General features: G+C 41.2%; 2 protein-coding genes and 4 long non-coding RNA genes across 7 annotated transcripts in view; 4 read left to right on the top strand and 2 right to left on the bottom strand.

Annotated features, from left to right (window-relative positions):
- Nucleotides 1–65,946: 65,946 nt before the first annotated feature.
- Nucleotides 65,947–66,779, bottom strand: LOC121777134. Its single transcript, XR_006045378.1, has 2 exons — nucleotides 66,722–66,779; nucleotides 65,947–66,152 (listed from the first exon to the last, which is right to left on the bottom strand). It is a non-coding gene; the product is annotated as an uncharacterized LOC121777134 (long non-coding RNA).
- A 19,133-nt stretch (nucleotides 66,780–85,912) lies between these two features.
- Nucleotides 85,913–87,735, top strand: LOC121777069. Its single transcript, XR_006045358.1, has 4 exons — nucleotides 85,913–86,015; nucleotides 86,090–86,164; nucleotides 87,061–87,122; nucleotides 87,583–87,735. It is a non-coding gene; the product is annotated as an uncharacterized LOC121777069 (long non-coding RNA).
- Nucleotides 87,736–90,343: 2,608 nt separating this feature from the next.
- Nucleotides 90,344–94,462, top strand: LOC121777683 (methionine aminopeptidase 1D, chloroplastic/mitochondrial). 2 transcript variants are annotated; one of them, XM_042175021.1, is made up of 10 exons: nucleotides 90,344–90,538; nucleotides 91,235–91,304; nucleotides 91,737–91,962; nucleotides 92,214–92,375; nucleotides 92,466–92,507; nucleotides 92,647–92,718; nucleotides 92,910–92,989; nucleotides 93,391–93,488; nucleotides 93,616–93,663; nucleotides 93,975–94,462. In XM_042175021.1, exons 1-10 carry the CDS (start codon nucleotides 90,433–90,435, stop codon nucleotides 94,118–94,120), a joined length of 1,050 nt encoding a protein of 349 aa, XP_042030955.1. In that variant the 5' UTR covers nucleotides 90,344–90,432; the 3' UTR covers nucleotides 94,121–94,462. The 2 variants fall into 2 exon arrangements, with proteins under 2 accessions (XP_042030955.1, XP_042030954.1); XM_042175020.1 differs by having other exon boundaries at nucleotides 90,345–90,538; nucleotides 91,734–91,962.
- Nucleotides 94,463–109,854: 15,392 nt separating this feature from the next.
- On the bottom strand, nucleotides 109,855–112,119 carry LOC121777329. The gene is made up of 2 exons (XR_006045463.1): nucleotides 110,298–112,119; nucleotides 109,855–110,189 (listed from the first exon to the last, which is right to left on the bottom strand). It is a non-coding gene; the product is annotated as an uncharacterized LOC121777329 (long non-coding RNA).
- A 9,860-nt stretch (nucleotides 112,120–121,979) lies between these two features.
- On the top strand, nucleotides 121,980–122,673 carry LOC121776596. The gene is made up of 2 exons (XR_006045340.1): nucleotides 121,980–122,107; nucleotides 122,463–122,673. It is a non-coding gene; the product is annotated as an uncharacterized LOC121776596 (long non-coding RNA).
- A 20,716-nt stretch (nucleotides 122,674–143,389) lies between these two features.
- LOC121777711 (zeaxanthin epoxidase, chloroplastic-like) overlaps nucleotides 143,390–144,179 on the top strand; it is a 5,835-nt gene continuing 5,045 nt past the window's right edge. Inside the window, exon 1 of the mRNA XM_042175055.1 lies at nucleotides 143,390–143,955. Coding sequence (XP_042030989.1) covers nucleotides 143,483–143,955 — 473 coding nt within the window. The 5' untranslated portion in view covers nucleotides 143,390–143,482. The remainder of the gene's footprint in view (nucleotides 143,956–144,179) is intronic.

Genomic DNA, 144,179 nt, shown 5'->3' with positions numbered 1-144,179 from the left:
ATTGTTGTTCTCCTCCCCGTTATCCATTAGAATTGGAGAATGAGGCTCGTACTGGATAGGTGATGGAGGTGGAGATGGACTGGGTGATGGAGTTCTCTGGATAGGAGAAGGTAGTCGCCTATGAGCGGGTGAAGAAACCCAATTCCTTTGGTTTAACCTTCTCTGTGCGTTCCTCCTTCTGTTGGTTGCTTCAATCTCGGGATCGATAGGCTCTAAAGGTGGACCTTTAGAACGCGTGTGCATACAACCTGAACAAGGAAACACATCTATTAGAGCACTCAAAATAAAAAGTAAAAATAAAGCAAGTAAAATCTAGACTAGTAATCTCAATTATTATCACGATATTAAGCTATAATGACACACAATTGTCCCCGGCAACGGCGCCAAAAACTTGACTCAACTTATTTTTACACAAGTGATACCCGCAAGTGTACGGGGCTAGTGTAGCAATTAGTAAGCAAGAGTATCGTATCCCACAGAGACAATTTCGTATCAACTTAACTACCACGAACAAAGATTAACTACTATCTAGACAATCAAGAAGTGTTTGGTTTGTTCTAACAACTAATAAAAGCATATAATAAGCAAATAATAACTAAGAACACGGAGACACGGTGAGAAAAGATAATATGGAGAAAATTGCAGAACTCAAGGATCCGATGCACAATTCTAAGCTCTTATCCAATCGATTTGCCTTACCTTTTGGTGTCTCTAGAGTTACTAAGCCGACCACAATTATAGATTAAACCCCCTCCCGAGGTGAAAAACCTGTAGATTAGGTGCTAGGATCGAAGTCCCCTTCTAATCCTAAACTCCTAACTCCCAAAAGCTCGATTAGGTCAATGACCTCACTCAAAACCTCAACTCTCCCGAGTTATATTGTATTAAGGTGTGAATTATTCTTATTTCCGGATTAATTATTTCATCTCCCGATTAATCTAATTAATCCTACACAATCAAGTGGTGATCAAGCAATTGAAAGGAATAAACTCAAGAACAATCAAATAACTACAAGAGCAAGGCAAGAACAAAATCAATCGGATAAAAACTATGAAATTAGTGCATCATCACCAAGAATTCTACAAGAAAAGTTTAGCTACTCATGTTCATAAAGGAAGCCATGTTCAACACAAAGTAATCCAACAAAAACATGAAATAAAGATACTAAGTACTCCTTTGAGATCGATCTATGGAGTGAAGCTTCAATCTTCCGATGTGGACTCTTCAATCTTCAATTCTCTCTCTCAAAGGTGTTCTTGAGGGTATGTGTGTGTGTAGGGGCGGTAGGTGTGGAATGTAATGAACCCTAGGCTTCTTCTCCTCTTATTTCCCTTCAAAAATCGCGTTTTCAGCTTTCAGACGCGTCAGACAATCCGACCCGGCCGGGTTGTATTTTTGAACTGGAAATTCAACCCGGCCGGGTCACCATTTTAGGACAGTTGCTGGATTCTGGCTCAACCCGGCCGGGTTGTATTTTTGCACTGTACATTAACCCGGCCGGGTTACCTGTGCGCGGCTTTCGTAGATCGGCCATATCTCTCTCATCCGAACTCCGATTGGACTTCAAAATCTCTAGAAGAATTGTCTCAAACCAAGGCTGCTGCATATCCACCTATTTTACACCTTTTTCTACACATTCTTAACAAAAAGGTCAACATACCAACATAATAGAGAAGTAGATATAAACACGCCTAATAATAGACGAAATATGATCACATTCATACAAAACCACCCTCTAAAATCATGTAAAATCTAAGTATGTCAACTCCCCCAAACTTACATAATTGCTAGTCCTCTCGAGCAATGAAGAAAAAGAATTAAAAGAAGACTTGGATTTAAAGGGGTTTTAGACATCATCATCGTCTCAAAGAATATGGAATAAAGGAGCATATCACAATACAAATTCCATCAAGTTAAGCTGTCGAATGCACCTTTGCTACTAACTCGTATATCACCTTGGATTCGTACTTCACTCGGGATGTATATATGTGTGTATATTCACCTCACTAAAAAGTGTATAACGTATCAAGTAGTCACTCAAATCAAGCACAAATGCATGGTTTACCATAAGCTTGCTCAATGCATGCAGTGGTGCATGCATTGAAAATTTGAAGACACCATCTCTATGGAGTGAGATGCGAAATCTATACGGACCACAAGAGTCTCAAGTATTTCTTCGAGCAGAGGGAGCTAAACATGCGACAACGACGTTGGTTAGAGGTCGTGAAGGACTATGACTGTGGTATTAACTATCTTCCGGGCAAGGCGAACGTGGTCGCCGATGCCTTGAGTAGGAAGAACCAACCTCAACTGGCTTATTTCCTAACGCAAGAGGAAGCGTTGATTCACGAGTTCGCCAAGATGAGTTTGGAAATAGTGGAAGCGCCCGAGACAGTAGGTGCAAGCTTGGCGACGATAGTGATTGAGCCAGATTTGAGAACCAAGCTCATAGAAGCCCAGCGACGTGATGGAAAGTTGGAGGAATTACGTGCAAAGGTGAGAGCCGAGGAGCTGGATCATTACCGCGAGGAGGCGGATAATGCCTTGACGTACGATGGGTGATTGTGTGTGCCGAGTGATGAGACGCTAAAAGAAGAGATTTTGAGTGAAGCGCACAACACTCCTTACACCGCACACCCCGGAAGCACGAAGATGTATCGGGATTTGAAGCAACGGTTTTGGTGGAATGGAATAAAAGGGGACGTAGCGTCATATGTGGAACGATGTCTAGCATGCTAACAAGTGAAGGCCTTACACCAACGGCCATATGGGAAGTTACAACCGCTTGAAATTCCCGAATGGAAGTGGGAGCTTCTAGCTATGGATTTCGTGACGGGTTTGCCAAAGTCACAGAAGGGCAACACTGCGATTTGGGTGATCATTGATCGACTTACTAAAAGTGCGCACTTCTTACCGATTAAGATTACTTATGGCGCGGACAAGTTAGCAAAACTGTACGTGAATGAGATTGTGCGTTTGCATGGAGTGCCAAAGACTATTGTGTCCGACCGTGATACGAAGTTTACATCGAAGTTTTGGATGAGTTTGCAACGAGAATTGGGCACACAATTGCACTTCAGCACTGCTTATCACCTGCAATCGGATGGGCAGTCAGAAAGGACGATTCAGACGCTTGAGGATATGTTGCGAGCCGTTGTCCTAGATCGAGGGGAAAGTTGGGAAATTGTTCTACCATTGGTTGAATTCGCCTACAACAATAGCTATCAAGCGACGATCGATATGGCCCCGTACGAAGCCTTGTATGGCAGGAAGTGTCAATCCCCACTTTATTGGGATGAAGTTGGTGAGAGGAAGATGTTAGGACCCGACGCTATAAAGGAAATGACCGAGATTGTGCATCAAATCCGCGCAAGGATCAAGGAAGCTCAGGATAGACAGAAATCGTATGCTGACGTGCGTCGAACGAAAATCAAATTCAACGTTGGTGACAAAGTGTTCTTGAAGGTGTCCCCGACGAGAGGAGTTGTGAGATTTGGAGTGAAGGGCAAGTTGAAACCGTGTTTTGTAGGACCGTACGAGATTATCGACGAAGTAGGTCCTGTGGCGTATCGATTGGCGTTACCTCCCAGCTTTGGGAACGTGCACAACGTGTTCCATGTGTCGCAGTTGCGTAAGTATGGTTCGACCCCAAACATGTGATTCACCAAGAGGAAGTGATTCTAACCCCCAACATGAGCTACGAGGAAAGACCCAAAGCAATCCTAGATCGGAAGGTACAAGAGCTACGAAACAAGTCGATAGCGTCCGTGAAGGTGTTGTGGAAGCACCATGGTCCCGAAGAAGCCACGTGAGAGTTAGAAGATAAAATGAAACAAAAGTTTCCCGAGTTGTTTTTGTGAGACGATCAAATTTTGGGATGAAATTTCTGTTTAGAGAGGAAGAATGTAACATCCCAAACTTTTGTGACTCTTTTTATAGGTTATTTGAATTTTAAATTCTTGGAATTATGAAACTGTTGTTTCTATGTGATTAAGTGTTTTGCGTGAAATAAATTGTCGTGGTTAATGTGGAATGATGAGCTTGAGATTTTATATTTGTTTCCAATGCGGGGAAATAATTATTAGGATCATGCATTTATCCTTTCTCGAGTCAATTCATTGAAAGTTTCGGCCCTCCCTAATTATTGAGATAGTGTTTCATTTCGTTGATTTAATTAATTGTTTTGGGACATTTATCCAAATTAAATCCAAACCAAAAGATCCCTAAATTTGCACTACATGAAATTCGAACTCCATTCTTTTATCCTTGGGAGTTTCGAAAATTTCCTATTTAAAATAGGAGAATGAATTATTCTTTTTCCTTTGATTTAATTGGTGCATTATTGACCCCCTTCTTTTGAATTTAACCCAATTAAATCATGTTATAATTTATTTCTTCACCCAAAATAAATAGAGAGTGGGGATATTTCCTTGGCTATTTGAGCCTAGTAATTTTCGGCCCCTCCAATAAATTTTGGAGGATAAATTATTGTTTCCTATTTTATGGAATCCTTTTTTTTATTCAAATACATACCTATGTCTAATGAATTGGGGATGTGAATATTTTCCTTCTATTTTGCCTCCATATCACACGCCCATTATGCTTTTATTTTCCTTGTGGAAATTAATTTATTTGTTACCTATTTTATGGGAGTCTTTTCCCATAAAGAAATTTCCAAATTTAAATCCTATTCTATTTAATTGAGGATTTAAATAATCCCCTTGTGCAATTCTCCTTCAAATTTTCGGCCCCCACCCATTTTTCCTACTTGGAGATTGAATTTATTTGTTTCCTTGTATTCATTATTTTTTTTATTTCCTAAGTTGTGGATTTATTTCTCTTCAAGAAATATCAAATAATCCCTTATTAATTTGCAGCCATAATTTTTGAAAATTAGGCTCGTTGTAATTGTGGGATTTTTATTCATTAGGCTATATTTTAATTCCACACAATTTATTTATTTAATTTACCATGGACTTAAACCTAGCAAATGAATAACACTTAAACAAACCCTAGCCCCCCATTTCTCCTACAATTTTCGGCCCCCCTCCCTTCTCACTCTCCCACTCTCCCATCTCAAAAAAAAATCTTCCATTCAAGCTTATTCTTGCAACCATTGAAAGTACCTTCAAGAGTTTCCGATGGATCGCTTCGTTCTTCGCTTTTACCGATTTGTTTTTGTAAAAGAAGGTATATTTGCTCACTTTTCCTCATCCTTTTCCGTTTGAACCATGTTCTTGAGTCCTACATGCATGTAGTGGTTGTAGGATTGATAGATCGCAAGATTTAACGGGGGAAAAGTGTGTTTTCGTAAGAACTTGGATGGTATTGTGTGTTTGATTGAAACCATGTGATATTGGATTGGAGTATTGGTGAATGATGTGAGTTTATGTGCAAATATGTGTATGAGAAACGTGTAAGCATGATTATGTGATTTCGAGCATGAAAAATCGGTGGTTGTGTGATGGAGGATGAAAACCCTATTTACGAACCTTGAACCTGAAATCTGTGGTGCACGACCAGCAGCTTATGATCTGTAATTGACCCATCAAACGAACGATATTTGCTATGAAATTTTTACTGAGTAAACTTCAAGGTGTTTCTTGTGTCTCGTGTGAATTTCAGCACTTTTTATCGAAAAATGAATTTTTAATAGGCTTTTGAAATTGGCTGCGCAAATCTGTCAGAAACTCGTGTTCTAGCCAAGAATGTTTCGTTTTCTGTTTGACTGACCAAATGACCTCCGATTGATGTGATTCTTGAACTATATGAAAATTTGAAGTGTTTTCTGAGTTGTATTAAATTTTTTAGTCTTTTTGGGTATTGGATGAATTTATGGTGAATTTTTCAAATAAACTACGCAGTGCTGTCAGAAATTTTATGTTCCGACCAGAGAGTTTATTATGTGATAGGACTGACTAAATGACGTGATTTTGGTGAGAAACTTTTCATGGATGAACTTTAATGTGTCCTCTGTATTGTGACCAAAATTTAGCTTCTTTTGAGATCGGGTAAATTTATAGTGATTTTTACAAAACGGTCGCGCAGTTCTGCCAGTTTTCTGCCTTGTTAAAATGACACCTAGTTTCAAGTTTAAAAGTATTATATGATGCATGTATGTCCAAGGAACGTGTTTAAATGTTGAAAGCACTTGTGATAAGTTGGAATGTGTTACGTGTGTCTTTACACCTTTGTGACGTATGTTGGGTTGGGGAATTTGAGAAAAACGATGAGAGAGAAAACGAAAAGACATGCATAGTAAAATGTTGTTGTGGAAGGCTGACTTGTGTTGTCGTTGACAAGGGTGTTGTGTACTCGTGAACTCGAGGATGGAGAGTTGCTATAAGTTGGGTTGTGAATTTGCTAAGCGATCGAGGTGGGCTTTCTTTTCAAACCTCTTTACTTTTCCGAAAATTATTATGTGGCGATATAAGGGTGGTTTAACTGTTATGTCATGCCATGTTATTTTTATTATGAGATTGTGTGCCTGATGCCTAGTTCGTATGAGTTCACTCCGTTAGGCTATATGGCTGTGTTGTGAAATGAATTCGGGTCTGAGTAGGGCCGTAAACCCTATCAGGCTGTGTACACTGATGGGATCGTGAGCCGTCCTTGCAAGTTGGCCGGTCTCGTAGGCGAATAGTGTGGCCACACTTTCGTCGCACTGTGATGTGATTGATGGATTGATGTAAAAAGTAGGGAGATAAATTGTCTGGCCAGAATTGAATTTTTGTGTTTCTCGTGATATTTTCTTACTATATAAAACTCGAGATCGCTGGTATGGATGACATAACTTATTAAAATGTTTTTGGCATGAGCCCATTGAGTACAACAAGTACTCAACCCTGCATATTATTTTCCTTATGTGCAGGTTGAGCGTGATGTTGCGGTGGATGTTGAGTTGGCTTAAGTACTTAGGATGCGTTGTGTCTCCATACATAGGCGTTATCCTTGACTCTCCTTAAACCTTATTTTTCCGCTGCTATAATTTGAACTATGTCTCAAGACCTTAATCTTTTCTTTGTGTTTTGTGTTTGAACATGCATGGTGGTGATAGGTTTTAAACAAATATTTACGTTGCCTTTTGAAAATGGTATTCTCTGAGATTTAAGTTAAATGTTGTTTTGCTTTAGTTATTAATTGTTGTTTTACTTAAGTCAAATTCTTTCCGTTGTTTTTTTTTTACAAGTATTTTACCTTATGTCTCTTCAAAAAAAAAATAATAACCGTAAACTCCTTAAACTAAGTTGTTTTTCTTTCTTTAAGTTAATTAAGTTGTTCCTTTAAATTGTTATCCATGCATGTCGGTCACGATCACCGCGTCTGTGGTACCCCTTGTATGGGCGGTCGTGACAGAGTAGTATCAGAGCTTTGTTCTTTCGCTTTGGTCCGAGAGTCTTCTTTTACTTTGAATCTAAGTTAGTGAACCCTTATTGACTAGAAGTGTCATGAAGGCTCAACATCCACAGCATCACGCTCAACCCATGAAAGTGAGGTATGTTTTATTTGTTGAAGGGATGTGAGATAGATGCATGAAACGGATGATGATATGATATGACGTTTGACAGGTTTATGCATGTGAATGAATGATATGCATAAGGATGAGTTGTAATGGAATGAATATATGAGCATGATTGGCTTGATAACTTAAGCATGCACTATGTGCGTAAATATGATGTTGTAATAGCATGATTGCGTGGAATACGAGTATGATTGACGTGATAATTAAGTCATGTATTGTATGTACAAAGGTGATATCAATATGGTATCGATACGTGTGAGCATGAACTTAGTGATGTTTCTAAATGTGTATTATGCGCGAAAATACTACAACGATAGCATGCAAAGATATGAAACGTTAAGACAACGACAAACTTTCAAACTACGCGACCAACTTAAGAACCTTTTCAAACAAACAATAATACAATTTGGTGTTTTAAAAGAAACTTTCGTCTTTATGTAGATGGTACGAACGAAATGAACCGCGCTTAAGAGCAGTCAGTATAGTGCCAGAATGCAACAAGCGATATACGATTACGACCACTATGAGAGAGAGGAAGGCAAAGCCTTGAGAGAGGTTGTCGCCCATTTTTAAACCCTATGGCGAGACGTCTGCGGGTACCATGTATCGGCCTAGTGAGGCAGAAGAAGGCTAATTGAGTTGATGCCCGACAATTGGGAGTCTTGGATGGAAACAACAGCCAGTCGGTTCACGTGGTACGAACCAAGAAACCAGATGATGGCCGGCGACATGAAAGGTTTCCTGAAGGCCCTAACGTGTGCTTTGATTGACTCACGTTCCGAGCGACCACCGTCGACAGAAGAAGGGAAAGATGAAACAGTATGGGAAGACAAAGACGTGATCGAGGTTAAACCCACGGCAGAAAGAGAAGCAGTACCACAAGAAGGGATGGTTCCGGGTTTTGAGGATGATTATGTGGAAGATAGCATGGATATCGAAGAAGCCCTCCGCATGGTTGACGAGTATCACGTAGAAGAGGACCCAGAGGAAGGAGAAGACCCGGAAGAAGAAGAGGACCCGGAAGAGGAAGAGTATAACGATGGATAGTTAGATGCCGTTTTGTTTTCTTAAGTTGTTATGACGATGGCAGTAGTACCTTTTTGTTTCCAAACGAGTACTATGTTTTTCCTTTCCACGTTATCTATGGAAGTTCCATTTTTCGCATAACTTTACGTGCTTGTGTTTTATCGTATCGTACGCGTGCATGAAAGTGGTGATGTTTTAATAACGATGTTCTCACAACGATGCTGACCTGTGTTTTAGATCAACATGCCCCCAAGACGTAGACGTGGTCCGCATGTGGAGAACAACGTGGGGGAACAGACAGAGGGAGGTGTCGGGAATCCACCCCCGCCTCCACCACCACCTCTACCCAAACCAAACGAAAGGGAGTACATCAAGGCCTTTCGGAAAGAGAACCCACCCAAGTTCGATGGATTGGGAGAGCCCCCAAAGGCGGAGGCATGGGTACGCGACTTTGAGCGTGTCTTTGAGTTTATGGGATGCACGGATAGGGAACGCCTGGCCTGCGTGACGTATCAGCTGACAGGACCCGCTGACTTTTGGTGGGAAGCGAAGAAGAGAACTATGGACCCCGCTCGCCGTGAGGCGCTTACTTGGGAAGAGTTTAAGGAAGAAGTTTACAATAAGTATGTTCCCATGAGTTATCGGCGGGCGAAGGTAGTGGAGTTCCACACTTTAAAACAATGAAGTATGACGGTCACGGAGTACGACCGCGCCCTATGTGAGATGACTCGTTATGCGCCAGAATTGGAGGACACAGACGAGAAGATGGCTGCGAAGTTCCGTTCCGGCCTTAGGCCCGAGATAAGGGTAGCTGTGGCCAGTCGCAGGGGAATTCCTTATTCCGAGGTGTTGGGCTGTGCCTTAGATGTGGAGGAAGCACTGCCCAAGAATGAGAGGACAACAAACCCTACCCCATCTGCACCCCCGGCGAACTTTAGAGACAAAAGGAAGTGGGAGGGAAACCGAGCTCCTTTTGACAATAAGAGGCGCTTCTCCACTTTTCGGCAACCGCAGAATCATGGGCGCCAAATTGTGCCACAACAGAGGGGAAACCCGCAGAGGACACCCTACTATAGTCGGTGCTCCAAGCATCATGTTGGGGAGTGCCGAGTTGGAGGCATTCGGTGTTACGCCTGCGGTGGAAACGGGCACATGTCTCGAGAGTGCCCAAACAACAACAAAGGTGGAGTGAAGAATGGGCAAGGACAGAGACCACCACAACAGCCTCAACCAATCCGACAAGAGGCCCCACAGCAAGCGAGGGCATATGCGCTAAAGGTAAATCAAGGACAGGAACCCTAAGCCATCAAGGGCAAAGAGAATTTGGCAGGTATGGGAAAGACCCAACAACTTCCTATTATCGTGCTGTTTGATACGGGTGCTTCGCATTCTTTTATTTTAATGTCATGTGTGAATGCCTTAGAACTTGTTACTGCTAAGCTTGAATCGAAATTGAATGTGTCGTCACCGGTTGGAGGAATGATTGATATTGTGAGAACTTGCTCGAACATAGAGATTGTGTTAGGAGAACTAGGAGTAGTGGCCCAACTTTTGCACGTTATACCTTTGGAGAATGTAGACATAATCTTGGGAATGGATTGGCTTACCGAGAACCACGCAACGATTCACTGTAAAGAGAGACAGATTTCTTTTCAAACCCCGGGCGAAGAACCGACTATCTTGAACGGGATCTCCATGAATCGACGAACCTCCATAATCTCCGCTTTGCAATCAACTACGATGATAAGAAAAGGGCGTCCGGCGTATCTTGTGTACTTAAATGGAGAGGAAAAGAAGGAGTTGAAAGTGGAAGACGTGGCAGTGGTGCGAGATTTTCCCGATGTGTTTCCTGAAGCTTTGCCAGGACCGCCGCCCGACAGACAAGTGGAGTTCGCCATTGACTTGGAACCAGGGTCAGCGCCAGTATCAAAGGCGTCATACCGAATGGCCCCTAAGGAGTTGGCCGAGTTAAAGGTTCAGTTGCAAGAACTGTTAGACTTGGGTTTTATTCGACCCAGTGTGTCACCATGGGGAGCGCCAGTTTTGTTCGTTAAGAAGAAGGATGGAACGATGAGGATGTGCATCGACTATCGTGAGCTCAACAAGATGACTTTAAAGAATAAGTACCCACTGCCAAGGATTGATGATCTGTTTGACCAACTTCGAGGAGCGGGCGTATTCTCGAAAATGGATTTGAGATCAGGGTATCATCAACTAAAGGTCCGACGAGAGGATGTGCCTAAGACTGCTTTTCGCACTCGTTATGGCCATCATGAATTTGTGGTGATGCCTTTTGGGCTGACCAACGCCCCAGCCGTTTTCATGAACTTGATGAACCGAGTTTTCCACGAGTATCTTGACAAGTTTGTGTTAGTCTTCATCGACGACGTGTTGGTATACTCGAAGAACGAGGAAGAACATAGATGGCATCTACAAACAGTGTTGGAAACGTTGCGAAGGGAGAAACTGTACGCCAAGTTCAGTAAGTGTGAGTTCTGGTTGACTCGAGTGAACTTTCTTGGTCATATTGTGACGACAAATGGAATTCAAGTAGACCTAGCAAAGGTCAAGGCCGTGCAGAATTGGAAATCGCCGAAAACGCCAAGTGAAATCCGCAGTTTCTTGGGATTGGCAGGATATTATCGATGATTCATTGAAGGATTATCTAAGATTGTGAGACCGATGACGCAACTACTAAAGAAAGGAATTAAGGTGGTTTGGACGCCAGAGTGCGAGGCGAGTTTCCAACTATTGAAAAAGAAGTTGACTACAGCACCAGTCCTAGTTGTACCCGAACCCGACAAGGACTTCGCCGTCTATATGGACGCGTCGAAAGTAGGACTAGGATGTGTGTTAATGCAAGATGGGAAGGTGATAGCGTATGCTTCCCGACAGTTGAGACCGAATGAATTGAATTTTCCGACCCATGATTTGGAGTTAGCAGCAGTGGTGCATGCATTGAAAATTTGAAGACACCATCTCTATGGAGTGAGATGCGAAATCTATACGGACCACAAGAGTCTCAAGTATTTCTTCGAGCAGAGGGAGCTAAACATGCGACAACGACGTTAGTTAGAGGTCGTGAAGGACTATGACTATGGTATTAACTATCATCCGGGCAAGGCGAACGTGGTCGCCGATGCCTTGAGTAGGAAGAACCAACCTCAACTGGCTTATTTCCTAACGCAAGAGGAAGCGTTGATTCACGAGTTCGCCAAGATGAGTTTGGAAATAGTGGAAGCGCCCGAGACAGTAGGTGCAAGCTTGGCGACGATAGTGATTGAGCCAGATTTGAGAACCAAGCTCATAGAAGCCCAGCGACGTGATGGAAAGTTGGAGGAATTACGTGCAAAGGTGAGAGCCGAGGAGCTGGATCATTACCGCGGGGAGGCGGATAATGCCTTGTCGTACGATGGGCGATTGTGTGTGCCGAGTGATGAGACGCTAAAAGAAGAGATTTTGAGTGAAGCGCACAACACTCCTTACACCGCACACCCCGGAAGCACGAAGATGTATCGGGATTTGAAGCAACGGTTTTGGTGGAATGGAATGAAAGGGGACGTAGCGTCATATGTGGAACGATGTCTAGCATGCTAACAAGTGAAGGCCTTACACCAACGGCCATATGGGAAGTTACAACCACTTGAAATTCCCGAATGGAAGTGGGAGCTTCTAGCTATGGATTTCGTGACGGGTTTGCCAAAGTCACAGAAGGGCAACACTGCGATTTGGGTGATCATTGATCGACTTACTAAAAGCGTGCACTTCTTACCGATTAAGATTACTTATGGCGCGGACAAGTTAGCAAAACTGTACGTGAATGAGATTGTGCGTTTGCATGGAGTGCCAAAGACTATTGTGTCCGACCGTGATACGAAGTTTACATCGAAGTTTTGGATGAGTTTGCAACGAGAATTGGGCACACAATTGCACTTCAGCACTGCTTATCACCTGCAATCGGATGGGCAGTCAGAAAGGATGATTCAGACGCTTGAGGATATGTTGCGAGCCGTTGTCCTAGATCGAGGGGAAAGTTGGGAAATTGTTCTACCATTGGTTGAATTCGCCTACAACAATAGCTATCAAGCGACGATCGATATGGCCCCGTACGAAGCCTTGTATGGCAGGAAGTGTCAATCCCCACTTTATTGGAATGAAGTTGGCGAGAGGAAGATGTTAGGACCCGACGCTATAAAGGAAATGGCCGAGATTGTGCATCAAATCCGCGCAAGGATCAAGGAAGCTCAGGATAGACAGAAATCGTATGCTGACGTGCGTCGAACGAAAATCAAATTCAACGTTGGTGACAAAGTGTTCTTGAAGGTGTCCCCGACGAGAGGAGTTGTGAGATTTGGAGTGAAGGGCAAGTTGAAACCGCGTTTTGTAGGACCGTACGAGATTATCGACGAAGTAGGTCCTGTGGCGTATCGATTGGCGTTACCTCCCAGCTTTGGGAACGTGCACAACGTGTTCCATGTGTCGTAGTTGCGTAAGTACGTGTTCGACCCCAAACATGTGATTCACCAAGAGGAAGTGATTCTAACCCCCAACATGAGCTACGAGGAAAGACCCAAAGCAATCCTAGATCGGAAGGTACAAGAGCTACGAAACAAGTCGATAGCGTCCGTGAAGGTGTTGTGGAAGCACCATGGTCCCGAGGAAGCCACGTGGAAGTTAGAAGATAAAATGAAACAAAAGTTTCCCCAGTTGTTTTTGTGAGACGATCAAATTTCGGGATGAAATTTCTGTTTAGAGAGGAAGGATGTAACATCCCAAACTTTTGTGACTCTTTTTATAGGTTATTTGAATTTTAAATTCTTGGAATTATGAAACTGTTGTTTCTATGTGATTAAGTGTTTTGCGTGAAATAAATTGCCGTGGTTAATGTGGAATGATGAGCTTGAGATTTTATATTTGTTTCCAATGCGGGGAAATAATTATTAGGATCATGCATTTATCCTTTCTCGAGTCAATTCATTGAAAGTTTCGGCCCTCCCTAATTATTGAGATAGTGTTTCATTTCGTTGATTTAATTAATTGTTTTGGGACATTTATCCAAATTAAATCCAAACCAAAAGATCCCTAAATTTGCACTACATGAAATTCGAACTCCATTCTTTTATCCTTGGGAGTTTCGAAAATTTCCTATTTAAAATACGAGAATGAATTATTCTTTTTCCTTTGATTTAATTGGTGCATTATTGACCCCCTTCTTTTGAATTTAACCCAATTAAATCATGTTATAATTTATTTCTTCACCCAAAATAAATAGAGAGTGGGGATATTTCCTTGGCTATTTGAGCCTAGTAATTTTCGGCCCCTCCAATAAATTTGGGAGGATAAATTATTGTTTCCTATTTTGTGGAATCCTTTTTTTTATTCAAATACATACCTATGTCTAATGAATTGGGGATGTGAATATTTTCTTTCTATTTTGCCTCCATATCACACGCCCATTATGCTTTCATTTTCCTTGTGGAAATTAATTTATTTGTTACCTATTTTATGGGAGTCTTTTCCCATAAAGAAATTTCCAAATTTAAATCCTATTCTATTTAATTGAGGATTTAAATAATCCCCTTGTGCAATTCTCCTTCAAATTTTCGGCCCCACCCATTTTTCCTACTTGGAGATTGAATTTATTTGTTTCCTTGTATTCATTTTTTTTTTTTATTTCCTAAGTTGTGGATTTATTTCTCTTCAAGAAATATCAAATAATCCCTGATTAATTTGCAGCCATAATTTTTGAAAATTTGGCTCGTTGTAATTGTGGGATTTTTATTCATTAGCCTATATTTTAATTCCACACAATTTATTTATTTAATTTACCATGGACTTAAACCTAGCAAATGAATAACACTTAAACAAACCCTAGCCCCCATTTCTCCTACAATTTTCGGCCCCCTCCCTTCTCACTCTCCCACACGGTTTTTCTCTCCTCTCCCACTCTCCCATCTCAAAAAAAAATCTTCCATTCAAGCTTATTCTTGCAACCATTGAAAGTACCTTCAAGAGTTTCCGACGGATCGCTTCGTTCTTCGCTTTTACCGATTTGTTTTTGTAAAAGAAGGTATATTTGCTCACTTTTCCTCATCCTTTTCCGTTTGAACCATGTTCTTGAGTCCTACATGCATGTAGTGGTTGTAGGATTGATAGATCGCAAGATTTAACGGGGGAAAAGTGTGTTTTCGTAAGAACTTGGATGGTATTGTGTGTTTGATTGAAACCATGTGATATTGGATTGGAGTATTGGTGAATGATGTGAGTTTATGTGCAAATATGTGTATGAGAAACATGTAAGCATGATTATGTGATTTCGAGCATGAAAAATCGGTGGTTGTGTGATGGAGGATGAAAACCCTATTTACGAACCTTGAACCTGAAATCTGTGGTGCACGACCAGCAGCTTATGATCTTTAATTGACCCATCAAACGAACGATATTTGCTATGAAATTTTTACTGAGTAAACTTCAAGGTGTTTCTTGTGTCTCGTGTGAATTTCAGCCCTTTTTATCGAAAAATGAATTTTTAATAAGCTTTTGAAATTGACTGCGCAAATCTGTCAGAAACTCGTGTTCTAGCCAAGAATGTTTCGTTTTCTGTTTGACTGACCAAATGACCTCCGATTGATGTGATTCTTGAACTATATGAAACTTTGAAGTGTCTTCTGAGTTTTATTAAATTTTTTAGTCTTTTTGGGTATTGGATGAATTTATGGTGAATTTTTCAAATAAACTACGCAGTGCTGTCAGAAATTTTATGTTCCTACCAGAGAGTTTATTATGTGATAGGACTGACTAAATGACGTGATTTTGGTGAGAAACTTTTCATGGATTAACTTTAATGTGTCCTCTATATTGTGACCAAAATTTAGCTTCTTTTGAGATCGGGTGAATTTATAGTGATTTTTACAAAACGGTCGCGCAGTTCTGCCAGTTTTCTGCCTTGTTAAAATGACACCTAGTTTCAAGTTTAAAAGTATTATATGATGCATGTATGTCCAAGGAACGTGTTTAAATGTTGAAAGCACTTGTGATAAGTTGGAATGTGTTACGTGTGTCTTTACACCTTTGTGACGTATGTTGGGTTGGGGAATTTGAGAAAAACGATGAGAGAGAAAACGATAGGACATGCATAGTAAAATGTTGTTGTGGAAGGCTGACTTGTGTTGTCGTTGACAAGGGTGTTGTGTACTCGTGAACTCGAGGATCGAGAGTTGCTATAAGTTGGGTTGTGAATTTGCTAAGCGATCGAGGTGGGCTTTCTTTACAAACCTCTTTACTTTTCCGAATATTATTATGTGGCGATATAAGGGTGGTTTAACTGTTATGTCATGCCATGTTGTTTTTATTATGAGATTGTGTGCCTGATGCCTAGTTCGTATGAGTTCACTCCGTTAGGCTATATGGTTGTGTTGTGAAATGAATCCGGGTCTTAGTAGGGCCGTAAACCCTATCAGGCTGTGTACACTGATGGGATCGTGAGCTGTCCTTGCAAGTCGGCCGGTCTCGTAGGCGAATAGTGTGGCCACACTTTCGTCGCACTGTGATGTGATTGATGGATTGATGTAAAAAGTAGGGAGATAAATTGTCTGGCCAGAATTGAATTTTTGTGTTTCTCGTGATATTTTCTTACTATATAAAACTCGAGATCGCTGGTATGGATGACATAACTTATTAAAATGTTTTCGGCATGAGCCCATTGAGTACAACAAGTACTCAACCCTGCATATTATTTTCCTTATGTGCAGGTTGAGCGTGATGTTGCGGTGGATGTTGAGTTGGCTTAAGTACTTAGGATGCGTTGTGTCTCCATACATAGGCGTTATCTTTGACTCTCCTTAAACCTTATTTTTCCGCTGCTATAATTTGAACTATGTCTCAAGACCTTAATCTTTTCTTTGTGTTTTGTGTTTGAACATGCATGGTGGTGATAGGTTTTAAACAAATATTTACGTTGCCTTTTGAAAATGGTATTCTCCGAGATTTAAGTTAAATGTTGTTTTGCTTTAGTTATTAATTGTTGTTTTACTTAAGTCAAATTCTTTCCGTTGTTTACAAGTATCTCGGTCATAACTAAGTTGTTTTTTTTACAAGTATTTTACCTTATGTCCCTTCAAAAAAAAAATCATAACCGTAAACTCCTTAAACTAAGTTGTTTTTCTTTCTTTAAGTTAATTAAGTTGTTCCTTTAAATTGTTATCCATGTATGTCGGTCACGATCGCCGCGTCTGTGGTACCCCTTGTATGGGCGGTCGTGACATATGGTGACATCCAATTTCTCAAAAATCGACAAGTAGTCCACCGGGTTCTCCTTCTTTCTTTTAGTAACAAAGCGGAAAGGGAATGGTTTCTCCCCCTTTTTCTCCTCTACCGGTCCCTCAGCAACCTTCTTGGAATCTTCCTTGGGCAAATTCTGGGTCTGAGCCTCCGTTCTGGATTCTACCTCTTGATGGGGTTCCTTCCTGACCAGTACGTTCTCGGGTTCACCTCCTCCACATGGCGTCTCCCCCAAGAAAATGGGTCCTGCATCCGAGGCATGGATCTCTTAAGCCCTTCCACTGAGATGGTGTCGCCCCCTATCTTCATTCCACTCGGCTCTCCACTTGGTTGTTTCGGTCGAGGTCCATCATAAGTAGTTCCTGATCTCAATGTAACATTACTCACATTCGCCTTTTCGGGTATTTGGACTGTAGACGGGAGTTTCCCTGCATTTCCTCTTATTTTACCCAGCGAACTGGCCAGTTGGGCCAACTGCCTATTCATCATATCCATGTTCGCTTTATGTTCCTTCTGGGCATTTTGCATCCCCTGCACTACTTCGTTGTGGGATTGCAACTCGCCCTTGATACCTTGCTGCGACGCGAGTAATTCTCCCATCATGTCCTCCATGGACCTCCTTGACCTGTTAGGGTATTGTGACTGATTTGGGCCTTGGTGCTGGTTATACTGGGAACTTTGGTTGGGCTGGAAATTTTGGAAGTTTTACTGGTTCTGGTTAGGTGGGTATTGGTTATACTGGCCAGGAGGGTTATACTGGTCTTGGTGGTATTGATTCTGATTTTGGTTTTGGAACTGATTTTGGTTCTAATGGTGTTGGGGTGCTTGATTCGACTGATTTTGGTAATTTTGGAAGTTTCTCTGGTGGGGTGGTACATAAACAGGGTTTTGGTTCTGGTTATGTGGGTGTTGGTTTTGGGATTGTTGGTTCCTTCCTGACCAGTTGAATTGGTGGTCCGGGTTTGCTGGTCCACGGTTGGGGTTTTGGTTGTGGTGGGGGTTATATTGGTTCTGACCGTGACCTTGGTTTTGATTTTGGTTCCCATCTCCCCATCGAAAATTTGGGTGATCCCTCCATGGTGCATCCCGTTGTCTCCCTTGGATCCAGTGCCCACTAGAATTGTAGTACCCGACAACATTGACTTGCTCCATACTGACCAAGTCGTTTGGCTGATCATAGCTCGGTCCTTGGTTTCCCTGTTCTGCACCCTTGTAGTTCCCAACTGGGGAAGTCGGCGGTGTATTCTTCTCGATTGCATCCAGGAGTGACTTCTTCAGCGCATCCATCTTCAAATCCATCTTCTGTTCAAGCTTCTGCTCTTGGTCAGTAGACGAGGCACTTGCAACCCTTTCTCGGTTGTATCCATCCCTTGAATGGTCATACTCCTTCTTCGCACTAAGTAGCTTCCTTAGGACCCTCTTTGCTTCGCTGACCCGTAGCTGCGTGAAGCTTCCTCCCGACGACGAATTGGCCAGGTCCTTGGTTGTTATGTTCATCCCCTCATAGAAGGTATGTTGTATCTCAATGTCCGCCATGCGATGATTGGGACATGCATCTAAAAGGCCCATATACCTCGCCCAATAATCGCTCAAGAGTTCATCGTACCCTTGCTTCACACTAGTTATTTCCCTCTTCAGCGCGCTTGTCTTGGATGAAGGGAAAAACTCGCCTAGGAATACTGACTTGAAATCGGCCCAACTCTCAATGGAGTCGGGGGGCAGGCGCATGAACCAGATGTTTGCCTCCCCTTTCAAAACGAACGGCAAAGCCTTAAATCTGTAATCATCCTCTGTCGCCCCTGCTGGCCTCCTCTGCGCCCTACAAATCTTACAAAACTCATGAAGGAACTCGTAAGGGCCTTCGTAACTATTCCCGCAGTACGTAGGAAGAATTGCGATCACATGAGGCTTCACATCACAGGCAGTTTGCCCTGGGGTCACAACTATGGCTTGAGGTGGTTCTCCCTCGGTATGTGCGTTCAGCGTCCCGATCTCAGGATCTTCTTCTCCTTGAGCGGCCATCCTTCTCGGGTTTCCCTCTATCCTTGGTATCTCTTCCGGTATTGGTCCTTCTATGGTGTATTGCTCCTTGTCACTACTCGAACCTAAGTCAGACAAAGCCGTCGACAAGCCGGATCGAGTGGTTACGAGTAAAGATCCTCGCTGAAGTATCTTCGGCCGCCACTGGTCAGGAGCCGAGCTGCTTCTCATAAACTGAAATGAAAAGAAAGAGAAAAAGTTATCCACAATATATACGCCAAATTATCACGCACAATAGCTACTAATAACCCCATCCATCCCCGGCATCGGCGCCATTTGAAAGAGCAGGTTTGTGCAGGTGTCGTTTCAAGCAAAAGGGTGTATCCTACTGATCAGTATGGAAGTCCATGCTAAACCTGAACCTGGTATCAATAATTCATCAACCCTCTTCTACTGGGTAGTATAGTGAAGGTAGGGGTCGAATCCCACAGAGATGAATGCGTTTTGGGAATTGTGGTGATATTCTGGAAAGGTTTGGTTAGCTACCACGCTTTGGGTTGAGACTTATCTAGACTGGAATTTAAGGTGGTACTCTACTGACTAGGAGGTGGGAAAGATGTTGGACAGGCGGCTGTGTACGTGGAAAGTGGGGAACATGGTTTTCAGGAAGTATATGGAAAGTACTAGTTTACTATAAAAGGTTAAATAGAATATCAGAGGAAAAGAGGTAGTTAGGTGACTAGACTGACAGATCTGTAGGGTACCAGCTGAAAAGGTAGAAAAAGTAAAGGACAAACGCAAAAGTAACTAAAAGGTAAAAGTGGTCCCAAACTTGGATGTGGATGTTATCTTCTTCAACATGAATAAACTCAGATCAACAATCTCAGATTTCATGAACGAGAAACACAGATTAACAAACTTCACAGCTCAGATCTACCATTAAAACTTCGAATCAAAAGATCGAAAACTGAAACTGCAATTATGCTTACTGGTCAACACGCAGGGTGGCAGAAATCACGTAAACTGGGTTTTCACACTTAACTAATTCAGATCTAAAATCTAACAGCTATCTAGACTTGCAAACTCAGAGAGGTTAACTACAGAAGTTAAAACATGCGATTCCACACTTGAAATTACCGTAACAGCTAGATCTAAGCTATCTAGGCAGAAAGAAGCGAAAACAAACATGAACCGATACTGGAAAACAACTTCATAGCATTTAGAAAACGTTTGGATCACAACCAAGACTTCAAAATAAGCAAAATACTGGAAATGCGAAAGATCCAACATAGAGAAAACAAACAAGATTAACTAGAAAGCAAATAAAGATTGTTTTTGCCACGCCGGGCGATGGAACTGCTAACTACGATCGTGCTGACTGGAACGAGAGAATGGAACTCCGGCGAACTGATGATCTTCAAGTGACCATGGCTATGGCGAGGAACGAGACTCTGGACTGGGCTGAAGGACGGAACTACCGAGAGAAATCTACCTAAGAGTGATGATGATGAAAATGAGTGTCTTCCTCTCTCTCTCCAAGTGGCTTCCTTTTATAGGGAGGCTTACCCTTGATTTTAGGGTAAAACCTCGTGGCGAGATGACTTCTTTGCCCTTAATTGTGCTTGATCAGTCCCAGCTATCCTTCTTCTCCATCTCGAGCCATTTTTGCATGTATACTGGTCAGTACGTAATCGTTCTGACGCCCTTTTCACCTGAAGTATCTGAAGCTTTGCCTACTGGCTAGAACACTCAACCTGCACACTTTGAGCAACTGTTTTGCAGATATAATCAATTATGCACATCATACTGACCAGTAACCAAGGCCTAGAATATGACTTATCACCCCACAATTAATTAATTAATTAATTAATTTCTAAACCTAACCCTAACCTTATTTAAACACCTAAACTAAACCCTAGCCCCCATTCTCCCTCAAGAAATCGGCCCCCTCATCTCCTCCCTCAACCTCACGCCTCTCCCTCTCCCTCTCCCTCATTCTCCATCCTCTCCAAAAACTTCTCCCACCATTGTTTCTTGCATCAATTGGAGTGGATTTTCAAGAGTTCCCGACGAATTGTGCCAACGCTTGTTTCTACCATTCGTTTTTCTTGATTCAAGAAGGTATAACTAAGTTTTTCTTCTCATGTCCTTCCTTTAAACTTTATTCTTGAATGCTACATGCATTTACAGGGTGTAGGAATCATAGATCGCAAATTAATCGGTGGGGATGTGTGTTTGCATGAGAACTTTGATGAATATGCGTTTTTGTTTGAGTTATGTGAAGTTTGATTTGAATCCTTGGTGAATGATATGAGTTTATGTGCAAACATGGTTATGAGAACCTTTTTGAGCATGATTTTTTGTTATAAGCATGAAAAATTGTATTTGGATGATTGAGGAATAAACCCTAAATTCGAATTTGTGAGCCTGAAATCTGTGACATTCGAATAGCAGTTTCTGATGTGTAATTGACCAAACAAACGATCGTATTTTGATGTGAAAATTTTACTGAGTAAATTTCAAGGTGTTTTCTGTGTCTCGTGTAAAAATGGATTTTTAATAAATGTTTGAAGTTGACTGCGCAATTCTGCCAGAAACTTGTGCTCTCGCCCAGAAAGTTTCGTATTCTTTTTGACCGACCGAATGACCTCTGTTTGATTTCATTCTTGAACTAAATAAACATTTGAAGTGTCTTCTGAGTCGTGTAAAAAGTTCAGCCTCATTGGACATCGGATGAATTTATGGTGAATTCTTCAAATGAACTGCACAATGCTGCCAGAATTTTTATGTCCCGACCAGAGAGTTTAATTATTGATTTGACTGACTAAACGACGTGATTTCAGTGAGAAAATTTGTTTGGATGAACTTGAATGTGTCTTCCGTGTTGTGACCAATATTTAGCTTCATATGAGGTCGGGTGAAGTTTTAGTAATTTTTACAACACTGTCGCGCAGTTCTGCCAGTTTTCTGCCTTGATTAAATGACACTTATTTCCAAGTTTAAAAGTATTATGTGATGCATGTAAGTCCAAGGAACGTGTGTAACGATGTGATCACGTGTGATACGTTGAAATATATTATGGTGTATTTTTCCACTTTTGGACGAATATTGGGTTGGGTAAATTAAGAATAACGATGAGAGAGAAACGATAGGACATGCATAGTAATATGATTTTGTGGAAGGCTAACTTGTGTTGTAGTTGACAAGGGTGATTGTGTTTTCGTGAACTCGAGGAACGAGAGTTGCCATAAGTTGGATTGTGAATTGTTAAGCGAACGAGGTGGGTTTTCTTTCACAAAATCTTTTATTTTCCGAAAATATGATGTGGTGGTATAAGGGTGGTTTAACTTGTTATGTCATGCCAAAATGTTTTGTTTATGAGATTGTTGCCTGATGCATAGTTCGTCTGAGCTTGCTCCGTTAGGCTATATGGTTGTGATGTGAAACGAATTCGGGTCTGAGTAGGGCCGCAAACCCTATCAGGCTGTGTACACTGGTGGGACCGTGAGCTGTCCTTGCTAGTCGGCCGGTCTCGTGGGCGGATAGTGTGGCCACACTTTCGTCGCACTGTGATATGATTATTGTGATTGATGAATTGATGTGAAAAGTGGGGAGATAAATTGTCTAGCCAGACTTGAAATATTTTTGTGTTCTCGTGATATTTCTTACTACATATAAAACTCGAGATCACTGGTATGGATGACATAACTGTATTAAAATATTTTCGGCATGAACCCATTGAGTACAACAAGTACTCAGCCCTGCATATTCTTTTCTTTATGTGCAGGTTGAGCGGGATGTTGCGGATGATGTTGAGTTGGCCTAAGAACTTAGGATGCATTGTGTCTTCATACATAGGCGTTATCCTTGACTCTCTTTAAACCTTATTTCCGCTGCTATATTTTGAACTATGTCTCATGACTTCAATCTTTTTCGTACTGTGTTTGAACATGTTTGGTTGTGTTAGTTTTTTAACCGGGTATTTACAATGTTACTTTAAAATGGTGTTTACGTGTTTTAATCTAAATGTTTCTTTAGAAGTTAATTGGGTTTTAATATTTATTTTCTCCGCTGCTTCTTTTAAAATAAAAATATTTATCATAAGTCGTTTCTAATTAATAGTAGATTATAACCTTAGACTTCTTTCTTTAAACCAAAATGTTTTTCATTCTTTTGAATTAATTAAGTTTTCATTTAAAACGTTGTCCATGCATATTGGTCACGATCGCCGCATCCGTAGTACCCTAGTATGGGCGGTCGTGACAGAGTGGTATCAGAGCTTAGTGTTCGCTCTGGTTCGAGAGTCTTCTTTTGTCTTAAGTCTAGATTAGTGAATCCATATTGACTAGAAGTGTCATGAAGGCTCAACATCCACAGCATCACGCTCAACCAATGAAAGTGAGGTATGTTTTATTTGTTGAAGGCATGTGAGATAGATGCATGAAATGGATGATGATATGATATGACGATTGACAAGTTCATATATGTGAATGAACGATATGCATGAGGATGAGTTGTAATGGGATGACTATGTGAGCATGATTGCTATGATAGCTTAAGCATATATTAAGTGCGTAAATATGATGTTGTAATAGCATGATTTCGTGGAATACAAGTATGATTGGCATGAAAATTAAAACATGTGTTGTATGTATGAAAGTGATATTGATATGGTATGATTTTGGATGAGCATGAACTTAGTCATGTTTTTAGATGTGTATCATGTGCGAGAATACCACGACGCTAGCATGAAAAGATATGAAGCCGTAAGATAAAATTTAACATCAAACTACGTGACAAACTTAGGAATCATCACAAACAAGCAAAGATATAAAATGTGTTTTGAAAAGAAACTTTCGTCTTCACGTAGATGGTACGAACAAAACAAACCGCGCTTAAGAGCAGTCAATATAGTGCCAGGTTGCGACAAGCAATATACGATTACAATCACTTTGAGAGAGAAGAAGGAAAAGCCTTGAGAGAGGTTGTCGCCCGTTTTGAAACCCTATGGCGAGACGTCTGTGGGTACCATGTATCGGCCTATGGTGGCATAAGAAGACTAATCGAGTTGATGCCCGAAAATTGGGAGTCTTGGATGGGAGCAACAGCCAGTCGATTCACGTGGTACGAGCCAAGAAACCAGATGATGGCTGGCGACATGAAAGGTTTTCTAAAGGCCTTAACGTGTGCTTTGATCGACTCTCATTCTGAACAACCACCGTCGGCAGAAGATGAAAAGGACGAGGTAGTTTGGGAAGAAAAGCCCATGATTGAGGTTAAACCCGCGACAGAAGGTGAAGCCATGGCACCAGTGGGGATGATTCCGGGCTTCTAGGGTGATTATGTAGATGATATGATGGACGATGACGAAGCTCTTCGTATGATTGACGAGTTTCACGGAAGGGAGAATTCAGAAGAGGAAGAGGTCCCAGAGGAGGAAGAGGACCCAGAAGAGGAAGAAAATAGCGATAGATAGATGAATGTTGTTCTTTTTTTTGTTTAAGTTGTTAAGACGATGTAAGTAGTACCCTTTTGTTTCCGAACGAATGTTTTGACTTTCTTTTCCACGTTATCTTTCGGAAGTTCACTTTTCGCATAACTTTACGTACTTGTGTTGTATCATTTTGCACGCGTGCATGAATTCAAAGAAGTGGTGTTTTGATAACAACGATTTCTCACAATGATGTTAACTTGTGTTTTAGATCAATATGCTACCAAGACGTAGACGTGGTCCAAGAGTGGAAAACAATGTTGGGGAGCAGACGGAGGGAAGTGTCGGGAATCCACCCCCACCTCCACTACCACCTCTACCCCAACCAAACGAAAGGGAATACATCAAGGCCTTTCGAAAAGAGAACCCGCCCAAGTTTGATGGGTTGGGAGAGCCCCCGAAGGCAGAGGCATGGGTACGCGACCTTGAGCGTATCTTTGACTTCATGGGATGCACTGATAGGGAATGCTGACAGGGCCCACTGACTTTTGGTGGGAAACTAAGAGGAGAACCATGGACCCCGCTCGCTGTGAGGCGCTTACTTGGGAAGAGTTTAAGGAAGAGGTTTACAACAAATATGTTCCATTGATTATCGGAGATCGAAAGTAGTGGAGTTTCACACTCTAAAGCAAGGGAACATGACGGTCACGGAGTACGACCGCGCCCTATGTGAGATGACTCGTTATGCGCCAGAACTGGTGGACACAGACGAGAAGATGGCTGCGAAGTTTCGTTCCGGCCTTAGACCCGAGATAAGGGCAGCTGTGGCCAGCCGCAGGGGAATTCCTTATTCCGAGGTGTTGGGTTGCGCCTTAGATGTGGAGGAAGCACTGCCCAAGAACGAGAGGGTGATAAATCCTACACCACCTGCACCCCCATCGAACTATAGAGACAAGAGGAAGTGGGAGGGAAACCGAGCTCCTTTTGACAACAAGCGGCGTTTTTCTACTTTTCGGCATCCGCAGAACCATGGCCGCCAAGTTGTGCCACATCAGAGGGGAAACCCACAGAGAACACCCTACTGTAATCGGTGTTCCAAGTATCATGTTGGGGAATGCAGAGTTGGAGGCATTCGGTGCTATGCCTGCGGTGGAAATGGGCACATGTCTCGAGAGTGCCCAAAGGTGGAGCGAAGAATGGGCAAGGACAGAGGCCACTGCAACAGCCACAACCGATCCGACAAGTGGCCCCACAACAAGCAAGGGCGTATGCCCTGAAAGGAAATCAGGTGCAGGAGCAACAAGCTAACAAGGGCAAGGAGAATTTGGCAGGTATGGGAAAGCTCCAACAACTACCTATTATCGTGCTGTTTGATACGGGTGCTTCGTATTCTTTTATTTCGATGTCTTGTGTGAATGCCTTAGAACTCCCTACTGCTAAGCTTGAGCCGAAATTGAATGTGTCTTCACCGGTTGGAGGTTTGATTGATATTGTGAGAACTTGCTCGAACATAGAGTTTGTGTTAGGAGAACTAGGAGTAGTGGCCCAACTTTTGCACGTTATGCCTTTGGAGAACGTAGACATAATCTTGGGAATGGATTGGCTTACCGAGAACCATGCCACGATTTACTGCAAGGAGAGACAGTTTCTTTTCATGCCCCGGGCAAAGAGGCGACTATCTTATATGGGATCTCCATGAACCGACGAACCTCCATAATCTCCGCATTGCAAGCAACCATGATGATAAGGAAAGGACGTCCAGCGTATCTAGTGTACTTGAACGGAGAGGAAAAGAAGGATTTGAGAGTGGAAGACGTGGCAGTAGTACGTGATATTCCCGATGTGTTTCCCGAAGCTTTGCCTAGACCTCCACCTGACAGACAAGTAGAGTTCACTATTGATTTGGAACCAGGGTCTGCGCCAGTATCGAATGGCCCCTAAGGAGTTGGCAGAGTTGAAGATACAGTTGCAAGAACTGTTAGACTTGGGTTTCATTCGACCCAGTGTGTCACCGTGGGGAGGGCCAGTGTTGTTCGTTAAGAAAAAGGATGGCACGATGAGGATGTGCATCGACTATCGTGAGCTCAAGAAGATGACCTTGAAGAATAAGTACCCACTGCTGAGGATCGACGATTTGTTTGACCAACTTCAAGGAGCGGGCGTATTCTCAAAAATGGATTTGAGATCAGGGTATAATCAACTAAAGGTCCGACGAGAGGATGTGCCTAAGACTGCTTTTCGCACTCGTTATGGCCATTATGAATTCGTCGTGATGCCATTTGGGCTGACCAACGCCCCGGCTATTTTCATGGACTTGATGAACCGAGTCTTCCACGAGTATCTCGACAAGTTCGTGTTGGTCTTCATCGATGATGTTTTAGTATACTCGAAGAACGAGGAGGAACATGGATGGCATCTACAAACAGTGTTGGAAACGTTGCGAAATGAGAAGCTTTATGCCAAGTTTAGTAAGTGCGAGTTTTGGTTGACTCGAGTGAACTTTCTTGGTCATATTGTGACGGCAAATGGAAGTCAAGTAGACCCAGCAAAGGTCGAGGCCGTGCAGAATTGGAAATCACCGAAAATGCCGAGTGAAATCTGTAGTTTCTTGGGATTGGCGGGATACTATCGCCGTTTCATTGAAGGATTCTCTAAGATTGCGAGACCGATGACACAACTGCTAAAGAATGGGATCAAAGTGGTTTGGACGCCGGAATGCGAGGCGAGTTTCCAACTGTTGAAGGAGAAGTTGACGACAGCACCGGTTCTAGCCGTGCCGGCAACCGATAAAGACTTCGCCGTCTATACTGATGCATCAAAAGTAGGACTTGGATGCGTGTTGATGCAAGATGGGAAGGTAATAGCATATGCTTCCCGACAGTTGAGACCGAATGAATTGAATTTTCCGACGCACGACTTGGAGCTAGTAGCAGTAGTGCATGCACTGAAAATTTGGAGACATCATCTCTACGGAGTGAGATGCGAAATATATACAGATCACAAGAGTCTCAAGTACTTCTTCAAGCAGAAGGAGCTAAACATGTGACAACGACGTTGGTTAGAGATTGTGAAAGACTATGACTGTGGTATTCACTATCATCCGGGCAAGGCGAACGTAGTAGCCGATGCTTTGAGTAGGAAGAACCAACCGCATTTGGCTTATGTCCTAACGCAAGAGGAAGCATTGATTCACGAGTTCGACAACATGAGATTGGAAATAGTGAAAGCGCCCGGGACAGTAGAAGCAAGATTGGCGACACTAGTGATTGAGCCAGATTTGAGAACCAAGCTCATAGAAGCCCAACGACGTGATGAGAAGTTGGAAGAGTTACGTGCGAAGGTGAGAGCAGAGAAGCTTGATCATTATTGTGAGGAGGCGGATAATGCTTTGACGTACGATGGACGATTATATGTGCCGAGCAATGAGACGCTAAAGGATGAGATCTTGAGTGAAGCGCACGATACGCCTTACACTGCACACCCCGGAAGCACGAAGATGTATCGGGATTTGAAGCAACGTTTTTGGTGGAATGGAATGAAGGGGGACGTAGCGTCATATGTGGAGCGATGTCTAGCATGCCAACAAGTGAAGGCCTTACACCAACGGCCATATGGGAAGTTGCAACCACTCGAAATTCCCGAATGGAAGTGGGAGCACCTAGCTATGGATTTCGTGACGGGTTTGCCAAAGTCACAGAAAGGCAACACTGCGATTTGGGAGATCATCGATCGACTAACGAAAAGCGCGCACTTTTTACCAATTCGAATTACTTATGGCACGGACAAGTTAGCAAAACTGTACGTGAATGAGGTTGTGCATTTGCATGGGGTGCCAAAGACTATCGTGTCCGACCATGATACGAAGTTCACATCGAAGTTTTGGATTAGCTTACAACGTGAATTGGGCACGCAACTGAATTTCAGCACTGCTTATCACCCGCAATCGAACGGGCAGTCAGAGAGGACGATTCAAACGCTTGAGGATATGATGCGAGCCGTTGTCCTAGATCGAGGGGAAAATTGGGAAACCGTTCTACCGTTGGTTGAATTTGCCTACAACAATATCTACCAAGCGACGATCGATATGGCTCCGTATGAAGCCTTGTATGGCAGGAAGTGTCAATCCCCACTTTATTGGGATGAAGTTGGCGAGAGGAAGATGTTAGGACCCGACGCTATAAAGGAGATGACCGAAATGGTGCATCAAATCCGTGCAAGGATCAAGGAAGCTCAAGATAGGCAGAAGTCGTATGCTGATGTGCGTTGAACGGAAATCAAATTCGACATTGGTGACAAAGTGTTCTTGAAGGTATCCCCGACGAGAGGAGTTGTGAGGTTTGGAGTGAAAGGCAAGCTAAAACCGCGTTTCGTAGGACCGTATGAGATTATTGACGAAGTAGGTCCTGTAGCGTATCGATTGGCGTTACCTCCCAGCTTTGGGAACGTGCACAACGTGTTCCATGTGTCGCAGTTGCGCAAGTAGACCCCAAACATGTGATTCACCAAGAGGAAGTGATCTTAAACCCCGACATGAGCTACGAGGAAAGGCCCGAGGCAAACCAAGATCGGAAGGTGCAAGAGTTGCGAAACAAGTCGATAGCATCCGTGAAGGTGTTGTGGAAACACCATGGTCTCGAGGAAGCCACGTGGGAGTTAGAAGATAGAATGAAAGAAAAGTACCCCGAGTTGTTTATGTGAGATGGTCAAATTTCGGGACGAAATTTCTGTTAAGAGGGGAAGGATGTAACATCCCAAATTTTTTTTGCAACTTTTATTTTAATATGACGATTGGAAATTTCATTTATGGAATTAAATTGTTGCTACGGGTTTGAGTTTGATTATGTGGAATAAATTGTCATGGATGAATTGGAATGAAGTGCTAATTATTTTTTTTTAATGTGGGGAATCAATTTAAATAAAATCATGCATCTTGTTCTAGCCAAATAAAGTGGCTATTGTCGGCCCCTCCAATTATTGGAAATTATATTCTTTTCTTGGATTTGATAAATTGTTTTGGGATATTTATCCAAATTAAGTCCAAAATGAACTATTCCAAAATTGTGCTTCATGAAAATTCGAACTCTTGCCTATAAATTTTTATGAGTTTCAGATATCCCCTATTTTAATTAGGAGGATGAATTAGTTCTTTGATTTAATTGGCACCTCGTTGGTTCCCTTGAGCTATTTTAAGTCCAATTAAATCTTGCCACTTTTTATTTCTCATCCTAAATAAACGGAGAGTTGAATTATTTTCCTTGTGGCTAATTAAACTAATTTTCGGCCCCTCCCTAATTGTAGAGGAGAATATATTGTTTCTAATTTTGTGGAATTCCTTTTGTTCAATACCAAATTAATACCTAAGTTAAATTAATTGGGGATGTGAATATTTCCTTGTGTTGTACGCCCCTTTTTGGTTAATTTCCTTGTGGATATCTATTTAATTGTTGTCTATTTTATGGGAGTCTTTTCCTATAAAGAAATTACCATTTAAATCCTATTCTATTTAATTGAGAATTTAAATAATCTCCTTGTGCATTTTCTATGGAAATTTTCGGCCCTCTTTCTTAGTTTCCTACTTGGAGATTTAATCTATTTGTTCCCGTGTTCATGGAATATTCATTGTTTTGCTTCCTAAGTTATGAATATATTCTCTCCAAGTAGATACCAAATAAATTCCTTGTTAATCCTACATGAAATTTTCAAAAATTCTTTCCTCCCCTATTTTATTCTTTTAATTATGGGATTTATTCAATTTTATTTTTCCCCACAATTAATTAATTAATTAATTTCTAAACCTAACCCTAACCTTATTTAAACACCTAAACTAAACCCTAGCCCCCATTCTCCCTCAAGAATTCGGCCCCAAACATGTGATTCACCAGGAGGAAGTGATCTTAACCCCCGACATGAGCTACGAGGAAAGGCCCGAAGCAATCCAAGATCGGAAGGTGCAAGAGTTGCGAAACAAGTCGATAGCATCCGTGAAGGTGTTGTGGAAACACCATGGTCCCGAGGAAGCCGCGTGGGAGTTAGAAGATAGAATGAAAGAAAAGTACCCTGAGTTGTTTATGTGTGATGGTCAAATTTCGGGACGAAATTTGTGTTAAAAGGGGAAGGATGTAACATCCCAAATTTTTTTTGCGACTTTTATTTTAATATGTCGATTGGAAATTTCATTTATGGAATTAAATTGTATCTACGGGTTTGAGTTTGATTATGTGGAATAAATTGTCATGGATGAATTAGAATGAAGTGCAAATTATTATTTTTTAATGTGGGGAATCAATTTAAATAAAATCATGCATCTTGTTCTATCCAAATAAAGTGGCTATTGTCGGCCCCTCCAATTATTGGAAATTATATTCTTTTCTTGGATTTGATAAATTATTTTGGGATATTTATCCAAATTAAGTCCAAAACGAACTATTCCAAAATTGTGCTTCATGAAAATTCAAACTCTTGCCTATAAATTTTTATGAGTTTCGGATATTCCCTATTTTAATTAGGAGGATGAATTAGTTCTTTGATTTAATTGGCACCTCGTTGGTTCCCTTGAGCTATTTTAAGTCCAATTAAATCTTGCCACTTTTTATTTCTCATCCTAAATTAACGGAGAGTTGAGTTATTTTCCTTGTGGCTAATTAAACCAATTTTCGGCCCCTCCCTAATTGTAGAGGAGAATATATTGTTTCTTATTTTGTGGAATTCCTTTTGTTCAATACCAAATTAATACCTAAGTTAAATTAATTGGGAATGTGAATATTTCCTTGTGTTGCACGCCCCTTTTTGGTTAATTTCCTTGTGGAAATTTATTTAATTGTTGCCTATTTTATGGGAGTCTTTTCCTATAAAGAAATTACCAAATTTAAATCATATTCTATTTAATTGAGGATTTAAATAATCTCCTTGTGCATTTTCTATGGAAATTTTCGGCTCTCTCTCTTATTTTCCTACTTGGAGAAATCTATTTGTTCCCGTGTTCATGGAATATTCATTGTTTTGCTTCCCAAGTTATGAATATATTCTCTCCAAGTAGATACCAAATAAATTCCTTGTTAATCCTACATGAAATTTTCAAAAATTCTTTCCTCCCCTATATTATTCTTTTAATTGTGGAATTTATTCAATTTTATTTTTCCCCACAATTAATTAAATAATTAATTAATTTCTAAATCTAACCCTAACCTTATTTAAACACCTAAACAAAACCCTAGCCCCCATTCTCCCTCAAGAATTCGGCCCCAAACATGTGATTCACCAAGAGGAAGTGATCTTAACCCCTGACATGAGCTACGAGGAAAGGCCCGAGGCAATCCAAGATCGGATGGTGCAAGAGTTGCGAAACAAGTCGATAGCATCCGTGAAGGTGTTGTGGAAACACCATGGTCCCGAGGAAGCCACGTGGGAGTTAGAAGATAGAATGAAAGAAAAGTACCCCGAGTTGTTTATGTGAGATGGTCAAATTTCGGGACGAAATTTCTGTTAAGAGGGGAAGGATGTAACATCCCAAATTTTTTTTGCAACTTTTATTTTAATATGACGATTGGAAATTTCATTTATGGAATTAAATTGTTGCTACGGGTTTGAGTTTGATTATGTGGAATAAATTGTCATGGATGAATTGGAATGAAGTGCTAATTATTTTTTTTTAATGTGGGGAATCAATTTAAATAAAATCATGCATCTTGTTCTAGCCAAATAAAGTGGCTATTGTCGGCCCCACCAATTATTAGAAATTATATTCTTTTCTTGGATTTGATAAATTGTTTTGGGATATTTATCCAAATTAAGTCCAAAACGAACTATTCCAAAATTGTGCTTCATGAAAATTCGAACTCTTGCCTATAAATTTTTATGAGTTTCGGATATCCCCTATTTTAATTAGGAGGATGAATTAGTTCTTTGATTTAATTGGCACCTCGTTGGTTCCCTTGAGCTATTTTAAGTCCAATTAAATCTTGCCACTTTTTATTTCTCATCCTAAATAAATGGAGAGTTGAATTATTTTCCTTGTGGCTAATTAAACCAATTTTCGGCCCCTCCCTAATTGTAGAGGAGAATATATTGTTTCTTATTTTGTGGAATTCCTTTTGTTCAATACCAAATTAATACCTAAGATAAATTAATTGGGGATGTGAATATTTCCTTGTGTTGCACGCCCCTTTTTGGTTAATTTCCTTGTGGAAATCTATTTAATTGTTGCCTATTTTATGGGAGTCTTTTCCTATAAAGAAATTACCAAATTTAAATCCTATTCTATTTAATTGAGGATTTAAATAATCTCCTTGTGCATTTTCTATGGAAATTTTCGGCCCTCTCTCTTATTTTCCTACTTGGAGATTTAATCTATTTGTTCTCGTGTTCATGGAATATTCATTGTTTTGCTTCCTAAGTTATGAATATATTCTCTCCAAGTAGATACCAAATAAATTCCTTGTTAATCCTACATGAAATTTTAAAAAATTCTTTCCTCCCCTATTTTATTCTTTTAATTGTGGGATTTATTCAATTTTATTTTTCCCCACAATTAATTAAATAATTAATTAATTTCTAAACCTAACCCTAACCTTATTTAAACACCTAAACTAAACCCTAGCCCCCATTCTCCCTCAAGAATTCGGCCCCAAACATGTGATTCACCAAGAGGAAGTGATCTTAACCCCCGACATGAGCTACGAGGAAAGGCCCGAGGCAATCCAAGATCGGAAGGTGCAAGAGTTGCGAAACAAGTCGATAGCATCCGTGAAGGTGTTGTGGAAACACCATGGTCCCGAGGAAGCCACGTGGGAGTTAGAAGATAGAATGAAAGAAAAGTACCCCGAGTTGTTTATGTGAGATGGTCAAATTTCGGGACGAAATTTCTGTTAAGAGGGGAAGGATGTAACATCCCAAATTTTTTTTGCAACTTTTATTTTAATATGACGATTGGAAATTTCATTTATGGAATTAAATTGTTGCTACGGGTTTGAGTTTGATTATGTGGAATAAATTGTCATGGATGAATTGGAATGAAGTGCTAATTATTTTTTTTAATGTGGGGAATCAATTTAAATAAAATCATGCATCTTGTTCTAGCCAAACAAAGTGGCTATTGTCGGCCCCTCCAATTATTGGAAATTATATTCTTTTCTTGGATTTGATAAATTGTTTTGGGATATTTATCCAAATTAAGTCCAAAACGAACTATTCCAAAATTGTGCTTCATGAAAATTCGAACTCTTGCCTATAAATTTTTATGAGTTTCGGATATCCCCTATTTTAATTAGGAGGATGAATTAGTTCTTTGATTTAATTGGCACCTCGTTGGTTCCCTTGAGCTATTTTAAGTCCAATTAAATCTTGCCACTTTTTATTTCTCATCCTAAATAAATGGAGAGTTGAATTATTTTCCTTGTGGCTAATTAAGCCAATTTTCGGCCCCTCCCTAATTGTAGAGGAGAATATATTGTTTCTTATTTTGTGGAATTCCTTTTGTTCAATACCAAATTAATACATAAGTTAAATTAATTGGGGATGTGAATATTTCCTTGTGTTGCACGCCCCTTTTTGGTTAATTTCCTTGTGGAAATTTATTTAATTGTTGCCTATTTTATGGGAGTCTTTTCCTATAAAGAAATTACCAAATTTAAATCCTATTCTATTTAATTGAGGATTTAAATAATCTCCTTGTGCATTTTCTATGGAAATTTTCGGCCCTCTTTAAATAATCCATATCATTTTCTACGGAAATCTCCTTGCGATGGCCACTTTGGACCGAAGAAGACAGCAAGGAAAATACTTGATAGTTGGTTTTACTGGCCCTCCATCCATAAAGATGCTTACAAATTCTGCAAAAGGTGCCCTCGATGCCAGCTTACTGGAGGGATATCTACAAGAGATGAGATGCCCCATATCCCCATTATTGTCTGTGAAATATTAGATGTAGGGGGAATGGACTTCATGGGACCCTTTCCCGCGTCTGAAGGCAATCTCTACATACTGGTGGCAGTGAACTATGTGTCCAAATGGATCGAGGCGAAGGCAACTAGGACGTGTGAGTCCAGAGAAGTGGCAAAGTTCTTGAAATCAAACATATTTACCCGATACGGGGTTCCATGGGCTATTATCTCTGATCAAGGAACTCATTTCGTCAACAGAACTATCGAAGCCTTGGTGCGAAAGTATGGAGTTCGCCACCGCTTATCCACAACTTACCACCCGCAGTCCAATGGACATGCTGAAGTTTCTAGTAGAGAAATCAAGGCAATTCTAGAAAAGACAGTCAATCCCACCAGGAAAGACTGGAGCCGCCGACTGGAGGACGCACTCTGGGCCTACAGGTCCGCATTCAAAACGTCTATCGGAATGTCCCCATACCGGTTGGTATTTGGGAAAATGTGCCATTTACCTGTGGGGGTGGAACTTCAAGCCTACTGGGCAGTCAAAAAAATGAATATGAACACAGAGGCTGGAGCTGTAGAGAGGAGAATGCAGCTACAGGAGCTTGAAGAGCTCCGTCTAGATGCCTATGACTCTGCCATGTGGTACAAGGAAAAGACTAAGATGTGGCACGATAAGAACCTTCGCAAGAAGGAACTCAAGGTGGGCCAGAGGGTACTGTTGTTCCAATGCAGACTGAAATTGATGCCAGGGAAGCTCAGATCAAGGTGGATAGGTCCTTATACCATTATTGCCCTCCAAAAGAATGGAGCAATTGAACTCTAAGGAAGCAATCCAGATTCGCCGTCCTTCATGGTGAATGGTCATAGGGTGAAGCCATATAGAGAAGGAATGGAGGAATTTGTGGTGGACGACATTCCACTACTCATGCCTAACTCTCTCCAGTGATCAGGTAAAGGGGATGATCGGGTACTCATGGGTAGTCTACTTGATCAAGCGACAATGTTTTAATATTTTAAACTGATCAAGTGACATCCTAGGGGAATCCGGTCAAGTCCTTAGTAGTTAGTGTAAATAGTTTTTAGTATGTTAGTTTTATTTTCTTAGGTAATTAAAAGTCGGAAGAAAGGAAGAAAACTGATCAAGTGGAGCAAATTGAGTTTCATCGAAAATTAATTGTCCACTTGATCAGTACAATTTGAATATAATAGTGATGCAGTGATTGAGTTGATCAGGGCACGTGATGAAAGGACGTGCGCAGTCACTAAAAAGGTGTCAGGAAACGCCAACTGCTGCACTGAAAGGACGCCTTAGGGAGAAGGAGGAAGCGTATCGGAGAAGCTAAGCCAGCTGGCACTCTGAAAAGGAGCACCCGTACACGAAGAGTCGCAAAGATCTGAACAGCCGCAGGGATCTCAACAGTCGAGAATCCCAACAGCCGCGATATTGGCCTCCCACAGAGGAAACCCGAATTCGATCAGCAGGCCGTCTAGAAGGCAATATGCGGTGGACGCGCCCCCTATTTTTAGAACCTCTGAATCCAGAGGACATCTTATCACTGATCTTGCCCTCCGTCTAGCCCAGGTCTACCTGGCCTGTAATCTCCTTGGGCAAGGTAATACACTGGCGATCCTCACTCTAGCCGAGCTTTACTTTATGTGGAGCATGAGAGAACAGAAGAAAGTCAACTTTGGGTTTTGGCTGGATTACTCCATAAACCAAATGGCTACCCATGCTGCCCGCCATTTAAACGTCAGCCACCTCCTCGGTGCCTCTCTGAGGAGAAACTGGACCGTGAAGAATGTCGGAGACCCCATCCTTTGCCCTGGTCCTGAAATATTTGACCTTGACTTCTTTGTTAGAATTTAGGTTTTAGAGAAGACGCAAGGAGGGAATTTCCAGTTTTATGCAGCAGGTCGGCGGAAGCAACAAAGAAGCCAGCCCCAGAAGAGAAGAAGGCTAGAGGAGACCTCAGCAACCCCTGCCGATGGAGAAGAGGAGGATACACACCAGGAGCCCACTCTAATGATGGAGCAGGAGGAGGCTGCAAGCACTGACAGTGCATGGAAGCTCCGAGTGGAGCAGACATTGATGCAGCTGGAGGAGAATTCAAATGCTCAACTGGTTCTGCTGGCCAGGTTATTGAGAACCACCCAAGACCAGACCTCTGCCAGACGACCACCACCTCCCTCTACAAGCTCTCCTCCGTCTCGGCGCCCGTCATCCTCCAAGCATACCTCAGTCTCTCCCAGTAATTCTTCCGGAAAGCATTAAGTACAACCCCCATCTCAGCTTACGTTAATTTCAAAACAATTTTAGTTTTAATTTGTTTTTGGTATGAATAACTATCATTTTATTCCGCATCACACTTAGACCTGTGTTGGGTCTAAGTGTGAGAAATATGCATGCCATTTTATTCTTTGTTTGCATGCCTTATGTGTCTTTTGTTATTGTTTTTCTATATTTGTTAGCATGTTTTGATTGTCGGCACTGTCTCACACTTAGCCCAGTGTCTGGTCTAAGTGTGAGAAGTTTTCCTTGTTATTATTGTGTCGTTGCCTGTGCCTAATCCTTTTTCCATTGCATCCAGTCCCTCGAGGACGAGTTCATATGCAGTGGGGAGGGGGGATGGGTTAGTTACAGTAGAATCATACATGCTAAAAATTTTCAAAAAAATAACAAATTCCAGTTAATAATGAAATAGGCAATATGCATGAAATTGGATAAATGAAAGACTTGATTACTTCTTGGATGAGTTAGAAAAATGATTCAGTATGCTCACATGTAAAAACTTGATTGCAAAAACTTGATCAATTTGAACGACACAAGTATGATGGAAACACTCAATTTCTAAACCAACTGTGAAGTCTCTCTACATGTGAGTTATAAGCTAAAAGTAGAACACTTTCTACTATTTTTACAAAAGAAAATTTTACGAGAGGCTGAATTTTAATATTGAGATGAAAATTGCACAAGTAGTAAGGACTAAAGGGACTAGGACTTAGCCATTTGAGCCGTTTCTTTTCCTTCGTTCCACGACCGCTTCGTTAATCAGGCATCTCTTAGTTAACCACTTTGAGCCCATACACTCTTACCCGTTCTTTGAAGCCTTAAAACCGAACTCAAGTTTCATATCACATGAGGAAAGGGTAGCAAAAGGGGATAGCAATAGAATAGTCGAAATAAAGGGTGGTCAGGTTGATCAAGTTAGAGGATCAGGTTGACCAAGTCAAAAAAAAAATGTTGAGAAAAAAATTTGAGAAAAAGTAAAGGGCAGGAAAAAGTTGTAACCTGACCCGGGAAATCGAAAGTTAGGAAATAAGCCAAAAATTTAAAAGGCTAAAGGACGTTTTTTTAACCAAAGTAAGTATCTAGTAGAAAAATAAATATCCCAACTTGATCCAGTAAGTCTAGTCATAACTTTGATCTTTTGACTCATGTGATTTTTCTTTTTACAATTTAAAATTTTTAGTTTAAACTTAGAACCCCTAGGACCCTACCCTAATACGTTACTACCCTTAAGCCCCGTTACAACCAAAAACAAAGACCTTAAGGAACTATCTTGTGCAGTCCGATTCAAGGTATTAAAATTGTGGCAATACCGAGTGAACAGTCCTAACATCTCTGGTGAGAAATGAGCGACTGAGTGAATCCAACAGTTGTTTAGATTGAGCAATCTTGACCAACTGACACCTTGATCAAGCAAACGCGAAAAAGAAGAAACATAAGCTACTGGCAAATGGATTGACCTCAACCTCGGGTATGATTGTTGGAAATGTATTCGGTCTAATGCATACATGTATATATGTGTTTTTGGTTTTGAGTCTTGTTTTTCTTTTTGTCTTCTTTTACTTGTGAAATGAGTAAATCATGCCTGAAATTTGCCTTATCTTTTTCTTTTCTTTTATTATATACTTGAGGACAAGTATGTTTTAAGTGTGACCAGTTTGATAATGCTCATTTCATGCGTCGGTTTAAGGGTAAAATGTGTACTACTTGATCAGTTTATCACGCAAAACAAGTGTTAATTGTGCAGAAATGCCGCTTGACCAAGGCAGCAAGGCCGAACTGACCAAGCAAGTACAAAAGGCGATAAAAGGCCAAAAATCTGGGAAGTTGATCAAGGGGAGTAGTCAAGCAGTTAAGGAGGGGACCACTGGAATCAGAAGAAGGACATACGAGTCTATGAGCTGGATGGTACGCAACATTCTGTTATAAAGGACAACGTTCTAGAAGGGGACACGTGCTGATACATGAGATGCAAGGAAGGAGCTGAGTCACGGATTTGTTACTGAAAAGCACCGTCAATTCAGGAAGAAGAGCACGTAGCAATCCATGAGTCGCTCATTCTCAACATGAGTGAATATTGTTAGGGTTTTGTATACTAGAAATCACCTTTCGAGTGATTGGATACTGTAAAACTCTACTTGTTATTTTCCAATGAATAAAATAGATTATTTTTGTCATAATGTTGTTATGTTTTACATTTAATGGTTGTTTATTGCATATTTAAATGTATAAGAACGTAACAAAGTCTAAGCCTTTGTTCTAGTAGACTGGTTGTGGGCGTCGTCCACTTTAAGGTAACACGGTCAGTTCTGAACAAAGAAAAAGAAGAATTTCACAACCCAGATAGGCCTTGACTACCTATCGTGAAAGGTTGCAATGTCAGTCTGATTATTTCTAAGCCTTATTGAAATAAAATGACGTTGGTGTGGTATAGCACTGAATGGATCTAACAGCAAGACGAGTCTTTATGCTATCTACTGAAAGACGAGGTCTTGATAATAATTTCTTAATCAATGGACGTTAGCATTGACTATACGATATTGAGTATCTACTACTTTGACTTACCAAAGGTGCGGGTTTTTCGTAACCCAACGATCCAGGTATATTGGGTAGTGGTGATCATTATCTAGCGGTGCTAGGATTGCTATTACGTTGAATCGTTCGCGAGGAGAGTCTCGTTTGATAACATCCACAAGAGGAGCTCGAAACAAGGTTTTATTATTCAGAACCTAGCTAGTTGGAGTTTGATTACTCTATGAATAATAAATAAGAGTTTCTTGCTAAGTCCACTCTTGGAGATTAAATATGTTGATTAATTAATTCCATAGCAGGCATTAATTAATTCATGGATGTTTGTATCTTAAGCGGTGGGGAAATGAATTAAACGCAAATAAAGGAAACCCGGAATACTTGTAATTTCGGATTTGGAAAGACAGTGCAATATTACTTCTGTAGTGACTGCTTGTAATATTCCAATATAAGCTTATATTAAATTGTGGGTTCAATATTATTAGTAAAAAGCTAATTGGGTGATGCCTGATCTAATTATTCCTTAGATCTCTGACTGGGCCCAATTTGTGACTTAATATAAACAGGAGAATAAAGGAGACAGAAAACACTTTTTTCAAAAAAAAAATTCGTCCCCCTCTAGAGAGAGAGTTAAAATTTGTGCCTCCTCCGTGAGCAGTTTTTGTCTTCCATTATTCGAGTCCTAGTACATTGGTGAGATTTGCCCACACAAATATCAACGTATAGTTCGGGACACCAGTCAGACGATCGAGGTCTTGTATTGAAGATCTTCACGTGGAGACGGAGCAAGCCATCATCGATTCTTGATTGAATCAATGAGCTAAATTTGCTAGTTCCGCAGTAAGCATGTTTTAGGGATTTTATATGCTAAAACATGTTTTAATTCAAGTTATGAGCATGATACATGTGATAATCGCACGAATAGAATTCGTCTGAATAATCTGCTAAATAGACCAAATTTATGTGATCGGATATTTCTGCACGCTTCCGCTGCCAACCCTTCAATTGGTATCAGAGCCAGTCTTTGGGTCTGATTATTTGGATTTAAATTTCGCGAAATTCATGTATGCATGTCCAATTTGATTGCGAAGCATGTTCTTGGTGTTTTGTTTAATTTATTATGCATGATGAACTCAAGAACTCTCGAATCAAAGAGCTTGCAACGAGACAGATCGCACCACGCGCGATCGAGGTAGGGATGTCGAGACAGTGGGAGCCGGGGACTCGCGATCGTGGGTGACGAGCGGACGAGCGAGGACTCGTGCGCGTCGCAGGCCGAGATCGCACGCCCCAGACCCACCCGCGTCAAGACCGGCATGGATGCTGGCGTGGTGCGGCGGTTCGACCGAGACAGTGAGACGCGAGGGAACTCCATCCCTAGGCGGAAGGTCCGAGACGGAGTGCCGAGCCACTGGCCGAGACGGACGTGCCGAGTCGCGCGCCGTGTGCCGCTGGGATGGGAGCATCGTCGCTCGGATAGGCCAAGACGGGCGACAACAACTGGCCGAGAGCAGCGCCACCGTCGTGTGCGCTGCTGGCCGAGGACCGCATCACCCGACATGCCGAGACGGCCGAGGAGCGTCGGCACCCGACGGTCGACACGACCGAGACGGGCGCTCGCAGCTGGCCGAGACGCGTCAGCACCCAAATTTCGACAAAACCGAGACGGGCGCTCGCCGCTGGCCGAGACGCGGCGATACCCGATGGCTCGACGGGCTGAGACGCTGGCGGGCCACCAGCGCGCCGGTGGCCGAGACGCTGCATGCGTCGTGTTCCAATGGCGAACTCGTCGGATCTTCGTCGTTCACCGTTCGTGCGAACCTCGTACGATGAGATAACGATGAATGATTATTTTAATGATTATTTAATTATTTTATTAAAAGATATCATTAAAATATTATTATTTAATGGAAATAAAATCTTGATGGAAGATTTGCCTAGATTTTAGGAATATTTTTATTATTATCTATATCTATGGAAATAAATAATATTATTTTGATTCCTAGATGATATGGATGAGAATAATTTAATAGTTTCCTAATATTAATCTAGATTTAAGGAATATTTTTATTATTTTCTATATCTATGGAAACAAATAATATTATTTTATTTCCTAGATGATATGGATAAGAATAATTTAATAGTTTCCTAATATTTATATATCTTAGATCCAAATAAGGATAGATATGTATGGATACATTAAATAATAAAATATCTCTTCCTAATCTTGAACAAGGAAATAATTTGAATTTATTTTTCATGTCTTATTAAGGATTAAATAATTTGTTTATTTTAGATATACCTTATAGTAGACATGAATAAGAATTAAATTCTAGAACAACAATTTCCTAAAGGAAGATAACAACAATAATCTTAAGATTTAATTATCCAGCAAATTAAATACCAACAGAATTTAATCAAGTCTTTCTCTGCCCTAAGGCTAAGGATAATTAAAGAAAAACCATAACCCAAATATCTAAGCTATAATTACGAACTCAACGTTTGTATATGGTCTCCATCAATTGGTCTGCAATTTATGAAGCTTTTTTCTAATATTATCGCCACCTGCTCTGTGGGGACAATAATCCTAAGAAAATAGCAAGTTCATGAGGACGGACTTCTCAAATATAAATAGTATGAACTAGAATGTAGTTTCTAATATTATCGTCACCTGCTCTGTGGGGACAATAATCCTAAGAAACTACGAGATTCAGAAGTTCACACAGGATTTATGAGACAGCTTGATCTTGTTAGCAGCACATGAACATTGTTATGGGAGTGTGTTCTAGAAATGAGACTCTGTAATGCTAAAGAGATGGTCTTGCTTAGGCAACATTAGGCGGACATGCCACTCTGTGGTCTCTGGACTATTCGTCGGTGTTGTGACCAGTAAAATTGTAAGATTTTAATGCGTATTGACTTCCTCTGGAGGGTAGAAAATTTTAATTTTACAGTTGTAAGATTTTAAAAAGTTTTATGGTTAATCTAATCAAATCTCTTACAAAAGTTTACGACATATAGTAAAATACTCTGTTTTGCAGTGCAATTCAAATCGTCACAATGTCGTTCAATCCTCTTTCTGCAATACTCAAAGAAAACAAACTCGAGGGACAAAATTACATAGAATGGAAACAAAATTTGGACATCGTTCTTACGGCTGAAGAGTACAACTTTGTACTCACAACCCCGCGACCTCCAGTGCCAGCGGCTAACGCTGCGGCAGGAGTCAGAGATGCACACAGACGGTGGCATAAGGCGAATGAGATGGCTAAGTGCTACATGTTGGCATCTATGTCATCAGTACTCAAGCATCAGCATTCTGCTATGGAAACTGCCGCCGAGATTATGCAGAATCTCAATAATCGTTTTGGTACTCAGAATCGAACGGCTAAGTCTCAAGCCTTTCGGAGTATCATGTCGAAGACAATGAAGGAAGGCTCATCTGTGAGGGACCATGTCCTCGAGATGATGGTCCACCTCAACCAGATTGAGGTGTTGGGAGGGACGATCGATCCCGAGTCCCAGGTAACAATCATCCTTCAAAGTCTTCCCCCTAGCTTCCAGCAGTTCAAGCTCAACTTTGAGATGAACAAAAGGAATTACACCTTGGCAAAACTATTTACTGAAATTCAGTCAGCAGAGGACCTTATGGTCCAGGCTAAGGCTGCCATGATGACTTCGGTACCTCGTTCCTCTGGCTTCAAGCCTAGCAAAGGAAAAAGGAAGGCACCGAACTCAGAATCGGGCAAAGTGGCTAAGGGAAAGAAGAAGAAAAGGCAAATAAGAAGCCCTCGGGGAAGTGTTTCAAGTGCAGAGAAAAGAGGCATTGGTAGCCAGACTGTCCTAAAAGGGGCAAGGCTACAGGTATGCACCAAGCTTTAGTAGTTGAGTCATGTTTGACTTTGACATGTACTTGCACTTGGGTTATAGACACAGGAGCCACTGATCATATTTGTTTTGATCCTGACTTAATGCAGGTGACAAGACAGCTACATGATCGTGAGATCGAAGTCCAGCTGGGCGACGCTACCAAAGTGGCGGCCGTTGCAGTGGGAAACATTTATTTGCATTTTAGTAGTGAAAGATTTTTGATTTTGAAGAATGTTTTGTTGATACCTTCTTTTAGAAGAAATTTAATTTCAGTTTCTAAATTGGTTTTTGATGGATATTCAATTTTTTTAATGACAACTGCGTTATTAAGAAAGATGGTTGTTATATCTGTCGTGGTATCATGGAAAACAATCCGTACACAATCACTTCTACACAATTTAATAATCGCAAATCAGAACTCAATACAACATTGAAAATTTCAAAGAAACGAAAGGAACCTTCAAGTTCAATGAACGAAACGTACTTATGGCGCCTTAGACTTGGTCATGCAAATGAAAGGAGGATCCATTCTCTTGTTCAACAAGATCTTATTAAAGGTCTAGAGGATGAACCTTTTCATAAGTGTGAGTCATGCTTAGAAGGCAAGTGACCAAGAGCCCTTTTAAGGCTAAGGGCAATAGGGCCAAGGAAGTACTTGAGCTCGTTCATTCCGATGTATGTGGACCAATGTCTACGGAGGCAGGAGGTGGTTTTCGATACTTCATCACATTTATTGATGACTTCTCAAAAATTGGATATGTCTATTTGATGCATCACAAGTCAGAGTCTTTTGACAAGTTTAAAGACTTTAAAACTCTAGTGGAGAAGTATCATGGAAAGAATATCAAAAGCCTACGATCTGATCGTGGAGGCGAATACCTCAGTGCCGAATTTTTGGACTACTTATCGGAGTCGGGTATTGGATCCCAACTGACTGCGCCGGGCACGCCCCAGCAGAACGGCGTGGCTGAAAGAAGGAACAGGACCTTGTTAAATATGGTTCGATCGATGATGAGTTATGCACGTCTGCCTATTTCATTTTGGGGACATGCCTTGCTTTCTGCAAGCCATATTTTAGACAATTTACCATCAAAATCCGTACCTACTACTCCTTATGAGTTGTGGACTGGGCGCAAGCCCAATCTAGCACATCTCAAGATTTGAGGTTGCCCGGCTCATGTATTGGAAAAGGATCCAACTAAGCTAGGATCAAGTACGGAGGTATGTTTGTTTATAGGGTACCCTAAAGGGACGAAAGATTATGAATTCTTTAGTCTCCGAGACAAGAAAGTCATTGTGAGTACTCACGCGACATTCTTAGAGGAAGACTATTTAATGAATCATAAACCCAGCAGTGAAGTGGCTCTTGATGAGCTAACTTCTGTCACAAGTTCCATTAACCAAGAACAAGTACCAAGTGTACAAACAATTCCCGAAACTTCAACTTCTACCCAAAATATTATAGTGCCGCGCCGCAGTGGGAGGGTCTCGCATGAGCCCGACAGATACATTGGTTTGGGAGAATCTATGGATCACTCCTCGGACAGCAATGTATTAGATCCCTGGAACTATGCGGAGGCGCAGGCAGATGTCGATCATTGCGAATGGGTGAAAGCAATGGATTCAGAACTACAATCTATGATAGACAAAGACGTCTACGATTTGTCCGTCCTACCCGAAGGCTGTACTGCCATTGGGAGCAAGTGGATATATAAGCGTAAACGTGGACCCGATGGACGAGTTAAAGTCTTTTAGGCAAGACTTGTGGCCAAGGGGTATACCCAAAAGGAAGGCGTCGATTATGACGAGACCTTCTCCCCAGTGGCCATGCTCAAATCGATCCGGATACTATTGTCTATTGCAGCTTATATGGATTGGGATGTATGGCAGATGGACGTTAAGACTGTGTTTCTAAACGTCGGTCTTGAGGAGACCATCTACATGGAACAACCCGAAGGATATGCCATAAAGGGCAAATAACACATGGTTTGGAAGCTTAAGAAGGCCATTTATGGCCTCAAGCAAGCATCTAGATCGTGAACCAATGTTTCGATCAAACTGTTCGCAAGTTTGGATTCGAAAAGTGCCCAAGTGAAAGCTGCGTATATAAGAAAGTTGATAAGGGGAATGTGGTGTTCTTAGTTTTATATGTAGATGACATTCTTCTAATTGGAATTAATAGAAAGATGTTGTCATCAGTACGAACATGGTTGTCAAACCAGTTCGAGATGAAGGATATGGGAGACGAGGGACACATCCTCGGGATCAAGGTTCTTCGGAATCGAGAAAAGAAGATGTTGTGCTTATCTCAAGAACCGTACATCAACACAGTACTTAGTCGTTTTAGCATGCAGGACGCCAAGAAAGGTTTCTTACCTTTTAGACATGGCATCCATTTATCTCAAGAGATGTGCCCTAAAACACCATCTGAGATACAGGAAATGAGAAGGATTCCATAAGCTTCGGCAGTTGGAAGTCTCATGTATGCTATGTTTTGTACTAGACCTGATATTTGTTTTGTTGTTGGCATGGTGGCAAGATATCAGTCGAATCATGTCCAAGCACATTGGACTGCCGTAAAGAACATACTCAAGTACCTTAAACGGACTAAGGACTATGCTCTAGTTTACAATGTAGTCGAGCTCTGTCCTTTGGGATATACTGACTCAGACTTTCAAGCTGATCAGGACTCGAAAAAATCTACTTCAGGATATGTGTTCATCTTAGGAGGTGGAGCCGTAATTTGGAAGAGTGTGAAGCAGAAATGCATCGCGGACTCGACCATGGAAGCCGAGTATGTGGCCGCTTCGGAGGCTGCAAAAGAGGCAGTATGGTTCAAGAACTTCCTTATGGATTTAGGTGTGGTTTCGAATCTGCCCAAGAGCATCACCATTTATTGTGACAATTCTGGTGCTTTGGCAAACTCGAAAGAACCAAGAGCTCACAAAGCGAGCAAACACATAGAGCGGAAGTATCATATCATTAGAGATATAGTGCAGAGAGGAGATATACAAGTGGTCAAGATTGCGTCAGAGAACAACCTGGCAGATCCTTTTACAAAGGCTTTGGCGGTGAAACCATTCGAATGCCACGTTGAAGGGATGGGAGTTCGACTCATTCAAGACCTCAACTCGCTTTCAGTATAAGTGGGAGAAATTTAGACGTGTGCACTATTTTTTTGTATACTCGAAAGTTGTTTTGAGTATAAGTGGGAGATTGTTAGGGTTTTGTATACTAGAAATCACCTTTCGAGTGACTGGATACTATAAAACTCTACTTGTTATTTTCCAATGAATAAAGTAGATTATTTCTGTCATAATGTTGTTATGTTTTACATTTAATGGTTGTTTATTGCATATTTAAATGTATAAGAACGTAACAAAGTCTAAGTCTTTGTTTTAGTAGACCGGTTGTGGGCGTCGTCCACTTTAAGGTAACACGGTCAGTTCTGAACAAAAAAAAAGAAGAATTTCACAACCCAGATAGGCCTAGACTACCTATCGTGAAAGGTTGCAATATCAGTCCGATTATTTCTAAGCCTTATTGATATAAGATGACGTTGGCGTGGTATAGCACTGAATGTATCTAACAGCAAGACGAGTCTTTATGCTATTGATAAGGCTAATTTCATGCATGGGTCTAGGGATTTAATTCGTGATTTTACTAGGACTAACGCACGTTTTAAGCCAGGTGTGTGAAGGAATTCGCCAGGTCCAGGAAAGAAGACCAAAAAATCACAAGGTCGAGGAACTGGCGATTTAGTGAACGATTATGAAGAGAATTGCTCGACGGAGGAAGCTCCAGAGTTGAAGGGTAGAATAGAGATTTCTACGAAGACTCAAGGGCTATGTCCGCATCTATAAAAGGCAGAAGCATGCAAGCTGGAGGGATCTTCCCGGGGGAGACCTCACCACAGTCTGTTGCTTAGTTCACTTTCCCACACACACACTTGATACTAGTTTTGAGGAGATCTCAGTTCGCACGTCCGGGTTTCATCTTAGCTTCCGAAATGGTGTAACACCGCTCTTGTTAGGAGCGAAGAAACAATTTATTTTCCGCTTTCCGCATTTTGCTTACTCTGCCGAGCTTCGTTGTTCGAAGCTCGGTTCGCTGTTTTCACCGAATAGTTTCTGGTTTAAAAGCAAGTTTGATTTTCCGTTATGGCGATTGTGTTGATTTCTGGTTTGATCGTTTCGCTTATTGAGATTTTGGAGTTTTTAAATTGTCTGAGTTGGATGCGTTTCGCAGCTGTTTACTGAGTTATTGCAGGTTAATGGTCAGATCTGGGAGATTGGAGTTGGATTGTGGAAGATTTTGGTTGGATTTGCTGGATTTGTTGGTTGTTGGGTTCGGATGTCTTGGATCCGGAGTGGATCAAGCATTCTGACGTGAATCTGAGTAGTTTCGATCTGATTTTCATGCTTAGTTTACGTGTTTTTCTTTCATTCCGTCTAGTGTACGCAGATCTGATGTGTTTCCGAGTTGCAGCAAGATAACGACGACCAAATCTCTATATTCTGTTCGAATCTCGCTTTTTGCTCTGTTTGTTCATCTGCAAGTTCAATTGGGTGGAGAAGATGCATTTTGCTGCGAGCTAGCGTCAGAGTTTGTTAATCTGCAGTTCTTTCCGTACTTGCCATTTTTGGAATTATGGTCCCCACTTTCAGTCATATTCTGTTTAGCTAGATTAAGTAGTTGTTTACACTGTCTAGGAAGTGGTTATGTTTCTTGTTGTCGAAGTCTGAATTTACAAGTTTAACATGTCCTAGGTCTAGCATTTACATTTTCTGCCTAGATCTAGAGTTAGTTTAAAATTCTCAACCCTTTTGTTGCGTGGCAGCAGCCATTTGTCTGTCCAAAGTCTCTGAGCACTACTTTGCGAGTCCATCTCTGTGGGATCGACCCCACTTCCCTATACTAATTCATAGTATTCGGGTTGAGGGATTTATATTTTTTGAAGGGGAGTCGATGTGTGTCCAACGACCAAGCACTTTATGTTCTCTTAAGTTCCTAGACCTTGTGCTCTAGTGGATTTAAGGAGCGTGGTGTCTTGACCAAGCGCTTGCAGTGATCTATTTCTGTGCACACGCGATAAAAGAAGAAAATCCTCGTTTCAAATGGCGCCGTTGCCGGGGATGGATGGCGTACTTTGTGTTAGTGCCTAGAGTTTTTGGTGTGAATAATTTTAATTTACTTTTTCTTTCCGTTTTCTTTGTAGTACATGAGCAGGAGCTTCCACCGGAGTAACTCGTCTGGTTGGAAATACGGTCAGTTCGTTTGGAAGATCAAGGATACAGCCTCCACTGTGACTACCAGATCAGGGTTCACGACGGGAGATCCGTTCCCGACTGAGTTTTTGAGTGACGAATCTTGGGAATCTTCAGGACGAACAGATCCGGAGTCCCCACCAGAATCGGAAACAGAGTCAGAAACAGGGGAGGAAGAGGAAGTTGAGATGGCACACGTAGCGGACCCAGATCCAGAAATAGGGTCACTAACGGCTCATCTCGATGGAGAACCAGCACACGCAATAGTGATGAACCCACGTCAGAGATCTATTGAGATCAAAACGAATGTGTTAGGTGTCTTGCCAACATTTTCTGGGCGAAGGAGTGAATGCCCGTACGAGTTTATGAACGAGTTTAGCAAGTTATGTGGCATTCAAAGGAGGCCTAATGATGCGACAGAGGAGGACTATCGCTTGCGCGCGATTCCTTTCACTCTAAAGGGGGAGGCAAATACATGGTTGTTGAGATTACCCCCGGATTCTATCCGCACCTGGAGGGACTTTAAATTGGAGTTCCTAGATTACTTCTTTCCATCCAACAAGACGAACGCTCTGAAGAAGGAGATAGTGGAATGCAAGCAGGATTACGATGAGTCATTGAGCCAATACTGGTCAAGGTTCAAGGGATTGCTGGACGCATGCCCGAATCATCGGATGATAGAGGCAGAGACCTACTCTCTGTTTTATGAAGGGGCAACTCCCGAGTCTAAGGATTTGATGAACTCCTCGAGCGGGGGGAATTTTACAAGAAAGAGAGGAAGTGAGGCAAGAGAGATTTTGGGAAGATTAATCGACGCCAAGAAGGCGTATGACAGTACGAGGAATGCTGTGAGAAAAGGCTCTGTGAATGCATTGAGGGAGCAGGAGGATGACAAAGTTGAAGCAAGGATTGATAGGCTGGAGAAAGCCTTGCTGAATGCTATCGAAAAAACTAATACAGCCGCACCAAGGGAAACTGCTAAGTTGTTAGGTCCAGTAGATAATCAACTCCAGCAATATTACGGACCTCAGGAAGGTGATTACCAGGCCCAGGCGAACGCGATGGGAAGTTGGAATCCTGATGGAAGTTGGAACCAAGGAAGACAAAGAGATGCACCCTGGAGGAATCACCCGAACTTTAGATGGTCTGAAAACGAGCAAAGCCAGCCAGCACCCCAACTGAGTATACAGTCCGCACCGCAGCCCGAGAGGCAGGGTAACTGGAGAAATCATGAGGGGCAAGGAAATTGGAACAACCGTAATCAAGGAAATCACTCGACCTGGGGAAACAAGAATCAAAATTATCAAGGGAATTCTTATGTACCACCACATCAAAGGAATTTCCAAGCACCTTACCCAGGTCAAGGAAGCAATTTCAACAACAATCCAGGAGGTCAAGGGCACATTCGCCCAGGCCAAGGAAGTGGAACAAACCAAAATATAGGGCCAGGCCCTAGTCAGCCAAGCTCTAGACCAAGGAACCTTGATGAGATGGTTCACGACCTCGTTAGTTCCCAGCAGCACATTCAGAACAATTTATAGTCGAACAATGATGTGGTCCACAAGCTTCAGGATGCGCAGCAAGAACAGAAGGCGGCAATGGATATGTTGGCCAAACAGTTGTCTCAAATAGCTACTTCCTTGAGTGATATGCGGGGAAACGAGGGCAAGATTCCTGCATCGGTAAGACCACCTGACAAAGCCAATATTAGCCAGATCACGCTGAGATCTGGGAAGGAGTACGAAGGGCCGGTCATGAGGTACAGGGAGGTCACGACCCCCATTAAGGATAAGGAAACAGAGGAAAAAACCACTGAATCAAAAAACAGAGATGAACTTCAGGCAGGAGATTTAGAGAAACGGCTGCCCAGGACAATCGAACCATTTTTCCTAGATCCAGAACCGGAATTGGTAGAGAAAAAAGGAGTCGATGAATCTTCAGCAGGTGAATGTTCCGGAACCGGGAAACGACCAAAACCTTTCCCAAACCGAGGAGAGGCAAAGAAAAAGAAGGATGAGCCAGTGGATCTTATGGATATTTTCGGGAAACTGGAGATAAATCTACCCTTCTTACAGGCTTTGAAAATGCCAGTTTTCAGCAAGTTCATCAAAGAGTTTATAGCTGGGAAGGCTAGACCTAGTGGAAAAATCTTGATAGGCGAGAATGTGTCTGCGGTAATTCAGAAGCGGAGGATGCCTTCGAAATGCAATGACCCAGGTATGTTCACCTTGCCTATTTCCATCGGCGATGTAAAAATTGAGCATGCTATGTGTGACTTGGGAGCATCCATAAATGTGTTACCCCTGTCCATATACAAGAGGTTAGTGGGAGTAGGTATGGTGGATACGAAGGTTGTGATCCAATTGGCGGACAGGTCATGCATCTGCCCTGAAGGAGTGCTCGAGAACGTAATAGTCAAGGTACACGACTTCCTGTACCCGGCTGACTTCCATGTGATTAAGATGAGCGATAATGAGTCTGTAGAGTCTGGCGGAGTATTATTGGGGAGACCTTTCCTGCGAACTGCTAAGACTATCATTGATGTCTTTGATGGTACTATCTGTCTCGATTACAATGGGGATAAATATACATTCAGCATAGATGAGGCAATGAAGAAGCCACTTGATGTTGAAAATATGCATTCTGTAGATATCATTAACCCCTTGGTCCAGGAATACCTCGAGACTGAATTAATGCAGGGACAGATTGAGAACTCAGAGATGAGTCATGCTATTGATAGGGAGGTGGCCAGTTGGTGCCAAGCAATGAATACGAGCAAGTTGTCAGATGAAGAGCTAGCAGAAGCAATTCTGGAATTTTGCACCAAGCCCGAGCTAGCCAGATCGAGGGAGACACTTTATGGGGCAAGCAAGGAAGATCTTCCTGGATCGACTAAGGGGATGACGACTGGAGCAGCAGAAAAGAACCCCCTGCCCCAGGAAAAAGATGTTCCCAAGAAGGAGTTGAAAACACTTCCGCCAGGCCTAAAGTATGCTTACCTTGAGGCGAATGAGACTTTTCCGGTGATTATCAACAGCAACTTGATCAAGGAACAGGAAGAGGAGCTGCTGAAAGTCATCCGAAGGAACAAGAACGCTATTGGTTGGACACTTTCTGACTTGGTAGGGATTAGCCCTGATCTGTGCATGCATCACATTCGATTAAATGAAGGAGCGAAACCCTGCAGAGACCCTCAACGCAAATTGAATCCCAATATGAGGGAAGAGGTATTGAAGGAGGTATTGAAGTTGTTATCCCTAGGAATCATTTATTCCATACCCGACAGTGAATGGGTTAGCCCAGTACACATGGTACCCAAAAAGTCGGGAATCCAGGTTGTCAAGAACGACAAGAATGAGTTGGTACCGACCAGGCTAGTCACCGGTTGGAGGATGTGCATTGACTACAGAAGATTGAATGAGGCAACCAAGAAAGACCATTTTCCCCTTCCGTTCATTGACCAGATGCTGGAGAGATTAGCAGGCAAGCAATATTTCTGTTTCTTGGACGGATATAGTGGGTATTTCCAAATTTACGTGGACCCCGAGGACCAGGAGAAGACAACTTTCACGTGTCCGTTTGGAACGTATGCATATCGGAGAATGCCGTTTGGCCTTTGCAATGCACCAGGCACTTTTCAACGATGTATGATGAGTATTTTCTCAGACCTGCTGGAAGATTGCATCGAGATCTTTATGGACGACTTCACTGTATACGGGGATTCATTTGATTCATGTCTGGCGAGCTTGGATGTAGTGCTGAGAAGATGTCAAGAGAAGCACTTGGTTTTGAATTTCGAGAAATGCCACTTCATGGTCCCTGAAGGAATTGTCCTGGGGCATGTAGTATCGGAAAGGGGCATACAGGTGGACCAAGCAAAAGTGGACGTGATATCAAAACTGCCCCACCCGACAAATCAAAAGGAAGTGAGGGGATTCCTAGGTCACGCAGGATTCTACAGGAGATTTATAAAGGATTTTGCAAAAATTGCTCAGCCACTCACTCATCTGTTGCATAACGATGTTGAGTTTGTTTTTAATGAGGAATGCATTAAGGCTTTTCAGCTGCTGAAGGACAGATTAGTATCTGCCCCCATCATCAGAGCACCTGATTGGGGTTTGCCGTTTGAAATCATGTGTGATGCGAGTGACTATGCAGTAGGGGCGGTGCTAGGTCAAAGAGTTGATGGAAAAAGTTACGTAATTTTCTATGCGTCAAAAACGCTAAATCAAGCCCAGAAAAATTACGACACCACGGAGAAGGAAATGTTGGCAGTCGTGTACTCTTTTGAAAAATTTCGACCATATCTGCTCGGGTCGAGGGTGATAGTCTTCACAGACCACGCTGCGATAAAGTACTTACTGGCAAAGAAGGAGTCTAAGCCAAGGTTGATCCGATGGGTGTTACTGTTACAAGAGTTTAACTGGGAAGTCAGAGACAAGAAGGGGACGGAGAACAAGGTGGTTGATCACCTGAGTCGCATTTACCAAGGTGAGACGGATGAAGCAATACCTGATGCGTTCCCGGAAGAACATCTTTATTATTTTAACGATTCTCCTAGACCTATCAATTGGGAAGAAGTAATGGCAGCAACAGGTCCAGGAGATGCTGAAAAAAGGAAATGCCAGGCGAATGCAGAGCCATGGTTCGCTGATCTAGCAAATTACTTGGTCACTAGAGAAGTGCCCAGTTCCGACGAAATTTCCCGGGCCCAGAAGATGAAATTAAAAAGTGAAGCCAAATACTACTTTTGGGACGATCCGTATTTGTGGAAAATGGGAGCTGACCAGGTAATTAGGAGATGCATTCCGGAGTGGGAGCAAAGGGATGTGCTGAATCATTGCCATGCTTTAGCTTGTGGGGGTCACTTTGGACCTAGGAAGACTGCAAGGAAGGTTCTAGACAGTGGTTTCTACTGGCCTACATTACATAAGGATGCATTCGAATTCTGCCAGAATTGCGAAAGGTGTCAGCAGATTGGAGGAATTTCTAGAAGGGACGAAATGCCACAAGTTCCGGTGATTGTTTGTGAGATTTTCGATGTTTGGGGTATGGACTTTATGGGTCCATTTCCATCTTCATATGGGAATACATACATACTTGTGGCGGTGGACTACGTTTCGAAATGGATAGAGGCAAAAGCTACGACCTCCTGCGAAGCTGTGGAAGTAGCCAAATTTCTGCGGTCTAACATTTTCAACAGGTACGGGATCCCTAGGGCTGTCATCTCAGACCAAGGAACCCATTTTAAGAACCGTACAATAGAGGCTCTCATGAAGAAATACGGAGTCCACCATAGGTTGTCTACACCTTATCATCCTCAGTCCAATGGCCAGGCAGAAATATCAAATAGGGAGATAAAGGCCATTCTCGAAAAAACGGTGAACCCGTCTAGGAAGGATTGGAGTAAGAGACTGGATGATGCATTATGGGCTTATAGGACAGCTTATAAGACACCTATTGGTATGTCACCATATAGGTTGGTATTCGGAAAAATGTGCCACTTACCCGTGGGAATCGAACACAGAGCATACTGGGCGGTCAAAGAGATCAACATGAATCCGCAGGCTTGTGAAGAAGAGAGGAAGATGCAGCTCCAGGAACTGGAAGAGTTACGGCTTGAGTCTTATGAATCTGCCATGTGGTATAAGGAAAAAACTAAGCTTTGGCATGATAAAAATCTCCGGGTCAAGGAACTCAGGGTAGGACAGAAAGTCCTTTTGTTTCAATCCAAGCTCAAGTTGATGCCTGGAAAGTTAAAGTCTAAATGGATTGGGCCTTACATCATCATGGGACTTCGAGCAAACGGAGCAGTTGAAATCCAGGGAAGTGCACCAAATTTCATACCTTTTCTTGTCAATGGACATAGGATAAAGGTCTTTAGGGATAGCTCAGAGTTGTGTGTAGTGGACGAAGTGCCACTACGCGCACTCTTTGATATCACCTAGCCAGTCTAGGAAGGAAGTGTTTTTAAAATATCTCCTGGGTCTAGTAATTAAAAGTTTGACCATACCCTGATCCAGGAAATTTTGAGAACACTTTACAACAATTTTGTAAATATTTAATTGCTTTCTTTAAATCAAGAAAAATCCAAACAAATAAAAAATTTTATTCTTCCAAAAATATTTTCGAAACACCAGACCCATCGGGAATGTTTTTGATGCTGTCATATCCTAGACCCGGGGAGTTCGGCGTTTCATATTTGTTTTTTTTAGTTTGATGTTTTCTTTTAGTGTGTTTTGGCAGAAGGAATTTACTTGAGCAAGGAATTGTGGGGTAAAAGAGTTTTGGAGGGAATTGGCACCAGTCCGGATTTCAAAGAGCACTTTATGGGGAGGCGTACGGTCGCTAGCGTCACCACCTGCACCCGCCTGCAAAAGGAACTGTCCTCTCCAATGCCTACACTATGATCGGTTTTGGCCTTTTTATTTTTTTCATTACTCATTCTCTCTCCAAATATTCTCTCTCCCAAATCAAAAAAAAACCCCAAATTTCAATCTCTCTCTAACCCTAATCTGAAAATTTCGCCCAAGTTCTTTTCAAAATTTTCTGCAGAATACCATGGATAACCAACAAGGAACCAGCAGCGCTTCTGGATCCGCCGAGAAGAGTGCGGCGGAGTTCATGAATGAACTATTTCAGAAGTTCGGAGGGGCCGATAAAGCGATGCAAGCGTTCGCGATGTTTGCAATGGGACAACCCATGCCAGCCGTTCCAACAACCACCGTGACACAACCGGAGGTTGTCGAGACACCACCCACTGCTGTACAAGAAACCGCGCCGGAGGCTGCTACCATTATTCCAGAAGAAACCACCTCTGCCCAGGACACAGTCCCAGAAACCGCCACCAGGCCGGAGGACGATGCAGTGCCCGACGTTCCAGGATCACCCATTACGGAGATTCGCGAAGTAGAGACAGATCTGGCCGCGGGACTGACGTTATTGGCCGTAGGTGAACCCAGGTTAGGTTCTGATTCTCAGAAGGAATCCCCTGTTTTAAAGTTTGGAGGTGATGGTGTTTCAGAGGGAGTAAACCTTGATATTTCTGCTGTGAATTTGGTGGAGAGTGTTGTTGGGGGGGTAGATGCTCTTGTTGCGGTAGTTGAAGACACCGCCATTACTGTTAGTAGGGCTGAGGGGGAAACCCCTGTTCTGGAGGCGTCTGTTGAGAGAGATGCCGTTGTTGATGATGATGATGTTCAAGTGGGCGGCGAAGCCCTAAATTCTGAAAAGGAAACCCTAGACGTAGTTGGGGGCGATGAAGCCCAATTTACTGAGGAAGATGTTGATGCGGGAAGGACTCCCGAAAAATCTGTGGGCACTGAAGCCCAACCTGAAGGAAATCTTACGGGGTTAGAAACCCCTGTTTATATCACGGGGGCAACCCCATTGTTAGCAGAGGAAAGTGGAGCACTCGATTCTGAGGGGGCTCAAGAAACTGTCGATGCAGGACTCAACATGATAGTGGATTTAACTGAGGTCTCTGAGGAGGCCGATTCGCAGCTTAATCTAAGGGAAACAAGGAGACGGACACGTCGGAGTATTCTTGATGACATTGCCGTTTCTGCCCAACAAAAGGAAAAGGATACGCTGGACCTAGCGACCGCCGTGTCTGCGCAGGAAGACTCCCCCAGGCCGAGTGGAAGGGAGAGTGACGAAGAGGGGCGCCGCGCGAGGGCTAAGAAGAGGAAAGGGAAACAAATTGCTTCCTCCTCGACCGAGAAGGAGAGGGGGAAATCTACTGAATCTCCACTTCCTCCACCCGCCAAGGTACCATACGCCGCGGACCCCGAGAATCCTGCCAGGTCCAGTGATTCAGAGGAGGAGCAAGACGAGGATGTACTGAACTTTGAGCCGACGGAGATTTGGATTACAAACGAGCTGCTAGACAATATGAGAAGATTTGACGATCCAAAACGTGTGGCCATATACAAGGAAAAGAGTGCTAAGGGAAAGGTGGCGAAGTCCGGAAAAATGTACCACCCGGCGGAACTCAAACATATTAGCTCTAACGATGAGTTCAGGGGGTATATAGATGCAATCGGTTTTGATTGGTTACTAAAGCACAGCACTTTCGAAGTTCCAGTCGACGCGGCCCGTGAATTCTTTTCCACCTTCCGGTTCAAATCCACCGCCGATTTGGATGCGGATTCCATAGCTTTCAGGCTTTTTAATGAAGAACATAGGATGAGTATCCGGGAGTGGACGCTGCGGATGGGCTTGCTAACGAGAACAGGAGATGATGAGGGCCTGTGGAACGACAGAATGGTTGGTCCGCCGAAGTTGACGCCAGGATTTCAGGCACAAGGTGCGTGGGAGTTCTTGACTCACTCAAGAGTGGGTCAATTTAAAACAAGTTTTTCGAAGGCACACCATATAGAAAATCGGGTCCTGCGATTCGCCCAAACTTTTGTTAGCTACAACTTGATGGGCACTGCCAACAACGCCCTGACGACCGCCGACCTATACTTTACATGGTGCATGGCCACAGGAGTACGAGTTCATTTGGGTTATTGGTTAGCCCAAGCCTGCCATCAAGTCACCTCCAACCCGTCCAGGCATCTGTACACGTGCCATCTTCTCGGGGCCTATTTGCAGCGCAACATTGTAATTAAAATCAGCAAGGCCTGCCGTGTAGTAAAGATGTGCTCAGCCCCGGAAGTCTTCAATTTCGACTTTTTTTTCAACAAGGGGTTGCTGATCGCCCGAGGGAAGGAGGTGTGTTTTTATGAGGTCGGTAAGTCAGAGGCACAAGTCAAGCAGGAACCCGATGGTGTGGAGGTAAAGGATCAAGCCACTGAGGACGAAGTCAGGCTGATGGTTCAGGGAGTTCAGAAAGAAGTTGAGGAGGTAAGGAAAGGAATCGACGGGGTACGCAAGGAAATGACTGAGATCCGAAGGGAATTCGGAAAAAGCAGGGAAGAGGCCGCAGTCCTGAGGGGACGTATCACCGATTGGGTGGTTTCGTCAAGTGAGCAAACCAACAGGATGGCGGAGGGTGTTGCTTTGATGACGACCATGCTGAAATGGCTGCACAAAAAGTTCCCGGATGCATCAGAAACTATTCCTGGGTCTAGCGGCAACATTACAACGCTAAGTCCAGGAAGTGTATCCGCGCAGAAGCCATCACAAGGCCCGAGGCCTCACATCACCCCCTCTTCCGCTAGACCCGTGGTCCTGAGGACAGCCATACCCCGACCTGCTGATGACAGACCAGTGAAGCCGGAGATGCCGGCCAGGAAGAAAGCAAAGGTGACCCAGCCGACGGTGCCACCAAAGTTTGGCTCCCACGGGGGCCAGACACCGAATTGAATTTCCCCTCAAACCCAAGTAACTTTTTCTTTCTTTTATTTAACAGTTCTTTCGTTTTATTTCTGTTTTACCTGTCAGCATGCTAGGTTCTGTATATATGTGTTGAACCCTTCCACTTAGACCAGGCATTGGTCTAAGTGTGAGAAGGGGTTATATGTCATAACATGTTTTGTGTTGTATGTTGTTCCTTCTCCCACTTAGCCCAATGCTTGGTCTAAGTGTGAGAAGTTTGTGTTTTGTTGAGTTCGTTTCATGTCGCCACTAACTGGCCTGCTTTCCACTTCATACGGATTGCTTGGGGACAAGCATAAATGAAGTGGGAGGGGGGACGCAGTTAGTGCAGATAGTGTCTTGTACATATTCTGTTAGGTCTAGGAGTTTGTAGAAGTTTTTTTTAGGTTTCGTGTTTGCATAACTGGTAAAATGAATAGCAAAAAAGCCCCTTAGGGAGAGTAATTGAAGAGAAAATACATGCTAAATTGTGAATCCTTTTCTCTTAATAAATCAAAGTCAGTTGGATGAAGTGAGAACGATAGAGGATGCCTTAGATAACCCAGTTGTGCAGCCCTACTATAAGAGCGAGTTATAAGCCTATACACTTTGAGCTAACTTGTAAAAAGAATGGGCTACCACTTGATGCTTAGGGAGAAGAGTCTGACGGAAAAAAAAGGGTTTCTGGAGGTATAAGCTGGACGAAGTCCAGGAAAAGGAGGTATAAGCTGGACGAAGTCCAGGAAAAGGAGGTATAAGCTGGACGAAGTCCAGGGGAGGAGTTAAAATAATAAAACCGGAGGTATAAGCTGGACGAAGTCCAGGGAAAAAAAAAAAAAAAAAAAAAAAATTAAGGGCAGGAAGCAGTAGTAACCAGACCCAGGAATAAAAAAGGAGACGGTAGGAAGAAGAAACTCTCATAACCCGATGCATCAGTGGAGTAACTTTAACTTAAGAGCGATCCGATCCTAACATCCCTGGTAAGGAATGAGTGATCGAGTGAATCTAACAATTGGGAAGTCAGAAGGCTATCTTGACGAACTGACAACTCGACTAGATAGAAGAAGGGAAGGGGAGGAATCTGAGGCTGTAAACGCTTGGATTGACCTTAAACTTGTGGGGATGGCTGCTAGGAAAATACCAGTTTATGCGCTTATGTGTTTTCTTTTCTTTTGTGATTTTTATGTGTTTCGTGTTGTAGTTGTCTAGGTCTAGGAGTCTGTTTTGTTTGTAGAATAGTACTTGGGGGGGGCGTGCATTGAAATTCGCCTTATTTCTTTTTCTTGTCTTTCATACTTGAGGACAAGCATGGTTTAAGTGTGAGCAGTTTGATAAGGCTAATTTCATGCATGGGTCTAGGGATTTAATTCGTGATTTTACTAGGACTAACGCACGTTTTAAGCCAGGTGTGTGAAGGAATTCGCCAGGTCCAGGAAAGAAGACCAAAAAATCACAAGGTCGAGGAACTGGCGATTTAGTGAACGATTATGAAGAGAATTGCTCGACGGAGGAAGCTCCAGAGTTGAAGGGTAGAATAGAGATTTCTACGAAGACTCAAGGGCTATGTCCGCATCTATAAAAGGCAGAAGCATGCAAGCTGGAGGGATCTTCCCGGGGGAGACCTCACCACAGTCTGTTGCTTAGTTCACTTTCCCACACACACACTTGATACTAGTTTTGAGGAGATCTCAGTTCGCACGTCCGGGTTTCATCTTAGCTTCCGAAATGGTGTAACACCGCTCTTGTTAGGAGCGAAGAAACAATTTATTTTCCGCTTTCCGCATTTTGCTTACTCTGCCGAGCTTCGTTGTTCGAAGCTCGGTTCGCTGTTTTCACCGAATAGTTTCTGGTTTAAAAGCAAGTTTGATTTTCCGTTATGGCGATTGTGTTGATTTCTGGTTTGATCGTTTCGCTTATTGAGATTTTGGAGTTTTTAAATTGTCTGAGTTGGATGCGTTTCGCAGCTGTTTACTGAGTTATTGCAGGTTAATGGTCAGATCTGGGAGATTGGAGTTGGATTGTGGAAGAATTTTGGTTGGATTTGCTGGATTTGTTGGTTGTTGGGTTCGGATGTCTTGGATCCGGAGTGGATCAAGCATTCTGACGTGAATCTGAGTAGTTTCGATCTGATTTTCATGCTTAGTTTACGTGTTTTTCTTTCATTCCGTCTAGTGTACGCAGATCTGATGTGTTTCCGAGTTGCAGCAAGATAACGACGACCAAATCTCTATATTCTGTTCGAATCTCGCTTTTTGCTCTGTTTGTTCATCTGCAAGTTCAATTGGGTGGAGAAGATGCATTTTGCTGCGAGCTAGCGTCAGAGTTTGTTAATCTGCAGTTCTTTCCGTACTTGCCATTTTTGGAATTATGGTCCCCACTTTCAGTCATATTCTGTTTAGCTAGATTAAGTAGTTGTTTACACTGTCTAGGAAGTGGTTATGTTTCTTGTTGTCGAAGTCTGAATTTACAAGTTTAACATGTCCTAGGTCTAGCATTTACATTTTCTGCCTAGATCTAGAGTTAGTTTAAAATTCTCAACCCTTTTGTTGCGTGGCAGCAGCCATTTGTCTGTCCAAAGTCTCTGAGCACTACTTTGCGAGTCCATCTCTGTGGGATCGACCCCACTTCCCTATACTAATTCATAGTATTCGGGTTGAGGGATTTATATTTTTTTAAGGGGAGTCGATGTGTGTCCAACGACCAAGCACTTTATGTTCTCTTAAGTTCCTAGACCTTGTGCTCTAGTGGATTTAAGGAGCGTGGTGTCTTGACCAAGCGCTTGCAGTGATCTATTTCTGTGCACACGCGATAAAAGAAGAAAATCCTCGTTTCAGCTATCTACTGAAAGACGAGGTCTTGATAATAATTTCTTAATCAATGTACGTTAGCATTGAGCATACGATATTGAGTATCTACTACTTTGACTTACCAAAGGTGCGGGTTATTCGTAACCCAACGATCTAGGTATATTGGGTAGTGGTGATCATTATCTAGTGGTGCTAGGATTGCTATTACGTTGAATCGTGTGCGAGGAGAGTCTCGTTTGATAACATCCACAAGAGGAGCTCGAAACAAGATTTTATTATTCGGAACCTAGCTAGTTGGAGTTTGATTACTCTATGAACAATAAATAAGAGTTTCTGGCTAAGTCCACTCTTGGAATTTAAATATGTTGATTAATTAAGTCCATAGTAGGCATTGATTAATTAATGGATGTTTGTATCTTAGCGCGGGAAATGAATTGAACGCAAATAAAGGAAACCCGAAATACTTGTAATCTCGGATTTGGAAAGGCAGTACAATATTACTTCTGTAGTGGCTGCTTATAATATTCCAATATAAGCTTATATTAAATTGTGGGTTCAATTTAATTAGTAAAAAGCTGATTGGGTGAGGCCTGATCCAATTCTTTCTTAGATCCCTGACTGGGCCAAATTTGTGATTTAATATAAATAGGAGAATAAAGGAGACATAAAACACTTTTTTCAAAAAAAAATTCGTCCCCTCTAGAGAGAGAGAATTCGAAATTTGTGCCTCCTCCGTGAGCAGTTTCTGTCTTCCATTATTCGAGTCCTAGTACGTTGGTGAAATTTGCCCACACAAATATCAATGTATAGTCCGGGACACCAGTCAGAAGATCCGAGGTCTTGTATTGAAGATCTTCACGTGGAGACGGAGCAATCCATCATCGATTCTTGATTGAATCAACGAGTTAAATTGGCTAATTCCGTAGTAAGCATGTTTTAGGGATTTTATATGCTAAAGCATGTTTTAATTCAAGTTATGAGCATGATACATGTGATAATTGCGCGAATAGAATTTGTCTGAATAATCTGCTAAATAGATCAAATTCATGTGATCAGATATTTCTGCACGCTTCCACTGCCAACCCCTTCAAATATTCCCTGTCAAGATCGTTATCCAGCTGGAGGCCGAGTTGAGCTTATAAATAGAGGATGTGCCACCACATGAAAAAAAAACCCGATCCTTTACTTTCAGTCTAGTTTAGCATAGTTTAGTTCTCTTGCTTAGTCCAGTTCTCTAGAATAGCTTAGCTTAGATAAAGTAATGCGTAGCTAGAAAGGGCAATCAAAGAAGCACTGCAGAATACTTGTTATCTGTCGGCGTATTCCTAAATTTCCGGCCGAGATTCTTCTCGGTTTTACTTGCTTTCTTATTTTCCGAAGTATTAGCTTCGTTTCAAATTTACGTTGCACTTAGTTTAATTTTAATCGAAGTTGTTTTATTTTAATCCGCGCATTTACTTTTCAGCTGTCACCTGCAATTCACTTGACCTAGTAGTTAAAGTTCCTTTGATCAAGTTAGCAAAATTTAATTCTGTCTAGAGTAAAAACAGTAGTTAAAAACTCCCAAGTTAAAGCGTGGTAGCAGCCAACCCCCCTGTTCACTACTCACACACTCGACATACCAACTTCTCTGTGGGATCGACCCCGAACTTTCCGCTTTACTGTTAAAGTAGTGCAATATTGGGAGTTTACAAATTACATTGGTAGGAAACGAGCGAGAGCGAGTTCGAATCGACCAAGTGGCAACGACATTTGCTAACTGATCCAATCGGTTCGGTTATCTTCAATATAACTTGGTCCGAATTCAGCCCCTCTTGAGGCCTTCCAGTAATGCTCCATGTAAATCTGTGGAAAAAGAAGAACTCCTCCTACTCGCGTTGGGCTTCCTATTTATAGAGAGGCGTAGGGCTCTGATCCCTAGGGTACCATCCTCTCAAATTGTCGTTCCTGCCCTCTGGCTTTTGGTGGGGTCCTGTCACGACCACAACTCCCTAGTCAAAGAAAGTGTAGTTATTTCGCTACTAAAACTTACTAAATGGTCTCAACTCATCATAAATGGATAATCAAAACAAGAGAAACATTGTCTGAATGTGAAAGAGAGTACAACCATACGGAATCAGAGTAATTTATGGGGCATTGTCTTTACTAAAACAAAGTTTAGATTCTCGCAGCGGAAAAGTACCAAGACGGTGTAATATGTATGAAGGCATACTACATCAGCTATCTTCCTTCTTGCCTACCTTAATTTATTTCTTTCCCAACACCTCCTCCGCTGCGACTACGATCAACCTGCACATTAACGAAAACAATATACAGGGCTGAGTATTTGGTATACTCAGTAGGCTCATGCCGAAAACATTTCTCTTTTAGTTGTCAGCCAAACTTGAGTGAACACAGGGTTTTTCTGAAAATAATTCCCGGTCACTAAAACTGTTATTTCTTTCTGAAAATAGACTGCAGTCATAGAACTTCTCATGAAATACCATATCTGATCTGTGTGAACCGGAAATGTGGCCATATTCCAACGGTCACTGGACCGGCCAACGCTGGTGCTAGCTCACGATGCCTATGTGTACTCTAGTCTGAGTAGGGTTTGCGGCCCTACTGGGACCCGAATTCGATTAAACTGGTTTGGCACAGCCAAACAGATTGGCAATCATAAAATCAAAACTGGGCATGACAACTCATTCAAAATATTCATGTTTTTACATAAAACATATTTCTGAAAGAAAAGAAGGCCCACATAGTTCGCTTAAACTTTCATATGTGCGTTTCCTTGACTGGATTTTACTGATCGTGCGACAACGTTCCTTTATAACAAATAACATACTTAAATTAGGCTTTAAGCAATTATTTATCTTGCATGTATGCATGCCTAAGTGTGTGCTTATTATTTTACTTCCTTCTTTCTAGATTCGTAAATCTTAATTCCTTAATAAATTAGGCTACCTGATGTGTGGAGGCTCTGTGAAATTGTGTTGCTCCTGATTGTTAGGCCTAGATGGATTTCCCTTGGCATATTTTAGCTCACTGGAATGAGCATTTGTTGCCTCCACTTTAAAAGATACATCTTGCTATATTTTGGACTAACTGTTAGTAACTTGATATCCCTATTCAGCTGATAAGGCTCATTTCATGCATCGGTTTAAGGGTAAAATGTATACTACTTGATCAGTTTATCGCACAAACCAAGTGTTAAAATGTGCAGAAATGCTACTTGACCAAGGCAGCAAGGCCGAACTGATCAAGCAAGTACAAACAGTAAAAAAAGGCCAAGAATCGGGGGAGTTGATCAAGGGGAGTGATGAAGCAGTTAGGTGGGGACCGTTGGCTTCTAGAAGAAGAACACGTGAGGAAATGAGCTGGATATGGCGCACCATTCTGTTATCAAGGACGACGTTCTAGAAGGGGACACGTGCCGGAATATGAGAATGCAAGGATGAAGTTGTTATACGAATCTGTTACCAAAAAGCATCGTCATTCTAGAAGAACAGCATGTAGCAATCAATGAGTCGCTCACTCTCAGAATGAGCGAATATTCCATGTCAAGATTGTTATCCAGCTGGGAGTCGAATCGAGCTTATAAATATATGATGTGCCACCACAAGAAGGGGGATCCGACACTTTACTTTCCGTCTAGTTTAGCTTAGCTTAGTTATCTAGCGTAGTTCAGCTCTCTAGTTTAGTTTAGTTCAGTTCTCTAGCTTAGCTTAGATAGCTTAGTTAAAAGGGAGACCGAAGGATGCGCTGCAGAATACTCATTTCTGTTAGCGTTATCTTAAGTTTACCGCTGAGATTCTTCTCAGTTTTTACCGCTTTCTTAGCTTCCGAAGTGTTAGCTTAGTTTAAATTTCACGCTGTACTCAGTTTTTAGTTTAATCAAAGTTATTTTCGTTTACATTCTCGCATTTACTTTTCTGCTGTTAACTGCAATTCACTTGACCCAGTAGTTAAAGTTCCATTGATCAAGCTAGCTAATTAAATTCTGCCTAGAGTAAAGACAATAGTTAAAAACTCCCAAGTTAAAGCGTGGCAGCAGCCAACCCCCCTGTTCACTACTCACACACTCGACACACCAATTTCTCTGTAGGATCGACCCCGAACATGCCGCTTTACTGTTGTGCAAAATTGGGAGTTTATAAATTACTTTGGCAAAGAAGAAAGAGCGAGAGCAAGACTGCAGTGATTAAGTGGCAACGAAAATTTGCTAACTGATCCGACCGGTTCGGTTATCATTCCATATAACTTGATCAGCATTCTAATTGCGTTTTCACCTCTTTCCAAGTCCCGCCATGAGCGTAGGTGTAGCCCCTTTAAAGGCATTGGCACTACTGATTGTTGAGGCTATTCTTATTTTCTCTAAGTCCTTGTTCTATCATGGTGGCTGTTCTACATGATGCAAAAGAGAGTATGGTGGTGTTTACCTGATGTAGTTGGGACTGCGATTTCTAAGCCTTTGAAACATTGCAGCTCCTCTTGCCCTTTCTCACTCTCGACTTATTACTCAAATTGCTGGAGGATTTTCAAGTATGGAAATGAGAAGTGTTGTGGTGTATGGAGGGGTTTTTATAGGTGATTTGATTACTGAAAATCTGCAACTCTTGATCCTCTTGTAGGGACATTTTTGTTGGTTTTGAGAGTGTACTCATGGGTATTAAAAGAGCTGATTTCCCTTTTGTTTCCATATGCAACATATCTTGCTTTTCATGATCTTGTAGTACCTTATAATTAATGTTGCTTGGTGTTTAGTTTGGGACAAAAGGACTCTTGTACTCATGTTTCTTGTTTGATTTCTGCAGGGTGTACATAGGGGAGCTGGGGCGGTTGGAGGAGAACGTGGCTGCCCAGATGCTGTCTCCGCGACGAGTTAGCTGCCTTTGGCCATCGTGCTCGCTACCTGGAGTTGACGGGTGCACGGGCCGTGGTGGGTGCGGTTTGGCTCGGGAAAAAATAGATCCAACTTATGTACTATTTTCTTTTGAAAAGCTCTGCTGCATGTTTCTCTACTTAGGAAAACATGTAGTCTTTGGTTTGGTTTGCTAGTTTTCACACTTCAATTTTTAACTACTTTGGTTCTACATTGTAGACTTTGGAGAGGATTATCCACTGTGCGGGCTTGTAGTTCTCGGCCCAACGATGTGTATCTAGCAGAGAAAAGGAGGATGATTTCCCCCGGTTATCTCGTCGGTTTGGCCCAACGGGCCGTCGGAACACTAGGCCGACATCTAGGCTAAGGGAGAGGCTCAATTGCTAACTTTTTTTTTCTTTACTCTAACATGTATGTAGAGTCTATTGAAACTAATGTATTTCTGTTTCCTTTGTTCTCTATGAACATTTGTAATCTTAGACTTAGTTTGAAATAATAAAATGTTGTATTACTCAAGAAATAAATGAATATTCTTTCATTCTTTATCAAATTCTAGTATTTATTTCATAATTCTCTAGAAATTAGATCTCGGTTATTACAGGTCCTCAGCTCAATCTTCTTGTTGTGGAAAACTCCTGCTAGCTCTAGTTAAATCTGGCTTGATCAGCTTAGCCTAGCAGGTTTTTCAACTTTGTTTCATGATCCATTCGTTCGCCCAGTTGATCAACTCGTTTCCTAAAAATGACGAACTCACACACACCTGGCTCAAAATTAGACGCTAGTTTACAGAATTTGATATAGTTTTAAGACAGAAAACATGCGTGAAACGAGCCTCATCAAACTGCTTACACTTAACCCATACTTGTAGTTTTAAGACAGAAAACATGAGTGAAAAGTTAAGCAACGGATTTTAGCCTCAAAATACTTATTGTCATAAAGCAGTATTAAATAGTGCGGAAGACTTCTAGAAATTTATTTCAAACACGGCAGCGGAAAAACAAGTATTCAAGAGAGTCAAAGGGAGACGCCTATGCATGATGACACGACGCATCCGGGAATTCCTAAAGCTCACTCAACATCCGCCGCAACATCACCCCTCAACCTGCACATAAAGAAAAAGGATATGCAGGGCTGAGTACTTGTTGTACTCAATGGGCTCATGCCGAAAACATTTTATAACAGTTATGTCATCCATACCGGTGAACTCGAGTTTTTACGTTTATTTAAGAAATATCACGAGTATCACAAAAACACTTTTCACAGACCGGCCGGTCAAAACAATCTCCCCACTTTCTCATCCATCAATCAATCACATCCTCTTACCATAGTGCGACGAAAGTGTGGCCACACTATTCGCCCACGAGACCGGCCGACTAGCAAGGACGGCTCACGATCCCCTCTGTGTACACAGCCTGATAGGGTTTGCGGCCCTACTCAGACCCGAATTCGTTTATCATAGCCCTATAGCCTAATGGAGCGAACTCACAAACTAGGCATCAAGCACAATCTCAACATAGCCCTATAGCCTAACGGAGCAAGCTCAAACGAACTAGGCATCAGGCAAAAATCTCAACATCAAAACAATCACGGCATGACATAACACTTTAAACCACCCTTATAACACCACATCATATTTTCAGAAAAATAAAGAGGTTTGAAAAGAAAGCCCACCTCGTCCGCTTAACAATTCACAATCCAACTTATGGCAACTCTCGTTCCTCGAGTTCACGAACACACAATCACCCTTGTCAACGACAACACAAGTCAGCCTTCCACAAAAACATATTACCATGCATGTCCTATCGTTTCCTTCACCGTTCTCTCAAAATTACCCAACCCAACGTTCGTCACAAAGATGGAAAAACACACCATAGTATATTTCAACGTATCTCACGCGATCACATCATTAAACACGTTCCTTGGATATACATGCATCATATAATACTTTTAAACTTGAAAATAAATATCCTTTTATCCAAGCAGAAAACTGGTAGAACTGCGCGACCGTGTTGTAAAAATCACTAAAAATTCACCCGACCTCATATGAAGCTAAATTTTGGTCACAACATAGAATACACATTCAAGTTCATCCAGACAAAGTTTTACACTGAAATAACGTCTTTTAGTCAGTCAAAACAATAATTAAACTCTCTGGTTGGAACATAAAATTGCTGGCAGCACTGCGCAGTTCATTTGAAAAATTTACCATAAATTAATCCAATGCCCAAAAAGGCTGAAAATTTAACACGACTCAGAAGACACTTCAAATTTTCATCTAGTTCAAGAATCACATCAATAGGAGGTCATTTGGTCAGTCAAACAGAAAACGAAACATTATTGGCGAGAACACGAACGAAACTTTATGGGCGAGAAGACAAGTTTCTGGCAGAATTGCGCAATCGAATTCAACAATTCATTACAAATTCATTTTTCATCAAAAAGGGCTGAAATTCACACAAAACACAGAAAACACCTAGAATTTTACTTAGTTAAAATTTCGTGGTAAAATTCGATCGTTTGGTTGGTCAAAAGTACGTCAGAATCCACTGTCCGACATCACAGATTTCAGGCTTAATAATTTCGAAAATAGGGTTTCCTTCTCAATCATCCAAACACCAATTTTTTTCATGCTTATAACACACAACCATGCTTAAAAGTTTATCATAATCATGTTTGCACATAAACTCACATCGTTCACCAAAGATTCAAATCAAACATCACATAAACTCATTCACAATCGCATATTCATCAAAGTTCTCATGCAAACACAAATTCCCACCGATTAAATTCGCGATCTATGATTCCTACACTCACTATATGCATGAAGGGATCAAGAATAAGGTTTCCATGTAGGAGATGAGAAGAAAATCTTAGTTATACCTTCTTGAATCAAGAAAAACGAACGGTAGAAACAAGCGTTGGCACGATTAGTCGGGAACTCTTGAAAATCCACTCCAATTGGTGCAAGAAACAATGGTGGAAGAAGTCTTAGGAGAGGATGAGAGTGAGGGAGAGGAGAGCCGTGAGAGAGAGGGAGAGAGAGTGGGCGGCTAGGGTTGGGGGAGAAAATGAGGCTAGGGTTAAGTTTAGGTGATTTTATAGCTCTAGGTTAATTCCAAAATTTAATTAATTGTGGGGGAATAAAATAGAGGTCAATAATTAAAATTCCCACAATTAAAAGAGGCATAATTTTCGAAAATTATGGCTGAGAATTTACAAGGAATTATTTGGTATTTACTTGGAGATAAATAGATCCACAATTTAGGAAATAAAACATTGAATATTCCATAAACAAGGGAACAAAATAAATTAAATCTCCAAGTAGAAAAAATGAGGTAAGGACCGAAAATTTAAGAGGAAATGCACAAGGAAATTATTTAAATCCTCAATTAATAAGAATAGGATTTAAATTTGGTAATTTCTTTATCGGAAAAGGGCTCCCGTAAAATAGGTAACAAATAAATAAATTCCCACAAGGAAAAATAAGGCATAGGGGTGTGTGGTATAGGTGAGGAATAAAAGGAAATATTCACATCCCCAATTAATTAGACATAGGTATTAGTATGGTATTTAGTTGAATAAAAAGGGATTCCACAAAAACGAATAAATTATCCTCAAAAAAAAGATAAGGGGCCGAAAACAATTTAAATAGCCAAGGAATTATTTCAACTCTTTATTTCATTTGGGTGAAGAAATAAAATGTGAGATGATTTAATTGAATTTAATTCAAAAGGAGGGAGTCAACAAGGCACCAATTAAATCAAAGAAAAAAATTCATCATCCTATTTTAAATAGGGGATTTTCGAAACTCCCAAGGATGGTAAGCTAGAGTTCGAATTTCAAGTAGTACAATTTAGGGATAATTTGATTTGGATTTAATTTGGATGAATATCCAAAAACACCTAATCAAATCAAACAAAGAATAAAATTTCCAATAAATGGGAGGGGCCGACAATAGTCACTTTACTTGGCTAGAACTCAATGCATGATTTTATTTAAATTGATCCCCCACATAAAAAAAATATAAAGCACTTCATTCCAAAACATCCATGACAATTTATTCCACATAATCAAACTCAATCCCGTAGCAACAATTTAATTCCATAAATGAAATTTCCAATCGACATATTAAAATAAAAGTCGCAAAAAAAATTGGGATGTTACATGTGCTGCTAACAAGATCAAGCTATCCCATAAATCCTGTGTGAACTTCTGAATCTCGCAGTTTCTTAGGATTATTGTCCCCACAGAGCAGGTGGTGATAATATTGGAAACTACATTCTAGTTCATACTATTTATATTTGAGAAGTCCGCCTTATGAACTTGCTATTTTCTTAGGATTATTGTCCCCACAGAGCAGGTGGCGATAATATTAGAAAAAAAGCTTCATAAATTGCAGACCAATTGATGGAGACCATATACAAACGTTGAGTTCGTAATTATAGCTTAGATATTTCGGGTTATGGTTTTTCTTTAATTATCCTTAGCCTTTAGACAGATAAAAGCTTAATTAAATTCTGTTGGTATTAAATTTACTGCATAATTAAATTCTTATTCATAGTTGGCGTCTTCCATTAAGAAAATAATGTTCTAGTATTTAATTCTTATTCATGTCTACTATAATATCTAAAATAATTAAATTATTTAATTCTTAATAAGACATGAAAATTTAAATTCAAATTATTTCCATGTTCAAGATTAGGAAGAGATATTTTATTATTTAATGTATTTATACATATCTATCCTTATTAGGATCTCAGATATTTAAATATTAGGAAACTATTAAATTATCTTCATCTATATCATCTAGGAATCAAAATTATATTATTTATTTCCATAGATATAGAAAATAATAAAATTATTCCTAAAACCTAGATTATTATTTGGAAACTATTAAATTATTCTCATCCATATCATCTAGGAATAAAATAATATTATTTATTTCCATATATATAGATAATAATAAAAATATTCCTAAAATCTAGGTAAATCTTCCAAAAAGATTTTATTTCCATTAAATAATAATATTTTAATGATATCTTTTAAGAAAATAATTAAATAATTATTAAAATAATCTTTGATCGTTATCTCATCGTACGAGGTTAGCACGAACGACGAACGATGAAAATCCGATGAATTCTTCGTCGGAATCCGACGCACACGGCGTGTCGGCCACCGGCGCGCAGGTGGCGCGCCAGCGTCTCGGCCAGGAGCGTGCGCGGAGGCGCGGCTCCTCTCAGCCAGCGGCGAGCACCCGTCACGGCGTCTCGGCTCGTCGGGTGCCGACGCTTCTCGGCCAGGCGCACACGCGGTGGCGCGCGCCTCTCGGCCAGCGTCTTGACGCCCGTCTCGGGTGGTGCGAGCTCTCGGCCAGCGGCACGCACGGTGGTGCGCCCGTTCTCGGCCAGCCCCAACCTTCCGCTTAGGGTTGCAGCTCTCGGTGGTTCTCGGACGAACCACCACACCACGCCAGCCGTCGTGTCGTTCTCGACGCTGGTGCGTTTGGGGCTTGCGGTCTCGGCCGGCGGCGAGCGCGAGCCCTCGCTCGTCTGCGCGTCGCCCCGTGATCGTAGCTCCCCGGCTCCCACTGTCTCGACATCCCTACCTCGACCGCACGTATCGTATTATCGAGTAATTCAAGTCTTTGATTCGATAGTTCTTGAGTTCATCATGCATAATAAATTAAACAATACACGAAGAACATGCTTCGAAATCAAATAATACATGCATACATGAATTTTGCAAAATTTAAACCCAAATAATCAGAGCCAAAGACTGGCTCTGATACCAATTGAAGGGGTTGGCAGTGGAAGCGTGCATGTTCTAACGGATCACATAATTTGATCTATTTAGCAGACTATCTAGACAATAAATTATTTAGTTGCTCGTCGTTTATTCTTTCTTTGTAGGACTGGGCGTATTTAATTTAGTGTGGATTTAGAACACATGTTGTGATGCTTATCATTTTATAATTGGGCTGGTTCAATAATTGTTTAGTTGAAGTTAAATGAGTTATTGTTGGGCAGATATTTGGCCGATGAAGTAAATCCGGAAAGAAATACGAGGACTTTATATATATATGATTCCCTATGAAAGAACGTAGGATAAATTAAGCACACACGTAGAATGCATTGTTTTAAATTAATTTGTTTTGCAAAGTCTAATTTCACATATCATGTTATTTCGAAAAGGGTGAGCTTGTGCACGTTGGTTGCGGTGGGAATAGAAAGTGTTTGAGGAGTAAGCTTTTGAGGTGGGCTTTCTTTTTAAATAAAGACTATGTCCTAAATACTTTTCATGTGAAAGGAGGTGGAAAGTGTTTGTCTTGCCATGTTTTGTATTTGAATGAACCTATCTGAAGTGGCTATGGCATGTATGTTAAATCGAATTTGGGTCCCAGTAGGGCCGCAAATCCTGCTCGGACTAGTGTACACCCCGTAGATCGTGTGCTATCTCTTTGCAGTTGGCAAGTCTAGTGACTTGGTTCGTGGCCACGTTCCTTGTCATGTATGTTCAGATATGGTGATGGTGAATGTGGATGGAAAATGGTCGGCCGACCGAACTTGTGAAATATATGTTTTTGGTGTACTAGTCTTTTAATTAAAACCCCCAAGGTCACTTGATTATGGCTTGACAAACTATGTTTTGGCATGTGTCCACTGAGTGCATCAAGTACTCAACCCTGCATATTGTTTTTCTTAATGTGCAGATTGAGCGGCGATGGCCATGGAGGATGTTGAGCAGAGTTCATGGATTGTTTTTTGTCATGATTAATAATTGTTGGATTTGTCGTGTCTTCATACTCGGCATTTTCCGTGTCTTGAACGCTTCCGCTAAGAGTCCTTTTCTTTAGAATTGTTTATTCGTGGAGAGTCTAACTCGTTTGAAATTGTTTATTGTCTATTCTTTATTTACTTAGAGTTGGTATTATTGTTAGGATAATATTATGACGTTTTCAAGGTTAATTCAGTTATTAAATTTTTGGTCAAATGTGTATGTTTTTCCCCTTTCTTCCCCGCTTCTTTAATCCTCCCCTAGTCGCGATCAACCGTGTTTTCTATCCTTAAAAAATGCGGGCGTGACAAAGTGGTATCATAGCAACTTTCTTTCCGCTCTGGACCCAAGAGTCTTCTTTCCTTCTTGATCTAGATTAGTATCCCTAGATCAAAGTAATTAAATAAAAAAAATTAAATTAAAAGTGTCAAAGGCTCAACATCCGACCATCGCGCTAAACCTGAAAAGAGGTAACCAAAATTTTTGTAAGTGATTTTGAGGTAAATATTTTGGGAATGGAAATGATTAGTTGTTCATGGTGGAATTAGATTGGCGGAAAAAAAAATTTATGTTGTGGAAACTTGTGAAAATTTTTGAGAAATATTTGAACTTTAAGTGAAAGCATGCTAGTTCTTTTCCTATTGAGATTTTGAGGAACATGATGTTGTTATGTGTTGAGACGTCTGGTGATAATTGTTTGTGTATGCTCGATTATGTGGCCTTTACGTGATGACTTGAGTCATGTCTCGTAGATACTGAAGTATGATATTATGAATTCCTTGTGTGATTGCGGATTGTTTTGGATTAACGTTAGACCTTACACCATCGATCCTAGTTGTATGTAGCAACTCAATTTTTGCTTCCCCGAGGAATTCTCTAATACCGAAAGGATAAAAGAAAAAAATAATAACTATAAACGTTCGGAAAGTGTGAATGAAAGTTTGAGTGATGATAGTTAGTGTTACATGCGCATACATAGCTTGATTTTGTATACGTATTCTATAATCGTTATATATGAAAGGTTGCGTGAGAAGTCTTGATACGAGAATGTAGAGATTAATAATTGGAGCGACCATATTAATCTATGCGTTTTGAATCAGAATGCCACCGAGATGTGGACGTAGACCTAGGCGTGGACGTGGAGAGGAGGACCCTATGGACCCTCAGAATGTAGAGGGAGAGCAACCACCACCACCACCACCTCCACCACCACCACCACCACCCCCGCCTCAACCCAAACAATACATTGATACATTTTTTAGGCAAAACCCCCCACAGTTTGATGGACTGGGAGAGCCGTCTAAGGCAAAGCCTTGGATACGCGCACTCGAGCGCATATTTGATTTTATAGAGTGCACCGATAAGGAACGCCTCGCTTGTGTGACTTTTCAATTAACGGGGCCCGCAGATTTTTGGTGGGATACCAAGCTAAGGACCATGAACCCTGAACGCCGTGAAGCGCTTACTTGGGAGATATTCAAGGAAGAGGTGTACAATAAGTATGTTCCCATGAGTTATAGACGAGCAAAGGTAGTTGAATTCCATACTTTGAAGTAGGGGAATATGACGGTGACGGAGTACGACCGCGCATTGTGTGAAATGACTCGATATGCTCCCGAGTTGGTGGATACAGATGAGAAAATGGCAAAAAAGTTTCGTGCTGGTCTCAAGCACGAAATAAGAGTAGCAGTGGCAAGTCGCAGAGGACTTTCATATTCTGAGATTTTGGCTTGTGCATTAGATGTGGTAGAAGCGTTGCCTAAGGAGATGACAATAACAAATACTACACCAGTGCCACTTCAACAACATAATTTCTGAGATAAGAGGAAATGGGATGGAAACCGGACTCCATATGATAACAAGAGGCAACAACCCATCAGAAACCCACCGCAGTACAAAGGTAGGTAGAGCGCTCCCTATCAGAGGGGTGACTTCCGGCCTAGAGCCCCCCATTGTGCTAAGTGCTTTAAGAACCATTTTGGAGAGTGCAGAGAAAAGAGGAATAAATGTTACACTTGTGGTGGAAATGACCACTTCTCAAGAGAATGCCCGAATAAGATTATGGGGATGGGAGCAGGATAGAACAATCAAGGGTTCCGTCCGCAAGTGCGGGCACTAAAAGCCGAACCGAGGGGATACTTACCTGCACCACAGCAGCAACAGCAACGTCGTCAAGGACTTCCCATTCAAGCAAGGGCATATGCTTTAATAGGGAAACAACCGACAAAGCAGCAAGGGAATCAAGAGCAAGGAAACTTGGCAGGTATGGGAACGCTCCTTGACATGCCTATTGTTGTTTTGTTTGATACGGGTGCATCACATTCTTTTATATCATCATCATGTGTGAATACTTTAGAACTGCCTATCAATAGAACTGAACAGACAATGAGTGTGACTTCACCCGTAGGAGGAACTATAGATATATCACAAATTGCTCGAATGTAGAATTTACTATGGGAGAACTTAAGCTAGTTGCACATGAATTACAAGTTATGTCGATGGGGAGTGTAGATATAATTTTGGGATTGGATTGGTTGGCCGAGAATCATGTTACCATTCGCTGTAAAGAGAGAGAGATCTCTTTTCAAACCCCGGGAAAGGAGCCGACTATATTTTGTGAGATTTCTATGAATCGACGCAAGTCCATAATTTCTGCACTTCAAGCGACTACTACGATGAGGAAGGGATGCCCAGTGTATCTCGTCTATCTTAATGGAGAGGAGAAGAAAGAAAGAAGCATAGAGGATGTGGCAGTAGTGAAAGAATTTCCAAACGTTTTTCCTAACGCCTTGTCAGGACCACCACCCGATAGACAGTTGGAGTTTACAATTGATTTGGAGCCAGGATCAGCACTGATATCTAAGGCACCATACCGTATGGCGCCTAAGGAATTGGAAGAACTTAAGATACAACTACAAGAGTTGCTAGACTTGGGTTTCATTAGACCTAGTGTGTCGCCGTAGGGAGCACCAGTGTTGTTCGTGAAGAAGAAGGATGGGACACTAAGGATGTGCATAGATTATCGAGAGTTAAACAAGTTGACACTCAAGAACATGTATCCACTGCCGAGGATAGATGATTTGTTTGATCAACTCCGTGGAGCTGGAGTATTCTCGAAAATGGATTTGAGATCGGGATACCATCAACTGAGAGTCCAATGAGAAGATGTACCCAAGACGGCTTTCCGAACTAGATACGGCCATTATGAGTTTATAGTGATGCCTTTCGGATTGACAAATACCCCAGCTGTATTTATGGACCTTATGAATCGTGTGTTCCATCCATACTTGGACAAGTTCATCTTAGTCTTCATAGACGATGTCCTTATCTACTCAAAGAACGAGGAGGAACATGAAGAACATTTGAGGACTACCTTGGAGACGTTAAGGGCCGAGAAACTCTACGCCAAGTTCAATACGTTTGAGTTTTGGCTCAAAGAAGTGAATTTCCTTGGGCACATAGTGAGCACAGATGGAATTCGAGTAGACCCCACAAAGGTGGAAGCTGTACAGAAATGGAAATCACCAACCACACCTAATGAAATTCGGAGTTTCCTAGGACTGGCGGGATATTATCGGAGATTCATCGAGGGATTTTCTAAGATAGCGAGGCCAATGACTCAACAACTAAAGAAGGGGATCAAAGTGAATTGGACGCCGGAGTGTGAGGCCAGTTTTCAGTTATTAAAAGAGAAGTTGACCACCGCACCAATTCTCGCTGTGCCAGAGCCAGACACTAACTACGTGGTGTATACCGATGCATCAAAAGTTGGACTCGGATGTGTGTACTTATGCAGAATGGGAAAGTGATTGCGTATGCATCAAGGCAGTTGCGGCCACATGAGTTGAACTATCCGACGCATGACTTGGAGTGTTAGGGTTTGTATACTAGAAATCACCTTTCGAGTGATTGAATATTGTAAAACTCTAATAATTATTTTCCAATTAAGGCAACAGATTATTTTTGTCGTAATGTTGTTATGTTTTACATTTAATGGATGTTTAATGCATATTTTAATGTATAAGTCAACATAACAAAGTCTAAGTCTTTGTTTTAGTAGACCGGTTGTGGGTTGCGCTCAATTTAAGGTACGCGGTCACTTCTGAATAAAGAAAAATAAGAATTTCACAGCCTAGATAGGCCTAGACTACCTATCGTGAAAGGTTGCAATGTCAGTCCGATTATTTCTAAGCCTTATTTAAATAAGATGACGTTGGTGTGGTATAGCACTGAATTGGATCTAAACGGCAGGACGAGTCTTTATGCTATCTACTGAAAGACAATGTCTTGATAATTAATTTCTTAATCAATGTACGTTAGCATTGAGCATACGATATTGAGTATCTACTACTTTGACTTACCAAAGGTGCGGGTTTTTCGTCACCCAACGATCCAGGTATATTGGGTAGTGGTGATCATTATCTGGCGGTGCTAGGATTGCTATTATATTGAATCGTGCGCGATGAGAGTCTCGTTTGATAACATCCACAAGAGGAGCTCGAAACAAGGTTTTATTATTCGGAACCTAGCTAGTTGGAGTTTGATTACTCTATTAATAATAAATAAGAGTTTCTTGCTAAGTCCACTCTTGGAGATTAAAATATGTTAATTAATCCGTAGCAGACATTAATTAATTAATGGATGTTTCTATCTTAAGCGCGGGAAATGAATTAAACAAATTAATGGAAACCTGGAACACTTGTAATTTCGGATTTGGAAAGGCAGTGCAATATTACTTCTGTAGTGGCTGCTTGTAATATTCCAATATAAGCTTGTATTAAATTGTGGGTTCAATTTAATTGGTAAAAAGCTAATTGGGTGAGGCCGTGTCCAAATTCTTCCTTAGATCCCTGACTGGCCCCAATATGTGACTTAATATAAATAGGAGAATAAAGGAGAGAGAAAACATACTTATTCTCATTAAAATTTTCGTTCCCACCCTTCTGAGAGAGAGAGTTCGAAAATTGCTTCTTCTGTGAGTAGAGTTCTGTCTTCGTTATTCGAGTCCTAGTATTCTGGTGAGATTTGCCCACACAAATATAAATATACAGTCCGGGACACCAGACAGAAGATCCGAGGTTGAGTTCTGAAGATCTTCACGTGGAGAAGACGCAAGCCATCTTCGATTCTTTGGAGAATCAACAAGGTAAATTGGCTGACTCCGTAGTATGCATGTTTTAGGATTTATTTGTTCTAAAGCATGATTTAAATTCAAGTTACGAGCACGATACATGTGATAATTGCGCGAATAGAATTTGTCTAAATAATCTGCTAAATAGGTCAAATTCATGTGATCGGATTTTATGCACGCTTCCGCTGGCAACACTTCAATTGGTATCAGAGCCAGTCTTTGGCTCTGATTATTTGAATTTAAATTTTGTGAAATTCATGTATGCATGTATTATTTGATTGCGAAGCATGTTCTTGGTGTTTTGTTTAATTTATTATGCATGATGAACTCAAGAACTATCGAATCAAAGAAATTGAATTACTCGATCGTACGAGACGTGGGATCCTTCGGCGCTCACTCCGAGATGGATTGCACCACGCGCGATCGTGAAATATGGTTGTCGATTGAGTGGGAGCCAAGGGATCACGATCACGGGGCGACGCGCAGTCGAGCGTTTGCTCGAGCACGATGCCGGCCGAGACCGCAACCCCGAGGCGGCCCCCGCACTAAGGCCGACGTGAAGGCTGGCACGGAGTGGTGGTTCATCCGAGAACCACCGAGACACCAGGCGTCGAGAGCTGGAACCCTAGGCGGAATGAAGGGTGGTCGGAGCTGGCCGAGAGCGGGCGCGCCGCTGGCCGACAGCTCGCCCCACCCCGACGGCTCGGATGGCCGAGACGGGCATCGAGACGCTGGCCGAGAGGTGTGCACCGTTGCGTGCGTGCCTGGCTGAGAAGCGTCGACACCCTACGGATCAACGCGCCGAGACGGGCGGGGCGCACCTGGCCGAGAGGATGCGACACCCGACGAGTGATGAGTCTCGTTCTCGGCCTTGGTTACTGGTCAGTATAAGGTGCTGTATTGGATAATATCTGCAAAATAGTTGTTAAAGTGTGCAGGTTGAAGTACAAAATCAGGAGGAAGGGTTCAGAAGGAATTCGAGTGAAAAAGCTGCGAAAAGTGTGCAAACTGGTTAGTATGAGCAGAAAATACGCAAACTGGCCAGGATGGATGCTACAGTACTGGACACGAGAAGGAAGGACTTGCTTGGAATAATCACCTATCTAAAGAAGGGCAAAATTGTCATTCCACATGAAGAGAAAGCCCTAGAAATTAGGGCAAGCCACCCTATAAATAGGAGGTGAACATAAAGAAAAGGAGGAATTTTGACACCTTTACACTTAGGACTTATCATCACTACTACATCACTTTTTAGGAGAATGGCTCCACTAGCTATTAGTTTCATCTAAATCCAGCAGCCTGACTTGAAGATTCCGGCCACCTGCCGGCGAGGAGCATCATGCCTGATTCATTCCAGCCACCGTAGTTCCATAAATTCCTCCAGTTTCAGTTTCCGATGAGCCAAACAATCTTTTACTTGCTTTGTTTTTAAGATTTCTTAGTTTAAGTACTTGTTTTTGCTTGCCTTTGACTTGGATTCAGTAGCTACTTAGTTGTAACATCTTTTGGGTGATAATATTGAATGCAATGAAGTTTATTGTGGTTTTATTTTGTGTTTCAGCTTGCTTATTATTTCTTTCTGCCTAGTAGCTAGATCTGGTAGTTTTACGTTGATTTCTGTTGTTTAAGTGCTTGAATTTGCTTTGCTTAGTTAGATCTAGGTTTTCTTGGAGTGTTTACAAGTTTTAATCGGGTTAAGTTCCTCAAAAAAAATGCATGGGAATCGTTTCTGCTTGCTTCTGTCACCTTGTCCCGCTGACCAGTTTGCGTAGATCTCAGTTTTCTTAGCTTTCGTTCTCGATTTCAAGTTAAATATTGCATTTACGAATTTTCAAGCTTGATCATTCATCAATGGAGTTTGTCAGATCTTGTTAGTTTAGCTTGATGAAGAAGAAAATGTCACAATCAAAGAATGAGACCACTTGTGTTGCTTTTGTTGCTTTATGCTTTTGTACTTGCACTTTTTCTGCTTTTATGCACACCCAGCAGACAGTCTGCCAGCATGTCTTTGATTCTCTTTACCTTTTGTCTAGTCATTTTCAGTAAGTTTCGTCTAGTAGCTTCTCACATGCAAACTCGCACCCTAGTTTACACACCCATTTTAATTTCTTTTAGCATGCAGCATTTAGATCCCACCCTGACCTACTGGTCAGGAGGGGTATAGGTTCCATTTCATTTTCCGACTAGGTAAAACTCAACCCCAAAAAAAGCGTGGTAGCTAACCAACCACTCCCAGAATGTCATCGCAAGTGTATCTCTCCTACATCCATCTCTATGGGATTCGACCCTTACTCCACTATACTAGCCAGTAGAAGTGGGTTGAGGTATTTTTTTTGTTGATAGGGAAGATAGACACAGACCCAACGACACAGCTAGGTCTAGGTACCCTCCTGGCCAGTTGACACACACACAGAGTCATAGTCTCATTTTTTCCCTCTATCAAATGGCGCCGTTGTCGGGGATGGATGGCGTTTTTGCATACATTTGTTGCATGACACTTTGGTGTACATATAGTTAATTGTTTTTCTTTTCTTTTGTTTCTTAGTTTATGAGGAGTTTTGTTAAGAACTTTGGTGTGAATATTGTAGATAAACTTTTCTTTATTTTTTGTGTTCCGCAGTTAAATGAAACTGAGTCCAACTGGCTAAGGGAAGAAGGGGTAAATCCAGTCACCACTCATTCAGAATTAACCACTGCCTTGCCTGTTGACTTGGATGCGAGCGGTGAGGAAGATCGCAGCACAACCATCAAGAATGAACCGGAATCAATATCTGCAACTGAAGAGGAGAAAGCCAACATGGCTGACCAGGAATATGATCCCGAGATAAGCTCGTTGTACGCTCACTTGGATGGTGAACCACCGCAAGCAATTGTCACGACCCTAGGACAAGAAGCAATCTACGTGGAGCCCCACATTATGGCCATCTTGCCTGTGTTCTTGGGAAGGAGTTGTGACAGCCCATACGAGTTCTTGCATGAATTTTGCAAAATCTGCAAGGCTCTAAAGCAGCCAGCGGGGTCGAGCAAAGACGACTACAGACTGAAGGCCCTTCCCTTTGCCCTTAAAGGGGAGGCAAATACTTGGTTCAAGAGGCTGTCACCAAATTGTATCAGAACCTGGTCTGACTTCAAGATGATGTTCTTGGATCAGTTCTTCCCAGCGGCCAGGACAAGTGCACTAAGAGATAAAATCCGAGGAGTTACACAAGGTTATGATGAGACCCTGAGTCAGTACTGGTCAAGATACATGGGTCTGTTGGACGCATGCCCAAACCACCGCATGTTGGAAGTAGAAATTTACTCGATTTTCTATGAGAGGATGAATGCGGAGAGCAAGGACTTAGTGAACTCATCAAGTGGAGGAAGTTTTTCCAAACTACGAGTTAGTGAGGCCAAGAGAATCATGGAAAGACTTCTCTACGCGAAAAGAGCCTATGACAATCCACGTACTCTCATGTCCATAAGAGGTATGGCGAATGCTGCAGCAGTAGGAAATAATGATCAACTAGAGAGTCGGATTGACAAGCTCAAGAGGGCACTTTTGTTAGCAATTGAGAAGAGTAAACCGCAAGTTCCTCTAGTTAATGCTACCATGGTAACTGCCCAAGAGGATCACTATCCAAATACGACTGGGCTTTGGAATTCAAATAGGAACTGGAATCCTGAAAAGCAGGAGGACACGCCTTGGAGAGAACACCTGGACTTTAGATGGGGAGAGGGAAACTCTAATCAGCCCAACCCACCTCGGAATGCATACGATGGACCCCCAGCCCAAGATTCCCAGCTGAACTGGTCAGGAAGAAACCAGCATAATCCGCACCCACCAAATCCATATCAAAATACCACCTATGTGCCACAATATCAGATGGGAAACCAGAATTACCAATCCCACTCACCCCAACATTGCCAAAATCACCCATGCCCTAACCCTAACCAGCATCACCACCCCAACCAGTTCAGTCAGTACCCTTCACACCAAAATCAGCCAAACTACCCTTACAATCAAAACCATCCCATCTACCAGTCGCATCCCAACGGCCAGTATAACTCCCATCACCAGCAAAATCCCTACCTACACCACCTGAATCCCAATCACAGTCAATCCCACAACTCTAACCAATTCGGCCAGTACCCCTCTCATCAAAATCAGCCAAACTATACCTACCACCCATACCCTAACACCCAGTACAATCCCCACCATCAGCAAAATCCTAACCATTTCCTACACCAAAACAAGTCAGGAAGATCTATGGAAGAGATGATGGGAGAGATGCTTGCTTACCAGCAAACCATGAGGAGCGAATTTCAGTCAAATAATGAAGTGGTGCAAGGCATGCAAAATGCCCAGAAAGAGCATAAGGAAAATATGGACATGCTGAATAAGCAACTGTCCTACCTGGCCAGTTCGATGAACGAGATTTGTGGGAATGCGAAAAGGCTCCCAGTTATGGTGCACATACCTGACAAGGCTAATGTGAGCAAGGTGACATTGTGGTCAGGAACATCCTACAAGGAGCCTGAACGGAAGGAGTCATTTGGGGAATCAAGCAAGACGAAGGATAAGGGGGACATACTGACCAAGAGGAGTGGTCCTGATGAAACTGAACCAGTTGCTGAACCTCAAATCAATCAAGGTCCGGAAGAGAATTCAAGGGAAACCACTAAAGAACCTGATGAAGAGGATATTGAAGAGACTATTTGTCAGAAGTCAAGATTCGCTAGAGCCACTGGTGCTCACCAACTGGCCGAGAAGAAGACAGAGAGAAAACAAGGGCTGAAGCGCGCATCGAGGCAAATCATCAGGCGTAGAATTGAGAAAAAGAAGGGGGCCAGCAAGGTTCATGATCTTGTAGAGATCTCACGCGAGGAGGACAAGACTCCTTGCAACAAAAAGAAGAGCAGGGATACTGATACTGGCTAGGAAGATAGTGGACCTCCTACAAAACCTGGGGAGGACCCAAAACATGCTACAACCAAGTCAGAGACCCCTGCTGTTGCCGGACATCCGTCATCGACCCCTACTATCCAGAAAGGAGGTTCTCCTACAAAACCTGGGGAGAACCCGACTGCAACTTTCGCCCAGCCAGTACATGAGGCCAACATCGACAATCCACTTGCCATCCCTGCTGCCCAGAAAGAGACACCAGTACCAGAAACCAACTTACAGGAAAATCAAGACAAAGAAGGAAAATGCAACCAAGAAAGAAATAGGAAAGGCAATGGGGCAGCAAAGCAAAAGGAGACCAAGAAGCCCAGGGTGGTCCTATCGGCCATTATCATCAAGAATCTGGGACAAGTGCCCAAACTGATCGGGAGCAAGGTCCCGAGCAACCATCGTCTGCGGCCCATGGAAAAGAGAAAAATCAAGGGACTTTCAAGAATCATAAGAAAAAGAGTGACACCCCCCCTGATGTGTACCAACAAAGGAACACGAGAAGTAAACTGCACAAGACTCCTGACCAAAGAGGATCCAGAGGAGAAGATGACCGACCGTACCAACTGACCAGTTAGCTTTCTTTTTATTTTCAGTAAACTTGAGTTTTTTTTTCTAATTGTGTTGTTTCTATTGTTTTTGTACATGTTTTAGCATGTGTATACCCTCATTCATAACACTTAGCCTATTCCATAGTCTAAGTGTGAGAAGACGATGGTTTAAAACGTTATATGTGTTTAGGATGTTAGTAGTTGTCTTTATTTTGTGTTTTTTTTTTATATGAGTTCTATACCTTCTCCCACTTAGCCTATTGCATAGTCTAAGTGTGAGAAGTTTTTGTTGACATAGTATGTTTTGCATATTAGTTCTTGTTCCACATTGTCTATGTGTTCTCTATGTTCGTTATTCTTCTCCCACTTAGCCTATTGCATAGTCTAAGTGTGAGAAGTTTCATATATAATATGTTTTCCATGTGTTATGTGTTTTCTGGTCTTTTGTGCTTCTATGTGTTGGATACTGGTCATCATGTTTTCCACTTCACTAAACTTGCGTGAAGGCAAGCAAGGATGAAGTGGGAGGAGGAGATAATGGCCAGTATAATTGTATATATGTGTTGTCATGTGTCGAGTCAGTCCCTAGTAAGTCAGTTTAGGTTAAGTTTTTTTTAGGTTGTGTTAAAACATTGGCTTAAAACTCAACTGATCCAATCTTAAGGCGAGATGATCGATGGAAATAAAACACACCAAGAGTAGAAACCACCTTTCTTAGATCCAGGCTAGTCTAGATGATGCAAGTATGAAAGAAAAAACCCGATTAGAAGCCAATTGTGAAAGCCCTCTTAAAATGGTGAGTTAAAAGCCTAAAGTGGAACCACTTTCCGCTAAACATTTTAAAAAAAGAAAAAGAAAAGAGTGGCTGTCACATGATGCCTAGGGTAAGGTGACCGCGTGTAGCAAGTCCTGAAGGCATTAGGAAACCCCCCATGCAAAAAAAAAAACACCCTTAGAACCCCTCTTTCTAGCCAAATCTATACCCAGATATAACCCACAAGGCACTGGGACTGTGTATGTGCGAGGCATAAGGCAAGAAGGCGACTGGCCAGGAGGACGTAAGGGTGGCGAAGCCACATAAAGAAATGTTGAAGAAAATGGTCGAAAACACTTGACCACAAAAAGAAGGAAGAATGAATAAGGGTGGCGAAGCCACAAAGAAGCTACTGACCAGTTGGAGGTCAATATCAGGAAACGCCCAGCCAAAGAGAAGCAACAGCCAAAAGCCCAGATACACATAGTTCCCCCACATCAAAATAAAGTAGTATTTCTTTTAACCTTAGAGCCTTAGGAACACCCACCCCAAACACTACAAACCAATAGCCTCATTACAAGCCTTAAAGCCCTTCAGGAGCCGCACGTGAGATCTGAGTCCGAAGCATCTGTGGTTCAGCAATTTGAGAGAATAGTCCTAACATTTCTGGTGAGGAATGAGTGACTGAGCGAACCTAGCTTTTGGCTTATAAGAGTGGCGATCTTGACAAGCGGATAGACTAGCCAGTGAAGAGGAGGGTGGTAGAATTTCGAAGTTGTTTACAGCCAGATTAATTCAACCCAAGGGGGAGGATTGATTGAAAATATAGCCTGTGTAATGTGTTTATGAGTTTTTTTTTCTTTTTTTCGTTTTCTTGTTTTTTATTTTCTGTGAGTCATCTATGTGTTGAAGAGTCTTTTAAGTTTTAGAGTCTTAGGTCGGTGAAGGGAGGTAACCAAGCTTGCGAACTCAACTCATTATTTTTATTTAGCTTGTTTCTTCATACTTGAGGACAAGTATGTGTTAAGTGTGAGCAGTTTGATGAGTCTCGTTCTCAGCCTTGGTTACTGGTCAGTATAAGGTGCTTTATTGGATAATATCTGCAAAATAGTTGTTAAAGTGAGCAGGTTGAAGTACTAAATCAGGAGGAAGGGTTCAGAAGGAATTCGAGTGAAAAAGCTGCGAAAAGTGTGCAAACTGGTTAGTATGAGCAGAAAATACGCAAACTGGCCAGGATGGATACTACAGTACTAGACACGAGAAGGAAGGACTTGCTTGGAATAATCACCTATCTAAAGAAGGGCAAAATTGTCATTCCACATGAAGAGAAAGCCCTAGAAATTAGGGCAAGCCACCCTATAAATAGGAGCTGAACATAAAGAAAAGGAGGAATTTTGGATGAGCCTACAACGAGAGTTAGGCACTAAGTTGAATTTCAGCACTGCGTTCCACCCGCAGACTGATGGGTAATCAGAGAGGACGATACAGACTTTGGAGGATATGTTGAGAGCCGTAGTGCTAGATCGAGGAGTAGGTTAGGAGGAAGTGTTGCCACTAATAGAGTTCGGTTACAACAATAGTTATCAGGCGACTATTAACATGGCCCCGTATGAGGCATTGTATGGGAAGAAGTGTAGATCACCACTTTACTGGGATGAAATGGGTGAGAGAAGAGTTCTTAGACCAGACTCGGTGGAAGAAATGATGGAGACTGTTCGACAAATTCGCGAGAGGATCAAGTAAGATCAGGATCGACAAAATCATATGCTGATGTTCGAAGAACCGATCTCCAATTTGAGGCTGGAGATAAAGTTTTTCTGAAGGTAGCTCCATCAAAAGGAATAACTCGGGTCGGTGTGAAAGGCAAGTTGAGACCACGATTTATTGGGCCTTATGAGATTCTTGACAAAGTGGGTACCGTAGCGTATAGATTGGCGCTACCACCAAGCTTTGGGAGAGTACACAACGTTTTCCATGTTTCACAATTGAGAAAGTATGTGTTCGACCATAACCACATAATTCATCAAGAGGAGATGATAATTTTGAACCCGAATTTGAGTTACGAAGAAAATCCTGAAGCCATTCTGGATCGGAAAGTACAAGAGTTGAGAAATAAGTCTATTGCTTGAGGGAATTGGAGAAGGTTCGATGGAGAAATCATGGCATCGAGGAAGCTACGGGGGAATTGGAAGACAAGATGAGGGAGAAGTACCCAGAATTGTTTGAATGATCTAAGTAAATTTCGGGACGAAATTTTTGTGAAGATGGGTAGATTGTAATACCCGCTTTTATTTCTAAGTTAAGAATTTTTGTTTTGAGAATGAGCGAGTGATAGACCTTGAATAAAATACCGTGTTTGTTTCGATTGGTTGTGAATGGAAATAGTGAATGCTTGAGTCGTTGTTGGTTAATCGTGTGGTGAAAGTAGTCGGCGAGATTGATGTGAGTTCTGTCGACGTGAGTTTTGGGCGTTTGTACGATTACTTGGAATAACACTAAGTACTAAAAATAAAATACCACAATTTAATTAATACCCTAAATCAAATATTTGGGCCTACCATTTTATCTCTATTGTTCTAGCCTTTATTTCTTTTTAGTTGACCAATTTTTGAGAAGCCAAAATAACAACTAAGTATTCTACTCCTCATGCAGTCAAATCTTAGTCAGATAGATTTCTCCCAATCCCACTACCATTCGGTTTTCTCCATATCTCATTCTGTCCTTAAAAATCTCCAACCAAATACTCTCTATTAACTCCATGTATACATCTCCTCCCACAATCTCAACAAACCGCCGTTCCTGCAGCTTTTCTTCCCTTGAAGGTAATTTTTCTTCTCCCATTGAGTTCAAAAATCTGCATATTGTTCGATTCCCTAATCAAAATTTTCGAAATCAGAGTGTGGAGGAGAAACCCAGAGAGTTGTGATCATTTTCAATACCTTCTCTTCTGCAGTTTTGCCTCTTCTGGGAGGTATATACATAATCTCTAAATTCTCTGCATTCTGTTTCATTCCATAGTTTCACATATTCACTGTAGTTCACTGGCCGAACCTAGAATGGATTATCTTGAAATTTTCTGAAACTTGTTGAATGATGATACTCCCTTCTAAAGCTTCGATCTTTAATGCTTAGAAGGTGCCTTTTGTGTTTCTTTGCAATTCCAATTCTTAAAATCCCTATCTGCCCATGAATATTTGAAACGAACAACTGAAAATTTAATGAAAGATTTAAATGTTGGAACAAGGGGGAGGAGAGTCTTTTTTTCTGCTATTGCTGTTTAGGGTGAGAAAGATTTGTTTTGAAAAAAAGAGAGAGACGAAGAACAGAGAGGGTCTTCAGATAGAAGAGATGTATGCGTCTGGGTGTTGGCGAGAATGGGAGTATATGTACTGATACTGATCCCTTTCATTTCTTTATTTTTATTATTTGTTTAGAAGTGGGCCAGCAAAATTGTTTGTGTGGGTTGGCAGTATGGTGAATGTAGTTGAGGAGTATACTAGTAATGTATATAGTATATACGTGTGTTTTGTTGGGAGTAAGTATATTAAATTATTTAGTTGCTCGTCGTTTATTCTTTCTGTGTAGGACTGGGAGTATTTAATTTAGTGTGGATTTAGAACACATGTTGTGTTGCTTATCATTTTATAATTGGGCTGGTTCAACAATTGTTTAGCTGGAGTTAAATGAGTTATTGTTGGGCAGATATTTGGGCGATGAAGTAAATCCAGAAAGAAATACGAGGACTTTATATATATGTGATTCCCTATGAAAGAACGTAGGATAAATTAAGCACACACGTAGCATGCATTGTTTTAAATTAATTTGTTTTGCAAAGTCTAATTTCGCATATCATGTTATTTCGAAAAGGGTGAGCTTGTGCACGTTGGTTGCGGTGGGAACAGAAAGTGTTTGAGGAGTAAGCTTTTGAGGTGGGCTTTCTTTTTAAATAAGGACTATGTCCTAAATACTTTTTATGTGAAAGGAGGTGGAAAGTGTTTGTCTTGCCATGTTTTGTATTTGAATGAACCTATCTGAAGTGGTTATGCCATGTATGTTAAATCGAATTCGGGTCCCAGTAGGGCCACAAACCCTGCTCGAACTAGTGTACACCCCGTAGGTCGTGTGCTATCTCTTTGGAGTTGGCCGGTCTAGTGACTTGGTTCGTGGCCACGTTCCTTGTCATGTATGTTCAGATATGGTGATGGTGAATGTGGATGGAAAATGGTCGGCCGACCGAACTTGTGAAATATATGTTTTTGGTGTACTTGGGTTTCATTTAATTAAAACCCCCAAGGTCACTTGATTATGGCTTGACAAACTATGTTTTGGCATGTGTCCACTGAGTGCATCAAGTACTCAGCCCTGCATATTGTTTTTCTTAATGTGCAGATTGAGCGGCCATGGACGTGGAGGATGTTGAGCAGAGTTCATGGATTGTTTTTGTCATGATTATTAATTGTTGGATTTGTCGTGTCTTCATACTCGGCATTTTCCGTGTCTTGAACGCTTCCGCTAAGAGTCATTTTCTTTAGAATTGTTTATTCGTGGAGAGTCTAACTCGTTTGAAAATTGTTTATTGTCTATTCTTTATTTACTTAGAGTTGGTATTATTGTTAGGATCATATTATGACGTTTTCAAGGTTAATTCAGTTATTGGTAGCAACTGCGTTTGGGCCTCGGAGCTCAGAGCTATTCTTTCAGTATTCAGGGCTATCCTCTCTGCCAAGCCATCCTTTCTGGCTCTCCAATCGTCCAGGTGTCCCACGAGTTCCACGAGGCTAGCATGTCCAGGAGACACCGCAAAAGTAGCAGACATAGCAAGTGCAGCAGCGTCGTTCTGTGTTTCTGTCTCCTTTTCCTCTTCAGCTACAACAACCTCCAACTGTTTCTTCTTGGTTCTTTTATTCACATCCTCATCCCACTGCGAGCCTGCCTTAATTACATGATAGAAACGCATTCTGTCACCTCTCTGTACCAGGATGCCTACATTCGTGAAGAATTTTTCACCTAACAGCTCCAAGTTAGGGCATTAAGACAGCCTGGGTATCCTCTCTACTGCGATCATATCCACACAGTTCGTGAAAATAGCCCCTAGTACATGACAACAATTTAAGTTGCGGGAAGCACAGCTGGAAATCGATTGACAGGTCCTAGCGATCCAATATCCCAAATGTACCTTCCCATTCTTCATCATACACCACATAAATTATAACTCTGCTTCTGTGGCTGAGGCGGCAGTGTTGGCTTGGGCTAACAGATTTGCGCCTACAAAGACTTGGGCTAGTCGGAGGATGGGATATTTGATGCAGTCAGCTCTGGATGTTGTTGGTTGATAAGCTTCAGTGCCCCTTGGAACCATCTCTTCCCAAGCGGCTTGTTCGTTGAAATCTGGGATTTCCTTTGGAGCACCAATGTCACGCTCAAACCATTCAACTTTCTTGGTCCGCAGTGTACAGGCCTAGTCGTACTGACCACTCCCTGATACTCATCCTCATTTATCTCGTAAACAACCTGAAACTGATAGATTCAGCCCCCACATCAGTCGTGTACTTGAAACGGAACGAAGTGAAGAACTCCTGGGCCAACTCTATTGGCATTCTTGGCGTGCGCAGATCCAAAATCCAATCAAATCCTATTCCCGTGATGTACTGCATGAACTCCTCTACTCCTTCAAGCTTTTCCAAGGCTAGTTGGTCTAGCCGCCTTCCAGACCTTGCTTTCTTGCTCGACCCCACCCTTGCTGCACATTCGTCCAATGTTTGGGGGTCGTTGAATGTGATCATTCGCCCTAGCAACTTGTTGTATAGACGGACATGTATCTTCTCAAACAGTATCCCGGCCATCTCCGGCCTTTGCTCGGCTGCACTCCTCGCCCCATCATTTCTTCGCTTAGAACGACGCTTCATCCTCAGCGTCTCATCTTCATCATCATCTTGTTCTTCAGACCTCCTTCTTCCTTCTTGAATCACCAAGATTGTTGAGGTCTGCCTTGGCTTATTTTTCAATGGGGTAGTGATGGCTTTCCCTTTCCTTTTTCACTCCCTCCTTTCTCTTTCTCTATCTTCCACCTTATCAGGTGGGTCGGGCTGCCCAGAACTGGGCTGTGCATCTATCGGTGTGAAGATAGCATCCTCTTCTTCTTCAGGGTTTTCATCAATTAGTAGCCTCCTTCTGCGGCGTGACGCTCCAACGGCACTCCTTGTTGGACTATTCATATCCTTCCATGTTCTCTGTATAGGGGCTTCCCATGGTTGTTCCTCTTCAGACCTCTTTCCTGAGGTCTCTTCTCTAGCTGGCCTCCTTTGATAAGTACGGATGGCAGCAGCTCTTGCTTCAGCAGCCTCATCTCTGGGAGGCACCTTCTCAGTTTCCTCCTCTTCATCGGTCACAATCACCACTTCCCTACTCTCCGGTGTTTCATCAGTAGTTTTCTCTACCCTCTTAGTAGAGTTCCATCCAGCAGGCCGGTCTCCATCCACTTCCATATCCATTTCTGTAGCCTCAGAATTCCTTGCCGCCAAGTTTGCTGCGACTTCCTCAGGAGTGAGTAGTGGTTGCTCGGCTTCCTCTATAGGTTCATTCACCGTTGTTGTTTCCATGGGAATATACTCTACTTGAGTCTCCTCTGGTATTTCAGTCCTCGAGCTTGGCTCCACCTTCGTGTCTATTTGTCTGACAATATCTAAAACCCCATCTTTCGGGACAATGGGTCCCTCAGCGCTCTCCACCTCTTCCTCCCCCTCTAATGGCTCTCCCATCTCGTTCACGACCTTGGCTTCGTCTTCGATGACGACAAATAGCCCGACAACCCGAGTGGATTGGCCCGAACCCGAGCGGGTTAGCCCAATTGACATCCCCAGGCGTGGATGACTTGTTTGCTTATGTATCGCAGATTGCTTGATTATCTCTAATTTCGTATCGCAGATTATTTGGAACCATATACCGAGTTGATTGTCTATATATAACAGATTGTTTGTCTAGATTGTCATTTTAATTATGGTGTCACTATAGTGCTCTGAATTTGTATCGCAAATTGTTTAAAATCATACGTCACATTGACATATCAAAGCCACCAAACAATAATTATTTTTACCGGGTCGGAAGGGACTATTTAATTTTAGATACACCTAAAATCGCGGTTGGTGAAGATTAAAATGGGTACACGCTGAGTGGCGCAAAAATATCTTAAAACAGATATAGCTGTGGAGAAAGGCAAGCGAGAGAAAGAAGAAGGTAGTAATGGCGGCGGCCACTTCAATTCAACCCCGCTTATTCACCACCTTCCTTGGGGACTGCCGCTTTCTTCCCTCCCATTCAATCCACCATCTCTTCCGTTTCAATCCAGGTTCCTCAATTTCTCCTTCAATTACTAATTTCAGCAACTCTATTATCAGAATCCGATATCTATTTGCCTAGCATTTTAGTTTAATCCGATAAATTCTCAATTGAATCGAGAGAGAACGGTATTGTTTGAGCTTATTAATTTATTTTTATCAAATGTCCTATCGCTGCTTCTATTTGCTCATCCTGCAATAGGTTTTAACATGTAGTGCTATATAATTAAAATTACCTGAAACAATTTACATTGCAAAACGCCGTTCGAGTTCTCCCACATCATAAAGTAGGGTGTATTATGTTATTTCACTGGCACGCTGTTTGAGTTCATTGGAAAATTATGTCATGAGTTTAGTACTGAATTGACAGATTTTATTCTGCTTGAGGTTTCGATGATTTATCATTAGTAGAAAGTTGACTTTCGTGCTATGATTTTCTGATTCATTTTCCTAGTCGAGTTTCATGTTACTCTTCGTATAGATTGTTATTCTTAATGTGCGTTTACAATTAACTCGTACAGCTTTCAATGGTTAATGTTTCTATTTTTCATGCTCTATAAAACTCTTCAAGAGTTCAAGTCATATGATGCTGCTATCCTTGTGGAGGCTGGTTGTTTCAGATTTTGGTTATTTAGTTTCACAGATTTTTGGAAGAGGAGTATATTTTTGAATAGATCACTATCAACGTATATAGAATTTCTGAACAGGAAGGGGCAATGTATCAATGAAAATGTCAAGGACGTTCTCTGGATTGACCAATTTATTATTTAACAGAGGGTATGTTTTCCTGTATCTACAAAATTCTGATTATTTAAGCACACATTAACTGGAAAAAACATGTGGACTTTATTCTATTGATTGGAACTCCTTCTTGAGTATTGCTAGTTCATAGTATATTGTTTTGGGGGTATATTATAATAATGAATTATAAGAGGTCAGAGAAACATCAAAACCAAGGTAGAATTTCTCATTTCATTTAAATTAAATTTATAACAAAAATCTCTGTGAAATTTATTATCTTTGAAAGAAAATACTGAAAGCATGCCCTGTTTAGAGCTTTAACTATATAATAGGATGAATATGTTATAGATTATTGCTAAAACCACTCACTTTGTTACTGATAATTAGTGAGTGTATACTACCTCCTACAGTGGCTTTCCTTCTTCTTCTTTTGCTGTTGGTCTACATTTATATTCTTCCTGGCAGAAGCAATGAAGAATTTGCTGATAGCAAAAGGCAACGTTTAAAACCCGGTACAATATCTCCCACTCGGCCAGTCCCCAATCACATACCGAAACCTCCTTATGTGAAATCTAGAAAACCACCTGGAATTGCTAGTGGGCCTGAAATACATAATGAGAAAGGGATAGCGTGCATGAGAGCCTCAGGGAGGCTTGCTGCACAAGTTCTTCAGCATGCTGGAACTCTAGTGAAGGTTCATTTCTGCGCATTTCCTTTTTGCATATGATCTGTGTTGCTAGGCCCATCGATACTTTAATTCGAATTCGAGGAACTAGTCATGCTGTTACCTCTTTTCCACTCATGAATGCTTCTATTACACTGGTGACATTTTTTTACTATCTATAAGGACTAGGAACCTTGAATCGGTACATATATTAATTCCATTATGCATTGATCTAGCTTTGCACCAGACTTCATTTACAGTTTATTGTCTTCCCTTGGCAGCCAGGCATCACAACAGATGAAATTGACCAAGCAGTTCATCAGATGATCATTGACAATGGAGCATATCCATCTCCCCTTGGTTATGGTGGGTTTCCAAAGAGTGTATGCACATCGGTGAATGAGTGCATTTGCCATGGTATTCCAGATTCACGGGCCCTTCAGGTTTGTTGCAGCGAACCATTGGCTTCGAAATAGTAGTTCTGTTATGTGCAAAATTCGCAACTTTAAGATTTCTGGCTTGTGGCTTTGCAGGATGGTGACATTATCAACATTGATGTTACAGTTTATCTTAATGTAAGCAATATCATTGTCCCCAATTTCTCTTGTTTCTAAAGCAACTAGTTCTGTGTGCAGTATGCACTCAATGAGCCCTAAATTCATTTAAGTTGCTTGATAGAGTCTTTGTGCATTTGATTAATTGACTGACATGCAGGGTTATCATGGTGATACATCTGCAACATTTTTTGTTGGAGAAGTCAGTGAGGAGGCCATAAGCTTAGTTAAGGTAGGGTTGCCTGGTAGGTGCTATTTATCTTTATTCTACACTTATTTCCAAGAAAATGTTTCATCTCTAATATTTTGTTTATTTTGATCAAGTCATTGTGTAGGTTGTTTATAACAAAGCTTGTTCTATCATTATTTGCCATTGGGAGTTTGAGTCATTACTTTCTGACTGATAACTGTGCTTTGTGATAGGTAACCAAAGAATGCCTTGACAAGGCAATATCAATATGTGCACCAGGAGTTGAATTTAAACAAATTGGCAAGATAATACAGTAAGACATCTGTTATATCACTTTTTCCAGTTGTCTGTATTATACTCCTACAATATAATCATGCCTATACTTGTGCATATTATAATCGAGTAACTCAACTATCATATGATTCAGTTGTTTTTGTGTTATTTTATTTCTGGAACTCATTACAGAGTTTAAGAACTCAACCAAATAAAAGATTAAAACCAATTATAGAATATTGCTCGTAAGGACCACATCAGAGATAAACTTGAAAGTTGAATGACTATCTTTGCATGAGTACCTGAATGTTAATTGTCTAATTAATTGAGCAATCTGAAATACGGAAGGAACAAACACATTTGATGCCTACCGACTCACATTCGGAGAGAAAGTGATAATATGTTCCTAATTTCTGCTTTGCATTGATTTTCTTTTAAAAGTGACCATGCAGATGAACACCGTTATGGAGTTGTCCAGCAGTTCGTTGGCCATGGAGTTGGAAGGGTTTTTCACAGTGCTCCTGTGGTTCTTCATTACAGTAGATTCTTCTGCTCTTCTCTCTATAATTCTCTGCTTTTGGGTGGATTTCAACAAGAGTTGAATATACTCCTATGTTATATAAAAATGTCCTACATTTGATTTCTGATTGATTTTGGTTTATACAGGGAATAATGATCGTGGACGTATGGTTCTAAACCAAACCTTCACCATCGGTATTATCCAAGTCACCCTGTACTCGATTAAAAAAGATCAACTGTGATGTAGACATTTAACAGAATTTTTTCACCCGCTACCCGCTGTTTAAAGATAACTAAAAAAAGAAATATTCCCAGAGCATTGTTTGAGATTTCGGTTTCAATCTTAATTATGTTACAAGATGCATTTGTAAATTTTCATCAGCGGTTGTAGAGCCAAGTAAACTTGAAGGGTTAAGAATGTAGCATACTCTTGTCTCCTCATCTTTATATGGCAACTAAAGTGCTTGCTTATCAGTTACGTTCTCATAAAGCATCATGTTTTGCAGAACCAATGTTGACACTGGGAAGCATCAACCCGATAATGTGGGACGACGACTGGACAGTCGTAACAGAGGATGGCAGCCTCTCAGCTCAGTTTGAGCACACCATCTTAATAACCAAGGATGGCGCGGAGATACTAACTCAATGCTGATCCTGGCCCTCGCAGCGTATCCATATTGCTGGAGATCTCGGTAAACATTGGTGGTATATGGTAGAAAACATTATTTATAAATGTTACTCCTTGTTATGATTAAATGGTACACAATTGTACGTTAATCTGTCATGCAAAAATCGCGTGTGTCATAAAATGGGAATTCATTTCCCTTGTTTTTCAATGTTTTTCTTTTTTATTTTCTTAGTCGGGAAACCATGTGGAGGTAGATCCATTTGTTGATTTTCCCCTTCAAAAATTTTGTTCGTTTCTGATAAATCTACAATGGAATTTCATTCGGAATATATGTTTGTGTAATAAAATTTGGTTAGTTATGTTTTATAAGCTTGACTTTGTAATTATATACTATAATTTCAATTTGAAGAAGTTATAAAACTAATTTAGCTTCTATTTTTAATTTATAATCAGAATCTTATATATGTAAAAGAAACTAACAGAATGACATACTCCTTCAGTATCTTAAAAAATAGGAACTTAAATATACGAACTTTGAAAATAACATGAGTTTTAATGTAAAAATTAGTAAAATGATAGTAAAGAAGAGAAAAAATTAGTAAAATGAAAGGTGACAAATTTTCAGGGACGGATGAAGTAGTATAATTAGTGTTATTGTATTGTAGGTCCATTACTTATAATGGAGAGTTTCTATTATAGGAAATAGACTAAAAAAGGAAAGAATTTCTATTTTTAGATATTGAGAGAGTAATAAATATGATACTAATGCTGAAAATTTGGGAAGAGTGTTTGTCAAAGATCTCATAGGAATAATATTTGAACTATTTATTAAATTAGAACTATGGGTATGTTTGAAATATTTGAACTATTTATTCAATTAGAACTATTTGAAATATTTGAACTATTTATTCAATAATATTTGAACTATTTATTCAATTAGAGTGAACTACACAAACAGTCCTGAACTATGGGTATGTTTCACTAGCAGTCCATAGATTTTAAAAATATCACCCATGTCCTCTGGATTTTGCTATATACTTTTTCACTATTCATTGAGAGAGTAATAAATATGGTACTAATGCTGAAAATTTGGGAAGAGTATTTGTCAAAGATCTCATATGAATAATATTTGAACTATTTATTCAATTAGAGTGAACTACACAAACAGTCCTGAACTATGGCTATGTTCCACCAGCAGTCCATATATTTTAAAAATATCACCCATGACCTCTGGATTTTGCTATAATCATGCCGGAGGTACTTTTTCACTATTCATTGTGATTTTTGAGTGAAAATTCCTTCCAAAGCTATTTTATAGCTAGATGACAATTTTTTCAATTCATAAAAATGGTACATGGGTACTGGGTATGATATATTTTCTCTATCTCTCTAGTATTGAGTTTGATATTTTCTTTTATAATTTGAGTGCCTGAAATGATATTTTTCATTTCACCTTTTCAATCACTTTATATCAAACCCTCTTTCGTTTTCTTTCTCTTAAACCTTTAGAAAGTAAAAAAAATAAAAATAAAAAATAACATCTTCGTCCCGGCTAAGATGACACATTTCTTAGTCGACAAGTGATTTTAAGATTTGTTGGTTAATGTGTTTAATTAGAGAGATAAAACGTGAGTGTAAGTATTAAATGGAGAGAAAAAGTGTTTTGAGTATATTAATTGGAGATAGAAAGTTTCCAAAAGTAGAAATGTGTCATCATATTTGCAACAACCTAAAAAGGAAAATGCGTCATCTTAAGTGGGACGAAGAGAATAGTATGATAATAATTAATATATTAATTATCAAAATATTTTGTAGCTAAATTTAATTTGGATTATGATTCAATTTTTAATATAAAAATTATAAATTTAATTATTTAAATAACTTGTAACTAAATAAGATAGTTAAAAGTAAAATACATATACTAGACCTTAAATATAAATAAATTATATAAAAATAGTAAAGAATGTAAAAAATTTAATAAAGAAAAACAACGATTCGAAAAATAGCGTATACAAATATGAGATGTCGTGCAACGTTCGATAGATATTTAATTCATCGAAAAAAGTACAAATAGATTGAAAACGTCATTTTGATAAAAGTAGCATTAATTCCACAATTCGAATTGAACCCTAAATTTGTCATTTGCCAAGTCACTCTTTCGGCGCTTCATGTAGGATAAGTTTGTGTCGGTAATCTATCGGATCAGGTCGGATGGGAAATTTACACATTTCAGTAAAGTTCATGACTTTTCATGCAACATTTAAAGTTCACGGAAAAAACCAACTATGAAGAGCGAAGCAAATGCCTGGTTTAGAGGATTGGAAGCCAACAACATCAAGATGTGGTCAGATTTCAAAGTGGAGTTCTTGAATCAATTCTTCCCAGCAGCAAAAGCAAATGCACTCCGAATGGTAATCAGAGAGGCTGCCCAAGGGTGTGGTGAAAGCCTGAGCAAATACTGGCACAGATACAGAGGTCTTCTAGATGCATGCCCGAACCACAATCTACAGGAAGTGGAGGTTTACTCAAAATTTTGTGATGGAATGGATGCAAGAAGCAAGGACTTGGTAAACTTGTCAAGTGGAGGGAGTAAGGCCAAGATTGTCTTGGAAAAGCTTCTAAATGCAAGAAGAGGGTACAATGATACAGCAGTGACCCCATTGCAAGAAAAGGTGAAGAGTACTCCCACAGAGGACAAGGGCAATCTACTAAAGAGCCGAATTGACAAGCTAGAGGAAACCCTCCAGTCGATTATCGATTCAAGACAACATCCAGTCATTCCGGATCAACCCCACTTCCATATTGATCAAGTGAACTTTCACCAGAATACACTTTTTCCATACCATACAGAGCCCTATCCAATTTCCACTCAAACACCCCCTTGGCAAACAGGATATCCGCACTACCAACCTTACCCTGAATTTCAAGGCCATGAATTCAATCCACCCACCTACCAGCCTGACTACTCCAGCCATTACCTTGCATCCCCAAGTCATCCTTATCAGACCTACCCACCCGATACGGATGCTCAACATCCGACATGGTCAGCTGAGGATTGACAAGCTCAAGAACCTCACTACTACCAAGACCAAACTTGTCCTGATCAACACCAATATCAACCTCAACCTCAACAAAGTCTTGAACCACCCTTGAATGAGAATCAAAATGCAAACTCTACAGCAGGGGAGATTGAGGGGTTGATCATATCACAACAGAACATGAGGAGTTGCACAAGGTCAAATGATGAGCTGGCGTTGGAAATGCTAAGCACTTGTAATGAACAACAATCCAACATGGATGAAATGATCAGGCATGTAGCTCTACTCACTGAGATGATCAAAGGGATACAAGAGAACAGAGCAAGGTCTGGGGTAAATGAGAGTAGGGAGGAAACTGGAGGTGTAAGTGAAGCCGAGGAAAAAGAAACATCTAGTGCTGAGAACAAGTCAGAACCATCACTGGGAAAGTGAGAAGAAGTAGAAATTGTCAAGGTAGAATCAGCTGTAAAAGGGGCGCCAGTCGAAGAGGAGTCGATTAACACACCTCCTAACGATGATGTACTACAGAACATTCCGGAGGAGCCAAAGAATGAGCCTCAAGAGATGGAAGGAGAAATCATCAAGCGTTGGGAGGGACTAGACACTGCGTTGTTCTGAAGGAGAAAGTTCACAATAGCTGTGGAAGGAGAAAATACACCGGCAACCACCTCAAGTCATCGACAAGTCCGAAGGGTGTTGCTATGAAGAGGAAGAACCGGAACGGCAGGAAGAAAGAAGGAGAAGAAAGCTGCAAGATCTATCTACTGGGTGCACTTACAATTATGGCCGGAACCGCTCGAGGCGAAGAAACCTCCTGACCCTGGATTGCGTCCCAAGGAGAATAAGAAGATTCAAGGGACGTACAAGAATCATAAGAAAAAGCGGGGTGCTATGGTTATATATCCTCAAAAAAATCAGTGGATAGCAGGGGGAAAAGTTAATCCAGGAGCTCCAGCCAAAGATTATTCCCATAATGGTTTCTTAAATTTTGGGCTGATCAAGTTGGGAAGTGACTCAAAACCACTTGATCAAGTTGATTACAAAAGTGGTGACGGTAACCAGAGGATGGATGACTATGAGGAGAAAAGGAAAACTGCCGAACCAAAAGCACAGAGGTGCGATGATGGCTAACTGGGCAGGAAGTACTACCTCTCAAGACTTGGTGGGATTCGAAGCAAGTCAAGTTCAGAAATGGCAAATGCAAAATTGCAACTCTATTGGTCCACCACATCCTAGAAGCTACAAAGTTTCAGGGAGTATCCTGTCTTATAACTTTTCCTTTGTCAGTCCATCTAAAAAGAAAAGAAAGAAATAAATCGGCAGTATCTGTAGCGGGGGAAAATCCCACTACACTCACTCAACTTGATCAAGTGAATTATGAGAATTTCCCACGACTTGGAATAAAAAAAGAAAAAAATTCTCAAAATAATTGGATAAAACTTTGGACGTATTTGGAAGGGAATTTTCAATTTTTACTTAATTCTCTTTTGAATCTTGAAAACCCCCCGCCAATGCTCCAGATAATCTTTTGATGGTTTGTGAATAATGTTTGACTGAATATGTAAGAGAGAGAGAATTAATGCAGAATTTTGCTTTTAACCATAAGAGGTAAAAAGGGGGGGGGAACTAGAAAAGTTTGAAATTGAAATCTGGCGCAGAAGTCGAACGGTCGCTGACGTAGAAGCAGTCGTTCCTTCTTCCTCTTTTACCTCTATTTGTCATATTTCCTTTTCTCCCTCACCTCCTCACAATTTAGCAAGCCCTTAGCATTTTCCAATCTCCCAAAGTTCCTAATTTCTTATCTCTCAGTTTCAAGTGAAACCGCTCCAAACCACCACTCATGGACAAATCATCTGCCTCCAACCAGTCTCAGAAGTCATCGAGCGGACGACAGACGAGGTTGATTTCGACAACTCCAGTTCTAGAAATCATGACACCCCCGATTACCCAGTCAATGGTGTCACCAGCTTCAGGTACGTATCAGCCAACAGAGACGTCCATGAGTAGTACGTACCTTAGAATTCTTGGAGACGTAATGGGGAAGTTCGTTCTGAGCGACAAAATGAGTGAGATTTTCTCCGACTTGGCTGATAAATTTAAGGAAGAAGAAAGTCAAGTTACTCCCGTTCCCGTTGGAACGTCAAACAAAGAGCTGATCCCGACGGAATCAGCGGCACAACCCCCAGCACGTCAATTGTCTTTCGTCCTCAGACCCTCATGTCTGAAACAACCGGAACCGCCGGCAAACTCGAACGAGAGGCGGAGATCAAAGAAGGGGTGGAGTCCGGAGAGGAAGGACATAGCCAAGAAAAGGGAGAGACCGACGGAAGAAAGCAAACAGAAGTCCGGAAGCCAGTTGGGGAAGATTCAACAGGAAAGTCAGTGGAAGTGGTAAGTGTGGAAGGAATAGAGTCAGATGATGATAAGGAAATCCTGGATGAAAATGTGAGAAGGAGTTTCCGTACATAGCGGAGGCTGGACAGAAAGGAACTAAGAGGCTGCAATCTTGGCAGTCGCAAAAAAGAGAAGCAGCAGAGAGGAAGAGGAAGGGGAAGTGCGTGTCAACCCCAAGTAAAAGCAAGAAATCAAGACCAGAATCGCTGGGAGTGGTGATCCGGGAAGTCGCTACTAACCCTATCCAAATAATCCACCATCAAGAAGGAGATCAGCACATCAGAGCATTTGGAAGATCTGAAATCGATTTGGATCAAAAGCTGCTGGAGGCTATGATCCATTTCGAAGACCCAAAGTTGAGGAGGAATTGCGCGGGGAGAGTATCAGAGTCAAGACCAGCGCAATCAGGAAGAAGAATTCACTACCCCTCATTGCAAATAATCGGTGTTAAAGAGCAGTTTGTTGGCTATGTAAGAGGAATAAGCTTTGAATGGTTGCTGGAACACGCACCCTGTGAGGTGCCGGTAAACTTGGCGAAGGAATTTTTTACTTCCTTCAATTTTGAGCACACCGTCAACCTGGACGAGGAATCCGTTTATTTCAGGTTTTTCGGCCACAAAATGGCAATGAGTGTCAGGGAATGGTCGTTGAGATTGAGACTACTGAGCACTGAAGCGGACAAGAGAGGAGATTGGTCTTTGAGGGAGATTGGCCAACCGAAATGCATGGTGGAATTCAATGCTGAAAAAGTGTGGAACCTGATAGGGGCCAAAGGTGCGAGACCTTTCAAGACAAGTGAGTCGACGGCGGAGGAGATTGCGGATCCTGTTCTGAGGATGGCGCATTTCTTTCTTGCCAATAACCTCCTTGGCCATAACAACACCATGGTCACCACAATCAGGTTGTTTTCATGTGGTGTATGGTAAAGAAGGTCAAGGTACACCTAGGCTACTGGCTAGCCCATTCATGTCACAAGATAGCTCATCACCCTGTTCGTCATCTATATGCTTGCCATCTCCTGTGAGCATATTTGATTAGGAATGTTATGCCAAAGCTGACAATTCAAAGATCGTCCATCGTGATGTGTGAGGATCCAGAATTGTTTGATACGGATTATCTCATCAGCATTGGAATAATCAAGAGAAAAGGGGGTGCAGTGGTGTTTTGTGAGGATGAGCAATTGGAGGAAGAAAGTAAGGAAGAGGCAAGCAAAGAGGAGGATGAGCCTGAGGAGGTCGCAGGAATGAAGACTCCTCCAGATATACCCTCCCCTGCTAAAGCACGGCTAGCAACGCCTGAAGTGCAACCACGCTCGACCATAGAGAAGTCAGAAAGCACAGAGGAGAAATGGCAGAGGATAATCGAGTTCATGATGTAGAAGTTCAGAAAGGCAAATGAGAAACAACGGGCGTTTCTCGAGCTCCAGAATGAAAATATGAACCAAGCACTCTCTCTGATTGAGAGTATGAAAAATCTGGCAGAGCAGAATAATCAGTTGACCCTTCAACTCTTATCTGCAGCCTCTGCCTCGAAGGGAAGCCAACCCTAGGAAACCATCCCTGAAACAACCTCCACCGGGACACTGAGAAAAAGGAAGACCACCGTCACCTCCATCCAACCACCAACTACCGTACCGACTTCTTCCACGGCCAAAAGGAACAAGTGGGAGGAGCAGCCTGGTACCTCTGGGAGCCAGTAGAAGAACTAAGCTAGCAGAACCAAGTAAACTTTACATTCGGTTTTAGTCTTATGTTTTTCTTTAAAGCATTCTGCTATCTATCCTGTATATATGTTAGTTTCTCTGTTTTGTGGGATCTTCTCACACTTAGCCCATTAAGTGTGATGAGTTTATGTGTAAATATGCATGTTTTTGTCTCTGTTCTATTTACCTTATCCCACTTAGCCTGTTGCATAGTCTAAGTGTGAGAAGTCTTGAGTACGTAGTATGTTTGTATGCTTTTGATTCTTATGTGTACTTCTCCCACTTAGCCCAATGCTTGGTTTAAGTGTGAGATGTTTGTCTGAAGCTTGATAAGCATGCTTAGTTTCGAATATGTGTTTTGGCTGCCTTCTCCCACTTAGCCCACTGCTTGGTCTAAGTGTGAGAAGTTTGGTTTCCCTTGTTCAAACACTGCCTACCCTGTTTTCCACTTCATTAAGTTCGCTTGAGGGCAAGCTGAGATGAAGTGGGAGGGGGGAGATCAGTGTAGTCAGTTTTTGAAGCATGTTTGTTAAGTTGTTTCGCCTTACGTGTTTTTGGTTATGAACTGGTTTAAAAACAAAGGCAAGATTCCCTTAGTAAGAGTAATTGAAGAAAGGATGCATGTTGATTTGTGAGATTCCCTTCTGTAATAAACCAAAATCTGCTTGGAAGATGTAAGGAAGATGGAAATAGTTTTAATCTAAACCTTCTGTGAAGCCCTAAAAATTGTGAGTTAAAGGCCTAGAGTAGAACACTTTCTACTGATTAGATGATAAGAGAGGCTGTCATTGATGCTTAGAGGGAAATGACACAAGCTAGCGAGGACTAAAGGTAATAGGATCAGCCAGTTGAGCTTAAATCTTTCGAACTATATGAACCGGCCTCATTGTAAAGGCACCCCCTAGTCACACCTTTTGAGCATGAATTGCAGTGACCCTTCCCTTTGTAAATCTTTAGATTTCATGTCATGTGAACAAGGGGATAGGCTGGGGCAACTCACCATCAGGGGTAAGAGATAGGCTGTGAAACAGGAGAGTAAAAAATATATAGAAAGAAAAAGGGCAGGAAACTTTGTAACCTAACCCAGAAAAAAAAAAGAGGAAAGAGAAAATAAGGATAGAAAAAATAGGAAATTAGAAAATGGGTAGGAAGAGTGTATAACCTGACCCACAAAAAATAGAAAATAGAAGGGCAGGAAAAGGTGTAACCAGACCCTATTAAAAAGTTAAATAAATTTTATTAAGGCCAAAAATGGCCAAGGGAAGTTCTAAAGTTCCAAATTTATACATAGAGAGGTTGTTCTAGTTTTGTCCCTAAGTTCACATGTCCTTCACACTGCTACATACATTATGAACTTAGTACCCGTAGTACCCATAGGACTCTAACCTTTATATACTACAAACCTTGCCCCGTTATAACCTAAATAAAGACCTTAAGGAGTTAGTTTCTGTCAATAGAACTATAGCATCAATGGTATGGCAAAATGAATGAGTGAATGGTCCTGACAACTCTTGTGAGGATTGAGTGACTGAGTGAATCCAACAGTTGGAAAATAGAAGCTATCTTGACAAACGGACAAGCATGATTAGGTAGAAGAGGGGAGGGAAAGGAATCTGAGATTGTAGACGATTGGATTGACCTTAAGCTTGTGGGGACAATTGCCGAACAACATAAACCAGTTCTGTCTTTTCTGTCTTGTTACTTGTTTACTTGTTTACGTGTTTAATTTACTTATGTATTTTTCTCTTTCTAGGTCTTTTACATATGTGAGTTGTTTGTTGTTTCTAAATAAAAACCACGCTTTGAAACTTGCCTCTTTCTTTTTCTTTTCTTTCATACTTGAGGATAAGTATGGGTTAAGTGTGAGCAGTTTGATGAGGCTCATTTCATGCATGTGTTCCGTGGCAAAATTGCGCTCAAATCCATGAACTAACGTCTATCTTTGAGCCAGGTGTGTGTGAAATCCGCCTTGTTCAGAAGAAAGAACAAATCAGTTGGGTGGAAGCACAAAGCAAGAAAAGAAGCAAAAACTGTGGCATTGAGTGGATCAAGTCAAAAATCAAACGGAGCCAGTAGGAGTTCCATATGAAGATAGAGCGAGAGACCCTACTACAAAATATGAAGGGCAGTAATAACAATTCAGAGAGGATGGTACCCTAGGGATCATAGCCATACGCCTCTCTATATAAGGAAAGCCTAACACAAAAAGAAGCAGGAGAGTCCGGAGCGAGTGGTGAAGGGGGGTCTCACAAGCACTCTTAGTTAGAATATCTTTAGAATTTCAGCTCCCTTCAGGGGTTGAAATCGGAGCTCTTCACTTCTTGTTCTTGATTCCATCGCACACACACACTTGGTCCTAGCTTAGTTTAGTTAGCTGGTAGTTGGAGCTGGTTTTCTGTGTTTTTGTCAGCTTTCGGTTCTGTATTCCGCTCCGAGAAGGGGCGATGTAACAATTTCCTGCTTTCGTAGTTTGTTTTCATCTTACTTTTGATGACATTGACCTTTGATGCTTTTGATTTAATAGATTTAAAGTTATGATTTCATTTCCAGCCGATGTGTTCTGTTTTCATGCATGGTATTTCAGATCTGCTTTTGATTTCTGTTTTGTGATGATTATTTAAGTTTAAAATGTTTGGTTATGTTTCGATTTGGTTAGATCTGATGTTTCATGTCTGAGTTGTCTTAGGATGTTTAGATCTGGGTGTTTATATTTCATTTCTGCATGATCATGGGTTAGTTTGGTGTTACGTAGCCGCGGCTTAGATTATAGAAGTAGATTTCATTTCATAAATTGTTATGATGTTTCTTCTTCCTTAACCTTTCAGATCTGTTCTTTGCTCTGTTTTCCATGTTGATTTGTTAAAGAAGATGAAGTTGTTATAAAGATTTTACTTTATCGTACACTTTGCAGGGGACTGACAGCCCCGTTTATTCTATTCGTCCATTTATGAAAAGTTCAGTCGAGTTGATCAAGTAACTAATTAAGCTTTTATGAGCTGATCAGTTTAATAGTTTAATCACTCTACTCCAGTAGTTAACTTAACCCACACCTAGAAGCGTGGCAGCAGTCACTCCCATTTCGTGTCGAGCATGCAAATCTCAAACGCCTCTTCTCTGTGGGATCGATCCTTACTTCTCTATACTAGTTAATATTATTAGTGAGTTAAGGTTTTGAAAGAACACTCTCTTGCTATCTTATTCATCTTACTCAAGTCGAATCAGTGTCGAGTTGATCAGCCCGAGCTTTTACTGGATCCACTTATCTGCAGTTTGCAGGTAACAGGCGTATGTAGGCTGGCTTGATCAGTTCGACGATCCAGCTCGAGCAGTCCACAACAATACAAATACAAGAGAAGAGCGAGCAAAAGTTTAGACTTTCAGTAAGAGACATAAGTTTTTCAATTGGATGGATTTTAATTGGAATCCTTTTCCAAAATTTGAAAATTACATAATTAATAATTGGATGGATTTTAATTGGAATCCAATTCCTAGTTTGAATTTTGTCTTTAATTTGATGTAAGGTGGATTTTGTTTCATCTAGATAACGTCAATTGAATTAAATAAATGGGAAATTCATTTGGCATTGACATGCTACTAAAATCCTAAATTATTAAAGTGTGAAATGAATAATTGGAATTCAATTCCTAGTTTAAAATTTTAAATTTTATCTTTAATTTTAATGAAGGCGAATTTGTTTCATCTAGATAACATCAAATTGATTTACAGGTATGGGAAATTCATAGAGCATTAATTTTGCTATTAAGATCTTTAATTATTTATTCAAGTTGAAATTTGTCTTTAATCTTTGATGAAGGTAAATTTTATTTCATCTAGGGAACATTATTATAAATTAAAGATGTAATAAATTTCTTCTTATCATGTGATTTTATGAAAGCTATGACATTTATAATTCTCGAATTTAATTGGTGTGTTTTAAATGGATTTAGTCTTGATTAGATAAATGCGGATTTATATATCCAAGTGGGCATTTAAATTAAGAATTGACTAATCTTTTATGATATACACCTAGACATTAATTTTAGGATAATGATGGATTAATTCTATCTAAGTAAATCCTAAGTATATTAAAAGGTAGTTCTAATAATCAAGATACGTTGTTTTGATTAATAATGTATGATTATTTATGATTAGACTTAATGTTTGGATAATCTTGTTTATGTGAAAATAGAATTCTAATTCTATCTATTTATTAGATGCTTAATTAAATAATCAAGTTTCGTTGTTATTGTTATGTGAACCTTTTGTAAGTGTGTTTACATGTTTTAATGATGATTGATGGATATTGAATTTGAGTTATGATTTTATTTGTAAAATCTAGTTTAAATCGGGTATCGCCTATTTACTTATTGCATAGCATGCATAGATAGTACATGTTTAATTGTGCTTTGAATGTGGATGTCTGCCTAATCTGCTTAATTGCAACACGTTTGTATATGGCCTCATTAAAATTGATCTAAGTACGAAGTAGTGACTGGCCTGTCTTTACGGGAGGAACATTACCATTTTGTATGTTTAGATTTCTCTAGATAAAGGTTATTAAAATTGTAAAATTAGTTTTTCAGTAATATCGCTACTGGTCTTTACCGGAGCAATATTGCTGCAAAATTATAAGGACTTGTATTTTAATAATACTTAGAGGGAGCTATAGGAGGAGGTGCTTGTTCGGTTCGACCTTTCTTTAGAGGAGTTCACGCACAAGTGAGGAATCCTTAGTTCTTAATTTTATGGTTAAAACGTTTTAGCAATGTTAGTCAGCCATGACATTCTTATGGTCTCTGGACTATCTGTCAACATTGTGGACAGTAAAACTAATGAATTTCTTGCATGAATATGACACGGCTTCCTCGTTGAAGAACATTTGTGCTTGATTTTTTTGGATGTAAATGTTAGGTTTGGTATACTGAAAAGCATGTTTCGAGCAAGTTTGCGCGAATATAATCTTGCTTGTATACGGAAAACTCTACAATCCACTTTTAACCCGATTCAGTATTAATCGAGCAGTATCGCACGAATAGGATCAGTATATTATTACATTGTGTTTGCTGGTGCATTTATAAGATGTTTTATAAACATTTAAATGTATAAGAAGCAAACAAAGTCTAAGTCTTTTGCTTATAGACTGGTTGTGGGCGTCGTCCACTTTAAGGTAACTACAGTCGGTTCTATGCAATGCTTTGCAAAAGAAAAAGAAGAATTTCATAACCTAGATAGGCTTTGGCTACCTATCGCGATAGGTTGCAATGCCAGTCCGATTATTTCTAAGCCTTATTGAAATAAGATGACGTTGGTGTGGTATAGCACTGAATGGATCTAACAACAAGACGTGTCTTTATACTATCTACTGATAGACTAGGTCTTGATAAATAAATATTTCTTAATCTACATACGTTAGCATTGAGCATACGGTATTGATTATGCACTATTTGACTTATCAAATGGTTCGGGTTTTTCGCAACCCAATAATCCTGATATATTGGGTAGTGGTGATTAATATCTAGCGGTGCTAGGATTGCTATTATGTTGAATCGTACGCGAGGTGAGTCTCGTTTGGTAATGTCCTTAAGAGGAGCTTGAACAAGGTTTTTATTATTCGGAAACTGGCCAGTTGGAATTTAATTATTCCATGAATAATAAATAAGTGTTCCTTGCTAAGTCCACTCTTGCAATTGATAAGATGTTAATTAATTAAGTCCATAGCAGACTTTAATTAACTAATGGACATTTATATCTTAAGCGCGAAAAATAAATAATAAACAAAACAGAAACCCGGATTACTTGTAATTTCGGATTTGGATGGGGAGCTCAATATTACTTCTGTAGTGGATGCTCGTAATATTCCAATATAAGCTTGTATTAAATTGTGGGTTCAATTTAATTAGTAAAAAGCTAATTGGGGTGAGTCCATATTCAAAACCTTCCATAGATCCCTAACTAGGCCCAATATGAACTTAATATAAATAGGAGAATAAAGGAGACACAAAACACAATTAATTTTGCAATAAATTTTCGTCCCCCTCTTCTCTCTGAAGTGGGCGAAATTTTCTCTCTTCCTCCGTGAGGAATTTGTGTCTTCTTTATTCGAGTCCTAGTATTTTGATAAGATCAGCCCACCCTGATATCGAGATGCAGTTTGGGAACTAGTCAGAAGATTCGTGGTCCAGTATTGAAGATCATCATGGAGAAGGAGCGAGCAATCGATGATTCTTTGGAGAATCAAATCGGTAACTCTAAACCGTAGAATTCATGTTTTTGGATTTATATTCTTTAAGCATGAATTATTTGCATTCTAGCATACAATTCTGTGTTAACATGTAAATAGATTAATCCCGTAATCTGTCAAATAAATCTTACGTTTGATTTATTTATTTCGTACAAGTCTTCCGCTGTGCAAGGGGCTCCAAACCCAAGCAATAAAATGGATGAATTGTTTTATGGTTATTTGCAATTCTATGAAATTTTACATGTTTATATTATTGGTGTTTATTCCCAACTTGAACGAAAGATGGTTACTACTTGGGAAATTTATAGTGCAATCCTTAAATCAAAGGAACGCGATTCTGATGATTTTATGGAATGGAAAATGAGACTTGACATTGATCAGTCGGCTAGTGATTTGAAATTGATCCTCACTAAGAATTGCCCCTCAACTTTTCATTTGTCAAACGAGGAAAGGGATGCTTATGATCGATGGGACGCTGCGAGTAGTCATGCCAAGAAGTTCTTGTTGGCTTCGGTCGGCAATGCTCTTGGCTGGATTGACAAGCCCGACAGGTCATTGATACAAGAACACAAATGGTTCGATGAAATGTTCACCAAGTGTCTTATGAGATCAGTGGTGAACACGTTGAGGAAAACCATCTTGAAAGAAAACCAAAACAACAACGACTATGTCGTAGAGATAATGAACGGTTTTGATAGACTTGAGACTTTGGGTGGGAAATAGGCCAGGAAATCCAACAACTCATGATCCTCGATGGCCTTCCAGAGAGCTATGAGAATGTAAGGAATGAGATTTTGTACACTTGTTGGCAACATCTCTTCTAGTACTTTCTAGCAAGCTCATTGATGCTCAAGTCAAGATAAGGAAGATGAAAGGGCTAATGTGATTGGGATGAAGATTTGATTTTAATCTAGCCTTGACATTTTTGTTTTGAATAGTGAAAGTCTAATTTTTGCATTTATTTACGGTTGTTGAATTTTGAGTTTTTGATATTTCAATATTGTTTGTTTTTTATATCATATGGGATTATTGATGTGGAATTATATTCCTAGATTATCAATTGTAGTTTTGGATTATCAATATTGTTTTATAATGCTTGCATTATAAGAAAAATGAATTTTGATTATCCAATTAATTATGACATCAAATAAAACGAGGTTTAATATCAAAATGTTTACCTGTGGTTATACTTGTTGATTCAATTATTAAGAAGTTTCACTTCTAGTTGTGTTGATTATTAAGTTTCTTTAATCCTTAAGTTTTTGAACCATTATTTTGTCAATGAATAAATAGAACATTTATGTTCGACATGGATTCAAAGCAAAATAAAATGATCTTACGATCGCGTTTGTTCAAATAAAGATATAAGAAAAAATAATCACAATAATTGATTACAAGACAAGTGAATTAATTCAACTAGTCACAAGATAAGTATTTGTTATAAATACTAGAAATTCTTGTATAGTAAATATAGTGTGCACATTAAATTTATTTTAATGTTTCAAGCCAAGAGTTAACTATTTGAATCGTTGCAATTAAATTCTAAGTGTTTAATAAGAGTTTTATAGCTCATTTTATTTAACTAGGATAAATTTAACTCCAGACACTGTTTAAATTATTTTAATAGCTTAAAGAATATTGAGACTTCAATTTTTCTACTTTTGAAAGTGGGAGCTAAATTTTGACTCATAGAATATTCATAAATGGAATTAAGGTAATGTTCGATAGAGTTAAAAGGGCTCACACCCTATAATGAAAGAAGTTGTAATTTGCACAACTTTCAAAACTCTAATAACATTAAAAGTATGTCCAAGTTAACTATTAAAATTAGAAATACGTTTGGATTTCCAAAGAAATTACTTCTAGAAATACGTTTGGATCTCCGGGTGGTGCAGCTAGCAACGCCAATCCTATGATGGATCAAGAAGTAACAATCGAATCTACATCAAATTGCATGTTTTATGTGTTTTGATGTGTTTCATCTATAGATCTAGTTTAATTGCATGAAATTGGAATCGAATACATAATCACCTAAATAGATCCGTAAGGACCTATTTGTTTTCCGTGTCTTCCGCTGCGGTAGTCCCAACATGGGCTCCACACCATTAGTAGTGAGTGTAATGGTATAAGTTGTAAATAAAATAATGTATATTGTTAACTATTCCAAAATTAGAAAGTTCATACTTTTTAGAAACGGACTAACAAGGAAATACTTCATACTTTTCGAGGACGGGGAAGTATTTAAATGACTTAACAATTATTTATTTTTGACAAATTTATTTATAATTTATTACGTTCTACTCTCTCCGTCCCACATTAAGAGTCACATTTTGCCATTATGGTCGGTCCCACAATGTAATAGCCGTGATCTAATTTCTCGGAATTTATGAAAATAAAAGATATTCGCTCGTTAATTCCTTAAGTAAATGAAGTACAACGTTTCCGAGCTAAGCTCTAGCTTACAAAAATAAATAATATATGAGAAGGTCAAGGCGCACGTGCCTTGAACTTTATTGCCGAACTAAAGTGTTCGACTACACTTGTAAAAAAAAGAGAACTCGGATACTATTACAAAGAGTATCAAGAATTTAAAGAAACCGAGTGCCTGGTGGCACGCACTTGTGAATTTCCTCTTTACGCCCAAGGCCACGGTCCGGCCTTCGGTAGGAACGAGTGAACCATGGCCGGTCCCCTTCTCGACTCAGTGAACAAATCAGCCTACAACACGGAGGAAAAAGCCAGAGTTTAGTAAGCAAATATGAGGTACGAAGGCTAGCTATTCCTAAGTAAGGGGAGGGAGCATCAAACTTCCCAGAGACCAAGTACCTTGCCAAAAGAGGCAGTGTAACAGCCTCCTGCACTCACAGCCTGAGCCGAAGGCTGCCGCGAGGCAGTGCAGCCTGCAACGGCCTGCAGGGCACAGCCGAACCTTTTTCCCCACCTTTGTTGTACACCTGCAAACTCACTACCAACACTTAGTTAAATTGCTACAACATCAAAGGAAAAAGGGGCTGCTGCAAGAAGAAAACAAAGTAGTATAACAGCTCCATCTAAACCCACGAGTACACCCTTGGACTACCTCCAAAAGAAACAGCCAATCAGTTTAACGAAAGACAAATAACTTGCAGATTTGATTCTGCTAAATCTCAACAAACTACAAGGTACAGCTTCCTTTTATATACCATCCATACACCACAACACTCTCTCATCTCCATATTTCAAATCCTCCATCAAATAGGATAGAGAGCCGAGAGAGAAAGCGAGTAGGATTCGGCATCCAGCTGCGGAGTTCCGGCAGTCAAGAAGAGCCGATAACTGAGGTAAATCCGTGCACCCACCTCCATCATAAAACTAGCACACATATAGTTTTCAACACAGCATCTTAAGATAGGATTTAGAGATCCCATGGCAATTATACCACAACAAAATAACACCAGGAGAACAATGGTGCAGCTTGGACAATTAAAATCGATCGCAAATTACTTAAGCCTCACCATAGTGAACAATAACCATAGCATTTAGCTCATTCCAGTGAACTACACATACAAGGCTCCAAAACTTAGAACACAACCCTACCTACTGAAAGAAACTCAAGTTGGAATGTCGGTAACATATAAACGAAAGAGAAACTTAGCTTGCACGAGGTCGTTTAACGACGGAGATAGCCGAAGAAAGGACCCGCAGCTCGACGGAAGGCGAGCTGAAGCCGTCTACGCGAGCGGTCAGCACCGGCGGCGGCGCTAGTCTGCGAAGCGGACCGAACGGCGTTGCCACAGCCGGAGGTATCAGAGGCAGAGCTAGTCGCCGGGAAAAGGCGGGGAAACCTGCCGAACCCCGGTAATGCGCGACGAAGACGGACGGCGCGATCAGCGTCTCCACCACCGCGAACATGCAGCGGCAGCTACTCGCCGAATCTGGTGCAAGGGCGTCGGCGACGGGGTGTCGCGACAGCGGCGATGCAGCCGAGAGAAAGAGGGAGATCTTCTTGACACCGATCGTCCCTCGCCGGAGACGGAGGCAGTGAAGACGGCGTCCACTGGAGTAAAGGAAACTCGACGGAGGGAGCTCGAAAGAAAGAAATCCGCCGCTGCTCTTCACTCCAAACCGGAGGATTTGACGCTGCTATGCTACTTCCAAATAGGGATTCGTTTTTTCCTAAGTTCTGTACCCGATTTTGGAGTTTGGAGAGAAAGGGGAATTAGGGATTTATGTGTAGAATTTGAAATGGTGAAGGAGAATGAGAAAGGGGCCGACGTCTGGGGAGGTGTTCTTTTTTTTCTCCTTGCTTAATTTGGGCCAAGGAGTGATATAAAAAAAAAAGGAGAAAGAGTTGGACCCATTAAACTTAATTGTTTGGGCCTAGAAATGTCAATTACTTGGGACATCCCCTTTTAAATATCGATTTGGTCCTCGATTAATTAAATTGGGCCTTAGCAAGTAAGTAAAATCATTGAGCCACCGCTCTAAATAAATTCAGAATTTAAAGAAAAATTCCCTAAGCTACGGAAGAAGAGAAATTTATTTAGTCGTGTTGAAAAGGGTATTCACTAGATAATTAAAGCGGACTTTTATCAGTCCAAGTAAGTATTTCAAAATACTTAAGGAAAATCATCCGGGAATATATATTATACCCGAGCAGTTCGGCAAGACTCCGAATAAATTAAATCGCCGATTTAATTAAAGATTTAAGACTTCTAAATTTAGAAGGCAGGAAGTAAAATAATAAGCACACGCTTAGACATGCATACATGCAAGATAGATAATTACTTAAACTCTAATTTAAGTATATTTTTTTTATAAAGGAACGTCGTCAGGAAGCGCCCGTTTGAAAGAGTTAAACAAACGAGGTGGACTCTTCTTTCTTTTAAAGCGTGTTTTATGTGAAAACATGATTTATTTTGAATGAGTTGTCATGTCATGTTTTGTTTATGATTACCTATCTGTTGGCTATGCCAAACCAGTTTAATCGAATTCGGGTCCCAATAGTGCCGCAAACCCTGCTCGGACTAGTGTACACATAGGGAACGTGTGCTAGAGTCAGGTTGGCCGGTCCAGTGATCGGGATAACAGAAGTTTAAATGACTGCAGTCTTTTGTCAGAAAGAAATAACAGTTTTAGTGACCGGGACTTGTTTTCAGAAAAACCCCGCGTTCACTCAGCTTGGCTGACAACTAAAAGAGAAAATGTTTTCGGCATGAGCCTACTGAGTGCATCAAGTACTCCGCTCTGCATATTATTTTCCTTAATGTGCAGGTTGATCGATGTCAAAGCCAAGGAGGTGTTGGGACAGAATACTAAATAAGTAGGAAGATAGCTGGTGTAGTATGTCTTCATACATATTACATCTGTCTTGGTACTCTTCCGTTGCGCAAATTTAGAACTTGCTTTTAGCAAAGACAATTGTTCCACAACTACTATGATTCAGTATGATTTGTACCCTCAACACATTTCAGACAATGTTTCCCTTGATTTAAGCATCTTATGATGAGTTGAGACAGTTTTAGTAAGATTTAGTCGCGATATAGCTACACTTTCTTTGACTAGGAAGATGTGGTCGTGACACACAATAAGAATCACATTTCACTTTTACCATAAATGGTAAGTAGGTTCCACATTCCAGTCACATTCTACTATAAAATCAATATAAAAAAGTGGATCTCATATTTCTCTAACTTTTCCAACCCACTATTCTTTACATTTTTTAAAACCAATGTCCACACCAAATGTTACTCCTATTGTGGGACGGATGGAATATTTTCTATTCTCTTATATTGAGAGTTCATTTATGTTATTTATTTAAGAGATTTTGGTCCCTAAAACCATCAACTTTCACAAAAATATGTTATTTCCTACTCCCTCCGCCCGTGAAATTTTGTCCACTTTTGCCATTTTGGTCCATCCGCGAAATGTTGTTCATTTTGTTTATTTTTCATATATGGTAAATGGAGCCCACTTTCAGTAATTCATTAAACTCACATTCCATTATAAAACTAATATATAAATGTTGAACCCACATTCTACTAACTTTTTCCATTTACTTTTCTTTACATTTCTTAAAACCTACACCGAGTCAAATGTGAACAACATTTTGTTGCGGATGGGTTATTAACTATAAAAATGGTAATAAAAATTGTTTATCCATATAATGGATTACCATATTTGTTTATCCATTATTATAACTCATAAGGGTTTAATACGTAAATTATAAATATGTAAATTCTTTATTTTTAGAATTTTTAAATAATAAATTATCCTAATTTTTGTACGTACAATTATAGAAATTTTTCACTATCCATAATAAAATCAAATATAAATGCGAATTTATATTAAATAAAAATTGAAAAGTAATGTAATATTATGAAAATAACAATTATTAACGTCAATAAATGATGTGTCAAAATTTTAATAAAGAGCTGAACAAAATGACTTGTACACTTTTCATGGTCTTTGGAGTAAAATAGATAGTCTAGACATTTTAAACGTGATTTTTCTTATTCATATCCCTAAGACGACTTTCTTACCTTATGGATCCAAAAAATGCAAATCTCATTTTTTTACTGTACTAGTTCATTCTATAAGTTATGACCACTTCCTATATAAAATTCAATCTGAAATTAATTTAATTTAATTTTGGATAATCTAAAATTTATTTTATCTTAAAAATAACCAAATAATGATAATAGGAGAATTGATTATATAAATGGTAATTTTGAAGATATTAATACAGTATGAAAACAATACACGAAACTATTTGGAAAAAACAATGTAAGTTGAGTAAATTGATATAGTAGTAACAAGGAGAATATTAGGTTTGAGTCTATGCAACAATTGGTGTAAAATCGTTAAGGACGTGTTCAGTTACTCATATTTGATTAGGCCAAGAAATAAAACTGGTCAAGAATTGTGTCAAGATGGCCCACGACCCTTGTTTTATTTCTTCCGTTCAGTGGAGCTGATTTGGGGAAGAGGTTGAAATATGCCAATGTAAAGTATTGTCTAAAAAGACCAAAAACACCTCAAATGTTTCCTTTATTTCAATGAGTTGTCCCTCTGCAAAATAATGGCCGCCATTAGAAGAGGTGAAGATGTCACCCCCATCGCCTTCAATTTCATCCACGCTCGTCTCCTCCGCGCTGCCCCTGCTCACCGTCGTCCTCAGTTCTGTTCGACTCATCTCCTCTCCCTCTTCTATTTGGTCTCTCTCTCATCTCCTGCATCATCGTTCGCTGCAACTGGTCTCACCTCCGCTCCGTCGTCAGTCTCCCACTCCCTTCCATCTCGATCTCACTCTCCTCAAATTGGATGAAACATGTTGCTGCTTCAATTAATATGCTGCGCCGACGGAAATTGGAAAGTGAAGACTGAACTTTCTGGTCTTTGATTTTGGGGAAATGAAAACGATGGGGTAAAATCGTAATCTTATCTTCAATTCTTGGTATCAGCCGCACTCCCAGATTCATAAACCATCTATTGCGCAAGAAATGAATTTTGCATATTTCTGATGAACAGTGGCGGGCCCTTGCTCATTTCAAGGGCTCGCATGAATTATATATTGTAAACCGAACGCATGTAAATGGACAGAATTGGAGTCATTTCTTGGCATTTCTGACAGAGCGAACACGTCCTAAAAGAATAATAGAGGCCCAGAAGGGTAGGGGTAGTGCAGTTGATTCTGGAGAGGTAGAATTGCATGAACGGGTAATGATCGATTCTCACTATTGCCGTGTAGTTGCAACATCCCTCAGATATAAGTATGAGGTCTTGGGAGGTGGGCTTCTTCTAGCAGGACAATAGGTTATGGCCCCCTCCCTTAGCTAGTCACTGCATATCTTAATTTAACACTCCTAACAATAATGTCGGGGCTGTATGATTAGGGTTTCAACCTTTTGGAAGAATAAAAGAAAAATAGAATAGGGAACCATTAAGTGGGACCCAATGTGAAACCATAAACGAAATAAAACCAATGAATCATAATCTTCAATAATCACATTCTCCAACACAACACCTCCGCCGCGGGGCAGGGCGATGTCACCTCCGCCGCCGCGCCCTTCGTCCCTGGCTCCCCCCGCGGCGGCCTCTCATCATCTCTATAAACAAAACTCATGGTCCCCCGACTCCCATCGCGACGAGGCGTGGCTGAGGCAGAAGGGCCGCCACAAGAGGCGGAGCCGTAGCTTGACCGAGGAAGATCTCGATGAACTCAAGGCTTGCATAGAGCTCGGATTCAACTTTGACTCCCCGGAAATGGACAAGCGCCTCTCCGAAACTTTCCCGGCTTATGGCTGATGAGTCGGCGAATTTTTGATGGCGATGAATGCTGGTAGAGAATAAAGATCACGACACAGTGAATTTACGTGGTTCGATTGTGGCGATGAATGCTGGTAGAGAATAAAGATCACGACACAGTGAATTTACGTGGTTCGATTTACTGAAGTAAATCTACGTCCACGGGAAGAAAAGAGGGCAGAGTTGTATTGCTTGATCTGTTTTCTACAGCTTACAATACAGACTTGCTATTTTGTATTTTATCTCTAGAGATCGAGAGAATGTCTTTAGAAGCTAACCCTATCTATCTGATCTAGGTTCTATTTATACATTAAACCAAGATCGTGGCATGCAGCCATTTACTAGGTAGTGGATGTCGTGGAGATCGTGGCGATCTTGCATGGGTCCACTATCCTGCATGAGTTAATGACTGCTTGACACCACTAAATAGGTCGTGGGTGTAGTGGAGGTGGAAATCCTGCATGAGTCCACTATCTCCTAGTTCGGTCGAATACTGAGACCGAACTGCTGAATTATTGCCGAGCAGCTTTTGCCGATCTGAGAGTAGAGCTTGATGCCGACCTGAGAGCAGAGTTTGATTGGTTGGCTTTTACCGAGCTGTAGGCTGGGGCCGAACTCTTTGGTTGTGCCGAACTGAACTCTTTAGTCATGCTGGACTGATACTCTTTGGTTGTGCCGAACTGAACTCTTTCTTGGGCCTTAGGCTGATGGGCTTTACTGCTGTTGGGCTTGTTTAGTACGTACTCCATCACTACCCCCCCCGGAAAGCGAAGTGAATCACTTCGGCATTCTGGATAAAGGTACGGGGTAAGTTGATGTTTGTCCTCGGTCTTATGAAGTGAACTCTTCTTTGACCGAACTCGTCTTTGGTCTGATGAAATAAACACCTTTGACCGGACTAAGCTTGTGTCCTAATTTGGCGAGTTTTATCGCTCGGATCGGACTTTCCGTTGTCCTAATTTGGGGATCGGACTTTCCCTTGTCCTAATTCGGCGAGTTTTATCGCGTGGATCGGACTTTCCCTTGTCCTAATTCAGGCAAGTTTTATCGCGAGAATCGGACTTTCGTTGCAGTTCGTTTCAGACGAAGTGCTTGATTCTTAAGCCGAATTGTGGTCTTGTATCCTCTTTAGAAGCTTGGACTTCACAATCGTTGGCTTATTGCAGCTCGTTTCAGACGAACTGCTTGTTTAAGCTGAATTGTGGTCTTGTATCTTCTGTAGAAGCTTTGACTCAATCGTTGGCTTGTTGCAGCTCGTTTCAGACGAACTGCTTGTTTAAGCTGAATTGTGGTCTTGTATCTTCTGTAGAAGCTTTGACTCACAATCGTTGGCTTGTTGCAGCTCGTTTCAGACGAACTGCTTGTTTAAGCTGAATTGTGGTCTTGTATCTTCTGTAGAAGCTTTGACTCACAATCGTTGGCTTGTTGCAGCTCGTTTCAGACGAACTGCTTGTTTAAGCTGAATTGTGGTCTTGTATCTTCTGTAGAAGCTTTGACTCTCAATCGTTGGCTTGTATATGTTCTAAGAAGGGGATCAGCCTTCGAAGAACAAGATACCTCAGTAACATTTGTAAGAGACGACACGCACAGAGACAGACAAAACACACAGACAAAACGCACAGAGACAAATAAAGACCAAGCAAACCAAATAAAGCACATTGACCGAACAGGACTCAAGACTGACTGACCGGACTGTCTCTTACAAATGGAACTTTTTGAGGTTGGAAATGTGCCATGTTCGGGGTACCTGTTCTCCTGACATGTGAGCCAATCTGTAAGACCCTTTGCCGAGGACTTCTGACACCCGATACGGACCTTCCCATGTGGGTTCGAGCTTGCCCAGCTTTTCTGCTCGGCTTACTTCGTTGTTTCTCAAAACGAGATCTCCCACTTGAAATTGCAGCTTCTTCACCCTTTGGTTGTAATACCGGGCTACTTGCTCCTTGTACTTGGCTGCTTTTATGCATGCCAATTCTCTTCTTTCTTCGGCAAGATCTAGCTCGGCTCTCAGTCCGTCGTCATTCATTTCTGCTGAGAAATTTAGAGTTCGGGGACTGGGTACGCCGATCTCCACCGGAATTACGGCTTCAGTGCCGTACACCAGACTGTACGGGGTTTCACCGTTGGAGGTTGTGGGTGTAGTTCGGTAGGACCATAGGACTTGAGGGAGATTTTCTACCCATTGTCCTTTGGCTTGTTCTAACCGAGCTTTTAACCCTTTCACCAGGATACGATTTGTTACCTCCGTTTGTCCGTTTGCTTGTGGATGAGAGACCGAAGTGAACCGCTGTTGAATATTCAGCTCTTGGCACCAATTCTTGAACGTCTTGTCGGTGAACTGAGTCCCGTTATCCGAGATGAGGATGTGGGGTATGCCAAATCGGCACACTATGTTCTTCCAGACGAAATCCAATGCCTTCGAGCTCGTTATCGTAGCTAATGGTTCAGCTTCCACCCACTTCGTAAAGTAGTCCACGGCAACGATTAGGAATTTCATTTGCCGAGGAGCTTGAGGAAGTGGTCCCACTATGTCTATGCCCCATTGCATGAAAGGCCAAGGGCTTTGCATAGTGGATAGATCGGTCTGCGGCATCCTTGGGATATTTGCATGGATTTGGCACTTCGGGCATGTCTTGACGAGCTGCACTGCTTCTTGTACCAAGGTTGGCCAATAATATCCCCGTCTTAGAACTTTTTTAGCTAAAGCTCTAGCTCCGATGTGGCTGCCGCACGATCCTTCATGAACTTCTCTGAGGATGTAGTCCGTCTCTTCTGGTCCTACGCACCGCAATAACGGCTGGAGGTAAGACTTTCTAAAGAGGACTCCTTCATGAAGTTCGTACCGAAGTGCTCGGCACGTGATCTTCCGAGCTTCTCTCTTATCCTCGGGCAATTGTCCTTGATCCAGATATTGCAAGATCGGCGTCATCCAGTTCGGCGAGCTGGATACTGAATGTACCTCGGCTTCATCAATGCTTTGATGCATTAATTCTTCCGCCTTTGAGCTCGGATCTGAGGCCAACTTACTTAAGGTATCTGCTCGGCTATTTTCCGCTCTGGGAACGCGGATTATCCGAAAATAGGAGAAACTTCGGCTGATGCTTTGCGCTTTGTCCAAATACTTCTTCATTCTCTCGTCACGAGCTTCACTTGTACCCAACATGTGATTTACTATGACTTGTGAATCACAATGGACTTTGAGAGATTTGACGAGCAGACTTTGCGCTAACTGGAGTCCGGCCAGGAGGGCTTCGTACTCGGCTTCATTATTAGTAGTGGGGAATAGGAACCGAAGTGAGTAGGTTACCTCGTGTCCGTCGGGAGCGACGAGTAAAATACCAGCTCCACTTCCCATCTTGTTTGAAGCTCCATCTACGAATCCGCTCCAGCAGTCTGACGGCTCTACTTCGGATTCCAAGGGCTGTGCTAGTTCGGCATTGGCAGAATTTTTCTGTTCGGCAATGACAGGGATTGCTTGATCGAACTTGGCCTCTGTAAGAAAATCTGCCAAGGCTTGTCCCTTGATGGCTTTCCGAGGTAGGTACTCGATTGAGTGTTCTCCCAGCTCTATGGCCCATTTGGCGATTCTGCCTGATGCTTCTGGCTTGGTCAAAACTTGCCGAAGAGGCAGATCGGTTAAGACGCATACCTTGTGAGCATAGAAGTATGGCCGCAGTCTCCTTGCTGCATTTACTAACGCCAGAGCAATTTTTTCCAGAGGTTGATACCTTGTTTCTGGACCTCTTAATGCTCGGCTTGTAAAGTAGATGGGAAACTGCTTTAGGCCTTCTTCTCGTACAAGCACCGCGCTAATGGTTTGATCGGATGCCGCTAAGTATAAGAAAATCACTTCGGCATCTGTTGGAGCAGAGAAAATTGGAAGCTCGACTAAATAACTTTTGAGCTCGTCAAAAGCCTTTTTCTGCTCTATGACTTCAGAGACGATTTAGTCTTCTCGGCAGGGAGAGCGTCAATAGTTAGGATTACTCCATCATATTGCGGCTCGTTATCGTCTTCGGGATCCTGTTGCCTTTTCGGATCCTGAGGAGCGCAGTTCGCACTTCCCTGCTTTTTGTTTCTTTTCGGCTGCTTGCTTTGGTATTTTTTTAATGTCCCTGCTTTCACAAGGGCGTCAATACCTGCAGCCAAATGTCGGCACTCCTCGGTATCGTGACCGTAGTCTTGATGGAAGGAGCAATATTGATCCTGAGGTCGGCGCGCGGCTGATTTCGTCATCCGCTTTGGTCTTTCGAACATATCGGAATGTAGTTCGAAAATTTCCGCTCTTGACTTGTTCAGCGGTACGAACTGAGCGGGCGGCTTCTCGGGATTGAGACGGGGTCCCAATCTGTCTTGTACCGGAGCCCTTTGAATTCTTTCAAAAGGAGTTCGGCGAGGAAACCTCTGATCGCTATGATCGGGCTTCTTTTCGTCTCCTCTAGATGAGCTGTCTAAAGACCGTTTTCGACGGTCTGCCTCATCGGCACGGGAGAACTGGTCCGCAATGTCCCACATCTCTTGAGCTGTTTGCGGACTGCATTCCACGAGCTTTCTGTAGAGAGCTCCGGGCAGGATTCCATTTTGGAATGCCGAAATGACAAGTAGATCGTTGAGATCATCTACTTGTAGGCATTCCTTGTGGAATCTCGTCATGAAGTCGCTGATCTTTTCGTCGCAACCTTGACGTATAGAAAGCAGCTGAGCCGAAGTGCTTCGGGCTTCCGCTTTCTGAAAGAACCTCCTGTGGAAAGCATCCATTAGATCTCGGTAGGATCTAATGCTGCCTTGAGGAAGGCTGTCGAACCACCTTCTGGCGTTCCCGATGAGCAGCTCGGGGAACAGCTTGCACATATGGACCTCATTGAGACCCTGGTTCGCCATATTATACTGATAGCGTCCCAAGAAGTCATGAGGATCCACTAGCCCGTCATAAGTCATTGACGGTGTCCGGTAGTTCCGCGGCAAAGGAGTTCGGGTGATATCGTCCGAGAACGGAGTCTTTAATGCTCCGTACATGGCGAACCCGACATCTCTTCGGTACGGAGGAGATGAAGTTCTCCTGTGGTTCCGGTACCGAGGAGGAACAGGAACATGTCGGGGTTGAGGATTCTTTCTCCTGGAAGACACGTCACTACTGCGGTAGTGACTTTCATGCCTAGATGAGGAGGGAGAATCCGCCGTTGTCTTCTCCGGCTGTTGGCTTTTCTGCAGGAAGGTTAAGAACTCCTCCTGCTTCTCGGCCAAGAACAGCTTGACAGCTTCATTTAAATCGGGCTGCTGGGAAGACTCGGTGCGATGACTCCTGGAGTGGCTTGTTCCTTCTTCGTGAGAACCGGAGGTAGATGTCTCCCGAGGCCGTTTTTCAGACCTGCGAGCTGGACTAGCTTTCTCACGGTTATCACGAACGGTATTACGGGTAGTGTGTGATCTGGTATGCATTTTTCTGGGGTGGAAAAAGGGTCAAAAATTCGCTTTATCACAAATTTGGTTCTCTGTTTCCCACAGACGGCGCCAGTGATGAGTCGGCGAATTTTTGATGGCGATGAATGCTGGTAGAGAATAAAGATCACGACACAGTGAATTTACGTGGTTCGATTGTGGCGATGAATGCTGGTAGAGAATAAAGATCACGACACAGTGAATTTACGTGGTTCGATTTACTGAAGTAAATCTACGTCCACGGGAAGAAAAGAGGGCAGAGTTGTATTGCTTGATCTGTTTTCTACAGCTTACAATACAGACTTGCTATTTTGTATTTTATCTCTAGAGATCGAGAGAATGTCTTTAGAAGCTAACCCTATCTATCTGATCTAGGTTCTATTTATACATTAAACCAAGATCGTGGCATGCAGCCATTTACTAGGTAGTGGATGTCGTGGAGATCGTGGCGATCTTGCATGGGTCCACTATCCTGCATGAGTTAATGACTGCTTGACACCACTAAATAGGTCGTGGGTGTAGTGGAGGTGGAAATCCTGCATGAGTCCACTATCTCCTAGTTCGGTCGAATACTGAGACCGAACTGCTGAATTATTGCCGAGCAGCTTTTGCCGATCTGAGAGTAGAGCTTGATGCCGACCTGAGAGCAGAGTTTGATTGGTTGGCTTTTACCGAGCTGTAGGCTGGGGCCGAACTCTTTGGTTGTGCCGAACTGAACTCTTTAGTCATGCTGGACTGATACTCTTTGGTTGTGCCGAACTGAACTCTTTCTTGGGCCTTAGGCTGATGGGCTTTACTGCTGTTGGGCTTGTTTAGTACGTACTCCATCAATGGCCTTTACTACGCCGTTAACAACGCCGCCGCTCTCAATTCTTCTCCTTATCACAGCCCCCACGCCATTATCTGCTCCGGTAATATGCTTTTATTCTCTCTTGCATTTATCTATTTTTACAAATTTATACTACTTTCTTTATATATATGCGTACATAAAATGTAAATACATTAATTCCACACATAGATATTAAATATTTTGAATAAGAGTGTGTACGTTAACATTGTCGGATTACACGATCTTATTATTATAAACTTATTCATTTCCTTAAGAAACAGGATAATTATATGAACATTTACTATATAATTCTATTGACTTTGCACAAAGTCTCATTTGTAACATTTGTTAGAACTTAAAAATAAAACAAATTGCAACTTTCAAGTACTAAGATATACTATAATTTTAACTGATTCGATTTGCTGGAATGATATTAGAGAATAATCCAGAAATAGTGAAGACAAGGTTGAGGCAATGGGCGCAAGTGGTTGCTTGCACAGTGCTTCAAACTCCAAGATAACTCCAGTGGTTGTAAAGGTTATTTCTGTTAAATATGCAACAAAACTTTGATGGTTGTAACTTGTAAGGGTTATTTTGCACTAAACAAATGCCGAAATTATTAATTGATATATTCAAAGTAGGCAACCACATTTGAGGACTTACATTTCCACACTTTGATTATTAATGTAGAAGACTTTGAGCAGCGCCACCGGTCCAACCACTCTCAATGATTGATAGGCATGTGCGATTTTAATATTCTCATAATGACTCCATATATATGGTATTAAATTTATATAAATAACAATGATAGTGACAATGATATTAATTTACCGAAGTGGGGAAGTTGACTCTATTGGAATTTTCTTGCGTTGATAGCAGGGCTGGCAAATGTGTGTTGGGTCGTTATTGGGTCAATCTGTTAACGACTCGACCCAATAAGGATAAAGACGAACACGACCTGTTAAGAAAATCTCAAACCTGAACACGGCACAAACCCGACATCAATCCATTACGACACAAACCACCTTCGGTCAACACAATACGATAACATGTACATGACAAGACACTATAACAACACGACCTGATAACATGGTTAGAACCTGATAACAACTGTTCATGATTAAGAAATTTATAAAATCTTGAATCTGATCATTAAGAATTTTATTAAAAGTCTAAAATCTGATTATTAGTCCGATGTGTAAAACAGAAAAGTAATTAACTTAATTTCTATATTGTTGTATCAATTCATTTTACAAATTTTAATTATTTGTAAGTATATGTGGATTTTGATAATGTTAAACTTATAAATATATCATATGATATCAGTAAATTTAATCTTAGATTTAGCTCTTATAAAAAAATTATGTATTTGTTTATTAATATACTCCCTCTATCCCACAAAAATATGCACTCTTTCCTTTTTAGTCCGTCCCACAAAAATATGCATTTTCCAATTATGGAAACTATTTTCACACTAATGAAGTGGGACCCATTCTCCACAATTCTGTAATTACTTTTTCTCTCTACCTCTCTCTTACTTTTCCAATTCTGCATTAAAACCTGCGCCGAACCCAAAGTGCGTATTCTTTGAGGACGGAGGGAGTATTTGTTATCTACATTAAATTTTATCATGGGGTTCTATGATTAGAGATGCATTTAATAATTATGGAAAGAATATTACTCCATCCGTCCCATAAAAATATGGGCAATGGATATGACACGGGAATTAAGACAAAATTGGTAAAGTAAGAGAGAAGAGGAGAATGGTATGGTAAAGTAAGAGAGAGGAAGAGAATGATAGATAAAGTAGAGTTAGTGGACAGTGTGACCTACATTATTAAATTGATATAACTTTCCAAAAATGGAATGCACATATTTTTATGGGACGGATGAAAATGGAAAGTGCATATATTTTTATGGGACGGAGGGGGTATTATATTTTGAATCACTAATAGCAGCTATAGGTATGTGGAATAAGAGAGATATTATACTCCCCATCCATAAAAAATTGGTAAAGTTGTAAATGACATGAGTTTTAAATGCGCTATTTAGAATAATGTGTTGGGTTAGTATTGATTTAAACTTTCTATTTTTAAACTTAGTCAGCCCAAAAAGCGGTAAAACTTGTCTATACAGAATGAGTATTAGCTTATTCGGTGTTATGAAGTTTAGTTATGAAAAAAAAGAATGTCAGCAGTAGCGGTTATTATCGTTCTATTGCCGCTTATTTTAGCATTGTAGATTCTTTCCACATTGATGTTTGTTTTAGCAACTACTACCTCTGTATATTTCTATTTTATATATCTTCTACCGAAAGTAATGCATTTTAGGACCTAAATATTACATATCTGACTCTATCACAACTTGCATGTATGTTTTATCATTGTGGGTGATCAATGAGTCGTCACCGGAATGGAACTCTTATTAGACACCTCTGGATATCAATGAGTCGTGACCGGAATGGAAGCCTTATTAGACACAGTCAAAGCCTACCCTCCAGTATAGCTCTATGCCTTTCAATGATATATTCTTCTTCTTCTTTCTTCTTCAGTTGGGGGAGTGAGGAGGGATCAACATTCATAGTTAGGGTTGGGTCGATACGAAAAATCTATACTGTATATACCGTACCAAAATATCGGTATGAAAGAATTTTATACTGTTACCGTATCGAAAGCTTCGGTATAGCAAATTACGATTGACCAAACTTTAGGTATGGATGACATCACTACCATTACCGTAACTATATTTTGGTATATAATACCGAACTTTGGTATGCCTTACCGGGACGGTATACCGAACTTCGGTGCACTATATGGTTATAACATACCGTTTCGTATAATTTTATACCAGAAATTACATAAATGATTTATAAATTATTAAAGGATATTTTTATCGTTTTAATCCAAAATATTATATTATATTATATTATATTATTATTTAATCGGTATACACGATATACACCTTTAATTCGATACGTATTGATTTCGGTACATATTTTAGACTATCGGTATACTGGTAATATTCATTATACCGGTAATATTTTCAGTATACCACGGTAAACCGCGGTATAAGAAAATTCATACCGTTATCGGGATTAAGGTCTGGAATAAGTAGGAAGGGTGTGAAGTCGGGAATAAGGAGGAAGGGAGTGAGGTCGGGAATCAAGAGGTTGGGTGGGAGGTGTGGAATCAGCAGGAAGGGATTGAGGTCGGTAATAAGCAGGAAGGGTGTGAAGTCGGGAATATGTAACGACCCGCTATGACGATATTATTAGAAATAACAATGTTGGCGTGATTATATAAATATAAGTGACTTTTTGCGTAATTAATTTCGAACTACGATAGAGTGTTGCTTACGATAGAGTGTCGTTGTTGTTTCTGACGTTAGCCAAGTATATAAAATATATATATGTATAATAAAAGAACTAGGTCCCATAATCAAAATTTTATACCCGGTACATTCAACAAAAGTCCAACAAAATTTAAAGTTATACATCCTGCGTTTTAAGAAAATCGAGTACTTCAACGAGGACAACCACGAACATGAACCGATTATACCTACACCAAATTAAATGAATAAGTGAACAAATACACAAATAATTAAATTAACAAACAAATAAAAAAGGGGGCGGATCCTGAGAGAATAAGTGTCATCAGCAGCATTTAATGCTACATTAATGAATGGCCGAAGGAAGATCATCCTATCATCTGACACAATCCTCTAACACAGAATATTTTGAAAGATACAAGCCTCCACTTGCCATCTTTTTATGTATATGTACGCATATACAAATCATTCACACACCTCACATAAACATTTTAATTCCACAACATTCTCCCAACAAAGCCGAAGCAGGAGAAGGAAGCAATCCATCAGGACCTTTTGCATGATCGAGTGTATTTTGATGTAAGTATTTCCCTATCGACTTTATTTAGTGTGTCTCGTTCTTCCTTAGCTTTAATTACCCCTAAATTCTATCCCGCTCTTATAATCCCTCCTTAGTCACGATTTCCCTGGGTTATACTATCCTTAGCTAACTGCGGTCGTGACAGAGTGGTATCAGAGCTTGTTTCATGCTCTGAACCCGAGAGTCTTTTTCAATAATCTTCGGTCTAGCATTGTTCCGCTAGGCTTTTCGTCTAACAAGAGAGACTCCCAGCACCTACCCCCAACACGCTCAACCAAAGCAAAGGTAAGTAATTATATTTTGTTTTAAAAGTAAGTGTGTATTGCATGTTTACTGATTTGTGTATTAAATATCAAACATATCCTTGATAGAACAGAAATCATAAATTGCCAACGCTTTCCTGAGCTAGACAGATGACACCGAAAACATAATAACAAGTAGTTCTCGAAAGATAGTGAACATGTGATTTTGTTTGGGACTCCTTCTAGTGCCTAATTATGATATAGTGAGGAGATACCTCGAACTGGTGAAAGATTATGATTGTAGCATAAACTACCACCCTGGCTAGGCCAATGTAGCAGACGCGCTGAGTTGAAAACCTCAACAACTGGCTGGCCTGGCCACCCAGGAGGAAGCTCTGGTACGAAAATTCGCTAAGATGAGGGTAGAGATAGTGCTCGCACCAGAAACGGTGGAAGCGAGGATCGCCACTTTGTTATTGAAACCAGACCTGAGAAAACGAATAGTGGGCGCCCAAAGAAGTGATGAAACTCTAGAGAAGATACGAATGAGAGTGCGAACCGGGGAGCAAGGCAAATAGGGAAGAAGCAGACAATGCCCTCACTTTTGAAGAAAGACTGTGTGTGCCCTCCAACCCAGACCTAAAAGACAAAATATTGATCGAGGCACGCGACACACCGTATACCGCCCTCCCCGGAAGCACAAAAATGTACCAGGATCTGACAAGGAAATTTTGATGGGATGGCATGAAGAGAAGCATCGCGTCGTTTGTCGAGAGATGTCTAACTTACCAACAGGTCAAGGCTTTGCACCGATGACCTTACGGGAAATTACAGCCCTTGGAGATTCCCGAATGGAAATGCGAACACATCGCCATGGATTTCGTGACAGGCCTGCCCAGATCTTAGCGCAGAAATACTGCCATTTGGGTAATCGTTGATCGACTCATGAAAAGTGCTCATTTGATCCCTATTCTTATCACCTATATATCCAAGAAACTAGCACAGTTATATGTACGGGAAATTGTGCGCCTGCATGGAGTGCATGTGTCCATCACTTCAGACCGGGACTCGAAGTTTACATCCAGGTTCTGTCAAAGCATGCAAAGGGAATTGGGTACGAGATTAAATTTCAGCACCGCATTCCACCCCCAGACCGATGGGCAATCTGAGAGGACAATTCAAACCCTGGAAGATATGTTTAAGGCCGTCGTACTCGATAGAGGAGAAAACTGGGAACCCATCTTGCACCTGATAGAGTTTGCCTATAATAATAGTTATCAAGCCACCATCGACATGGCGCCTTACGAGGCACTATATGGAAGAAAATGTCGGTCTACACTCTATTGGGACGAAGTGGGGGAGAGAAAAGTATTAGGCCCAGAATCCGTGGCGGAGATAATTGGGATCGTGAGACAAATCCGGAGTCGGATCAAGGAAGCGCAAGACCGACACAAATCCTAGGCCGATGAGCGTCGAACGGAATTGAATTTTAACATCCGGGAGAAGGTCTTCTTGAAAATATCCCCTTCCTAAGGGATAACCAGATTTGGACTCAAGGGTAAGCTAAAACCACGATTCATTGGACCCTATGAAATTCTGGAGGAAGTGGGCCTAGTAGCATATCGCTTGGCATTACCACCCAACTTTGGGAACGTACACAATGTATTCCACGTCTCCTAACTTCTAAGATACGTGTTCAACCCAAAACATGTGATTCGCCACGAAGAAATCGCTCTAGAGCCTAACCTGAGTTACGAAGAAAAGCCGATGAGAATACTAGATCGAAAAGTGCAGCAACTTCGGAATAAGTTGATTACTACAATGAAGGTTTTGTGGAAACACCACGGACAGGAAGTGGCAACATGGGAGCTAGAAGAGAAAATGAAGGAAAAATATCCCGAGCTTTTGTCTAAATACTTCCTAAATATCGGGACGAAATTTCTTTTAAGGGGTATAGTATATAACGACCCGCTATGACGATATTATTAGAAATAACAATGTTGGCGTGATTATATAAATATAAGTGACTTTTTGCCTAATTAATTTCGAACTACGATAGAGTGTTGTTTACGATAGAGTGTCGTTAATGTTTCTGACGTTAGCCAATTATATAAAATATAAATATGTATAATAAAAGAACCAGGCCCCATAATCAAAATTTTAATGCCCGGTTCATTCAACAAAAGTCCAACAAAATTTAAAATTATACATCCTACGTTTTAAGAAAATCGGGTACTTCAACGAGGACAACCACGAACATGAACCGATTATACCTACACCAAATTAAATGAATAAGTGAACAAATACTCAAATAATTAAATTAATAAGCAAATAAAAAGGGGGGCGGATCTTGAGAGAATAAGTGTCATCAGCAGCATTTAATGCTGCATTAATAAATGGCAGAAGGAAGATCATCCTATCCTCTGACACAATCCTCTGGCACAGAATATTTTGAAAGATACACGCTTCCACTTGCCATCTTTTTTATGTATATGTACGCATATACAAATCATTCACACACCTCACATAAACATTTTAATTCCACAACATTCTCCCAACAAAGCCGAATCAGGAAAAGGAAGCAATCCATCAGGACCTTTTGCATGATCGAGTGTATTTTGATATAAGTATTTCCCTATCGACTTTATTTAGTGTGTCTCGTTCTGCTTTGGCTTTAATTTCCCTAAATTCTATTCCCGCTTCTTATAATCCCTCCTTAGTCACAATTTCCCCGGGTTATGCTAATCTTAGCTAATTGCGGTCGTGACAGAGTGGTATCAAAGCTTGTTTCATGCTCTGAACCCGAGAGTCCTTTCAATAATCTTCGGTCTAGCATTGTTCCGCTAGGCTTTTCATCTAACAAGAGAGACTCCCAACACCTACCCCCAACAAGCTCAACCAAAGCAAAGGTAAGTAATTATATTTTGTTTCAAAAGTAAGTGTGTATTTCATGTTTACTGATTTGTGTATTGAATATTAAACATATCCTTGATAGAACAGAAATCGTAAATTGCCAACGCTTTCCTGAGCTAGGCAGATGACACCGAAACCATAATAACTAGTAGTTCTCGAACGATAGTGAACATGTGATTTTGTTTGGGACTCCTTCTAGTGCCTAATTATGATATAGTGAGGAGATGCCTCGAACTGGTGAAAGATTACGATTGTAGCATAAACTACCACCCTGGCTAGGCCAATGTGGTAGCAGACGCGCTGAGTCGAAAACCTCAACAACTGGCTGGCCTGGCCACCCAGGAGGCAGCTCTGGTACGAGAATTCGCCAAGATGAGGGTAGAGATAGTGCTCGCACCAGAAACGGTGGAAGCGAGGATCGCCACTTTGTTATTGAAACCAGACCTGAGAAAATGAATCGTGGACTCCCAAAGACGCGATGAAACTCTAGAGAAGATACGAATGAGAGTGCGAACCGGGGAGCAAGGCAAATAGGGAAGAAGCAGACAATGCCCTCACTTTTGAAGGAAGACTGTGTGTGCCCTCCAACCCAGACCTAAAAGACAAAATATTGATCGAGGCACACGACACCCCGTATACCGTCCACCCCGGAAGCACAAAAATGTACCAGGATCTGAAAAGGAAATTTTGGTGGGATGGCATGAAGAGAAGCATCGCGTCGTTTGTCGAGAGATGTCTAACTTGTCAACAGGTCAAGGCATTGCACCGACGACCTTACGGGAAATTACAGCCCTTGGAGATTCCCGAATGGAAATGGGAACACATCGCCATGGATTTCGTGGGTAATCGTTGATCGACTCATGAAAAGTGCTCATTTGATCCCTATTCTTATCACCTATAGATCCAAGAAACTAGCACAGTTATATGTACGGGAAATTGTGCGCCTGCATGGAGTGCATGTGTCCATCACTTCTGACCGGGACTCGAAGTTTACATCCAGGTTCTGGCAAAGCATGCAAAGGGAATTGGGTACGAGATTAAATTTCAGCACCACATTCCACCCCCAGACCGATGGGCAATTTGAGAGGACAATTCAAACCCTAGAAGATATGTTTAAGGCCGTCGTACTCGATAGAGGAGAAAACTGGGAACCCATCTTGCACCTGATAGAGTTTGCCTATAATAATAGTTATCAAGCCACCATCGACATGGCGCCTTACGAGGCACTATATGGAAGAAAATGTCGGTCTACACTCTATTGGGACGAAGTGGGGGAGAGAAAAGTATTAGGCCCAGAATCCGTGGCGGAGATAATTGGGATCGTGAGACAAATCCGGAGTCGGATCAAGGAAGCGCAAGACCGACACAAATCCTAGGCCGATGAGCGTCGAACGGAATTGAATTTTAACATCCGGGAGAAGGTCTTCTTGAAAATATCCCCTTCCTAAGGGATAACCAGATTTGGACTCAAGGGTAAGCTAAAACCATGATTCATTGGACCCTATGAAATTCTGGAGAAAGTGGCCCCAGTAGCATATCGCTTGGCATTACCACCCAACTTTGGGAATGTACACAACGTATTCCACGTCTCCTAACTTCTAAGATACGTGTTCGACCCAAAACATGTGATTCGCCATGAAGAAATCGCTCTAGAGCCTAACCTGAGTTACGAAGAAAAGCCGATGAGAATACTAGATCGAAAAGTGTAGCAACTTCGGAATAAGTCGATTACTACAATGAAGGTTTTGTGGAAACACCACGGACAGGAAGAAGCAACATGGGAGCTAGAAGAGAAAATGAAGGAAAAATATCCCGAGCTTTTGTCTAAGTACTTCCTAAATTTCGGGATGAACTTTCTTTTAAGGGGGATAGTATGTAACGACCCGCTATGACGATATTATTAGAAATAACAATGTTGGCGTGATTATATAAATATAAGTGACTTTTTGCGTAATTAATTTCGAACTACGATAGAGTGTTGTTTACGATAGAGTGTCGTTGTTGTTTCTAACGTTAGCCAAGTATATAAAATATAAATATGTATTGTAAAAGAACCTGGCCCCATAATCAAAATTTTAATGCCCGGTTCATTCAACAAAAGTCCAACAAAATTTAAAATTATACATCCTGCGTTTTAAGAAAATCGGGTACTTCAACGAGGACAGCCACGAACATGAACCGATTATACCTACACCAAATTAAATGAATAAGTGAACAAATACTCAAATAATTAAATTAATAAGTAAATAAAAAAAGGGGTCGGATCCTGAGAGAGTAAGTGTCATCATCAGCATTTAATGCTGCATTAATGAATGGCAGAAGGAAGATCATCCTATCCTCTGACACATAATATTTTGAAGGATACACGCCTCCACTTGCCATCTTTTTATGTATATGTACGCATATACAAATCATTCACACACCTCACATAAACATTTTAATTCCACAACATTCTCCAAACAAAGCCGAAGTAGGAGAAGGAAGCAATCCATCAGGACCTTTTGCATGATCGGGTGTATTTTGATATAAGTATTTCCCTATCGACTTTATTTAGTGTGTCTCGTTCTGCCTTGGCTTTAATTTCCCCAAATTCTATCCCCGCTTCTTATAATCCCTCCTTAGTCACGATTTCCCCGGGTTATGCTATCCTTAGCTAAGAGCATCTCCAGTGGTTGCCCGTCTCACTCGGACATCCACTAGGACTTCCCAAAAATACCTCCTGCCACGTCACTAGGACTTCCCATCCCACTGCCACGTCAGTAGGACTTCCCCTGCACAGTAGAGTTAAAAAAAATTCAAAAATCAAAAATACCGGACGACCGACCGGACGTCCTACCCCCACCCCACAATGGCTCCCGTCCACTCGGACGTCCCTCGGATATCCGAGGACGTCCGACGTCCTACCTTTATGGGCGTATCCGACCCCTTTTGCCACAATGGCGGACGTCCGGTCGCCCGTCGCCGACGTCCGAGCCGGATGATGAATCCGCGAATTTCTGATGTTAGTGAATGCAGGAAGATGCAGATCACGACACAGAGATTTTACGTGGTTCGATTTACTGAGGTAAATCTACGTCCACGGGAAGAAATGAGGGCAGAGTTGTATTGCTTGATCTGTTTTCTTACAGCTTACAATACAGACTTGCTATTTTGTATTTGATCTCTAGAAAGCGAGAGTCTAACCCTATCTATCTGATCTAGGTTCTATTTATACAAAGGACCAAGATCGTGGCATGCAGCACCATTTACTAGGTAGTGGATGTCGTGGAGATCGTGGCGATCTTGCATGGGTCCACTATCCTGCATGAGTTAACGACTGCTTGACACCACTAAATAGATCGTGGGTGTAGTGGAGGTGGAAATCTTGCATGAGTCCACTATCTCCTAGTTCGGTCGAATACTGAGACCGAACTGCTGAATTATTGCCGAGCAGCTTTTGCCGATCTGAGAGTAGAGCTTGATGCCGACCTGAGAGCAGAGTTTGATTGGTTGGCTTTTACCGAGCTGTAGGCTGGGGCCGAACTCTTTGATTGTGCCGAACTGAACTCTTTAGTCATGCCAGACTGATACTCTTTAGTCATGCCGAACTGATACTCTTTCTTGGGCTTTAGGCTGATGGGCTTTGCTGCTGTTGGGCTTGTTTAGTACGTACTCCATCACTACCCCCCCCCGAAAAGTGAAGTGAATCACTTCGGCATTCTGGATAAAGGTACGGGGTAAGTTGATGTTTGTCCTCGGTCTGATGAAGTGAATTCTTCTTTGACCGGACTTGGTTTGCGTCCTAATTTGGCGAGTTTTATCGCTCGGATCGAACTTTCCGTTGTCCTAATTTGGGGATCGGACTTTCCCTTGTCCTAATTCGGCGAGTTTTATCGCGTGGATCGGACTTTCCCTTGTCCTAATTCAGGCAAGTTTTATCGCGTGAATCGGACTTTTGTTGCAGTTCGTTTCAGACGAAGTGCTTGATTTTTAAGCCGAATTGTGGTCTTGTATCCTCTTTAGAAGCTTGGACTTCACAATCGTTGGCTTATTGCAGCTCGTTTCAGACGAACTGCTTGTTTAAGCTGAATTGTGGTCTTGTATCTTCTGTAGAAGCTTTGACTCACAATCGTTGGCTTGTTGCAGCTCGTTTCAGACGAACTGCTTGTTTAAGCTGAATTGTGGTCTTGTATCTTCTGTAGAAGCTTTGACTCACAATCGTTGGCTTGTATATGTTCTAAGAAGGGGATCAGCCTTCGAAGAACAAGATACCTCAGTAACATTTGTAAGAGACGACACGCACAGAGACAGACAAAACACACAGACAAAACGCACAGAGACAAATAAAGACCAAGTAAACCAAATAAAGCACATTGACTGAACAGGACTCAAGACTGACTGACCGGACTATCTCTTACAAATGGAACTTTTTGAGGTTGGAAATGTGCCATGTTCGGGGTACCTGTTCTCCTGACATGTGAGCCAATTTGTAAGACCCTTTGCCGAGGACTTCTGACACCCGATACGGACCTTCCCATGTGGGTTCGAGCTTGCCCAGCTTTTCTGCTCGGCTTACTTCGTTGTTTCTCAAGACGAGATCTCCCACTTGAAATTGCAGCTTCTTCACCCTTTGGTTGTAATACCGGGCTACTTGCTCCTTGTACTTGGCTGCTTTTATGCATGCCAATTCTCTTCTTTCTTCGGCAAGATCTAGCTCGGCTCTCAGTCCGTCGTCATTCATTTCTGAGGAGAAATTTAGAGTTCGGGGACTGGGTACGCCGATCTCCACCGGAATTACGGCTTCAGTGCCGTACACCAGACTGTACGGAGTTTCACCGTTGGAGGTTGTGGGTGTAGTTCGGTAGGACCATAGGACTTGAGGGAGATTTTCTACCCATTGTCCTTTGGCTTGTTCTAACCGAGCTTTTAACCCTTTCACCAGGATACGATTTGTTACCTCCGTTTGTCCGTTTGCTTGTGGATGAGAGACCGAAGTGAACCGCTGTTGAATATTCAGCTCTTGGCACCAATTCTTGAACGTCTTGTCGGTGAACTGAGTCCCGTTATCCGAGATGAGGATGTGGGGTATGCCAAATCGGCACACTATGTTCTTCCAGACGAAGTCCAATGCCTTTGAGCTCGTTATCGCAGCTAATGGTTCAGCTTCCACCCACTTCGTGAAGTAGTCCACGGCAACGATAAGGAATTTCATTTGCCGAGGAGCTTGAGGAAGTGGTCCCACTATGTCTATGCCCCATTGCATGAAAGGCCAAGGGCTCTGCATAGTGGATAGATCGGTCTGCGGCATCCTTGGGATATTTGCATGGATTTGGCACTTCGGGCAGGTCTTGACGAGCTGCACTGCTTCTTGTACCAAGGTTGGCCAATAATATCCCCATCTTAGAACTTTTTTAGCTAAAGCTCTAGCTCCGATGTGGCTGCCGCACGATCCTTCATGAACTTCTCTGAGGATGTAGTCCGTCTCTTCTGGTCCTACGCACCGCAATAACGGCTGGAGGTAAGACTTTCTAAAGAGGACTCCTTCATGAAGTTCGTACCGAAGTGCTCGGCACGTGATTTTCCGAGCTTCTCTCTTATCCTCGGGCAATTGTCCTTGATCCAGATACTGCAAGATTGGCGTCATCCAGTTCGGCGAGCTGGATACTGAACGTACCTCGGCTTCATCAATGCTTCGATGCATTAATTCTTCCGCCTTTGAGCTCGGATCTGAGGCCAACTTACTTAAGGTATCTGCTCGGCTATTTTCCGCTCTGGGAATGCGGATTATCCGAAAATAGGAGAAACTTCGGCTGATGCTTTGCGCTTTGTCCAAATACTTCTTCATTCTCTCGTCACGAGCTTCACTTGTACCCAACATGTGATTTACTATGACTTGTGAATCACAATGGACTTTGAGAGATTTGACGAGCAGACTTTGCGCTAACTGGAGTCCGGCCAGGAGGGCTTCGTACTCGGCTTCATTATTAGTAGTGGGGAATAGGAACCGAAGTGAGTAGGTTACCTCGTGTCCGTCGGGAGCGACAAGTAAAATACCAGCTCCACTTCCCATCTTGTTTGAAGCTCCATCTACGAATCCGCTCCAGCAGTCCGGCGGCTCTTCTTCGGATTCCAAGGGCTGTGCTAGTTCGGCATTGGCAGAATTTTTCTGTTCGGCAATGACAGGGATTGCTTGATCGAACTTGGCCTCTGCAAGAAAATCTGCCAAGGCTTGTCCCTTGATGGCTTTTCGAGGTAGGTACTCGATTGAGTGTTCTCCCAGCTCTATGGCCCATTTGGCGATTCTGCCTGATGCTTCTGGCTTGGTCAAAACTTGCCGAAGAGGCAGATCGGTTAAGACGCATACCTTGTGAGCATAGAAGTACGGCCGCAGTCTCCTTGCTGCATTTACTAACGCCAGAGCAATTTTCTCCAGAGGTTGATACCTTGTTTCTGGACCTCTTAATGCTCGGCTTGTAAAGTAGATGGGAAACTGCTTTAGGCCTTCTTCTCGTACAAGCACCGCGCTAATGGTTTGATCGGATGCCGCTAAGTATAAGAAAATTACTTCGGCTTCGGTTGGAGCAGAGAGAATAGGAAGCTCGGCTAGATAACTTTTGAGCTCGTCAAAGGCCTTTTTCTGCTCGGCTCCCCACTCGAACTTTGGTGCCTTTTTCAACAACTTGAAGAACGGCAGTTGCTTTTCGGCTGCTTGGGAAAGGAATCGATTCAGTGCGGCTAGACATCCGGTTAGCCTTTGCACGTCATGTATGGACTTCGGCATTGCCATGTTCTGAACGACTTGAACTTTTGAGGGGTTTGCCTTGAGTCCGTCCTTTGAAACCAAACAACCCAGAAACTTTCCCGAATCTACCAAAAAGGTACATTTTTGGGGGTTGAGTTTGAGGTTGGCTTTTCGGAGCACGTTGAGAGTGGATTTGAGGTTGTCTTCGTACTCCGAAGTGCTTTTGCTTTTGACAACTATGTCGTCGACATACACTTCAACCTGTTTTCCGATTAGGTGCCGAAAAAGCTTGTCTACCATCCTTTGATAAGTGGCTCCGGCATTCTTTAAACCGAATGGCATCTTTTTATAAGCGAAAATGCCGAAATCGGTAATGAAAGCTGTTTTCGGAGCGTCACTCTCATCCATCAACACTTGGTGATATCCTTTGTATAAATCAAGAAAACAGAAAATTTCGAAGCCGATCAAAGCTTCTACTTTTTTATCTATATTCGGAAGGGGATAGCAATCTTTAGGACAGTGCTTGTTTAGATCGGTAAAATCTATGCACATCCGCCATCCTCCTCCTTTTTTCTTGATCATCACAGGATTGGCCACCCAAGAAGGATATTTCACCTCGAATAGTACATCCGCTTTTAGTAATTGGCGGACTTCGTCATGGATGACTTGGCTTCTTTCTGCCGCAAAGAGTCTTTGCTTCTGTTTTACTGGCCGGATTGAAGGATCAATATTTAACCGATGAGTGATTACCTCGGGGGGCACTCCGGTCATGTCCAACGGAGACCATGCAAAGACATCTTTGTACTCCTTGAGGAGCTGAATGGTCTTTTCCCGGAGTAGAGGCGTTCCTGCGAAGCCGATCTTGACCGCTCTGGATGGATCATCTTCGTATAACTGAACGGTCATTGAGTTCGGCTCTGAAGTGACTTCGGTCATCTCGCTTGCCTCTGACTCCGGTTGCTGTGATTGCTATGCTTGATGGTGCCGAACTGATTGCTCGGCACTTTTAAGCGCAATCTGCAGACATTCTTTTGCTCTCTTTTGATCACCTCGGATGACCGCTATCCCACCTTTAGTGGGGATCTTGATGGTGAGGTGATAAGTAGAGCAAACGGCCCGAACTGTGTTGAGCCAGTCTCTCCCCAGGATGATGTTGTACGGGGACCGAGCTTTCACCACAAAGAACTCGATCATCGTATTGGAGCTTGTAGGCGCTTTTCCCACCGTGATCGGAAGGCTGATAATACCTTCAGGGCGGGTGTCCTCCTGGGCGAAACTTTTCAGAGGAAGTGGAGCCGGACTGAGCCGAGCTGGATCCACTTCCATTTTATCGAAACATTCTTTAAAAAGAATGCTGACTGACGCTCCTGTATCCACAAATACTCTGTGGATCAGTTTGTTTGCCACTCCGGCTTGAATGACAATAGCGTCTTGGTGAGGAGAGATGGCTGGGACGGGATCGGCATCTGAAAATGTAATCACTTCGTCTTTCTTCAGCCTTTTATGTGTTGGCTCCTCTTGATTGGAACCTCTGCGTTCTGCTTTTAGGGACGACTTAGTCTTCCCGGCAGGGAGAGCATCAATAGTCTGGATTACTCCATCATATTGCGGCTCGTCGTCGTCTTCGGGATCCTCATGCTTTTTCGGATCCTGAGGATTGCAGTTCGCACCTCTCTGCCTTTTGTTCTTTTTCGGCTGCTTGCTTTGGTATTTTTTTAACGTTCCTGTTTTCACAAGAACATCAATACCTGCAGCCAAATCTCGGCACTCCTCGGTATCGTGTCCGTGGGCTTGATGGAAGGAGCAATATTGATCCTGAGGTCGCCGCGCGGCCGATTTCGTCATCCGCCTTGGTTTTTCGAACATATCGGAATGTAGTTCGAAAATTTCCGCTCTTGACTTGTTTAAGGGTACGAACTGAGCGGGCGGCTTCTCAGGATTGAGACGTGGTCCCAATCTGCCTTGTACCGGTGCCCTTTGAATTCTTTCAAAAGGAGTTCGGCGAGGAAGCCTCTGATCGCTATGATCGGGCTTCTTTTCGTCTCCTCGGGATGAGCTGTCTAAAGACCGTTTTCGACGGTCTGCCTCATCCGCACGGGAAAACTGGTCCGCAATGTCCCACATTTCTTGAGCTGTTTGCGGACCGCACTCCACGAGCTTCCTGTAGAGAGCTCCGGGCAGGATTCCATTTTGGAATGCCGAGATGACAAGCAGATCGTTGAGATCGTCTACTTGCAGGCATTCCTTGTGGAATCTTGTCATAAAGTCGCTGATTTTTTCGTCGCGACCTTGACGAATGGAAAGCAGCTGAGCCGAAGTGATCCGGGCTTCCGCTTTCTGAAAGAACCTCCTGTGGAAAGCATCCATTAGATCTCGGTAGGATCTAATGCTGCCTTGAGGAAGGCTGTCGAACCACCTTCTGGCGTTCCCGATGAGCAGCTCGGGGAACAGCTTGCACATATGGACCTCATTGAGACCCTGGTTCGCCATATTATACTGATAGCGTCCCAAGAAGTCATGAGGATCCACTAGCCCGTCATAAGTCATTGACGGTGTCCGGTAGTTCCGCGGCAAAGGAGTTCGGGTGATATCGTCCGAGAACGGAGTCTTTAATGCTCCGTACATGGCGAACCCGATATTTCTTCGGTACGGAGGAGATGGAGTTCTCCTGTGGTTCCGGTACCGAGGAGGAACAGGAACATGTCGGGGTTGAGGATTCTTTCTCCTGGAAGACACGTCACTACTGCGGTAGTGACTTTCATGTCTGGATGAGGAGGGAGAATCCGCTGTTGTCTTCTCCGGCTGTTGGCTCTTCTGCAGGAAGGTTAAGAACTCCTCCTGCTTCTCGGCCAAGAACAACTTGACAGCTTCATTTAAATCGGGCTGCTGGGAAGACTCGGTGCGATGACTCCTGGAGTGGCTTGTTCCTCCTTCGTGAGAACCGGAGGTAGATGTCTCCCGAGGCCGTTTTTCAGACCTGCGAGCTGGACTAGCTTCCTCACGGTGATCACGAACGGTATTACGGGTGGTATGTGATCTGGTATGCATTTTTTTTGGGGTGGAAAAAGGGTCAAAAATTCGCTTTATCACAAATTTGGTTCTCTGTTTCCCACAGACGGCGCCAGTGATGAATCCGCGAATTTCTGATGTTAGTGAATGCAGGAAGATGCAGATCACGACACAGAGATTTTACGTGGTTCGATTTACTGAGGTAAATCTACGTCCACGGGAAGAAATGAGGGCAGAGTTGTATTGCTTGATCTGTTTTCTTACAGCTTACAATACAGACTTGCTATTTTGTATTTGATCTCTAGAAAGCGAGAGTCTAACCCTATCTATCTGATCTAGGTTCTATTTATACAAAGGACCAAGATCGTGGCATGCAGCACCATTTACTAGGTAGTGGATGTCGTGGAGATCGTGGCGATCTTGCATGGGTCCACTATCCTGCATGAGTTAACGACTGCTTGACACCACTAAATAGATCGTGGGTGTAGTGGAGGTGGAAATCTTGCATGAGTCCACTATCTCCTAGTTCGGTCGAATACTGAGACCGAACTGCTGAATTATTGCCGAGCAGCTTTTGCCGATCTGAGAGTAGAGCTTGATGCCGACCTGAGAGCAGAGTTTGATTGGTTGGCTTTTACCGAGCTGTAGGCTGGGGCCGAACTCTTTGATTGTGCCGAACTGAACTCTTTAGTCATGCCGGACTGATACTCTTTAGTCATGCCGAACTGATACTCTTTCTTGGGCTTTAGGCTGATGGGCTTTGCTGCTGTTGGGCTTGTTTAGTACGTACTCCATCACCGGACGTCCGCCGCTGGAGATGCTCTAACTGCGGTCGTGACAGAATAAGCGCAGGAAGGGTTTGAAGTCGGGAATAAGCAGGAAATGAGTGAGGTGGGGAATCAACATGAAGGGGGTGGAGTTCCATTCTGGGGACGACAACATTGACATTCAGAGGGGAATCAGCAAGAGGGTGAGGAGTTCCATTCCGGTAACGACATCATTGATATCCAGAGGTGAATCAAAAGGAGGAGAATCATACGGAGGGAGTGGAGTTCCCCTCCGGTGGCAACATCATTGATATCCAGAGGTGAATCAAGAGGAGTGGTGTGAGGTGGGGAGAGCATTGGGTTCCGCATTGGAAATGGAACAAAAGGTTAGGAACTCAAAGTGTAATTTGGAAGATCGGTAGGATTAACAGAAGTTTTAATCATGGTTTTATAGGGAAAAAGTAAAAAAGATTAGTACTCCAGTACAATGCACATTATGCACCAATAATGCAAAAAAGAAACAGACTTGGCTTGTATATAAAATTTGGTTTTATATAAAATTTTTTTGAGTGAAAACAAACTTTTAAATAAAGTGAATCATATTTGGTATGCATAACAAATTAATTGTATGTAAAATGAAATCAAATTTGTTCACTCAATAACTGCGTAATGCAAATTTGTTATGCATATAAAATTTGATTTGTTCAAAATTATGCATATTTTAGGTCCCCGAATTAGGAAAAATATCCCCAAATATCTCCGAATTAGAAAAATTATCATTTGGGATTCTTAATTTCTATTTTTGCCCCGGTGCCCTAAAAAGAGCATAAAAGTGTTCTCTTCTCATAACCTCTTTGTCTTTCCGATTTTTCATTTGATACTAATTATATGACACTTGAGAAGGAGAGTGTTAAATTACTAATTCAATATTTAATTGATAATTATAATTAAATAATAGCCCTTAGATATTTAAATTAAGAGTCTATATCATCAGCCCTGAAATACGATCAATAAAAAATATCAACAAGGGTATTAAGGTCAATTTACAATAAATTAGTTGTAACCAACTTTTGAAAAATATCACATAACTTTAAAACGCATATAACTTTCTCGATTTAAATTATATTTTCGCACAACATATATCAAATTAAAGATAATTTCATAAGGATTCTAACGAGATCTCACTTGCATATGTTCCGATGTCAAAATTTGAAAAAAAATTTAAAAATTTCTAATTTTTTTGTATAGCAACAAATGTCAACATAGTATATAAAATATGTCAATATAATACATGTAGAATGTCATTCTTAAAGCAATGTGTTGACATTCTCAAAGCATTGTGTTGATATTTTCAAAATACTATATTGACATTTTTATCCAAAACCCTAATTTGGTAGTTTTTTTTATTTTTTTTATTTAATTAATAAAAACGAAAATTACACGTGACAAATTTTAGACCACTAGATTTCTAAAATCATATGATCTTAAATTAGTTGTAGTTAGCAACTAGAGAGTGAGTTAACAATTGATCATTCTCCTAATTATATGACGAATGTGATTTAATTCATGTAATGTAATTTTATATAATATAATTGGATAAACATAAATGTCATGGAAGTTTTTGAAGAGAATAACATAATTTTACGTTGAACAATTATGATCATATTAAATTATACTCTCTCTATCCCCAAAGAATATGCACTTTGAGTTCGTCACGAATTTTAATGTAAAATTGGTAAAATAAGAAAAAAGGTAGAGAGAAAAGGTAATTAAAGTATTGTTAATGGAGAATGAGTCTCACTTTATTAGAATGCATATTCTTGAGGGACGGACTAAAGTGTTTATATTCTTATGGGACGGAGGTATATATGCAACCCAAAACAACTTATGAAAATTGCTTATCATTTAAATAATATCAAACTTCCTCCATCCATCAATACAAGGGAAAATTTTATTAGGCACAAGTTTTAAGAAATGTAGTAGAAGTGGGTTGAAAATGTTAGTGGGAGGGTGAATCCTAATTTTATATTAGTTTTATAATTAAATGTGAGTGAAATAAAGTTAGTGAAATATGAGTTTCGTTACCGAAATTTAGGGAATCGGGTCGGCCCAACAGGTTTCAGGCCAACCCTACTCGGGTTGCGGGTCAATCGGGTGCGGACTAATCAGGTTGAGCTTTTTTTGGGTTACAAAAGTTCAACCATAACCCTAAAAGGTCTGGTTTCGGGCTAGCCCAGTGGGTTAATCGGGTTGCTACCGATAAAATTAACATACGATCAAGCTAATAAATAATAATGAAAATTAGTTATATTTATAAAATGTAACGTTTAATTATGATAAATTTGAGATATAAGCTTAAATTCAAATATAAACATGATCAAATACTAATATTTGAGATTTATGCAGAATAAAACAGTAACATATTTTGAGAATATTTAAAGCATGTTTTGGAAATTTAAATTGAAAATTTAAAGCATGTGCACAATAAAGCTAATTTATTTATCTATTTTTATTTTTATAAAAATTTATCGGGTTTTCAGATTTGGCCGTAACGGGTTGCGGGCTAATCGGGCTAGAAATTTTCAGCCCTGACCCTATAAATTTGGAAGGCTATTCGGGCCAGCTCAGGGGTTGCGGGCTGCATTGATATTTCTATCAAAATTAGTAGTATATAAACAAATGATAAATTTATTGGTGAATGGATGAAAATTACAAAATTTAAAATTTATTGGTGGTCGTAGAGAGTATGAAAAAAGGGGAAGACGAGAGAAAAAAGGGAACTTGTGTGAGATAGAAAACAGAGGAGAAATGAGAGAAAACGATAAAAAAAATTTATATTCATTTTTAGGACTCATGAGTAGAAACATAATATAATAATTTAAAATAATATTTCTTCCGTCCCGGCTAAGATGACACATTTCTTAGTTTGTACGAGATTTTAGGAGTTGCTGGTTAATGTGTATAGTTGGAGAGAGAAAATGTAAGTGTAAGTATTAAATGGAGAGAGAAAGAGAGTTGAATATTTAATTAGGAAAAGAAAAATTGGATGAGTGTATTAATTGGAGAGAAACTGTGTCATCTTAAGTAGGACATATAGAGTATTTTTTTCTAATTCAGATACGTATTGTGATATTTTTCCTATTCTTAAAGTTTAAATATACTCCTTTTATTTACAAAAAATAGTTTCATTTGTAGACGACACAAGTTTTAATAAGAACTATTGTAAATTAAGAAAAAATGAGAAAAATAGGTAAAGTAAGAGAAATTGTGAGTAAAAAGTAGGTTAAATATGGACTAGAGTATAAAATGTGAATAAAGTATGAGAGAGACACTTTTCATTCTTAGAAATGAGATTATTTTTTTTTATATTTTAAAATGGCAAAATAAAACTATTTTTCATGGACGAAAGAGTACAAAATGCATTTTACAAGGATTAAATTTGAAGTTCATATATATGTACATAAATCGTGGATAATTTAGGATCACCAAGGCAGAAATTCTAAGATCCTCGTATTCACATTTTGGTATATATATACACAAAAATATATCGTGGAAAATTTAGGATCACCAAGAAGAAATTCTCGTATTCAAAATTTAAACCAATAGTCGACACCAAAATTGCAGCGTAAAAGTAAATTAAAAAAAAATATAAAAAATAGGTGCACCACAGAGTCACGAAAAAACAGATATTTGCAGTCCCTCACGCCACATCAGAGTGACACATGGCAATGAAATCTCCATCTCTTCACCTCCTTCATTACAATAGATTGGCTCCCATTTGCCCCGGCCCCACTCCTCTTCATGATAAACTTAACACACACTCTGCTTCTTTCACAGATGATTCATTTCATTCATTCAATTGAAACTCTCAATTTCCAATTAGTTTGGAAGAATCAGAATGACTTCATCCCTTCTCTACAATCCCTCCGCCGCAATTTCGCCAAGATCGAGTTTTTTCCCGGCGAAAGCTCGCGGCACCCCGGGCAAGAGCAGGGTTTCGGGCAAGGAGGGCAATTGGGCTTCGAAGAAGGCGGCGGCGGCGGCTGTGAGAGCTAGCGTGGCGGAGGCTCCGAAGGAGCTGGGCTCGAGGGCGGCGGAGAAGAAGCTGCGGATTCTGGTGGCGGGCGGCGGGATTGGAGGGTTGGTTTTCGCGTTGGCGGCGAAGAGGAAGGGGTTTGATGTGGTGGTTTTTGAGAGGGATTTGAGCGCGATTAGAGGGGAGGGGCAGTATAGGGGCCCCATTCAGATACAGAGCAACGCTTTGGCGGCTTTGGAGGCCATTGATATGGGGGTTGCGGAGGAGGTTTTGAACACCGGCTGCATCACCGGCGATCGGATTAACGGCTTGGTTGATGGGATTTCCGGCAATTGGTATGTTTTTCTTACTTTTCAAATATTCGAATTTGGAGTTTTGATTGCATTTTTGCCTCTGTGTTTGCAGGAAATGTTTTACTAATATTTCAAATTATTACAAAAAAAAGTTTTAAATTAGCATATACCCCATTCATTTCATTAAAAATAAAACGTTTTTCCTTTTAGCCTGTCCCATTAAATTAAATATTTCCTAAAATAAAAATAACATAGTTTCTACTTTT

The sequence above is a fragment of the Salvia splendens genome, chromosome 18 (genome assembly GCF_004379255.2).
Source record: "Salvia splendens isolate huo1 chromosome 18, SspV2, whole genome shotgun sequence".
NCBI classification, from domain to species: Eukaryota; Viridiplantae; Streptophyta; class Magnoliopsida; order Lamiales; family Lamiaceae; genus Salvia; species Salvia splendens.
The sequence above is the reverse complement of the archived record's forward strand: the minus strand, read 5'-3'. Positions and strand labels throughout refer to the sequence as shown.

What these genes read in the sequence shown, in the direction of transcription:
- LOC121777683 (XM_042175020.1), top strand. Translation starts at nt 90,433, where the DNA reads ATGGCGGCGGCCACTTCAATTCAACCCCGCTTATTCACCACCTTCCTT. An exon ending in AGGCCATAAGCTTAGTTAAG is followed by an intron (nt 92,719 to 92,909) that starts GTAGGGTTGCCT and finishes GCTTTGTGATAG; the next exon opens with GTAACCAAAGAATGCCTTGA. An exon ending in TCCTGTGGTTCTTCATTACA is followed by an intron (nt 93,489 to 93,615) that starts GTAGATTCTTCT and finishes TGGTTTATACAG; the next exon opens with GGAATAATGATCGTGGACGT.